The sequence below is a fragment of the Mobula hypostoma genome, chromosome 1 (genome assembly GCF_963921235.1).
Source record: "Mobula hypostoma chromosome 1, sMobHyp1.1, whole genome shotgun sequence".
Taxonomy (NCBI): domain Eukaryota; kingdom Metazoa; phylum Chordata; class Chondrichthyes; order Myliobatiformes; family Myliobatidae; genus Mobula; species Mobula hypostoma.
Window position 1 is genome coordinate 188,464,942 of NC_086097.1, and position 120,168 is coordinate 188,585,109.

The 120,168-nt window shown below is 40.2% G+C and overlaps 2 protein-coding genes across 9 annotated transcripts; both read right to left on the reverse strand.

The window, feature by feature from the left end:
• Positions 1-2,636: 2,636 nt before the first annotated feature.
• On the reverse strand, positions 2,637-66,772 carry LOC134353586 (copine-3-like). Of its 2 annotated transcripts, none has more exons than XM_063061677.1 (16): positions 50,250-50,354; positions 49,240-49,383; positions 48,422-48,601; positions 44,468-44,542; positions 39,261-39,332; positions 38,951-39,034; positions 34,591-34,680; positions 33,585-33,683; positions 30,108-30,194; positions 28,627-28,686; positions 21,685-21,818; positions 13,618-13,672; positions 13,476-13,527; positions 12,113-12,246; positions 5,277-5,513; positions 2,637-3,865 (listed from the first exon to the last, which is right to left on the reverse strand). In XM_063061677.1, exons 1-16 carry the CDS (start codon positions 50,265-50,267, stop codon positions 3,758-3,760), a joined length of 1,629 nt encoding a protein of 542 aa, XP_062917747.1. In that variant the 5' UTR covers positions 50,268-50,354; the 3' UTR covers positions 2,637-3,757. The 2 variants fall into 2 exon arrangements, with proteins under 2 accessions (XP_062917747.1, XP_062917756.1); XM_063061686.1 differs by lacking the exon at positions 50,250-50,354 and adding an exon at positions 66,693-66,772 and having other exon boundaries at positions 2,638-3,865.
• A 3,101-nt stretch (positions 66,773-69,873) lies between these two features.
• On the reverse strand, positions 69,874-114,410 carry LOC134353602 (copine-3-like). Of its 7 annotated transcripts, none has more exons than XM_063061739.1 (17): positions 113,445-113,812; positions 108,546-108,706; positions 105,655-105,791; positions 103,092-103,271; positions 102,340-102,414; positions 96,726-96,797; positions 96,119-96,202; positions 92,379-92,468; positions 86,991-87,086; positions 85,811-85,897; positions 83,564-83,623; positions 80,677-80,810; positions 77,081-77,135; positions 76,943-76,994; positions 72,972-73,105; positions 72,025-72,261; positions 69,874-71,362 (listed from the first exon to the last, which is right to left on the reverse strand). In XM_063061739.1, the coding sequence occupies exons 3-17, from the start codon at positions 105,781-105,783 to the stop codon at positions 71,111-71,113; spliced, it is 1,737 nt and encodes a 578-aa protein (XP_062917809.1). In that variant the 5' UTR covers positions 105,784-105,791; positions 108,546-108,706; positions 113,445-113,812; the 3' UTR covers positions 69,874-71,110. The 7 variants fall into 7 exon arrangements, with proteins under 7 accessions (XP_062917809.1, XP_062917798.1, XP_062917819.1 ...); XM_063061728.1 differs by having other exon boundaries at positions 105,655-105,794; XM_063061749.1 differs by lacking the exons at positions 108,546-108,706; positions 113,445-113,812 and adding an exon at positions 114,309-114,410 and having other exon boundaries at positions 105,655-105,794.
• Between the last annotated feature and the right edge of the window lie 5,758 nt (positions 114,411-120,168).

Consider the following 120,168-nt stretch of genomic DNA (forward strand, 5'->3'; position numbering starts at 1 on the left):
CCTCGGTGATGTTTATGCCGAGGAATTTAAAGCTGTTAACCCTCTCAACCCCAGATTTATTGATGACAATAGGGGTGAACCTGTCTCCATTCCTCCCGCAAGTCCACAACCAGCCCCTTTGTTTTTTGCGACATTGAGGGAGAGGTTGTTTTCTTGACACCTCTGTGTCAGGGATCTCAGATGTCACATTTATTCCAAATTGTAGATTTGTAAAAAGAAGAAGACATTCAGAGCAAAAGTGGGACTTTCACAAATATGTGTGAGAATTTATTATTAGGAATAAAGAGAATATCATAGAAATTAAGGCAGCACAACATTTGCTAAGAACATTATTTAAGCAACAGTCTAGCAATAATGAAGGAGATTGTTTGGATTTTAAGAAATGCAGACGTGGTTGGTGGAACTTAAAAAGCTGATAAATCCCAAACACCCAATGATCTACATCCCAAAATTTTGAAATAGGTAGCTATAAGGTTGATGGTTATCATCTTTCAACAATGGACTCTGGTATGATTCCTGCAGTTTAGGTAGTGGTTCCACTATTTAAGAATTGAGGGAAAGAGAAAACTAGGAACAAGCAACTCCTTGACTATCTCAAGAAGAAAAACATTAGAACCCCAGCTTGGATACCCTAAGCTATCTATTTCTGTGCCCAGGAATTTTGCACAGTACTGTAGTACTTTTATGTATTACACTGTATTGCTACCACAAAAACAAATCATAACATCTGTGAATGATGAGAACCCGATGCTGATTTGGGTCTCTGTTGCGGACTGAGAGTGGGAAGGGGGCAGGGAGAGAGTGGGAAGCACCAGGCAGACATTCTATAAAGATCAATAAACCAATAGTTTGGAATAAAATGTCCTTGCCTGGTGCCTCAGAGCTGGGTGCGTCTACACCCATGCCAGCCCCCCCTGCCCCCAACAACCCTTCTCTGCCACCTGTTCCACACCCCACCCACAGCACTCCACTCTTGCCATTCTCAATATCCTTTGCTACTCCCCCCCCAACCCCCCAGATTTATAAACTTGCTCTCTGCTCCACGATGACTAATCTAGTCCTGTGTAGGAGTCTTAGGCACATATGTATAGCTAGAGTGCCAAAGACTTTTGCACAGCACTGTATAATGATGTAAAAAGAACAGAATACTTTGAGAAGAGTATTAGGATCGAGCAGAGCCTTCACAGGAAAGAAAACTCACATTTGAATAAATTACTATAATTCTTTGATGGCCTGCCAAATAGGGATAAACTACTGGAGGATGTGGTATACTGTAGTTAGATTTTCAGGAAGCTTTTGTTTAGGCCTCACACAGATTTGCCAATGGGCTATGAGCAGTTGAGCAGAGATAAAGAACTGGTTAACAGAAGAAAGAAAGGCTGGGATTAAACAGTCCCTTTCCTTCTGAGGTTTGCGGGCTGTGACTTGTGTGGACGAGATGTGTAGAACATAGAAGACTACAGCACAGGAATGTGTATGCTGACCATGATGCCAAATTAAACCAATCCCATCTGCCTGCATATGATCCATACCCCTCCATTATCTGCTTGGTCATGTTCTTGTCTAAATGTCTTAAACTTCACCATTATATCTGTTTCTATCACCACCACTGTCCTGTTCCCCACAGCACATACCAGGCATCTAACACTCTGTCTAAACAACCTCTTTTCCACTTTTACCTTTAAGCTATGTCCCATAGTTCTGGCATTGCAACCCTGGGAAAAAGACTATTATATCTATGCCTCTCATATTTTTATACACTTAGATCAAGTCTCCACTTTGCCTCTGGCACTCGAGAGAAAACAATACTAAGTTTTGCAGCCTCTCCTTGTATCTAATACTCCATAATCCAAGTAATGTTGTAGTGTCTCCTTCTGTATCTTCTTCAAAACCACATTCTTCCTGTAATAGAGCAGCCAGAACTGCACACAATACACCAAGTGTGCCTTCACTAAAATTTTTTGTAGAACTGCAACCTGACTACATGACTTTTGTTGTCAATGCCCTTACCAATGAAGGTAGGGGCATGCTGTATGCTTTCTTTCTCACCCTATTGACTTGCATTGCCACTTTGAGAGCTACAGAAATCTGAATCATGCTAGAAGCCATTGCAGAACAGGCAGCATTCAAAAGGTTAATTCTGTTTTCATAGATGCTGCTTGATTGGCTAAGTGATTTCATCATTTCTGTATCTGTTTTAAAGACCTTCTGAAATGTATCGGTTGTTAACTTTACCTCATTAACATTTTCTAGTCATAATGTTGTAAAAATCAAAATGTGTTGTTTATTTGAACAAGGATGTTACTTCTGACTATTAAGTTTTGATGAAATAGTCACATAATTTTAGGCAATCACCAATTCCTTCAATATTACAGCTTAATATGGAAAAAAAAAGACATTTCAGAACGAATAAGCAGTACCAAGGGAAATAGAGTTAATTTTACCTTAATTGTTTTAACAGTCTGCAACTCAACATTGTCAAATAAAATGCTGGAAGCACTCAGCAGGCCAGGCAGCATCTATGGAACTGAGTAAACAGTTGACGTTTTGGGCCGAGATCCTTCACAAGTCCTGATAAAGGCTCACGGCCCAAAATGTCGACTGTACTCTTTTCCATAGATGCTGCCTGGCCTGCTGAGTTCCTCCAGCATTTTGTGTGTGTTGTTTGGATTTCTAGTATCTGCAGATTTGCTCATCTGTCAGACAAATGGTTCTTTCAAATACGACCTTAAAAGGTATAGTGATAAATTATTGAATGACATAAATGTGTTAATGTAAAACTAACAGTGGTCCAATGAACCAATGCAAAGACAAAAATAACCATTTAAAATTCAGTAGTATGCTCTGTAGACAGCTTTATCATGCCCAGAATTGTCAGTAACTGTTTACATTCTTATTTTTCCCAATTCCATTTCTGCATTTACAAACTCATTGGATGACTAGTTGGAGTTTTTGGCACTTTTATTCAATATAAAGTTACAATATACTTTCGATACAATTATCTCAAATGACATGTGTACTGTATATTTGTAGATATAGCAGAATTGCCACACAGCTGCTGGGCAGCTGGCATCTTTTAAGGTCATAAAATACTTTTACTCCATGCTTATCTGATTTCAGGAATATATATTTAAACTTTAATATATTTAGAAATTTTAGTAAGCAAGAATGGAAAGAAGTAGAGAGATTAAATTAAAGTTAATTGCAGACATTTGGTAATTGTGTAAAGGACCATCTACCAAGGTCCAAATGACTGATATGCTATACTCTCCAAACCATAGGAAGAATGTTACGGTGTCTGACAGCTTACATGTTATTCAGCTTTAAGGTTATCTTTAAAGAAATGGAATATATTCAACAATTATTTAAAAATATCAATACACTTAGGGCTCTATTTCAAAAGCATGTATTTCATATTTAGTTATTTGACTCCAATCTAAAAGTGCAAAATCTGTACATTACAAATAAAAATAAAACTTGTAAAATATGTAACAAATTTTAAAAGGGAGGATGAGATGAGATACAGTCCTGAATGATCATTTTACTGAATTTTCAAGGCACTGCAAAAATATTGCACAAATCATTTAATTTGGTCAATTTTGTTATTTTTTAAGTTACTCAAAACATTAGTCAAAATGGACCTCTTAATACATGTAAAACATTTCTATCATGCATTTTAAACACTGTAATGCTGGCAGAACCAAAAGATTCCTGTACTTTGGGGAATTTTCCATATGCCATACTGCATTTCCAAAACTTAAGAAGGTGGTTCATTGGGAGGTTGGAGCTTGCGGGTGTTGAAGTAACACACCACTTGCTGAGGTAATTCAGCGAGGACACTCTGTGCAAGAACTTCTTTAGGTGCCTGTTAAATGAGAGAAAAATACAAATACTTTTAAAAAGAGCAACCATGAACAAAAAAATACTAAAGACAGATAACACAACACATTTTCGGTCATTACGGAATGAGTCCCATCTCTATCTGATATGGGCCATTACCCTCATATCAGGCCTTAAGAAAAGACTATCCAACTAGTTGTGTTCCACATATCACTGCATTTTCCCCCCTCTGCTCAAATACGCTTTAAATTCACTTTTAGGTGGCGAATGCAAGATAAATAGAATTTCATCCATTAAAGCAAAATCTTCAGTCATTTGAAAAAAAATCACAAGGAAGACTATATACTGGAAAATTAAAAGAAAAAACTGAAAATGCTGGAAGTACTGGTTAGGTCATGTCTGTGGGAATAGAAATAGAGTTAATGCTTCAGTTTGAAGATCCTTCATCAAAACTGAAAAAGAAACAAGCTGCATGGAGAGTTGGCGGGGGTGGGGGGGGAAGAGGTGTCACGAGTCTCTGGTACATTGAAACCAGGGTGACCCTGAAAATAATCTTTAAGCAGTCATTGAGAGAATGAAGCAGTTGGAGAGCAAAAACATACGACAACAGTACTTGGGTGTTGCAAAACTCCAACAGATACAGCTCAACTTCCTGACTATTTCAAGCAATTTTATTTCAGAATTCTTTCAGTCATTTTGTCAACGGCCTTGCATCTATGAGCTGCCTTTACCAACCCTGCTGCTTGTGGAAGCAGCAGCTTCTTATTTAATTTTAGTACTGCTGCATACATCCTCCCCACCCCACTTTTTAAATTAAATTTTATTTGTGAAAATGGAGGAAAAGCCAATCACTTTTGCCAGTCTATGACTTTCTATTTGTTTCAGCTTCTCCCATTTTCCTCCACGGGTGTTACCAATCTTGACGAATTCCTCCAGCGTTTTGTGTGTTACTACAGGTTACAAAATACCCGACATATGTACAATCCATACATTCAAAACTTTGGCATTTGGCAGACCGGCGTAATATATTTTCCAGATGTTTGCAGCTTCAAGCACGTTCTGAATATGATAACTCAGTTTGTGGCCACATTTTCAACTTATGAACTGTTCAGGTTATGAACAGCTCCAAATTCCAGCACCCAGAGTTTGTTGTCGCCCCAAAACCAAATCATGTTCTTCACTTAAAGTATTCAACTCATGACCCAGTCTTCACTATGCAGCTATATCATAATAGGTACATTCCATGGCAGATTTTCTTTTATTTAAAAACATCAAAACCATCAAAATACTTACTCATTGTATAAATGTGTGTGGAAATACATGATAATTTTTCAGCTACATTCAACAATTTCTGATTATACAATATTTTAATGTTTTTGTTACACAGAAACTGTGAAGCAGACTTAAATTATTATTGGTTTATATAACGTACTTACATTTTGAAATTTCCTAAATGGTACAAATTGGACAATATCTCTGATAGCTGGTTCTCCAGTGGGTGATCTCAGAACTCCATCATCACCATCCAGAAACTCCATGGCACTAAAATCTGCCCCACCAACACCAATAATGATGATAGACATTGGCAATTTTGCAGCATTAACGATGGCCCGTCGTGTATCCTCTAAGTCAGTTATCACTCCATCTGTGATGATCAGCAGGATGTAATATTGCTGCCAAAAGATAGATCTTAGCATATATAATTCACCAAAATTATACAAAGGGATTAATTTGACAAGATCAAACAGAATCTAGGTTCTTAGTGTACAATTTATTTACAAAAAATCATTGAAACACTTGAATAATATATTTTCCTACAATTATGATAGATTGAAATTGATTTTTACTATATGCTTGCAATATTTAATTTAACCTGCTTTTATATGCAGATCTCTCAAGTAGAAGTGATAACAAAGTTTCCCAAAACAAAAGTAATAACAATTTGCTGCATTAAAGAAAAAAAATTTCCTCTTTTCCTCCGGCCATTTTGCCAATTACCTTAAACTTATGTTATTTTAACTGAATTTTAAGAGGGTTCAGTATCTCAACAAAAAAAAATGCTGAACTGTCATTTTTAACACTATTACAAAGGAGACAGTATTTGTTCAGTGATTCTTCAGGAAGAAAGAACTTCTGGGATGTAACATGGATCAAGAAGTACCAACTTCATTCATGGACTGCAGTGAGCTAAACAAAAAAATTTGGGAACCCCCGATTTAGGATCAGCTTCTTCTCCTCTGCTAACAGATCTCTGAATGTTCCATGGACAATAAAATTCTTTCCTTCACTGCACTATTTTGTAATTTAGTAATTTTAGTGTCTTTGTACTGTACTGCTACTGGAAAACAAAGTTTCACATTACAGTCGGCACTCCTTATCCGCGAGGGATTGGTTCCGGGACCCCTCGCAGATACCAAAAAACGCAGATGCTCAAGTCCCTTATTCAACCTGTCTCAATGCAGTGGACCTGAGGACCCAGCAGAACCCTGGACCTTATTTAACCTGTCTCAGTGCGGTGGGCATTAGGACCCGGTGGCGGAGCTCTAAATCCGCAGTGTTACTGTTCACAAAAATAATCACGATTGCGATTGAAAATAAGTGGAAATAATAAAGCGATCAGAAAGAGGTCATTGGAAAACCATTAGGCTACAGTAGGTCAACGATCGGAACAATTTTAAAGGATAAAATGAGAAAGGCCCTGCCCGATTAAAGCTACAATTATTACTAAGCAACACAGTGGTTTAATTATTGGGTTTTGGGTTTTTGATCCTCCACATCAACCCGGCACAGATGGACAGCGCACTCGGGAGCGATCTGTCACTGGATCGAACTCGGGAATTTCCGTTCCTGGCGCTGAAACATACGTTTCTTAAGTATTTTATATGCATAGAAAAGTAAAATATATACTATATACTAAGACAAACGTTTGCTAACTGACGCTAAATAATACCAGATGTACCTGTTCCGACTTACTTAGTTAGAGAACTTCCGTTTTTTTCGATCCCGATCCACGATAACCTACGCACATCCTCCCGTATACTTTAAATCATCTCTAGATTACTTATAATACCTAATACAATGTAAATGCTATGTAAAATAGTTGTTATACTGCATTGTTTAGGGAATAATGACAAGAAAAGAAAGTCTGTACGTGTTCGAAAAACAAGAGCTGGAAGAGCACTTCCGGGTTTTCTCGATTCACAGTTGGTTGAATTCGCGCGTGCGGAACTCGCGGATGAGGGCCAACTGTATTTAAGTTAAATCTGACTCATCTTCATTCTTCCGAATCAGATTTGTTGTTACACACATTCCGCTACGAGTTATCCAAGTAGCTCCTGACAATGGCCTGAATATGCCCAGGAAATGTCAGAATTTGCCCACATAAATGCCCACACACCCCACATAACATGACAACAGTAATTTATATCCAAACAGTTACAGTCAGTGTTCTGACAAGTTTAAGTGCTGAATTTCTCATGGATTTCACCAAATTTCCAGTTACCCTCATTTTATACTGGTTAGAGTGAAGGAATCCTACCACACAGTGCAGGAAATTTTTGTATCAGATTGGACCATATACAGGGACTGACTTTATCATGAAAATATAGTTGTGAGAGACTTAAAATTAATACTTCAGGTTTTTTTTTAATTGTTTGGGTGCCTTTAAATATCCTAGAATTTTATTTTTTCAGATGTCTGAGTGTACCTGAACTTCATAACCATTAAATGTTTGATATCTTTAACATTCAGCTAAGCCTGCTGTCGTCTTCTGTCCATATCAAGCAATTGCATGAACTCACAGCGATCAACTCAGCTCTGAACAAAGTTCACAGTTGGAGTACACATGATCACAAATTGGCATTGCGATTTTTGCCAGCAATATTTGATATCTTAGCCTACCATATGCTTTCTATGTTTAAGTTTTAAGGAATTCAGTCCATCACATCTAAGCTGACTCTCACTGCAAACTAATTCTCCAAATAATTTTCCCAGTAACCTTTTCAATCCAAATTCACTACTCTCTTCCCATCCTACTAGGAGCAGTTTTCAGAGGCTAATCAACCACATCAGCTATTATCTTTTTGAAACATGGAAGGCAACCAGAGAATCTGGCCAAAAACTCACTTGATTACAAGGAGAACAGGCCAATAACAATTCTGAAGAGATTCAAGGTCATTCCAAGCACAACCAAGATAATGCAAGGAGATAAATATCAGACAATGAATTTCCACGCTAAGCATGCATTGATAAAACCTCCCTTTTGAAACAACAGCTATATTTCTGAAATGTTCTTCTATTTGGGAGCACAAAACATACATTACTGCACTGAACGTTCTGTTTAAACGTTCACAGGTGATGCCAGTATTTAAAATAGTTAATCGCCACTGCCTCCTCATTTTAGGGGCAGATAAGAATCATCCACGTTAGTGTATCTAGTCAGATACAGATCAAATCAGGAAAGATTACTTTCTTAAATAGTGAGAACTTTTTTTTTAATCTTGATCATTGTTGCCTTTAGCATTAATTCCAGGTGTAATTACTTGTACAGTATTTATATTTTCCCAGGGATTTAAAGTTATGTCTCTGGACCTCTGGATGCAGGAGCATAACTTAGCCACTACCCTGCTATACCCCATAAAGCTTAACCATATATCGCAAAGATTAAATTTCTGCTCTTATTCCCATTCTGACATGTCAGTCCATGGACTCCTCTATTGCTGCGATGAGGCCACACTCAAGACTGGAAGTGCAACCCCTTGTATTCTGTCTGGGTAGCCTTGAAACTGATGGCATGAACATTGATTTCTCGAAATTCCGGTAATGCTTCCCCACCCCCCCCCACCACACCCCTCACCATTCCCATTTTCCTCTCTCCCCTCACCCCTTGCCTGTCCATCACCTCCCTCTGATGCTCCTCCCACTTCCCTTTCTTCCATGGCCTGTCCTCTCCTATCAGATTCCCCCTTCTCCAGCCCTTTAATTCTTTCACCAATCAACTTCCCAGATCTTTACTTCACCGCTCCCCACCCCCTTCTGGCTTTACCTATCACCTACTACCTTGTATTTCTTCCTCCCCTCCCCCACTTTCTTACTCTGACTTCTCATCTTTTTTCTCCAGTTCTGATGAAGGGTCTGGGCCCGAAATGTCGACTGTTTACTCTTTTCCATAGATGCTGCCTGGCCTGCTGAGTTCTGCCATCATTTTGTGTGGATTTCCAGCATCTGCATCTGCAGATGTCTGCACTTATTTCTCCATTAAAGGGGAACAATACTTTTATGCAACACACAAAGTTGTTGGTGAAGGCAGCAGGCCAGGCAGCATACAGTCGACGTATCGGGCCGAGAACCTTCGTCAGGACTAACTGAAAGAAGAGCTAGTAAGAGATTTGAAAGTGGGAGGGGGAGGGGGAGATCCAAAATGACAGGAGAAGACAGGAGGGGGAGGGATGGAGCCAAGAGCTGGACAGGTGATTGGCAAAAGGGATATGAGAGGATAATGGGACAGGAGGCCTAGGGAGAAAGAAAAGGGGGAGGGGGGAAAACCCAGAGGATGGGCAAGGGGTAGTGAGAAGGACAGAGGGAGAAAAACGAGAGAGAGAAAAAGAATGTGTGTATATAAATAAATAATGGATGGGGTACCAGTGGGAGGTGGGGCATTAGCGGAAGTTTGAGAAGTCAATATTCATGCCATCAGGTTGGAGGCTACCCAGACGGAATATAAGGCGTTGTTCCTCCAACCTGAGTGTGGCTTCATCTTGACAGTAGAGGAGGCCATGGATAGACATATCAAAATGGGAATAGGACATGGAATTAAAATGTGTGGCCACTGGGTGATCCTGCTTTCTCTGGCGGACACAGCGTAGGTGTTCAGCAAAGTGGTCTCCCAGTCTGCGTCGGGTCTCGCCAATATACAGAAGGCCCCATCGGTTGCACTGGACGCAGTATATCACCCCAGCCAACTCACAGGTGAAATGTCGCCTCACCTGGAAGGACTGTCTGGGGCCCTGAAGGTGAGGGAGGATGTGTAAGGACATGTGTAGCACTTGTTCTGCTTACAAGGATAAGTGTCAGGATAGAGATCGGTGGGGAGGGATGGGGGGGGACAAATGGACAAGAAGTCACGTAGGGAGCGATCCCTGCGGAAAGCAGATGGGGGGGGAAGAAAGATGTGTTTAGTGGTGGGATCCCGTTGGAGGTGGCGGAAGTTACGGAGAATAATATGTTGGACCCGGAGGCTGGTGGGGTGGTAGGTGAGGACCAGGGGAACCCTATTCCTAGTGGGGTGGTGGGAGGATGGAGTGAGAGCAGATGTGCGTGAAATGGGGGAGATGTGTTTGAGAGCAGAGTTGATGGTGGAGGAAGGGAAGCCCCTTTCTTTACAAAATGAGGACATCTCCCTCGTCCTGGAATGAAAAGCCTCATCCTGAGAGCAGATGCGGCGGAGACAGAGGAATTGCGAGAAGGGGATGGCATTTTTGCAAGACACAGGGTGAGAAGAGGAATAGTCCAGATAGCTGTGAGAGTCAGTAGGCTTATAGTAGACATCAGTGGATAAGCTGTCTCCAGAGATAGAGACAGAAAGATCTAGGAAGGGGAGGGAGGTGTCAGAAATGGACCAGGTAAACTTGAGGGCAGGGTGAAAGTTGGAGGCAAAGTTAATGAAGTCAATGAGCTTAGCATGCGTGCAGGAAGCAGCGCCAATGCAGTCGTCGATGTAGCGAAGGAAAAGTGGGGGACAGATACCAGAATAGGTTTGGAACACAGACTGTTCCACAAAGCCAACGAAAAGGCAGGCATAGCTGGGACCCATACAGGTGCCCATAGCTACACCTTTAGTTTGGAGGAAGTGGAAGGAGCCAAAGGAGAAATTATTAAGAGTAAGGACCAATTCCACTAGACGGAGCAGAGTGGTGGTAGAAGGGAACTGGTTAGGTCTGGAATCCAAAAAGAAGCGGAGAGCTTTGAGACCTTCCTGATGGGGGATGGAAGTATATAGGGACTGGACTTCCATGGTGAAAATAAAGCGGTGGGGGCCAGGGAACTTAAAATCATCGAAAAGTTTAAGAGCGTGAGAAGTGCCACGAACATAGGTGGGAAGGGATTGAACAAAGGGGGATAAAACCATGTTGAGGTACGCAGAAACGAGTTCAGTGGGGCAGGAGCAAGCTGAGACAATAGGTCGACCAGGACAGGCAGGTTTGTGGATCTTGGGTAGGCGGTAGAAACGGGAAGTGCGAGGTTTGGGAACTATAAGGTTGGTAGCAGTGGATGGGAGATCCCCTGAGCGGATAAAGTCGGTGATGGTGTGGGAGACAATGGCCTGGTGCTCCTTAGTGGGGTCACGATCGAGGGGTAAATAAGAGGAGGTATCTGCGAGTTGTCGCTGTGCCTCAGCAAGGTAGAGGTCAGTACGCCAGACTACAACAGCACCCTCCTTATTGGCGGGTTTAATAGTAAGGTTAGGATTAATGCGGAGGGAGTGGAGAGCAGAGTGTTCGGAAGGAGTGAGGTTGGAATGGGGACAAGGTGCGGTGAAGTCGAGACGGTTGATGTCCCGTCGGCAGTTAACATTGACTTCTCAAGCTTCCGCTAATGCACCACCCCACTGTACCCCATCCGTTATTTATTTATATACACACATTCTTTTTCTCTCTCTCCTTTTTCTCCCTCTGTCCCTCTCACTATACCCCTTGCCCATCCTCTGGGTTTTCCCCCCTCTCCCTTTTCTTTCTCCCTAGGCCTCCTGTCCCATTATCCTCTCACGTCCCCTTTGCCAATCAACTGTCCAGCTCTTGGCTCCATCCTTCCCCCTCCTGTCTTCTCCTATCATTTTGGATCTCCCCCTCCCCCTCCCCCTCTCAAATCTCTTACTAGCTCTTCCTTCAGTTAGTCCTGATGAAGGGTCTCGGCCTGAAACGTCGACTGTACCTCTTCCTAGAGATGCTGCCTGGCCTGCTGTGTTCACCAGCAACTTTGATGTGTGTTGCTTCAATTTCCAGCATCTGCAGATTTCCTTGTGTTAACAACACTCTTATGACATTTTTCTCTTCAAATATTAATGCTGAAAATGCCATTGTTCTAATCATTTAACTCGTAATTGATAATGACCTTTGAGATTTAAAATATCACAAAGAGTTGGTATTTCCTTCCCATTCTGATTTGCTGCTTACATTTTCTCATTAAGTTAGAGTGGCAGTAGAACCATTCCCAACATGTCTTAAAGCTATTCCCAGATGTAGGCTAGTCGGCGTGCAAGGGAAGGAATACTTACTGAAGCTTTTGGCTGCTGCGATGCTGCAGCTGCAAAGTTTGCCATGTGGTTTATAATGGGAGAGAAGTTTGTTGGACCATAAAGCCTAACTTGAGGAAGGCAGTTGCAGTAGGCAGCAATTATCCCTGGAACCCCTAAAGTACAAAATAAATTGTTAGCAAAAGGAATTCACCACATTTGGTCATGGCTGCTACTAAACCCAAGTTAGTGCTTCTTTCCCATTATGAGGTAACCGTTTATAAATCGTGGTTACTTAATTACGAAGTAGACTGAGTATATCATGTGCTAAAAATATTCTATTTTCAAATTTATGTATAATTAAATCAGTTGTCCATTAGAACGTAAAGAGAAACCACTCATCTCATGAACATTGACCTTGTTTTGCTCAAATTAGTTATAATACTTACTGGCATAACAGTATAATTATTGTGTATACAGTGCATTCATATGTTAAGAAATTTCAGAAAGGTCAAGAACAACAAAGCAATTCTTCTCAAATGGTTTCAGTGTCAATAGCTCCAAGTGAGAGAATAGCATGAGATCATACCATTACTTAATCATATGAAAGTTGAATCTGAAGTTCAGTGCAGTTACTTGCTACAGTTCTATTTCAGATCAAAGAAGTTTCACATATATTAAATCTTTCATGACCAGACAATGAAATGTAGTCACTTTAAACAATCACTTTAAATATAATGATTTAAATCTACAACAAGAGAAACATTAATTGATGGGTTAGCATCAAATCAGACTGCAATACCTTTAGTTCTTTGTCATTTAAGGAATTAAGCTGATTGATCTGTTAAGAAATCTTGCATAACAAAATCAAAAGTCAAAGTTAAAGTCTGTCCCGAGCCTTTGTGGCCCATCAGGCCAGTGCTTATGCTGGTTTCTGTGGCGTGAAGCGACTGAGAATATGAGACTCCCCCACAGACAGGACACCAATTTCTCGCGAGGTTAACCCCCAGCATTTGTCGGTACCCATTTTCAGCTGGGTGGACTGGAGCTGTGTGTGGTTAAGTGCCTTGCTCAAAGACACAACATGCTGCCTTGGCCGAGACTCAAACCCACAACCTTCAGCTCGTGAGCCCAACACCCTAACCACTTGGCCACGCACCACACACATATCAAAATAACTCTAAAAATCTCTTTTCAAAATTTAAAACAAATTTCATGAATAGATTAGTCCGAAGCACAGAGACGCTTCAAACTCATTTCAAAAATGATTGAAATCTTTAACTTCAAGGAAATTGCTCACCATATTGCTTGATCTACAGTAACAGCACAGATCTAAATGAACTCCCATTACACCTACCCCCTTCTCTTCATTTACACAACCACTACAGAATAAAGTGTCCCATACCTTCACAAAATGGATTTTGAAAATTGAAGTTTAGTGGAAATTCATGGGATACCTGCAGAACAAAGAACAATGTATAGCATAAATCACATAATTAATATTTTATTTGAATACATTTATACAAAAGATCTACTTTAACATTTACCTGCCAAGTAGGAGGTATTTTTGCACCAAACCCAAATGCCGGGAATAATTTGTCTCTGTAAACGCAAATCATAATTAATTGTCTGCCTCCACGTCACAGTACAGTAAGTTATAACATGAAAATAAGTTACTTGAACATTAACAAGCAGAAGTACCTGCAATTATTAAAGCAGGTACCCAAATTATTCTGTATAATAATCTCAAATCATGGATGGCCATAACATTATTTTTGTAAGACTTATTTTATTTTAGGGTGTTAAGGAGGAAGCTTATTTACCCAACAAACAGGTTTTGAAGTTTGTTGATTAAATACCAAAGGGATGATGGCGTTGAACACTGAGCAGTGAAAAAATAAATGGCAGTCTGTCTGTTGTCTAGGTAGCCCAAGGCTGAGTGGAGAGCCAGTGATACTGTATCCACCATAGACCTTTAGTGGTAGTAAGTAGGCAAACTGCAGAGGGTCCAGGTCCTTGCATAAGCATGAGCGAGCTCTGGCCATGCCTAACCACTTAAAACATATCATAGTAGATGTTGAGTGCTACTACTAAATACAGAATATATACGTTATACTATACTGCCTACAGCAAGATGGTATGTGACTTGGAGGTGAATCTTCAGATTTTCCACATGACTACTGCCCTTATCCTTTACAAGTCCTGGATTTGGAGGTACTGCTAGATTTTAATGATGAGGCATACTGATGTGACTTCCCACTAATTAAGAGGAAATTATAGTGTTTAGGTGATGAACTTTTTGGCATTGGAGTTACACTCATCAAGATAATTTGACAATATTAAAACACGACTTGCAAATTCATAAAATTCTAAATATAAAAATTACAATTCCCGTGCCCCACCAAATTTCCACCTCAAACACCCAAGAAAAATGTAGGCACATTCTGTACTTAAACCTCCAAATGCAATCACAAAACACACTGATTTCAAAGCAGCAGGAGTGTAAATAATGACAACTAAACAGCCTAAGAGACTAAAAAAATGGCCGTTTGACTGTACGATTTTGTGGGATGACGAGCAAAGGCATGCTTAGTGGGACAGGTACCAAACGGGTACAGGACAGCGCAGAGAGTTTAAAAAGGAAGGTTGCTACCAATGGCTGTCTTTTGGATCGGGACTAAGAGCGTCATGGGAGCTGAATTCTGAAGGAAGGCAGTTTGTTTAAAAAACTTCTTCAAGTGCAAGAAGGACGAAACTGCGTAAGCGCGTGACGTCAACAAGACAGCGCGGAGAGTTTAAAAAGGAGACCACTTTATATAGCGGGCAGCCGTCGGAGTGAGTGGGAGCAGAGTGTAGGGCTTTGGCTTCAACGGTAAACGGGAAGAGGCGAGAGCGAAGCGCCAACTCTTTTTTTCTCCCCCCGCCCCTTTCACAACTCGGCCCGGACAGACAGGAACAGCAGGGTTCTCACAGCTAACGGTACGAGCTAATGGTTTAAAAAGTTCATCTGTTTGGCGAGGTAAGTGGGTGAGTAGACTTATTTTTCCTGTTTAATTCCTGTAGAATTAGATAGCATGCCTGCAGGGTTAGTGCTTTGTTCAAGGTGTCAGATGTGGGAATCCTGGGAGACCTCCAGCCTCCCTGATGGCCACATCTGCGCCAGGTGCACTGAGATGCAGCTCCTCAGAGACCGTGTTAGGGATTTGGAGCTGCAGCTTGATGACCTACTGCTTATCAGGGAAAGTGAAGAGGTGATAGATAGGAGCTACAGGGACGTAGTCATCCCTAGACTACAGGGGTCAGAAAACTGGGTCACTGTCAAGAGAGGGAAGGGAAATGCCCGGATAGTGGAGAGCACACCTGTGGCTGTCCCCCTCAGCAACAAATATCTTGTTCTGGATGCTGTTGAGGGGGATGACATGACAGGGGATGTCCACGGTGACCGGGTCTCTGGCACTGAGCCTGGGGCTGTTGTGCAGGAGAGGAGGAAGAAGAGGAATGCAGTAGTCATAGGGGATTCCATCGTCAGGGGAACGGACAGGAGATTCTGTGAGTCTGATAGAGATACCTGCATGGTGTGTTGCCTCCCAGGTGCCAGGGTACGGGATGTCTCGGATCGGGTCCTGAATATTCTGAAGGGGGAGGGTGAGCAGCCAGTTGTCTCGGTACATGTTGGTACCAATGACATATATAGGACAAAGGAGGAGGTCCTGAAGACGGATTTCCAGGAGTTAGGAAGGAAGCTGAGAAGCAGGACCTCCAGGGTAGTAATCTCGGGATTGCTACCTGTGCCACGTGCTAGCAAGGGTAAGAATAGTAGGATCAGGCAGATGAATGCGTGGCTGAGAGACTGGTGCAGGGGGCAGGGCTTCAGATTCTTGGATAATTGGGATCTCTTCTGGGGGAAGTATGACCTGTTCAAAAAGGACAGGTTACACCTGAACCCGAAGGGGACCAATATCCTGGCGGGAAAGTTTAATAGAGCTGTTAGGGAGGGTTTAAACTAATTTGGCAGGGGGATGGGAACCAGAATGACAGAGCGGAGGAAGGGGAAAACAGAAATAAATCTAAGATAGTGAGCAGTAAAGATGTCAGGAAAGATAGGCAGGTGATGGGGCAAATTTGTAGCCATTGGAATGAGTTGCAGTGCAATAAAGTTGCAATGAAATCAAAGCGAAAAGTACCAAATACTGGTCTTAAGGTGTTGTACTTAAATGCACGCAACATAAGGAATCAGGTGGATGATCTTGTTGTACAGCTACAGATTGGCAGGTACGATATTGTGGCCATCACTGAGACGTGGCTAAAGGATGCATGTCTCTGGGAGCTGAACGTCCAAGGATACACGGTGTATCGGAAGGATAGGCAAGTAGGCAGAGGGGGAGGCATGGCTTTATTGGTAAGAAATGATATTAAATCATTAGAAAGAGGTGAAATAGGATCGGAAGGTGCAGAATCTTTATGGGTTGAGCTGAGAAATAGCAGGGGTAAAAGGACCCTGATGGCAGTTATTTATAGGCCTCCAAACAGCTGCAGTGATGTGGACTACAAATTACAACTGGAAATAGAAAAGGCTTGTCCGAAGGGCAGTGTTATGATAATTATGGGGGATTTTAACATGTGAGTGGATTGGGAAAATCAGGTCGGCACTGGATCTCAAGAGAGAGGATTTGTAGAATGTCTGCGAGATGGCTTTTTAGAACAGCTTGTTGTTGAGCCCACTAGGGGATCGGCTGTACTGGATTGGGTATTGTGTAATGAACCAGAGGTGATTAGAGAGATTGAGGTGAAGGAACCCTTAGGAGGCAGTGATCATAACATGATTTGAGTTCACTATGAAATTTGAAAAAGAGAAGCCAAAATCTGATGTGTCGGTAATTCAGTGGAGTAAAGGAAATTACAGTGGCATGAGAGGGGAACAGGCCAAAGTTGACTGGAAAGGGACACTGGCGGGAAAGACGGCAGAGCAGCAGTGGCTGGAGTTTATGCGAGAAGTGAGGAAGGTGCAAGACAGGTATATTCCAAAAAATAAGAAAGTTTCGAATGGAAAAAGGATGCAATCGTGGTTGACAAGAGAAGTCAAAGCCAAAGTTAAAGCAAAGGAGAGGGCATACAAGGAAGCAAAAATTAGTGGGAAGACAGAGGATTGGGAAGTTTTTAAAAGCTTACAAAAGGAAACTAAGAAGGTCACTAAGAGGGAAAAGATTAACTATGAAAGGAAGCTAGCAAATAATATCAAAGAGGATACTAAAAGCTTTTTCAAGTATATAAAGAGTAAAAGACAGGTGAGAGTAGATATAGGACTGATAGAAAATGATGCTGGAGAAATTGCAATGGGAGATAAAGAGATGGCAGAGGAACTGAACGAGTATTTTGCATCAGTCTTCACTGAGGAAGTCATCAGCAGTATACTGGACACTCAAGGATGGCAGGGAAGAGAAATGTGCGCAGTCACAATTACAACAGAGAAAGTACTCAGGAAGCTGAATAGTCTAAAGGTAGATAAATCTCCCGGACAAGATGGAATGCACCCGTGTGTTCTGAAGGAAGTAGCTGTGGAGATTGCGGAGGCATTAGCGATGATCTTCAAAAGTTGATAGATTCTGGCATGGTTCCAGAGGACTGGAAGATTGCAAATGTCACTCCGCTATTTAAGAAGGGGGCAAGGAAGCAAAAAGGAAATTATAGACCTGTTAGCTTGACATCGGTGGTTGGGAAGTTGTTGGAGTCAATTGTCAAGGATGAGGTTACAGAGTACCTGGAGGCATATGACAAGATAGGAAGAACTCAACATGGATTCCTTAAAGGAAAATCCTGCCTGACAAACCTATTACAATTTTTTGAGGAAATGACCAGTAGGCTAGACAAGGGAGATGCAGTGGATGTTGTATATTTGGATTTTCAGAAGGCCTTTGACAAGGTGCCACTCATGAGGCTACTTAACAAGATAAGAGCCCATGGAATTACAGGAAAGTTACATACGTGGATAGAGTGTTGTCTGATTGGCAGGAAACAGAGAGTGGGAATAAAGGGATCCTATTCTGGTTGGCTGCCGGTTACCAGTGGTGTTCCTCAGGGGTCCGTTATGGGGTCGCTTCTTTTTACATTGTACATCAACGATTTGGATTATGGAATAGATGGCTTTGTGGCTAAGTTTGCTGACAATACGAAGATAGGTGGAGGGGCCGGTAGCGTTGAGGAAATGAAGAGTCTGCAGAGGGATAGATTAGAAGAATGGGCAAAGAAGTGGCAAATGAAATACAATGTTGGAAAGTATATGGTTATGCACTTTGGCAGAAGAAATAAACGGGCAGACTATTATTTAAATGGGGAAAGAATTCAAATTTCTAAGATGCAACGGGACTTGGGAGTCCTCGTACAGGATACCCTTAAGGTTAACCTCCAGGTTGAGTCGGTAGTGAAAAAGGCGAATGCAATGTTGGCATTCATTTCTAGAGGAATAGAGTATAGGAGTAGGGATGTGATGTTGAGGCTCTATAAGGCACTGGTGACAACTTACTTGGGAGTACTGTGGGTAGTTTTGGTCTCCTTATTTAAGAAAGGATGTGCTGACATTGGAGAGGGTACAGAGAACATTCACTAGAATGATTCCGGGAATGAGAGGGTTAACATATGAGGAACATTTGTCCGCTCTTGGACTGTATTCCTTGGAGTTTAGAAGAATGAGGGGAGACCTCATGGAAACATTTCGAATATTGAAAGCCATGGACAGAGTGGATGTGGCAAAGTTGTTTCCCATGATGGGGGTCTAGTAGAGAGGGCATGACTTAAGGATTGAAGGGCACCCATTCAGAACAGAAATGCGAAGAAATTTTTTTAGTCAGAGGGTGGTGAATCTATGGAATTTGTTGCCACGGGCAGCAGTGGAGGCCAAGTCATTGGGGGTATTTAAGGCAAAGATTGATAGGTATCTGAGTAGCCAGGGCATCAAAGGTTATGGTGAGAAGGTGGGGGAGTGGGACTAAATGGGAGAATGGATCAGCTCATGATAAAATGGTGGAGCAGACTCGATGGGCCGAATGGCTGACTTCTGCTCCTTTGTCTGATGGTCTTATGGTCAAATTATAAATTGTTGGCACAGTGAAATACAACAGTGCCAAATTACAAACCACGACAGCAGAAAACTGTCAAGTTGGTTTGTGGTCAATTTCAGCTGTGATGGTACTGGGTTTGCTGACTACAAGTTCAAAACCCAGATGAAGACCTTAAGCCCTATCTGATATAAGTAGCCACGAGTACTCTCACTAAAGATACTGGAACTACCCAATCTTTAAAAATGAGCTCACTTTCCTGTTGATCCTTCACAGCGGGTTCAGCTCCCAATACCCACTATTCAAGTGGTGGGTCCCCTCATCCTACCAAGAAGGTACTTCCAGCTAACAAAGTAGTTTAAAACACAGTTCATTCATTTTCAATGGCACACATTTAAATCCAAACAACATACTTGAAACATATTTAAAATGCAGGATTTCTATGTTAAACATTTTCAAACTGCAAACCATTTCTAAAGCACAAAAGATTTCCAAAACACAGGTACAATTCCTGTAAGCTAAAAAGACATACTACCAATGAAATGAGCAATCATCCAATGCAGAAATTGAAGCCAAAGGAATGGATTCTAGTTCACCCCACATTTCTTTCATGTTTCTTGATGTTCCTTTACCCATTCCTAATAAACCTGAACTTCTCTCTACATTTACACTGTTTCTTTCCACTTGGGAGACTTCACATGTATACCTTTTTACACAAACTGCCCCTTGGAAATAGTTCCCAGCTCCCCACAATTAATGTTATAAAGCTAACTTCTCCAAGTATACAAGCCTTCCAACTATAAGTGCATCAGTTATTTGTTATGCTATTTATTATCCATCCATTCTGCATGTATTTTTGAACTATACAACTTAAATCAGTGTAGTCTATTTTGAAACAAGCCAATTTAAACAACCCATTCCTTCTACTGCAGCAATAAACAAGGTGCAGTGACAAACATCCTACTTTCTGCAGGAAGAGCATCTGCCATGCACACAAACACAAAATAATCTGCAGATGCTGGGGTCAAAGCAACACTCACAACATGCTGGAGGAACTCAGCAGGTCGGGCAACATCCGTGGAAACGATCAGTCAACGTTTCGAGCCGGAACCCTTCGTCAGGACTGGAGAGGGAAGGGGCAGAGGCCCTATAAAGAAGGTGGGGGAGGGTTAGAAGGAGAAGGCTGGTAGGTTCCAAGTGAAAAACCAGTAAGGGGAAAGATAAAGGGGGGGGGGTGGTTTCACCTGGAACCTACCAGCCTTCTCCTTCCCACCCTCCCCCACCTTCTTTATAGGGCCTCTGCCCCTTCCCCCTACAGTCCTGACGAAGGGTTCCTGCCTGAAACATTGACTGATCGTGTCCATGGATGCTGCCCGACCTGCTGAGTTCCTCCAGCGTGTTGTGAGTGTTGCTATGTACACAGCTTGTTTGCAAAGCTATGATTTCAAACTTCAAACTAATTATTGTGTACCATTTACATTTTCAAAATGGAAGACTGACTCCTTTTTATGACCAGAAACTAAACAAAGCATATTGTTGGAAGTTTAACTTACATGGTTTGATCTTACAAGTGGCAGCTGCTGTTTAGTAGTAGTAATAATAATAATAATAATAATAATAATAATAATGAGTACTTCCTTGATCCAGAGTGGGAAATTCTTTTGTTACAGCAGCAACATTTAAAACAGTGTGCAGACTTAATAAAGTACAGAATAATAGTATACACAATAATGTACCAATGTGTAATAAAGTCCAATAATAATGTATAAAATTGTAAAGCAGAGACTATTGTACTATGATGTGTGTTCTCCTGTCACACAGAGATGAACTGTTGTGTATGCTTATTGCATTTGGTCAAAAAAATTTCTGTAACGATCCTTGTGTCAGCATAGCTGAATGAGCCTATTCGAAAGGGTGCTCCGCTGCTTATTCAGTAGGTCATGGAGAGGATGTGCCTGACTGTCCATAATGAGTAACAGTTTGTTTAGTGACCTCCTCTCCACCACTACTCAAAAGAGGCCGCACTGTAGGCAAGGATAGATTCAGCCTTTCTGATGAATTTATTTAGTCTTTTTACATCACCTGCACTGATGCTGCTCTCCCAACACAAAGCCACAAAAAACTGGTAAAACATCTCCAACATGCATACTTTGAAGGATCTCAGATTCCTTAGAAAATGGAGTCTGCTCATCCCCTTCTTGTAAACAGCCTCGGTGTTGGTTTTCCTGTCAAGTCTGTTGTTGAGGTGAACACTCCAGTATTTGTACCCCTCCACCACCACAACTTCTTCCAGAATGTATACAGGACTGAGCTTGGCAAAAACATGAGGCCCCTGTCCCAGGAAGCAAGAATTCATCACACAGGCAAAACTTAAAATATTACATCTCTTTCTGCTAGTGCTGAGTTTCCCATGTCTATTTATAAAATAATTTTCACTGGCACTTGTAATGGAACCAAACATCATGCTTGCAGGTAAAATTGCATACAGTGCAGCTATTGCCTCAAAATGAATATTCAGTAGTGTTTCAAAGAAACTTAACATAATAGAACTGAATACATTACGTGTCATAGTCTTGAATGATCACTCCAATAGACCAGATTGCCATTTGATATTCATTATACCCACTTGGATTTAAATAATGCAGAGAATTTGGTGTTCGTGGATCCCCATTAGAGCCCGTGAAGTCAATTCCAACCTACATACAAAAAGCAAAAAAGCATTTACTGTGAGGTAGTTGTATTCTGGAGAGCCTTTGGTTAGCATGCATCTTGGTAAACAAACAAAGAAATTTACCTCTTGTAGTTTTCCCAGTGTTCATAGTGATAGAGACCTCCCTAAAGCTATTTCTAAAACCTTTAAACCAGGGGTAGGCAACCTTTTTACCTCTGTGGGCCAGATCGTGTATTAATGAGCGGATAAATGTCATAAAAAACTTGAAATATGGGAATTATCCATTTAAGTACATCTAGTTATGTTTTGCCTCAAATTAATGAATAATGCATGCTAGAAAATCATTTGTGCTTAACCAAGGATGCCAATTAGTAATCTAAGAACTCAGTTTAGTTGCAATTTATTTCAATCAAGGCATCTTTTGAATCTATTAAAAGGACACAAAGAATCTTTAAACATAAAACATATGAACATGATGCACTGAATAGTGGTAATTTCAGTATGATAAAAAAGAAAATTTTAATGCAAACAGTTGATAAATCAATGTGAAACTTGATGCTGTTTGTTGTTTGAAAGCTTCTCAATACTGGGTGTCAGACTTGTTGATGCAAGAGCAAGACATTATCCAGATGGGCATCAGTCAATCTTGTTCTCAAATGGTTCTTGGTGTGCTTCATTTTTGAAAATAATTGCTCACATAGGTAAGTGCTGCCAAACAATGATGCCATCACATGTAAATATCTGGATATTTAGCGTGGATTTCTTGTTGAAACAGTGACACTGTTTCTGTTTACAAATTTGAACGATCCCATCTAGTCTTGAGGGGGAGCAATATCCTTGCAGTAGGTTTGCTAGCATGGTTCGGGAGGGTTTAAACTAATTTGCAAGGGGGATGGGACCCAGACCGATAGAGTAGTGAAAGAAGTGCATGGAGTAAAGCCAGATCTAACATATAGAGAAGCTTTGAGGAAAGAGAAGCAGAATAAACGGTGTAAAGACAGTAAGGTAGAAGGGCTGAAATGTGTGTACCTCAATGCAAGAAGCATCAGGAACAAAGGTGATGAACTGAGAGCTTGGATACATACATGGAATTATGATGTAGTGGCCATTACAGAGACTTGGCTGGCACCAGGGCAGGAATGGATTCTCAATATTCCTGGATTTCAGTGCTTTAAAAGGGATAGAGAGGGCTGAAAAGGGGGAGGAGGGGTGGCATTACTGGTCAGAGATACTATTACAGCTACAGAAAGGGTGGGTAATGTAGCAGGATCCTCTTTCGAGTCAGTATGGGTGGAAGTCAGGAACAGGAAGGAAGCAGTTACTCTACTGGGGGTATTCTATAGGCACCCTGGTAGCAGCAGAGATACAGAGGAGCAGATTGAGAGGCAGATTTTGGAAAAGTGCAAAAATAACAGGGTTGTTATCATGGGTGACTTTAACTTCCCTAATAGTAATTGGCACCTGATTAGTTCCAAGGGTTTAGATGGGGCAGAGTTTGCTAAGTATGTCCAGGACAGATTCCTGTCACAGTATGTGGACATGCCGACTAGGGGGAATGCCATACTAGATCTAGTACTTGGTAATGAACCGGGTCAGGTCACAGATCTCTCAGTGGGTGAGCATCTGGGGGACAGTGACCACTGCTCCCTGGCCTTTAGCATTATCATGGAAAAGGAGAGAATCAAAGAGGACAGGAAAATTTTTAATTGGGAAGGGCAAATTATGAGGCTATAAGGCTAGAACTTGCAGGTGTGAATTGGGATGATGTTTTTGCAGGGAAATATACTATGGACATGTGGTCGATGTTCAGAGATCTCTTGCAGGATGTTAGGAATAAATTTGTCCCGGTGAGGAAGATAAAGAATGGTAGGATGAAGGAACCATGGGTGACAAGTGAGGTGGAAAATCTAGTCAGGTGGAAGAAGGCAGCATACATGAGGTTTAGGAAGCAAGGATCAGATGGGTCTATTGCAGAATATAGGGAAGCAAGAAAGGAGCTTAAGAAGGGGCTGAGAAGAGCAAGAAGAGGGCATGAGAAGGCCTTGGTGAGTAGGGTGAAGGAAAACCCCAAGGCATTCTTCAATTATGTGAAGAAAAAAAAGACGACAGGAGTAAAGGTAGGACCGATTAGAGATAAAGGTGGGAAGATGTGCCTGGAGGCTGTGGAAGTGAGCGAGGTCCTCAATGAATACTTCTCTTCGGTATTCACCAATGAGAGGGAACTTGATGATGGTGAGGACAATATGAGTGAGGTTGATGTTCTGGAGCATGTTGATATTAAGGGAGAGGAGGTGTTGGAGTTGTTAAAATACATTAGGACGGGTAAGTCCACTGGGCCTGATGGAATATTCCCCAGGCTGCTCCACGAGGTGAGAGAAGAGATTGCTGAGCCTCTGGCTAGGATCTTTTTGTCCTCATTGTCCACGGGAATGGTACCGGAGGATTGGAGGGAGGCGAATGTTGTCCCCTTGATCAAAAAAGGTAGTAGGGATAGTCCGGGTAATTATAGACCAATGAGCCTTACGTCTGTGGTGGGAAAGCTGTTGGAAAAGATTCTTAGAGATAGGATCTCTGGGCACTTAGAGAATCATGGTCTGATCAGGGATAGTCAGCATGGCTTTGTGAAGGGCAGATCCTGTCTAACAAGCCTGATAAAGTTCTTTGAGGAGGTCACCAGGCATATAGGTGAGGGTAGTGCACTGGATGTGATCTATATGGATTTTAGTAAGGCATCTGACAAGGGTCCACACGGTAGGCTTATTCAGAAAGTCAGAAAGCATGGGATCCAGGGAAGTTAGGCCAGGTGAATTCAGAATTGGCTTGCCTGCAGAAGGCAGAGGGTCGTGGTGGAGGGAGTACATTCAGATTGGAGGATTGTGACTAGTGGTGTCCCACAAGGATCTGTTCTGGGACCTCTACTTTTCGTGATTTTTATTAAAGAACTGGATGTGGGGGTAGAAGGGTGGGTTGGCAAGTTTGCAGACAACAAAAAGGTTGGTGGTGTTGTAGATAGTGTAGAGGATTGTCAAAGATTGCAGAGACATATTGATAGGATGCTGCAGTGGGCTGAGAAGTGGCAGATGGAGTTCAACCCAGAGAAGGGTGAGGTGGTACAATTTGAAAGGACAAACTCCAAGGCAGAGTACAAAGTAAATGGCAGGATACTTGGTAGTGTGGAGGAGCAGAGGGATCTTGGGGTACATGTCCACAGATCCTTGAAAGTTGCCTCACAGCTGGATAGGGTAGTTAAGAAAGCTTATGGGATGTTAGCTTTCATAAGTCGAGGGACAGAGTTTAAGAGTCACGATGTAATGATGCAGCTCTATAAAACTCTGGTTAGGCCACACTTGGAGTACTGTGTCCAGTTCTGGTCGCCTCACTATAGGAAGGATGTGGAAGCATTGGAAAGGGTACAGAAGAGCTGCCTGGTTTGGAAAGCATGCATTATGATCAGAGATTAAGGGAGCTAGGGCTTTACTCTTTGGAGAGCAGGAGGATGAGAGGAGACATGATAGAGGTGTCAAGATAATAAGAAGAATAGAAAAAGTGGATAGCCAGCACCTCTTCCCCAGGGCACCACTGCTCAATACAAGAGGACGTGGCTTTAAGGTAAGGGGTGGGAAGTTCAAGGGGGATATTAGAGTAAGGTTTTTTACTCAGAGAGTAGTTGGTGCGTGGAATGCACTGCCTGAGTCAGTGGTGGAGGCAGATACACTCGTGAAGTTTAAGAGACTACTAGACAGGTATATGGAGGAATTTAAAGTGGGGGCTTATATGGGAGGCAGGGTTTGAGGGTCGGCACAACATTGTGGGCCGAAGGGCCTGTACTGCACTGTACTATTCTATATTCTAAAACCTGTACGTGCCCGGTAAGTATCCAATACATATTAATAAGGTAGTCTGCCTTCCCGTCATTCGTATATACCAGTGTTTGATTTGGAACAAAATGGAACCTGGGGCCAGTTTAACAAGTTGCCATGCATGTTCATCAGTGTGGTCATGTGAAACACTCAGAATAAGGGAAAATCGCTCACGGGCCGGATAAGCTTAGTATCCCAATATCTGCTTGTGAACCGGTCAAAATACCTTTGTGGGCTGGATCTGGCCCACAGGCCATAGGTTGCCTACCCCTGCTTTAAACCATGCCAGTGATACTGATAGATACTGGTGTGCAAAGCCACTCCAATCCAGAGAACAGCAAGCTTCAGGAATCAAATTCCCACATTAGTAGCAACTTGTATCACTATTCTAACTTCAGGCAGTATTCCTTAAGTTACCTCACAATTATGCCAGCACTCTTTCCACTGCCAGGAAATATATACAGATAATGAGCATGTGTTATAATGATGGGAGAACTGAGGGATATAGACCATATGCAGTTCAAATTGGCATCACAGTCAGCAGAGACAGAATTTCTTCTAGTCATTTTATTTTGAAGAGTAACCTGCCGAAACAATTTTGGACTTTGGTGACTGGAATTTAGATCAGTCTACATAGTCTGACAAAATGTTGTGTAGCATTCTGAACAAGACTGTAGAAAAGATGAGCCAACATCATTAATAATGCTCAGTTCCAGTCTTGTTAGTAAAAGCTGTTACGAACAGAATAGCACCAATAGCGATTCAGGCCAAAACTATTGTAAATCTCACCAGAAATGAAATGAATTTTGGGTATTACAGTAATTCCACTATTTATTAAAGGGATGTGTTCCTGGAGCATGTCTCTTTTTATTTATTGAGATACAGCAGAGAAAGCTCTTTCGGCTCTTCGAGCCACGCTGCCCAGCAACCGCCCAATTACGGAACAATTTACAATGACCAAATAAGCTACCAGCCGGTATGTCTTTGAACTCTGGGAGGAAACTGAAGCACCCAAAGGAAACTCACACGGAGAGAACATACAAACTCCTTACAGGCAGCGGTAGGAATTGTACCCATCCGGGTTGCCTGTATTGTAAAGTGTATACCACTAGGCTACTGTGCCATCTTTTTACGTTTGTATAATTATACATTGAAAAGACTAGGTGAAATGCATTGCAGTACCCAGTTTTTTAGAAAAAGGGAGGGGAGGGAACGTCGACTCAGACCATGAGAGGCCTGCGTCGGGCATTTTCATGCCTTACAAGGCACAGATTGGAAGTCTGTGTGGGACGCCACTCCTTGCACAGACACTAGAGCAATGTGTGGTTAAGTGCCTTGCTCAAGGACACAAACACACTGCCACAGCTGAGGCTCGAACTAACAACCTTCAGATCACTAGACGAATGCCTTAACCACTTGGCCACGTGCCCACATTTTAGAAAAAGATGCTTTATAATTTGTAAGCATTTACTCCAGAGTCAATAGCATTATGCCAAAAAAAAACTGTTCAGAAAAACAAATAAAACTGCAAATGCTGCAATTGGAAACACAAGGTTGAAAGAACCCAAACAATCAAGCAGCATCTGTGGAAAGAGAAAACAGTCAATGCTTCAGGGACTCTTCCCCAGAACTGGTGTGTTTGGAGGGTGCAATGGAAGGTTTGCTTTTTCAAAGCAGAGCTGGAGCAGGGGTGAAGAGTGAGGTAGAGAGCTATGTGGAGATAGGTTAAAGACAGTTAAAATGATAAAGAGAAAAAATAATGACCCTAAGGGAGACATTTTGTAGAAATTGCGTGAGAAAGAGACACCACCATGAGACAGAGACAGCAATAGACCTAAAGTTGGAAAATTCAATGTTCACTTGAGAGAGTTGCAAAGTGCTCAGATGTAAGATACCAAGTTGTTCAAGTTTACTCTGAGCTTTACTGTAGTGGTGGTGGAGGATTAACAGGTTGAAATGAAAGTGGAATTGAGAATTAAAACAATCCCCTGCAGACTAGGCAAAGATGTTCTGCAAAATGACCCCAGTATGATTTCTCCAACGTAGAAGAGACTACATGGTGAACAGCAAATACAATATGCTAAACATGGTCCAAGTGACGATTCGAAGGACTGCTTTATCTGGATTGATTCTTTGCACCCCTGTATGGTGGGAAAGGAAGAGGTGCTGCATCTCATTAGTTTGCATGGGAAGGTACCATGGGTCCAGGAATGTTGGGGGTTAGGGTGATAGATCAACAGACCAGAGAGTCTTGAGGTGAGTGGTCCACTTTATTAAGCTCAATTTCCTGTTCATTCTCATTTAGGTGCATAAATCACAAATTCCAATCTGGTTGTAACTCGTCAGAAACGTGTCCAAAATTCATGCGTGTCACACAGTCTTTCGTTTCGCGCCTTGTAAGGCATAAAATTCAATGCCATAGTAATATGATTCTTTTGGCTGTGCAAATGAATTACTAACTCATTAAAGTTAAATTTGGGTTTTGGAATTTATAATTAATGAATTACAAAGAACTATGCAACTTTACATTTGTTGATGTTAGAATTTTTCCAATCAACATTAACAAAACATTAACAGCAAAAGGGCTATCCATTTGTTAATTATCTTATAAGGATACTTGGCTAACATTCTTGCTAAACAAGTACATTTAACTCTGTATTTATACAGGCATTTGACTCATTCAATTTTTTTTTAAATGTCTAACTTTACTTCTGGATGAATTTTCCTAACCGCGAAACACAGAGTCAAAAATGATGCTCATAAATAGAAAACCAAACTACAAGAATTATGTAAAAAAGACTTTCATAAACAAGCTATTAATCCTGTTTGAAAACTAATTCTATACTTTTTTCAAATATTTGATGTGGGTGCGAGTCTGCAGGTATCTGTACTTCACACTGATCTCCTTTGAGAATTAATTAACACCAGGCAGTGACAAAATTTCATTTTCACCAATAGGAATGTTTTACTCACAGTAAAATTCAGTTGACAGCCTCCCATAACGTAATCCAAGAAAGTGTACTCCTTCACAACCTGTAGATTAAGCACAAGAGAACTAAAACAATGTTGTTTATTTTTGAGTAAGTGTCAGCCATAAGTGTTTCTGCAAACCATTTGTGTGATTTAGGAGGATTTAATGCTTCATTCTCATTTGATAAATGCAAATGCATTTGGAATTTGCAAATAAAAATACATTTTGTGATTCTTAACAGGAACAAGCCACAAAATAATTTATTGATTGCTTGCAGAGATCAAGCAGAAAACCTACGAATGAATTACTAGATCCACAGCAAAATATTTCTTAGCTAAATTTCTACTAAAGGAAAAATGTTCTGAACCCTGAAGCAATTGAAAAATATTGGATGGGTTAAAGATAATAAAATAGCTACTAATAATGATTTTAGCATCTTTGAAAGTGGATAAATTGCCAAATCCAAATGAAATATATCCTAGGCTTTCCAAGGAATTAAGGAAGATCATTTTCTAATCTGTCCTGGTTGAAAGGATGGTGTCAGAGTACAACATTGTACCACAGTTTAAGAACAATGTAATGAATAAACAAGTAATTAAGGGCCAGTTAATTCCAATGGCGGATAATGTATTGGCATCAATTCTAAGCCAAGTACTGACTGGCCTTCTGATCATAATTAGCAGGAATCAGGGTTTTAGAGAATTGATGCAACAATATGGAAAAGGCGACATATCACAATGTGTTCCTCTAATTATTTCACTTTTTATATCAACCTATCTTTATTTGAATATCTACTACTTCGACGATTACCTCTGATGTCATAGGAATACATGGAAATAGGTCCTTCAGTCCCACTCCGTCCATGCCAACTGAGTTGCCTCACTGAGATAATGCAATCTGGCTGCATTTATCCTGTATCTTTCTTACCTACATACCTGTCCAAATCTCTTAAATGCTGTAAATTTACTCGACTCTACGCGTTGCACATACTCACCACCCTCTATATCATGAGCACGTGCCTCAAATCCTTTTAAATCTTTCTCTGTAACTTTAAACCTATGTCCTCTTGTTGTTGGCTCCATAACCCTGGGGTAAAGACCTTGCCTAATAACCTTATCCATGTGCCTCATAATTTGAGTGCAGCATTTCTTTGTAAGAAGCTATCCTGCAGATATAGTGCTTTGCTTTCAACATTACTAGCATTTTGTGTCCAGCCCTTATCCACATTACAGTGTGGAATTCCCAACTGTCTTCTAGATCATAGCATCAAACTTTTAGTCTGCACGTATCTGCAGTCAACTAATTTAGAATCATTACTTTATAAATGCTGTTCCAGTTTAACCCTGGCATGAAAAACAGTCACAAAACAAAAGGTATTGATGGAGGAGAGGTGTGGGGTAGAAAGGACAGGGGTAGAGGTTGACAAACAAATTTTGCTATTTATAAGGCTAACCTCCTTCCTCAAAGATCTAATGCTTCTTACCTGGCATAATTTAAAAGTGACAATTCCTGAGTTTTTGTAGCTTTTCTTTTTTTGTTTCTTCTTTGGATGAATGCACTCAAACTCCATCTGCAGGGAAGCAGGAGGAATTAGTTAATTGAAAGACCAATTGCAATGACAATTCTCAAATACAGAAGTTTAAAATTACCACTGCAATTATACACCAAAACTCAATAGTACAGATATCTAATGTAACTGTATTAGCATGATTGGTATGCAAAAGCATTGTTGGGTGTAAGTAGCAAATACTAGATGCATGCAAGGAACACTGTAATACCTAGAATTTTTTTGTCAAACTCTATTAGAGTGGAGACTCCATAGATACTTCAGTAGAAAGTAAACAAGATATAGCATTGAGTCAAAGTCATTAAAAAAGGAAAGAAATATGAGACTTAAAAAGTGGAAGGAATAAAGTGTGTTTAGTAAACTGAACAATGAGATGTTAGGATAGGTGATCAGAAGTCTGGTCTTACAGACAAGCTAGTTATAAACTGTCTAAATAGAAGTAACCATTTCACAATTATTTTACTTAGTAAATTACAGTACAGGCTAAGCTATAAAAGATATCAGAAGTTAAAGTTGGTACAAGCGTTCTTAACATTTTATAAAATCGCTAAATTTCAGATATTATTAAAATATAGTTAGGAGGTGCAACATACAGTACTGCATGAGTTTTAGATACATAACTAAAACTTTTGCACAGTACTCCATTTGTCATTGTGGAACAGAGAGCAAATTTGTAAATCTGTCAGAAGCAGAGGATATTGGGAGTAGTGAGGGTGGAGTGCTGCGGGAGGGTGTGGGTGGGACAGGTGACAGAGAAAGAGTGCTAGTGGCACGAGTGCAGATGTGCCCAGCCCTGAGTCACCAGGTAAGGTCTTTGGTTCCAAACAATTGATGCACTGATCACTACAGGATGTCTCTCTGGTGATTCCAGCTCCCTCACCTCTCCCTTCCTCTTCCCGCCCCCCCAAATCTTATTCCCCTCTCCCTGCCCCTTCCCAATTCAAGGTGCTATAGAAGTAACTACAGAAAGTGTACTTCAGATTTCAAATGAATATCAAATGCAAGCAAACTATCAAAACTATCAAGTAGTTTCTAATAAAGGAAAATATCCACACTCAGGAGAGTGGAGAATATTGTCATTGTAGAAGGCTGAGCAGCATTCTAAATATATTAATTTTTAACATAATGAGTAGTTAACACAAAATAAATGCAAGACCAAGACAAATGGAAGAATCCAACACACTAATTCATAAATGCAGAAATGTGAGTAACAAATCAAATAGCAACAAAGGAAGGAATAACACAAAGTATTTAGAATGTACAGTAAAATATCTGAGGCAAAAATCAAAACTTGTGATAAGTGATGATAGAAATACTGAAAGACTCAGACGAGCGTAAGACATAATAAGAGGAATAGATAGAGTGGATAGCCAGCGCCTCTTCCCCAGGGCACCACTGCTCAATACAAGAGGACATGGCTTTAAGGTAAGGGGTGGGAAGTTCAAGGGGGATATTAGAGGAAGGTTTTTTACTCAGAGAGTTGTTGGTGCGTGGAATGCACTGCCTGAGTCAGTGGTGGAGGCAGATACACTAGTGAAGTTTAAGAGACTACTAGACAGGTATATGGAGGAATTTAAGGTGGGGGGGGGTCATATGGGAGGCAGGGTTTAAGGGTCAGCACAACATTGTGGGCCGAAGGGCCTGTAATGTGCTGTACTATTCTATGTTTTATATTCAGCCCATCGAGTCTACTCTGCCATTCTATCATGGCTGACCATGGGTCCCTCTCAACCCCATACACCTGCCTTCTCGGCATAGCCTCTGATGTTCTGACCGATCAGGAAACGATTAATTTGTGCTTTAAATATACGCATGGTCTTGGTCTCCACAGCTGTCTGTGGCACAGCAGTCCACAGGTTCACTACTCTCTAGCTAAAAAAAAATTCTTCCTTAAACCTCTTTTCTAAAGGGTTGTCTCTCAATTTTGAGGCTGTGCCCTCTAGTTCTGGATATTCCACCATAGGAAACATCCTCTCCACATCCACCTCATCTAGTCCTTTCAACATTCAGTAGGTTTCAATGAGATCCTCCCCCAATTCTTCCAAATTCCAGTGAGTACAGGCCCAAAGCTGCCGAATGCTCATATGTTAACCCCATCATTCCCGGAATCATCTTCATGAACCTCCTCTGGACACTCTCTAATGACAACACATCCATTCTGAGCTATGGGGCCCAAGACTGTTGATAATACCCTAAGTGCAGTCTTTGTAATAGCAATGGCACTCACTCCTGCTCCATGACATTCACTGACCTCTGGCACACTGCTCGTGCCTCCAACAGTGAAGACAGATGCAAAGTATCCATTAAATTCATCTGCCTTTTTTGTCCCTCTTTACTACCTCACCGGCATCATTTTCCAGTGGTCCAATATCAACTCTCATCTCCCTTTTCCTCTTTATATAACTGGAAAAAACTTTTGGTATTCTGCTTTATATTATAGACTAGTCTGCCCTCATATTTCATCTTTTCCCTTTTTACAGCTTTTTTAGTTACTTTTGTTGGATTTTAACAGTTTCCCAATCATCCAACTTCCCACACAATTTTGCTACCTTACATCCCCTTTCCTTGGCTTTTATAGAAACATAGAAAGTAGGTGCAGGAGTAGGCCTTTCGGCCCTTCGAGCCTGCACCGCCATTCAGTATGATCATGGCTGATCATCCAACTCAGAACCCTGTACCTGCCTTCTCTCCATTAAGTTTATGCAGTCCTTAACTTTCCTTGTCAGCCATGGTTGCCTTCCCCTACCATTTGAGAACAACTTCTTGGGAGACATACCTATCCTGCGCCTTGTGAACTATTCCCAGAAACGTCAGCCATCTCTGCTCTGCCGTCATCCCCACCATTATCCTCCTCCAATCCACCTGGGCAAGCTCCTCTCTCATGCCTTTGTAATTCCCTTTATTCCAATGTGATGCTGATACATGTGAATTCTGCTTCTCACTCTCAAATTTCGGTATGAATTCAATTATATTATGATCACTGCCTCCCAAAGGTTCCTTTACATTAAACCCTTACAAGATCTGGGTTATTACACAAAACCCAATGTAAGGTGGGTTTTCCCTGAGTAGGCTCAATCTCAAGCTACTCTAAAAAGCCATTCCATAGGCATCCACCAAATTCTCTCCCTTGCAATGCGACATCAACCTGACTTTCCCAATATCCTTGCATATTGAAGTCCCCATTACAAATGTTACATTACCCTTATTACAGGCCCTTTCCAACTCCTTTTGTAATCTCAAACCCACATCTTGGCTAAGATATGGCAGTCTATATGACTCCCATAATTTTTTTTTACCCTTAAGCATAAAGAGAGCAGACTCAAACACGTCACAAACATTACTAGACCCAAATCAAATACAGATTCTGTGATGCACGTTCAATGTAAGGCCTACCGGTGAGCTATAGGATGCTCCTTGTAGTTTTGACATGCTTGTCTCAAATATACCGATTAGGTCATGTGATCCATCATTATCATAATCATAGCACTCCACCTGCAAAAAAACTACATTTAGTTTTGTTGCAATCTGCATAAACTGGCACATCAGATGTTTGTACCCTGCTGTTCTAATCTGCAGTTAAGAGTGTCCATTATTGTTGAAGGATTTCATATCCCTTAGCATTTTACCATTCTTTGTTGACTGGAGGATCTTGGATCATAAATAATTCATTCAGAAAATGTATACTATAAGCATGATTATCAATGAAAAAATAGCAGAAACCAGCAGACAGTTAGCTTTTTTGACGTAGACAAAAATGTGAAGACTGGAAAAGGAACAACAAAATGCTGTCAATAAGCTTATTCCCAGCCATTGGCACCAAACGTGTTGTGCGGTAGTGTCAACCAGCTGAACTTTCCATCTGAAAAGTACTCCATGTAGCACATCGAGCACCAGTAAGCAAGGAGTTGAATTTCTGGCAAATTACTTTCAGCTAATTGGACATTGAGTGTTTTCAAGACTTGGAGCCTGAATAAATTAACATATTTAAATCCATTATCATCCTTTAAACAAGATAAACAATTAGATGATAAATGCACAGCAGAAATGTGCATTAACTCATACCCAAGCAGATCTTGCTTAAACGTTACTAGTATAAATAGGAAAGGCAAATATATGACAAATTGGCTCAAATCAACTTCACTTAATGTTGTAAATTGTTAGCCCTGCACCATAGGCTTCTGGTTTTTGCTGTTTGTGCAACAAAAATGAATAAGCACCATACATTTACTGCCTAGCTTTATTTGTTCACTGTAAACAATGTATTTGCACTTTTTAGTCAATATTTTCAATACTGATGGCATTAATGGTTACAAGTTGCTTCCATTTTACAAAAAGAACCATGGTGAAAAGACTGAGAAAATTGTCATTTCTGAATCTATGTCAGTAAACTGAAATTTACCTTGATACTCCTCTGAAAATCACCATTACCCAGGGATCGCAAAGGGATTTTGAAAGGTTTCCAACTAGGATTTAGGTTATTCTTTATTACCTAAATATTTAAAAAATTTACATTAGTAACATAGCATACTGCTTACATTTTTACATCTTAAAACACCATTACATTATAAAAAACATTTACAGAAAACACGCAATTTTTGGGATGTTAATGGAACTGGAACAGCGTGATGTGGTGCAGGGGGGAGATCCATAGCACAAGGTAAGTACAGATCTTAAAGGGGACCTACCTGTAGACAACCTGAAGTGCCTGATACCACATACTAGGATCTGATCTGCCAGGTTACCTTTTAAACTGAACCAAAACAGGCCTTGATCATTGTGAATATCTGCTTCTGAGGAGGGAACGTCGACTCAGACCATGAGAGGCCTGCATCGGGCATTTTCATGCTTTACAAGGCGCATATTGGAAGTCTATGTGGGCGCCACTCCTCGCACGGACTACAGCAATGTGTGATTAAGTGCCTTGCTCAAGGGCACACACACTCTGCCACAGCTGAGGCTCAAACTAGCAACCTTGAGGTAACTAGACGAACGCCTTAACCAGTTGGCCACGTGCCCAACACTAAGTCATCTGCAATGTCTGTGAACAACAGGAATTCTGCAGATGCTGGAAATTCAAGCAACACACATCATCTTCGTCTGTCGTCTGTCCCGACGAAGGGTCTCGGCCTGAAACGTCGACTGTATCTCTTCCTAGAGATGCTGCCTGGCCTGCTGCATTCACCAGCAACTTTGATGTGTGTTGCAATGTCTGTGGGAGCTTTACGTACAACTCAATTTTTCAAGTGGTATTCAAAAGTGGATGAGGCTTTTCATTCCAGGACGAAGGAGATGTCTTCCTTTTTTAAAGTAAGGGGCTTCCCTTCCTCCACCATCAACTCTGCTCTCAAACGCATCTCTCCCACTTTACGCACATCTGCTCTCACCCCATCCGCCCGCCATCCCACTAGGGATAGGATTCACCTTGTCCTCACCTACCACCCCACCAGCCTCCGGGTCCAACATATAATTCTCCGTAACTTCCGCCACCTCCAACAAGATCCCACCACTAAGCACATCTTTCCCTCCCCCTCCCCCTTTCTGCTTTCCGCAGGGATTGCTCCCTACCCGACTCCCTTGTCCATTCGTTCCCCCCCCCCATCCCTTCCCACTGATCTCCCTCCAGGCACTTATCCATGTAAGCAGAACAAGTGCTACACCTGCCCTTGCACTTCCTCCCTCACTACCATTCAGGGCCCCAGACAGTCCTTCCAGGTGTGGCATCACTTCACCTGTGAGTCGGCTGGTGTGATATACTGTGTCTGGTGCTCCTGATGTGGCCTTCTATATATTGGTGAGACCCCACGCAGACTGGGAGACCGTTTCGCTGAACACCTACGCTCTGTCCGTCAGAGAAGGCAGGATCTCCCAGTGGCCACACACTTCAATTCCACGTCCCATTCCCATTCTGATATATCCATCCATGGCCTCCTCTACTGTCAAGATGAAGCCACACTCAGGTTGGAGGAACAACACCTTATATTCCGTATGGGTAGCCTCCAACCTGATAGCATGAACATTGACTTCTCTAACTTCCGTTAATGCGCCTCCTTCTTTCCTTACCCCATCCCTTATTTATTTTTATTCCCCCCCTTCTTTTTTTTCCTTCTCTCTCTGTCCCACTCACAATCACTCCTTGCCTGCTCTCCATCTTCCTCTTGGGTCCCTTTCCCTTTCTTTCTCCCTAAGCCTCCTGTCCCATGACCCTCCCCCTTCTCCAACTCTGTATCCCTTTTGCCAATTAACTTTCCAGCTCTTAGCTTCTTCCCTCTCCCTCCTGTCTTCTCCTATCATTTTGGATCTCCCCCACCCCCTCCCATTTTCAAACCTCTTACTAGCTCTTCTTTCAGTTAGTCCTGATGAAGGGTCTCGGCCCGAAACGTCGACTGTACTTCTTCCCATAGATGCTGCCTGGCCTGCTGCGTTCACCAGCATTTTGTGTGTGTTTGCGAAAGTGTGCACTAGATGCATTTGGATATCAATGCACACATGCTGGTACCTCTGAATGCAAGTGCATTATGTGCATGCAGAACACAGAATCAGGTTACTCATTTTTCTAATAAACAGTTAAGAAAATGATCAATTTCAGCAGTCATACAATAAAATTCTGAAGAACATTATACCTGGCAATGGAAAACAGAACGTAGAGAGCCTGACTGACTTCCAGATGAAAATATTTCTTCAATCCTTTCTATGGAAGTTTGATTTTTTTTAAACTACCGCAACCCTAATTTTCCTATGTAATAGAGGACCATTTTTATCTTATTCTTCACACCAGTAATCACTTTTTAAGTCTACTTCCCATTCCAACATGTCAGTCCATGGCCTATACTGCAGCGGTGAGGCCACACTCAGGTTGGAGGAGCAACACCTTATATTCCATTTGCGCAGCCTCCAACCTGATGGCATGAACATAGATTTCTCTAACTTCTGGTAATTGCCCCCTCTTCACCTTCACCATTCCCCATTCTCATTTCCCTCCCCATCACCTTCCCCTCTGGTGCTCCTTCCTCTTCCATTTTTTCCATGACCTTCAGTTCTCTCCTATCAGATTCCCCTACCTCCAGCCCTTCATCTCTTTCACCAATCCCAGCTCTTTACTTCACATCTCCCAGATTCACCCATCACCTACTATCTTGTATTTCTTCCTCTTCTTCCCTCACCTTCTTACTCTGACTTCTTATCTCTTTTTTCCCGTCCTGAGGAAGGGTCTCGGCCCAAAACGTGGACTGTTTACTCTTTTCCATAGATGCTGCCTGGCCTGCTGAGTTCCTCCAGCATTTTGTGTGTATTACTTTGACTTCTAGCATTTGCAGATTTTCTCTTGCCAGTAATCCCTTATTTAGGTTATCTGTTTAGTAAATCTATACACCTCTACATTAAATAGGGTGCATGGTATAGCCTGCAAAGATCCACCTGTGGTATAATAGGAATGAATGTTAAACTTCTGTCATTTATCCCAGTTATCCAATTTACTCTTTTCTGAATTATAACACAGTTGCCACACCAAGTCATTATGAATCCAGACCAAATGCTTTCTAAGGTGCATTGATAAAAATTGGGAAAATTTGATGGGGGCGTACCTTATTTCTTTAGCCTCCTGAGGTAGCAGAGGCCTTGGATAGCTTCCTTGGCTGTGACATCAATATGATTGGTCCAGGACAGACTACCAGTGATGTTGACACCCAAGGACTTAATGCTCTCAAGCTCAACACTGCTGGTGTAGACAGGAACAAGTGCCCAACTTCAGTGCATGTGTACACTGACTACGTTTTTCTGCTATTATAACTATATATGCTGTCTGTGGCTGTTAGTAGCTTGCCCACAGGAAAACTGATTTGTTTGGCTGAATTCAGGTGTATGGTTGAATGAAAATTAATCTTGAAGGGCTCCCCCTTTCTAAAGTCAATGATCAGCCCTTTTGACATTGAGGGAAAGATTGTTGTCATGACACCATGTCACTAAACTCAGCAACCATTATTTTACATCTCTAATCCAACCAGTCAAATTTCCCCCTCTGTTCCAAAGCAGCTTTAATTTATATACTTTATACTTTATTGTCGCCAAACAATTGGTACTAGAACGTACAATCATCACAGCGATATTTGATTCACACATTTTAGTATTGAAGCATATTCATAGTGTCCACTACGTGTCCCCCAAGTTCAAATTCATATCTTGTTGAACATGGAAAAGCTTCTCCTGCACGCTCTTTACATGAATATATTAATTATAATCAGCACAGGGGCTGAAGTACTTTAGGCAGGAAGTCATGTGCTGAAAAGTACAATAAACAACTTTGATATCATGTCACTATTTCTCTGTCTCCTCATTATGACGATGTAGGTGAAAGACAGCTCCTCAGTCGACATGTATTTGAAGAGAACAACTTAGCAGACAGTTTGAACGTTATGCTTATTAGACACAGTTAAGGTGTCATCTGGGCACCACGACGGTGCAGCAGTTAGCGCGATGCTACTACAGCACAGGGCGTTCCGGAGTTCGGAGTTCAATTCCAGCGCTGTTCTGTAAGGAGTCTGTACGCCCTCACAGTGGAATGCATGAGTTTTCCCCAGGGGCCCTGTTTCCTCCCACAGTCCAAAGACAAAGCAGGTAAGTTAACTGGTCTTTGTAAGTTGTCCCGTGATTAGGTTAGAGTTAATCGGGGGCTGCTGGGGTGGCGTGACTCAAAGGGCCGGGAGGTTCTAGTCCATGCTGCTTCAGTAAATCAATCAATCTGCTCCTCAGATTCTGACTCTTACCTCTGTTCTATGAACCATTTGCCATTTTCCATCTTCAGTCTGTTTGTGAAACTCCAGGTAGGGATCTGACTTCCCAAAGAAATCCTGATCAGAAAAGACATTATTTCCAGACAGAAAATGTGAGCCATAATTGTACAAATACTACTTCAAAATTATACACAAACTAGAAACATAATAAAAAAAACAATGTGAAAGAGAAAATGACAAATAAATACTGTTCACTAGCCAGAGCTATTGAGGATCTCAGATACTGCCTCTTCCTTTTAAGTGATAAAGCCGACATATTTTCAGCTTACTACAAAACACCTACCTTATTATCCAGGTTCCGTGCTTGAGCCTCAAAATTTACCACTCTGTTGTCTTTCACTTCCTCAGCATAGATCTTAAAAACAAATAAAATAGAAATCAATTTACAATATTTTTGAAATAGAAATGAAGAGGCAATACCTCATAATGTCAGGCCAACCCATATTTGAGGTGAGAACCAGACAAATACCCTGTGCCAAAATAATCAGCTCCAAAATGCAGCAATTTCAAACAGAAATTTATGTCAGTGCAGTACTGTTCAGACCATGAGACATACGAGCAGAATTTGGCCATTCAGCCCATTGAGTCTACTCCGCCATTCCATCATGGCTGATCCCAGATATCACTCAAACCCATACACCAGCCTTCTCAACATATTCTTTGATGCTCTGACCACTCAGAAAGCTATCAACTTCTATATTAAATATACCCACGGACTTGGCCTCCACTGCAGTCGGCGCAGAACATTCCATAGATTCGTTACACTCTAGCTAAAAAAATTCCTCCTTATTTCTATTCTGAAAGGTCACCGCTCAATTTTGAGGTTATGCCCTGTAATTCTGGATAACCACACTATAGGAAACATCCTCTCCGTATCCACCCTATCTAGTCCTTTCAACATTCGGTAGGTTTCAATGAGCTCCCCGTGCATTCTTCTAATTTCCAGCGAGTATAGGCCCAAAGCCGCCAAACGCTCCTCATACGTTAATCCCTTTCACTCCCGAAATCTCTTTTTTCCCCCCCTTTCAAGGTTCTTTTGGAGACCCTGATCTGGAGTTACATGCTGACTTCAATTCTTTGCAGAAACGGGACCTGCTCTCAGGGCCTGATGACCAGCCACTTTTCGTTATGCCAAGGATGCGGCCTGGAAGACTAGTGCACCTTCAGGGTGGTGGATTTTCATGGCTCTGGAGGCGGGCGGATTCAAGTCTGGAGCCGCCGCCTGATGCATCATGGGAGATGGAAGATCATAAGCAGCGAGCTGGCTGCGTGCCCAGAGACCCAAGTTCTTTGGGCACAGAGCTCAGAAAAAGCTACGCAACAGACTTTTAACACCATAAATCAGCAAGTTGCTTTCTTATTTCTCCCCTCTCGCTGTGAAATGGGGACACCTCTTTTTTCCCTCATTAGGGAGAGACAGAGCCTGTCGTATGTCGGATCACCAGGTGAACAAGCAGTCTTTGGGGTACTGCAGGTCTGTGTCTTTATTGTTGCTTTGCTGCATGCTTGAGTGCTCAGTGGGGGGTGCCGATGCTTTTTTCTGCTGGTAGGATGGGGGGGGGGGTTTGTCACTTTGCTGCTGCTTATGTGTGGGAGGGGGAGCAGTGGCTTTGGGGTTCTAACATTTAACTGTCATTTATTCTTTGGGGCAATCCTCTGTTGTTTTCATGGATGTTTGCGAAGAAAAAGTATTTCAAGATGTATATTGTATACATTTCTCTGACGATAAATGTACCTATTGAACCTATTGAATCTCCTCTGGACTCTCTCCAATGATAACACATCCTTTCTGAGATATGGGGCCCAAAACAACTGACAAGACTCCTTGCAGCCTGACTACTGTCTTATAAAGGCTCAGCATTATCACCTTACTTTTAGATTCTATTCCCCTTGAAATGAATGCCAACATTGCATTTGGCTCTACCACAGACTTAACCCGTAAATTAACCTTCTGGGTGTCTTGCACCAGGACTCCCAAGTCCCTCTGCAACTCTGATACTTGAACCTTCTCCCTGTTTAGATAATAGTCCCCAGTATCATTCCTTTGACAAAAATGCATTATCATACATTTCCCAACACTGTATTCAAGCTGCCACTTTTTTGGCATTCTTCCAATTTGTCCAAGTCCTGCTGCAATCGCATTGCTTTCTCAGCAATACCTACCCCTCCACCTATCTTTGTATCATCTGTAAACTTTGCCACAAGCCCACCAATTCTATTATCCGAGTCACTGACAAACAATGTGAAAAGTAGTGGTGGTCCAAGGAACACCACTAGTCACCGGCAGCCAAACAGAAAAGGCCCCCTTTATTCCCACTTGCTGCCTCCTGCCTGTCAGTCATTCCTCTATCCATGCCAGCATCTTTCCTGTAACGCCAGCGTAACGCCAATCTTGTTAAGCAGCCTCACATGTGGCACCTCATCAAATGTCTTCTGAAAATACAAGGACATCCACTGCCTCTCTTTTGTCCACCCTACTTGACACCTCCTTGAAGAACTCTAACAGATCTGTCGGGCAAGATTTTCCTTTACAGAAACCACCCTAATTTTGACTTAGATCATTAGTCTCCAAGTAGCCGAAACCTCAGCACTGATAATAGACTCAAGCACTGAGGTTAGGCTAACTGGCCTATAATTTCCTTTCTTTTGCCTTCCTCCCTTCTTCAAGAGTGGAGTGATATTTGCAATCTTCCAGTCCCCTGGGACCATGCCAGAATCAAGTGATTCTTGAAAGATCATGACTAATGCATCTGTTATCTCTTCAGCAACTTCTCTCAGGACTCTGGGATGTAGTCCAGGTGACTTATCCACCTTAAGACCTTTGAGATGTCTAGCACTTTTTCCCTTTATAATAGCAATGGCACTCACTCCTGCTCCCTGACTCTCACAGACCTCTGGCACACTGCTAGAGTCCTCCACAGAGAAGACAGATGCAAAGTACCCCTTAAGCTCATCTGCCATTTCTTTGTCCCCCATTACTGCCTCACCAGTGGCCCAATATCAACATACACTTCCCTGCTTTATATTATTGGCTAGTTTGCCCTCATGTTTCATCTTCTCCCTTTTTACAGCTTTTTTGGTCGTCTTTTGTTGGATTTCAAATGCTTCCCAATTATCCCACTCACTTTTGCTACCTTATATGTCCTTTCCTTGGCTTTTATGCAGTCCTTAACTTCCTTCGCCAGCCACGGTTGCCTATCACTGCCATATGAGAACTTCTTCCTCTGTGGGACATACCTATCCCACGCCTGGTGAACTTTTCCCAGAAACATCAGCATCTCTGCTCTGCCATCATCCCAGCCAGTATCCTCCTCCAATTCACCTGGGCAAGCTCCTCTCTCATGCCTTTGTAATTCCCTTTCTTCCATTGTGATACTGATACATGTGACTTCTGCTTCTTCCTCTCCAACTGCAGTATGAATTCAATCATACTATGATCACTGCCTCCTAAGGGCTCCTTTACGTAAGCCCACTAATAAGATCTGGGATGTTACACAATACCCAATCTAAAATAGCCTTTCATTGAGAAGACTCAAGTACAAGCTGCTCTAAAAAGCCATCTCGTAGGCATGTAACAAATTCCCTCTCCTGCGATCCACCACCAACCTGATTTTCCAAACCCCTTGCATATTGAAGTCCCCAATTACAATTGTGTCATTACCCTTACTAAATGCCTTTTCCAGCTCCCTTTGCAATCCCTACCCAACATCTTGGCTACTATTTGGAGGCCTATGTGATTCCCACAATGTTATTTTTTAACCCCCACAATTTCTTAACTCCACCCACAAAGATTCAACATTCTCTGACCCTATGTCACCCCTTTGTAAAGATATAATTCCATCTCTTACCAATAAAGTCACACCACCGCCCATGCCTTCCTGCGTGTCCTTTCGATACAAAGCATGTCTTTTGATGTTAAGCTCCCAACTATGGCCTTCTTTCTGCCACGACTCAGTGATGCCCACAATGTCATACTGACCAATCTCTAAGTGCGCCACAAGTCAGTCCACCTTATTCAGAATGCTACACGCATTTAAATACAGCGCCTTCAGTCCTGCATTCTTCGCCCTTTTGAATTTTGCCTCTTTGGTACAATATAACTCTTTACTCTGTCTGCATTTGCACCCAGTCATTGGCTTGTCCTTCCTTACATTCATGTTACACCCATCATCTACTTGTAAACCTGTTGGCTCATCCTCAGCTCTATCATACTGGTTCTCATCCCCCTGCTATATTAGTTTAAACCACTTCCAACAGCTCTAGTGGACCTGCCCACAACAATATCGGTCCCCCTTGGATTCAGGTGCAACCCGTCCCTTTTGTACAGTCCCAGCTGCCCCAGAAGAGGTCCCAATTATCAGAAAATGTGAATCCTTGCCCCCTACTCCAATTCTTTATCCACACATTTGTCTGCCACCTCATTTTATTCCTATCCTCACTGTCATGTGGCACAGGTAGTAATCCTGAGATTACTACCCTTGAGGTCCTGCTTCTCAGCTTTCTCAACTTCCTGTATTATTTTTTCAGGACCTCCTCCCTTTTTCTACCTACGTCGTTGGTACCAACTTGTACCATGACTTCTGGCTGTTCTCCCTCCCTTTCCAAGATATTGAGGACACGTCCAGAAAAATCCGGACCCTGGCACCTGGGAGGCAAACTACCATCTATATTTCCTTTTCACATCCACAATCTCACCTATCTGTCCCCCTGACCATAGACTCACCTATTACTACTGCCATTCTCTTCAGTTCCCTACCCTTCTGAGCCACAGGGCCAGCCTCAGTTCTACAGGCATGGCTGCTGTTGCTTCCCCCAGGTAGATCGTCCCCCCAACAGTACTCAAAATGGAGTACTTATTGTTGAGGAGTCGGCCACAGGGGTCCTCTCCACTATCTGGCATCCTCCCTTCCCTCTCCTGACAGTCATCCATTTCTTGGACACCTGTAGCCTTGGGGTGACCAACTCCCTGTAGCTCCTGTCTATCACTGCTTTACTTTCCTGAATGAGCCAAAGGTCACTGAGCTGCAGCTCCAGTTCCCTAACATAGCCGCTAAGAAGCTGCATCTCGATGCACCTGGTGCAGATGTGGCCATTGGGGAGGCTGGAAGTCTCCCGGAAATCCCACATCTGACACCCTGAGCAGAACACTGGCTCTGTGGATATACCCACTATTCTCTCAAGAGAGATTCCTTTGACAAAGTCCAAATACAAAGAAAACCCTTATATTAAAACACTGGTTAGTGACAGCATGGTAAAGTATCTGAAACCAGATAATTAACTGATTATCTGAAATGCTTGAGTAGGACATCAGAAGACTTCAGAATAGGATCGCCTTCCTGCTGGGAAAGGAGAATTACACAGAGAACAAAAAAACATGCAGATCAATATTTACATGATCTAATTAAACGCCTATCAAATTTCAACTGATCCAATTTTTTTTGTTGCTTTTACCAATGTACATATACTTCTAAAGATGAAACAAGACTATACCGTGATTGTTCCTCTTCCTGCAGGGCATTTATTTTTCAGCAAGAGAGGTCTGGTCAGTTTTCTGCTGGAGACAATCTGTCAAAAACAGATCAATTGCATGTACTCAGTTTCCAAAGGAACAGGAAGCCTCAACAAAGATATACACTGAATTGTTGGAAGAGAATGAAAAATAAAAGCAAATAGCAGCAACATGCAGCAAACAAAATTACATACAAGTGACAAGTTAACAAGTTTTTGATGAAAGTTAAAAAGTACAAGAACATTCGCCAAACAGTAAATTTTACTTCCAATTTAGAAATTGCAGTTGGCATTCAGTATTGATGCAGTCAAATTTTGCAAAATTCCATATTCAAATTTTGCAAACAAATAGGAAAGTGGCTTGCTTATCTGTATTAAAAACTTTCACCCATATACAAATTCTGGATCCACAAAGCAAGGTCTCCTTGGATCCCATGCCTCATTACTTTCTGAATGAGCCTTCCATGGAGAACCTGATCAAATATCTTACTGAAATCTATTACACTACATCCACTGCTCTATCTTCAACGTGTTTTGTTACATCCTCAAAGAGCTCAATCAGGCTTGTAGGACACAATCTGCCCTTGAGAAAGCCATGTTGACTATCCCTAATCAGATTATGTCTCCCCAAATGCACATAAATCCTGCCTCTCAGGATCTCCAACAACTTGCCCACCACTGATGTCAGACTCACTGGTATACAATTTACTGGGTTATCCATACTCCCTTTCTTGAACAAAGGGACAGCATTTGCAACTATCCAATCCTCAAGCACTTCTCCCATCCCTATTGATGATGCAAAGATCATTGGCAGACGCTCAACAATCTCCTCCCTCGCTTCCCACAGTAGCCTGGGTTACTTCTCGTCCAGTCCTGGCAACCTATCTAACAATGCTTTTCAAAAGCTCCAGTACATCCTCTTTCTTAATGTCTATATGCTCAAGTGTCAGTTCACTGTAAGTCATCCCCATAATTGGCAAGGTCCTTTTTCCTGGTGAATACTGAAGCAAAGTATTTAAGTACCTCTGACTCCAAACATGCGTTTCCACTATTCCACATGGTTTGTCCTACTCTCACACTGCTCATCACTTGCTCTTCATAACCTTAGTGTTTTTCTTAATCCTGCTCTCCATGGCCTTCTCATGGCCCCTTTTAGCTCTCCTAATTTCGTTCTTAAGCTCCTTCCTGGCAACCTTGTAATTTTCTAGAACTCTATCAGTACCTAGTTTCTTGAACCCTTTGTAAGCTTTTCTTAACTAGATTTTCCACATCCTTTGTACACCATGGTTCTTTTACCCGACCATCCTTTCCTTGCCTCAATGGAACATACCTATGCAGAACTCCATGCAAATGTTCCCTGAATATTTGCAAGGCAGAAATTTAGTATTTCCCTGAGAACATTTGCTCCTAAGTTCCTGACTAATAGCGTCATATTTCCCCCTACCCCGATTAAATGTTTTCCCAAATTGTCTGCCACTACCCCTCTCCAGTGCTATGGTGAAGGAGACAGAGTTGTGGTCACTATCTCCAAAACGCTCTCCCACTAAGAGATCTGACACCTGACCAGGTTCATTTCCCAATACAGTACCAATATAATACAGCCTCTCTTCTAGTTAGTGTATCTACATATTGCATCAGGAAACCTTCTTGAATACATCTAACAAACTCCACCCCATCTAAACCCCTTGCACTAAGGAGATGCCAGTCAACATTAGGAAAGTTAAACTCTCCCATCACAACAACCCTATTATTATTGCACCATTCCAGATTCTGCCTCCCTACCTGCTCTTCAATATCCTGTTCCTATTGGGGGGGGGGGTCTATAAAAAACACCCAGTAGAGTTATTGCCCCTTTCCTGTTTCTGACTTTTACACAACTGACTCAGTAGACCATCCCTCCATGACTTCCCTCCTTTTCTACAGCCATGACACTATCCCTAATAGCAATGCCATGCCCCGACCTCTTACGTCTTCCTCTCTGTTCTTTTTGAAACATCTGAAGCCTGGCACACTCAGCAGCCATTCCTGCTCCTGAGACATCCAAGTCTCTGTAATGGCCACAATGTCATAGTTCCACGTACTGATCCACACTCTAAGCTCATCCGCCTTGTTTATGATACTCGTTGCATTAAAACAGACATATCTCAAACCATCAGGGTGAGTGCATCTTTGCTCTAACATCTGCCTATTCTTCCTCACAAACTCCCCCTACTTGTACTCTAACCTTCCCATCCTCTGCCTCTTCCCTTCCCACCCCCCCCCGGCAAATCTAGTTTAAACCCTCCCCAATTGCATTAGCAAGCCTCCTCGCCAGGATATTGGCCACCTCGGATTCAAGTTTTCATTGCAATCTTTACTTTAATAACAAGTTGCCTTTTTAATTTGTTAATAAATTTGTTAATTTAATTTTTGTTGTAATTATATGGTTTCCCCCATATCTCCTCCTCACTGATTACCAACAAAAGGTGCATCTCAAGGCCACGTACTTAGTGCCCCACTCAATTTTCTTTACACCCACAATTGTGCGGATAAGGCCAGCTCCAATACCATCCGTAGATTTACCAACGACACCACTGTTGGCTGAATCATGGATGATGGAGAATCAGCATGCAGGAATGAGTTAGAGCATTTGATTCAGAGGTGCTGCAATAAGAGGACAGTGGTCACAGCCCACGCCACCACTGACGGGAAGGCTGCCTCAAGGCAGCAGCATCTAACAGCAAGGATCCCCACAATCTAGGTCATGTCCGCATCTCACTGCTACAGTCAGGCAAGAGGTGTATATACCTCAAGTCCCACTGCACCAGGTTCAGTAACAGCTGAACCATCAGAATCTTGAAACAACCTGCAGCACCATAATCCTAACCTTACTTCAGGAAAGTAAACTGAGGGACCACCATCTGCATCACCATGGACAACTCAGATTTGCACAGCCTCCTTCACTGTCCTGTATGACTTATATTGTGTTGTCTCAACCCAAGAGCTTGTGACGCTGCTGCAGGAAAATGTTCGTTGTACCTATACCTCACTCTACTTGCGATGCTGCTGCAGGAAAATGTTCGTTGTACCTATACCTCACTCTACTTGTGATGCTGCTGCAGGAAAATGTTCGTTGTACCTATACCTCACTCTACTTGTGATGCTGCTGCAGGAAAATGTTCGTTGTACCTATACCTCACTCTACTTGTGATGCTGCTGCAGGAAAATGTTCGTTGTACCTATACCTCACTCTACTTGTGATGCTGCTGCAGGAAAATGTTTGTTGTACCTATACCTCACTCTACTTGTGATGCTGCTGCAGGAAAATGTTCGTTGTACCTATACCTCACTCTACTTGTGATGCTGCTGCAGGAAAATGTTCGTTGTACCTATACCTCACTCTACTTGTGCACTTGACAATAAACTCGCATTGTCATAGAGGCACTTCTGGGTCACAAGTGGAAAACTAATTCCAGTATGAAAAACTTAAAACAGCAATATCCTTTACAAGTCTGGACATCAGAATTTTAAGTTATGAACCCCACAAAGCTGGAACTGAAGTAGCTCTATGTCAATGTGAGTTTATTGTCAACTGCCTGACAATTGATCCAACAGTCCAATTGCAGTACTTAGCCCAACTATTCAAAAATTTCACTTGATTTAATTTCAGTGTGTGATGCATCAGCATCTCGACTGGTCAAAATTCAATAGATTGCATTTCGATAGATATAAAAGAGTAACTTTTGCAATACACGTAATACAAAAAGCTTTCATAGTTGGAACTGTAATAATATGCATACTGCTAAAACAAACATAATTCTCTTCATGTGACTAGATCTGGTTAAAAGGAGCAAGATAATGTTGCTTTCAAATGGTTTTCTTAATGCAGCATTCCATAATACCACAGGGATATTTCTAGTGATCAAGATAAATAATGAAAGCATTATTGATATTTACCTGTCCTAGAGTGCATTCCAGTTCCCCCAAGAAATCATCATCACTCAAATCTATGGTTTTGTTGTCAATATCATAAATTCCAAATTTCAGTTTCTGAACTTGCTCGAAGTAGTAATCAATCAGGAACTTCTTAGCAAACTTGGGAGTGAGACAGTTTTTAACTCTTTCCGTGCGATCAATCTAGAGAAAAACAAAATGTTATTATTAAAACCATTAGAGAACAAATACAAGGCATGCTAACCGCATATTCCAGAGTAAATGTGCACTGCCCAGTAGCAGCTGGACGTACAATACAAAGCACCTCATGCTTTCACTCAAGTACTATTACAGATGTGACTGTATATAAAAAGTATCTATCTTCTCCAAAAGCTGAACAGCAATAGTAATACTGACTCCAATTTCAAGCCAAAAAAATACAGAGGACCACATTTTGTGAGTTCAAACCATTAAGAAAATAACTTATGCATTAAACAATATAGTAACACATAGTATGCAGACCGTCAGGACCACAGACATATCATTAATTTCTAGTAGAGTTCCATGTTATATTCAAACTCAGTTGAAAGACACATGATCAAAAGAGAACTAAAGAGTATTGTTGATGTTAATTATGTAAACAGTGTTAATGGAAAGTAATTGCCTGATATACAATGTTTAAAAATAAATTATATTCCACCAGGATGAGGACATAAAGATAGAAAAGGTAAATCAATGAGCAAGTTAGCAAAGGTTCTTCAAATAAAGAATAAAAGATGCCATTGTTCGAACTTATTCTTGCATGTGTAACATGTGCAAACAACCAAAGAAAAATTACTTACTTCAGCCCACTGATTTCCACTCGTGTTAATGAGCAGTGTACATAATGGATCCGATTTGGAAGTAACATCTTTATCCAACAAGTTGTCACAGCTGATGGTTAGTTCAACTTTAGTCACACAATCTGCCATCTGCTGTCCTGCAAACTAAACAGCACAGATTGCATTGAGTGAGGACTGAAAATGTACAAATAGGTACAACTGGAAGTCATAACACGAAGAAAATTCGTTTAAAAAAATCCAGACCATATTTTGGGTAAAAAAAAAGCATTTTATCTTATTGTATTTAGGTTTAGTCAAAAGAAAATTAAAGCTGTGCTACCGGCAATTAAATAATCACATAACAATTTTGTGTTTTGTTGATCTCAAAATTCAGTTGCTGGATTTTAGAAGTGTTGAAAGTAATTATGTGTATATAAGCAACTGTCAATAACTTGGCCAGACCACTGTGCTTAATCAGACCTTGTGACAAACAAAGTGCACCTTGTCCAGTTTGGCTATCAACTTACTCAGACTCTCAATGTGAGGAAACAAATGTCCCCTGATCATTAATTTCATGCAATTGTTAAAGTAGATCAGAAAGAGCAAGTATATTCACTAACCACTAATTTACTGTGCTCAAATTCCTATAATCCTCTGTAATCAATCAACTTCTCTTGTCCGCATTAATAGCTAACCCCCTTCACGCCTGGCCCAGTATTTCCATGGAAACAGAAGCAACAATGGAACATAGTGTGCTGAACAGCTTTCTTCACAGCATGATCTAGCATGCCAGCCGGTCATTTGCCATTGCTAATCAGCAAAATAATTAAGGAATCTTATGGTGGAAGGAGATATATTCTCCATCATATTAACAGTTATGTCCCAGAATCAATTGGCTGCATTACAGACAAGTGTTAAAACATCTTAAAATATTGTTAGCTTATAGCACAGTATGCATTTTAAACTTTTGTTCAACCTCTGATAAAAATTACCATACTACTAATAAAAACATGTCTAGCTTAGTAACCTACCTTGTTATGCACGAACATGCATGTGTCATCAGACTTCACACAGTGGTAAATGTATCTGAAATTAGCCTAACAGTGGCACCAGATTGTGCAATATAATAAACCAGAAAGTAAAGCAAGACACCAGAATACCCTTCAAGAGGGTGAACCCTCGCAAGGAGTCATGCTCCAATGGCATAGCTGGCAAGGTACTGAAAACCCATGCCAACCAACTGGCTGGAGCTTTCCAGGATATCAATCTGTCACTGCTGCAGTCAGAGGTTCTCACCTACTTCAGTTATATCACAGTACTCAGGAAAAGCAGGGTGAGCTGCCTCTATGAATATTGCCCGATGGTATTCACATCTATTGTAATGAAGTTCTTTGAGAGGTTGGTCATAGCTAAAATTAACTCCTGCTTGGGCAAGGACCAGGACACTGCAATTTGCCTACCGCCACAACAGGTCTGGAGCAGACACAATCTCACAGGTTTTGGAAGCAGCTAAGCAATGGCAAAACAGATGTCAGGCTTCTGTTTATCAATTACACCATCATCACCTCATTGCTAATTAATAAGCTTCAAAACCTGGGCCTCTGTCTACTGGGCCTACTGGATCCCTGACCTCCTCATTGGGGGATGACAGTTAGCGTGGATCCATCTCAAAACTGCATACATAGTCCACTGTTCCACTCTCTCTATGTCCATGGCTAGACATGGTGCAAACACCATCATCTATAAGTTGCCAATAACTCCACTATTGCTGGCAACAAGAAGCCTTATATGAGTGAGATTGATCAGGTGGTTGAGTGATGTCACAGGAACCTCACAGCAAGACCAACAAATTTATTGCGGACTTTAGGGAAGTAAAGTCTGGAAAGCATAAATCAGTCCTCACGGAGGGGTCAACAGTTGAAAGGATGATCAGCTTTAAGATCTGAGACATCAGCATCTCAGGATCTATCCTGGGCCTTACTCATTGATGCAATCACACAGGAGGCACACCAGTGACTCTACTTCATTAGGAGTTTGCTGAGATTTGGTGCGTCACCAAAGTCTGTTGCAAATTTCTACACATGTATGCTGGAGAGTTTCTTGACTGGTTACATCACATCATGACATGGAGGCTTCAATACACAGGATCAAAAGAGGCTGCTTTGAGTTGGAGACTCTGCTAGCTCATAACTGCAACAGACTGAAACCTTTGATCTCGACTCAAGGAAGCATCAAGTCAATTAGCAAAGGGGGGAGCCCAGGAACAGCTCCTTAGGGGACAAGTGTAAAAGTAAACTTCAAAAGCATTGGTGTGCAGGCAAGAGTATATATATTGTTGCTGATGTTAGTGTTTTTTCCATGGAACCAATGAGATCCGGCTCCACCACTGAGGACAGCTTCAGGAGGCAGTGCTCCATGAAGACAGCATCCGTCATTCCCTATCAGGGACATACCTTCTTTGTGTTAGTGCCATAGTGGAAGAGGTAGACCCACACGAGAAAAGTTTTAAGAACAATTTCTTCCCATCAGATTTCTGAACAGTCCATGAACATGATTCGTCTTTTACACTGTTTATTTCTACAATAGTAATTTTTTATGACTTGTTTGCTCTGTATTGCTGCTGCAAAACAACAAGTTTCAGAACATAGGTCAGTGATAATAAAGCTGGTTCTCAATCTGTGCTGGTGCTAGAAATTAGAAAATATCAAAGGTGTTACATTAGTGTCACATGTGACATAGGAGGCAATAATTTGTAACATCAAACTTTTAGGATGAGCTTGAAAGGCGAGTTTAACAAAGTATTGCAATAGTTCAGATAACTTAAATGTAATTTTAAATGCACTATAAAACTGCACAAAATGATAGAATTTCAAAATCATCATTAAAATCAATGCCACAAATCTCATACTAACATCACTTCCCTTCTGAGCCACCTCTACCAAATGCAAGCATTTCATGGCTTATTCTAGTATCACTGTGGGATCACTGAAATAAAACCATTCAGCTGCCTTCTCTCACCAGGCTAAAACTTCCCAAATCTTACATCCACCAAATACTAGCCTTGCAGTGTAATGCCCACTTCCTGTAAATCATCTTAGCTACGCTCAACTCCTCAACATGACCTGTCTAAATTTTAGTACAAATCAATATCAGATTCCTTTTTTGATCCATACGTTATTGGGCAATGATGAAGATGTCAATATTCCCTCAATTTCAAATTAATCTATGTTTAAGTAAATTGCTTCCTCCTTTCCAATGTAGTCCCAAAATTAGATGTTGTTTCACGTATATATTCTCATCCTCACTCCATTATCGTGGATGAGTTCAGGAATCTAGTTTCTACCATTCCCCATACTACCAAATTAGCACTAATCTAAATTAGGATCATCTGTTTTTTCGATTGTGACCATGGTATAAAATTCATTCTCAATTTCTGTGGCCAATCACATTTTTCTTCATCACCTAATGGGGCTTGATCTTACTGGCTTCCTGTCAGACCGCTGACAGGTGGCAAGAGTGGGCTCCCTCTCCTCCACCCATCTGACCCTCAACATAGGAGCCCCTCAGGGCTGTGTACCAAATCCCCTCCTTTACTCCTTGTATACTTATGACAATGTCACCACCCACAACTCTAATCTGCAAACTAAATTTGCCGACGACACTACACGGATTGACCTAATCTCAAACAATAACAAGGTGGCCTACAGGGAAGAAGTCATCTCTCTGACACAGTGGTGTCAAGAAAACAACCTCTCCCTCAATGTCTCAAAAACAAACTTGCTGGTTGTGAACTACAGGAGGAATGGTAATGGGCTAACCCCTATTGACATCAATGGATCTGGGGTCAAGAGGGTAAACAGCTTTAAGTTCCTTGGCATCCACATCACTGAGGTCCTCACATGGTCTGTACACACCAGCTGTGGGGTGAAAAAGTCACAACAGCACCTCTTTCACCACAGACGGTTGAGGGAGTTTGGTATGGGCCCCTAAATCCTAAGAACTTTCTACAGGGGCACAATTGAGAGCATCCTGACTGGCTGCATCACTACCTGGTATGGGAACTGTACCTCCCTTAATCACAGGATTCTACAGAGAGTGGTGAAGACAGCCCAGCGCATCTGTAGTTGTGAACTTCCCATGATTCAGGACATTTACAAGGACAGGTGTGAAAAAGGGTGCGAAGGATCATTGGGAACCTGAGTCATCCCAACCACAATCTATTCCAGTTGCTAGCATCTGGGAAACAGTACCGCAGCATAAAACCCAGGACCAAAGGCTCTGGGACAGCTTCTTCCACCAGGCCGTCAGGCTGACTAACTCATGCTGATTTGAGTGTATCTCTATGTTACATTGGCTGTTTATTATAAATTATTATGATTGCACATTGCATATTTAGATGGAGACATAACATAAAGATATTTACTCCTCATGTATGTGAAGGATGAAATAACGTCAATTCAATTCACTGAACAAAACTAAAAATCAGGAATAATATCTGCTCCTGCCTACACACCAATACTTTTGAGTCTGCTCTCCCACCAGACAGCCTCCGAAGAATCTGTTTTCTGTCCTTTTGCTCATTAACTTGATACCTCCTTGTGTCAGAGCTAAGGCTTCAGTTTCCAACCTCACTATAATTTATTTTCTTTACAACCCACCACATTTCCTCAGCTATTTCAAACCATGCCTCCTGCAAATGGAAAAGGTAACTTCCTTTGGCTTTTCAAAGTTTAAACTAAAACTCTTGTCGTCACCCTTCTTTGGAAAATGCTTCAAGCTGTTTACAACCACAGCATTTCATTGCCCATTGGAATACCACTTCCCTTCCAATACAAAAACTGCAAATTTTCCAACCACTGATCAGACCTCCATCCTCTATAACATTTAGCTCTTCTATTATTATTTCATTATGAGCTTGAGGAGATGTGGTTTGTCACCTAAAACCACTTGAAAACTTCTACAGATGCACCATGGAGAGCATTCTGACAGGCTGCATCACTCTCTAGCACTGTGGGGGGGGGGGGGGTGCTACTACACAGGACCGGAAGAAGCTACAGAAAGTTGTAAAATTAGTCAGCTCCATCATGGGTACTAGCCTCCATAAAATTCCAAGACATCTTCAAGGAGAAGGAGCGGTGCCTCAGAAAGGCACTGTCCATTATTATGGAACCCCATCACTCAGGACCTGTTCTTTTCTCACTGTTACCATCAGGTAGGAGGTACAGAAGCCTGAAGGTACACACTCAGTACTTCAGGAACAGCTTCTTCCCCTCTGCCATCCAATTTCTAAACGGACACTGAATCCATGAACACCCTACCTCACTTAATTTTAAAATCATTTCTGTTTTTGCACTATTTTAATTTAACTATTTAATATACATTTTTACGGTACAGGTATCCCCCGCTTTTCGAACGTTCGCTTTACGAAACCTCACTGTTACGAAAGACCTACATTAATAACCAGTTTTCACTTTCGGAAGGTGTTTTCACTGTTACGAAGAAAGGCAGCGTGCATCCCGAGCAGCCGCTCTGCCCCGGATTCAGAACGGCATTGCTTAAACACGTTGCATTGAGCAGCCGTTAGCAAGATGAATTCTAAGGTGTCGGAAAAGCCTGAAAGAGTTCGTAAGGGTGTTACACTCAGCGTAAAACTAGACATAATTAAGCGTTTCGATCGTGGTGAACGAAGCAAGGACAAAGTGAGTTTGGCTTGTGTAAGCTGACGAAGATGATGTTGAAGAGGTTTTGGCGTCCCATGACCAAGAACTGATAGATAAAGAGCTGATACAATTGGAAGAGGAAAGGATAACAATCGAAACCGAATGCAGTAGGGAAAGTGAAGTCGTCCAGTAACTGAACGTAAAGCAACTGCGTGAGATTTTCGCTGCAATGATAAAGTATGACTTTAATTTTGAAAGGGTACGTAGGTTTAGGGAATATTTGCAAGATAATTTGAGTCCTTACAAAGAACTGTCTGATAGAAAAATGCTCGAGGCTCAGCAGTCAAGCATACTGTAGTTTTTCAAGCCTTCCACATCAGCCACAGCAGACGACGAACCTCGACCTTCGACATTGAGGCAGGCAGTCATAGCAGAAGATGAGCTGCCTGCCCTGATCGACGATGAGATGACACCCCCGTGTTCCACCACCCCAACACCCGGGCCCCGGACAGATACTGTACCGAATCGCGCAGAATGCAACGGTAGCCGGGAGGCACAAACCACATCTTTAAGAAAAAAGCCGAAATAAACATGCTAATTAATTAGGTGCCGCCTAGCATGTAATTGTCAGCCCAGATCAGTGCCGATGCAATCGGCAATCGCCTCTGATCTGCGCCGACATTTACGTGCCAGGCAGCACCTAATTAATTAGCATAATTATTTCAGCTTTTTTCTTAAAGATGTGCTGTGTGCTTCCCGGCTACCCCTGCGTGCTTCGCGGCAATGTATCAGTCGGCGGCCTGGAGGGTGGGGGCCACTGCACCACCCAGCCTGTGACGACTCAGTCTAACACACCACCATCAGTGTGCTCATTGTCTTCCCAATTCCCGTAAGTGATACTACACTGTACATACATTATTTCTACTTTATATAGGCTGTGTATTTTTACATGTTATTTGGTAGATTTGGCAGCTTCATAGTTTAAAGGTTACTGGAGAGCGTGTTTATGCCAACAGCGCTTGGGTGAGATTTTCTGCCAAGAGCGCTTGAGTGAGGTTTTTGCTACGGAGATCTGTGCAGGCAATCGTTGTAGAGAAGTACTTCTACTCTATATAGGCTGTGTATTTATCATATCATTCCTGCTTTTACTATATGTTACTGTTAGTTTAGGTTTTATGTGTTATTTGGCATGATTTTGTAGGTTATTTTTGAGTCGGCGAACACTCACAAAATTTTCCCATATAAATAAATGGTAATTGCCTCTTCGCTTTACGACATTTCGGCTTACGAACCGTTTCATAGGAACGCTCTACCTTCAGATGGCGGGGGAAACCTGTAATTCATTTTCTCTATATTTATCATGTATTAAATTGTACTGCAGCTAAGTTAACAAATATCACGACATATGCAGGTGATATAAAACCCAATTCTGATTTTTCCAAACCTTATATTCTGTAGTACAACCAAATCCTGTTTGGTCCACCCTCACTTAAATGATTCTCCTGTTCAACAGCTTATATTTTGGAGTTGCAACTACTTTTATATCATTTCCATCTCTAATCTTCTTGGTCTTACAATCACTTTCTACTCAACTTCCTTACAAGAACCAACAGAATACACCATTTGATCCCTTGAATATGCTCCGCCATTCAATTAAATTAATGTTTCTTTCCCACTTTCTGACTGCACTGCTCTGCTTCCTAGTCAATTAAATGCGAGTCTCTGTCTTGAATGTACAAGTGGCATGCAAAAGTTTGGGCACCCCTGGTCAAAATTTCTGTTACCGTGAATAGCTAAGCAAGAAAAAGATGACCTGATTTCCAAAAGGCATAAAGTCAAAAATAACACATTTCTTTAATATTTTAAGCAAGATTACTTTTTTATTTCCATCTTTTACAGTTTCAAAATAACAAAAAAGGAAAAGGGCCCGAAGCAAAAGTTTGGGCATCCTGCATGGTCAGTATTTAGTAGGGTTGCCAACTTTCTCACTCCCAAATAAGGGACAAAAGTAGCAGTCAAATATGGGACACGTGTGTTTACCCCGAGAAAGACTACTATGAAGCCTTGCGCGGGCATGCGTGACATGCACATACATGACGTGCACATGCATGTACGTGCCTATGTCTTTTTCTACAAATCGGTTTTGGTGATTCTGTTCAGTGAAACTACACTGTACATACATTATTTCTACTTCATATAGACTGTGTATTTATCATATCATTCCTGCTTTTACTATATGTTCGTGTTACTTTAGGTTTTATGTGTTATTTGGTATGATTTGGTAGGTTATTTTTTGGGTCTGGGAATGCTCAAAAATTTTTCCCATATAAATTAATGGTAATTGCTCCTTCGCTTTACGCCATTTCGGCACCAAAAGTTTCATAGGAACGCTCTATCTTAGCGGGAGAAAATACGGGACAAGAGCGGTCCCATATGGGACAAACCAATTTAGCCCAATATACGGGTTGTCCCGGCTAATACGGGACAGTTGGCAACCCTAGTACTTGGTAAAACCCCCTTTGGCAAGTATCACAGCTTGTAAATGCTTTTTGTAGCCAGCTACAAAATTCCTGTTTGGAGGATTTTCTCCCATTCTTCCTTGCAAAAGGCTTCTAGTTCTGTGAGATTCTTGGGCCGTCTTGCATGCACTGCTCTTTTGAGGTCTACCCACAGATTTTAGATGATGTTTAGGTCAGGGGACTGTGAGGGCCATGGCAAAACTTTCAGCTTGCGCCTCTTGAGGTAGTCCATTGTGGATTTTGAGGTGTGTTTAGGATCATTATCCTGTTGTAGAAGCTATCAGTTTGGAGAGGGGTTCTTTTCATGAAATTCTGCACCCTTTTTTCCTCCAAACATACCTTTGCTCATTGCGGACAAAAAGCTCTATTTTAACTTCATCAGTCCACAGGACTTGTTTCCAAAATGCATCAGGCCTGTTTAGATGTTCCTTTGAACCTTTTGAATAGAACTTTTTGGCCACAATGCGCAAAGGTATGTTTGGAGAAAAAAGGGTGCAGAATTTCATGAAAAGAACCCCTCTCCAACTGTTAAGCACGGGTGGATCGATTATGCTTTGGGCTTGTGTTGCAGCCAGTGGCACGGGGAACATTTACTGGTAGAGGGAAGAATGAATTCAATTAAATACCAGCAAATTCTGGAAGCAAACATCACATCGTCTGTAAAAAAGCTGAAGATAAAAAGAGAATGGTTTCAACAACAGGATAATGATCCTAAAAACACCTCAAAATCCACAATGGACTACCTCAAGAGGCGCAAGCATCATCAAGAATCTGTGGATAGACCTCAAAAGAGCAGTGCATGCAAGATGGCCCAAGAATCTCTCAGAACTAGAAGCCTTTTGCAAGGAAGAATGGGCAAAAATCCCCCAAACAAGAATTGAAAGACTCTTAGCTGGCTACAAAAAGCATTTACAAGCTGTGATACTTGCCAAAGGGGATGTTACTAAGTACTGCCATGCAGGGTACCTAAATTTTTGCTTCAGGCCCTTTTCCTTTTTTGTTATTTTCAAACTGTAAAAGATGGAAATAAAAAAGTTTTCTTGCTTAAAATATTAAAGATATGTGTCATCTTTAACTTTATGCCTTTTGGAAATAAGTTCATCTTTTACTTGCTTAGCTATTGACAGTAACAGAAATTTTGACCGGGGTGCCCAAACTTTTGCATGCCACTGTATTCAATGATTCCATCTTCACAGTTCTCTGTGGTGGAGAATTCATGACCCCTGACCCCCCCAACCATCACCAAAAGCAGAAATTCTTTCTCATCTTTGCCTGAAATCGGAGACTCCTTATCCTGAAATTTTGTTCCCCATTTCTTTTTCACTCCTTCTTTATAGAAAATATGTTTACAGCCTTCAGTTTGCCAGTCCCCCTCAGGATCTTACACATTCCAATAAAAATCACATCTTGTTTTTTTATTTACTCCAATGGGCACAAGCCTAGCATACATCAACCACTTCATTGCAGAAATCAACTCAGTGACCCTTCTCAGCACTATGCAAGCATATCCTTTCCTAAACATGACCAAAGTTGTACACAGTGCTCTTGGTCATAGTTTTATAGTCCAGAAAAAAGCCTTTGGGATTCACAGGTTCACTCACATTTAACCTCGTTTTATTTGCCCGTGCTTCGCCCACATTCCTCTAAACCTAGAAAAGCAGCATCCATCAAAGATTCTCACCACCCAGGGCATTCTTTTTCCTTGCTGCTGCCATCAGGTAGAAGGTAGAGGTGCCTCAACACTCACACAACCAGGTTCAAGAACAGTTACTACCCCTCAGCCATCAGGCTCTTGAACAATAAGAGGTTAACTACACTCATCCTACTTCTGGTGTTCCCATAACCATTGGTCTTACTTTAAAAATGCTTTATTTTCTTATTTCATGCTCATTATTTATTGCTATTTATTTATATTTGCATTTGCACATTTTGTTATTTATTGATCCTGTTTACTGTTACTGTTCTATAGATTTGCTAAGTATGCCTGCAGAAAAAGAATCTCAGGGTTGTAGATGCTGGCACGTATGTACTCCAACAATAGACTGAACTTTGACCCTTTCCAATCCATGTCCCTTTTACGGTAGCTCATACCTCTGGATGAAAAAAGTTAGACCCTCAAGATCCTATTAAATTTCACCCCCCCCCCACTTCACCTAAACCTCTGGCCTCTGTTCTTGGTGCTTCAATTCTAGGAAAAGCCTGCAGGTTCATTTACTTCATTCACTCCTTTGATTGAGAAAAGTCCCAATCTGTTCAACCTCTCTCCATCACTCAGTCCCTCAAGCCCCAGCTCATCCTCACAAATCTCCTCTGCACAGTGCATACCTTTTGAACATCTTCTCATCCCCTTTTTCCTCTTCTTGATCATTGAAGATGACTTGCTCCTATTTCCCAGCTATTTACTTCATCCCTCCCCCTCCTGGTTTCAACCATCACCTTGTGTTTCTCTCTCCGTCCCCCCACCTTTCAAATCTACTCATCTTTTTTTTTCTCCAGTCCTGCCGAAGGGTCTCGGCCTGAAACATCAGCTGTACTCTTTTTCCATAGATGCTGCCTGGCCTGCTGAGATCCTCCAGCATTGTGTGTGTGTTGCTCCAATTCCAGTTTTATTGGCTCCAATCTGACCAGTGAGGTAATTCTGGGAAAGCACAATCTTTCAGAGGGGCAAGGAAAACCTGACTGAGTGTTTATCTGGGTAACTGGTGGTCCGCTCTTCTGCTGTTTAGCAGGGCTAATGCACACTCTCAGTGCATGGATGAAGCATTAAATACCACCGAAATGCTCCTTCTCCACTTCAGCAGTGAAGGCCCCACTCGATTCTACTCTATCAAAAACCCTTTTTTATTTAAAGATACAACACAGTACAGACTCTTCCAATCCGATGAACCCTCTCCACTCAAATATACCCAAATGACTAATTAACTGCTAACCCGTATGTCTTCAGGATGTGGAAGAAAATCCAAGCATCTGGAGGAAACCCATGTGGTCACCGGAGAAGGTACAAACTCCCAACACACAGCAGCAGGAACTAAACCAGGTTACCAGCGCTATAAAGCCTTATGCTACCTTGCCGACCCCCAAGACCTTATCAACCTTTCCAATTTTATTTTCTATATTGAAAGGCATGGCTAAATACAGCACATTGCTGAATTCAATTTGTGTATTAAATGAAAATTAAATTTAACAGAACATTCTTCCTTTGTGTAATTTAATTTAAATTTGAATTAGGAGTTCCAAGTGGAACTCTACAGTAACTGGGTTGGACACAAACCTGGAGTGGGATTGGAAGGGAGAGATCCAATTCTCATGGTACATGTAGACACCAACAGCACTGTTAAGACTAGGAAGGAAATTTTGCCAAGCAATTAGCAAGCCAAAATTGAAAAGCAAGGGTTCAGATTCTTTCCACATCCTTGCTTTTCAACTTTGGCAAATTGGTCAAGGATAAAGGCACTGCTCAAAGAGAGATGTGGTAGAAATGGGCTCTAATTCTTGGGAAACTGGCAAAAGTACTGGGAAAGGAGAGAATTGTTCTGATGAGCTGGACTTCACCCGAATTGTGCTGAAACCAGTGTCCTGGTGAACAGCATACACAGTGTTGAGGGCAGGGGTTAAAGTACATAAGAGGATGAAGGGCTCCAAGAAAAAAAAGTCCAATAAATCAAGGTGAAATGACTGATTTTCTCCATTCAAAGGCACAGCATGGCGAGGGGAAAATTGAGGAGAAAGTGCATCAGTGGAGCAGAAAATGTACACAAATGTCAAACTGAGCAAATAAAGAGTCTTCAATAACCTCATCTTCATGTAGGTAGCATTTACAAATGTACAGCTTCTGATAAGTCAATTTTATAATGATCTGGATGATAACATGGTTAACTGTATCAGCATGCTTGCAGATGACACCAAGATTGAGGCTGCAGTGGACAGTGAGGAAGGTCATCATGGCTCACAGGTGAATCTGCATCAGCTGGAAAAGTGGGCTGAAAAATGGCAGATGGAATTTAAATTCATACACCCTGTACAGATTACAGAGGAGGCGGTGTCTGCAAGTCAGGGTGGATAAATTCCCAGGACCTGGCAAGGTGTTCCCTCAGACCCTTCAGGAGGCAAGTGCAGAAACTGCTGGGGCCCTAGCAGATAGATAAATCATCCTTAGCAACAAGGGAGGCACCAGAAGATTGGAGGAGAGTCTGTGTTGTTCCACTGTTTAAAAACCACTCTAAACATAAACAAGGAAATTACAGGTCAGTGAGTCTGCCATCAGTTGTTGGAAAGTTATTGTAAGGTATTCTAAGGGACTGGATACAGAAGTATTTCGATAGTCATGGGCAGATTAAGGATAGTCAGCATGGCTTTGTGCATGGTAGATCATGTCTAACCAATCTTACAGAGTTTTGAGGAAGTTACTAGAGAAGTCCACATGGGAGGCTGTTCAAGAAGGTTCAGTTGTTCAGCATTCAGGATGAGGTAGCAAATTGGATTAGACCTTGGCTTGAAGCCAGAGAGTGCTCATAGAGTGAGATCACTGACTGGGGGCCTGTGACAAGTGGAGTGCCACAGGGATCAGTGCTGGGTCCTTTGTTGTCTGTCACCTCTATCAATGATCTGGATGATAATGTGGTTAACTGGATCAGTAAATTTGCAGATGACACCAAGACGGGGGTGGCGGGGGGGTGGGGGTGCAGTGGACAGGGAGGAAGGCTATTATGGCTTGCAGAGGGATCTGCATCAGCTGGAAAAATAGCAGATGGAATTTAATGCAAGCAAGTGCAAGGTTTTGCACTTTGAAGGACCCACCAGGGTATATCTTACACAGTGAACAGTAAGGCACTGAGGAGTGTAGTGGAATAAAGGATATCAGGGAATACAGGTCCATGATTCATTGAAAGTGGCATCACAGGTACATAGGATCATAAACAAAGCTTCTGGCATGTTGGCCTTCATAAATCAATGTATTGAGTACAGGAGACAAGGTGTTAAGTTGCAGTTGTACAAGATGTTGGTGTGCAGTTTTGATCATCTGTCTACAGGAAAGATGTAAGCAAGCTTGAAAGAGCACCGAGAAAATTTACAAGGATGTTGCAGGCTCTGGAAGACCTGAGTTATAATGAAAGATCAAATAGGTTAGGACTGTATTTCTCAGAATGTAGAAGATTGACAGGAGATTTGATGGAGACATACAAAACTATGAGGGGTATCGATAGGGTTAATACAAGCAGGGTTTTTCCACCGAGGTTGTGTGGGACTACAACCAGAGATCGTGAGTTAATGGTGAAAAGTTTATGGGGAACATGAGAGGAAGCTTCTTCACTCTGGGCCATGAGCATGTGGAAGGAGCAGCCAGCCCAAATGGTCCATGAGAGCTCCATTTCAACATTTAGAAGTTTGGATAGGCACATGGATAGCAGGGGTGTGGAGGGCTATGGTCCAGGTGCAGTTCGATGGTAGTTGGCAGTTTAAGTGGTTTCAGTATGGACTAGATGGGCCGATGGGCCTATTTCTGCACTGTACTTCTCTAGGAGTCTATTGTCATAAGCATGCTCACAAAGGGTTCTAGTACCATGAAAATTAACTTTTCCCAACTGCAGCACATGAGAGTGATCTCAATATCATTCTGGAGATGTATTTGCAGGATTACAAGAATGGGTGTTCAGTATCAGGTTATACTATGTTCCAAAACAACAGGCCAAAGGAAAAAAAAGAGTTGGGATAATATTGTTAATCAAGGAAGGTATTAGAGTGTTAAGATATAGAGGCAGCAGATGGTAGAATGGTTTGGATTGAAATCATGAATAGCAGAGGATAGATAGCTCAGATGGGAGCAGTCCATAGGCCCCAAAATGTAACCCCTTGGGAGAAAACCTAACCAGAGAAATATCCAAGACATATTTGAATGGAACTGCAATTGTCATGAGCAATTTTAATCCAAGTATTGATCGGACAAACCAAACTGACAAGGAAATTGTAGAAACATCTGTGTAGTGCATTCAGGAATAGCTTCTCAGAGCAATATGCCACGGAACCCACCCAGGAACAGGCCATTTTAGATTCGGTCATGACTACTGGGGAAGGATTATTGGGAGATCTTGTGGTTAAAGATCTGTTATGAAATAATAGCCATACTATGATAGAATTTCAAATGTAATTGTAGGAAGAATACTGCAGGACCAAAACCAGTCTACAATTTAAATAAGGCAATTATTTTGGTAGGAAGCTGAAGACTTCCAAGGTGAACTGGGAACATAAGCCTCAAGACAGTCAGTATATGAACAGTGGCAGACTGGCTAACAGCTGATCAATGCATTCAGCGGAATGCCATTTCATTTAGAAAGACGCACAATCTGTGGTTAATGAAGAGGGCCAAAGATCATTTTTAATTGAAAGGTAGTAGTCCAGAAGACTTGGAATTTTTTAGGATTCAGCAGCTAAAGACTAAGTACAAGTTGATTTTGAGGGAAATCTTGCATGTAACAGCAAAACAAAAGCCAAGAGTTACCATGGATATATAAATAGGCAGAAGGCAGCTAAGTTGGATGTGAACATCTAGAGAACAAGGCTGGTGAATTAATAACAAGAAACAAAGAATAAGCTAAATGAATTCTTTGCACCTGTATACACCATGGAGAACACTGCAAATACCCCTCAGTATTGGGCAAATTTCAAGTAAAAAGGCGGAGGGGGACTTACAAAAACCTTAACTACAAGGGATAAAGTATTAGAAAACCTCACGAGAACCCAAAGGCTTGCATCCAAGGATTTTAAAGAAAGTGGCTATAAGGATAGTGGACACATAGGTTGAAAATTTTCAAAGCTTTCTAAACTTCAGGAGAGTACCAGAAGGCTGAAAGACAGAAAATGTGGCGACTTCATGCAAAATGGAGCACAGAAGCTGAAAACTAAACACTGTAAGATTAACATCCATTGTTTGCAAGATGCTAGAGGAAATAATTATTCGTTTAGGAAAGCTAAATATAATCAAATCTAGTCACCAGAGTTTTATCAAAGGTAATTCATGCTTGACAAAGTAGTATGATATTTTAAGGACATGACAGGGAGAGTTGAGAAAAAAAACCTGTAGATACAATGTACAGTATTTAGATTTCCAAAAAGCATTTGACAAAGTACCACATAAGAAGCTAACGCACATATTTACAGCCAGCAGGAAGTATGCTTGCATGGATTGAAAACTGGCTTTTACATAGGAAACCAAGAATTAGAAATTTACAGGCTCGTGGGTGCAATTTCTGGAGTATCACACTTAGTTGTTTACTATTTTCACTATCACACAGACAGTGAGAATGAAGTACAAGACTTCAAAGTTTGTCAATGATATGAAGATAGTCAGAAGACAGGTCAAAATGATGACACTTTAATTCCTCAACAGTAGAGACTGAGTGACCGTGTGATAACTGAGCAAACGGAGCTTAATATTGGGAACTTCAAGGTCAGGCACTGCAGCAAGAGATTAGTACCCAGGTGGAGTGAGACAGCAAATCTAGGTGTTCTACTGCATGAATCACAAAAAGTTAACATTTAATATTTAAGAATGGCAACTGCATGTTGGCGTTTATTATGAAGAGAAATTGAGTTTAACAGCAGAGGCTGTGGGTAAGACCATACTTGGAATACTGTCTACAGTTTTGTCCAATTACATGAAGATGTATAGTAACATTGAAAGCAGTCCAAATTCGATTCACTAGTCAATTCCTCAGGTGAGAGGTTGTCCCATCAAGAGAGGCATAGTGTTCTTGAAGTTCACAAGAATGGGGGTGGGGGGTAACCTTATTAACCATACAAGATTCTAAATGGGACTTGATACCCCAGACATTGAGATGTTTTCATTAAAAGTCACAAATAAGGGAGCGTAGCTATAAAATAAGGAGCCAGTTTTTTAAAAAGGTGCATAAAAATTTGTTCTTGTGAAGAGTTGTGAACCGCAGGCATTGCCTGCCTATAAGAATAGCAGAGGCCGGATCATTAGATACATATTTAGTATTTATGTTTCTCTACTTTAATTGTAAGTGGTAGGAAACTGTAACCAAGGAGGAGTTGAAACCAGCATACATCAGCCTTAAGCTCCAGCTTTTTCTGCGCTCTGAGTCCCCATGCACAAAGCAGTACATTATGAAAGGTTAACTCCTCCACACTGTTAAAAGGGTTGTTGTAATGGGTCAAGGAGAAACCGTTTGTTGATACAGCTGAAAAGTAATGGTGAATTAAAGGAAAAAGTATAACAAAAACTAAAATCAAAAGTAGATGATACACTACACCCACAAGACCACCAACACACAAAATAGTATTAATCTGTCTTATATTAATGAATTTCAAATAGGCCTTTAAGAATATTGTTCAATAGGTAGAAATAAGACCATGCGCTGGCCAGTCGGCCCTTAAAGCTTACTTTACTCATCAATATGACCATGTCTGCCCATGTGTCAGCCACATTCCTGCTCTCTCCCCATACTACAGGAATTTACTGTTTGATGCCTTTTGCACTTGAAGTTTATTTACCTTTTTTTTAAAAGATTCAGCAACGAGGCTTCTACAGCCTTCCATGGTAACAAATTCCTGGTTAACCAGTCTCTGAATGAAAAAAAAATTCTCATCTTAATCCTAATAATCGTTTGCCCAATAACCCAAGATTGTGATTCCTCAACCTATACACCCCATTCAGAAAGTAAAATATGTTTTGTGTATCTTGTTTGGCTAGCCCTGCCCAAGATGTTTACGTTTCACTTGAGCCCCTCTCGTTTTTTCCAAGTTGTAGCGAGCACAAATTAATCCTTGTCATCCCAGGAATCAGTCTGGTGAACCTTCAACTTCACTTCCACCACGTTTCTTCCTGGGGCACTAAAACTGTATGTCATACTCGAAATGTGTTGCCACCTGGGACTTACATAACTATAACAAGGATGAGCTATTCAAAACATAAAAGTTTACTGGAAAACACGCCCAGTTTAAATCTGAAAGGGTTAAAATTACTGTGTGCAGCAGAGATCCAATAAAATCAAAGATCCTCGAAGACACAGATTTGAAAGTACCCTGGCAACACACACAAATGAACGCGCCTAAAAGTCTGGGTCTTGTTCCGTCGACGTCGTAGAAAATAACCCACATCATATGGAGACACTCGGAACGCATTTGAAACATGGATGTAAAACGTTCAAGATTGAACCACGCCCCTTTTTACTGACTTTGCCACCTTCCTTCTAAACGAAAGTGAAACAAGACTGGCAAAAATAAACTTATTAAATACAATTCCATACTAAAATGAAGTAAATGCAAAATATACAACCTCCGCGATCTGCAAATACACGATAGATCCAACAACTCGCGAACAGACCGCTCCACGGCTGACAGCACATTCAATGTGACGGCGCATGCGAATTCAATTGGAGAAATTGACGAGCAGCCCACACACTGGGCGGGGTCAATTTCTCCATGAGGTTCATTCGTGTATGGGGACTTCTAACTAGAACAATAACACGCTTTATTAAAGCAAAAACAATGAGTGCCGAATATGAAAGTTAAAAAATGCCAATAGAAATACGCAACAGCGGGAATTATCAAATGTTAACAATCTTACGGAAGAGCGCGATCCAAAGGCAATTTAGAGGCCGAATGCTGCATTCTCATAATACTCCTAAACCACTGGTGGATGCGCACATTAAGATAGTAACCAGTCTCCACTGCACAACAGTACCATGACTGCCAAGCTATCTACACACCCACCGCATTAAACACCTCATCCTTTACTAGCGGCAGCGTCCCGAATAAATCTTATCAACTATCTTGTCGCAGGTTTAGAGTGGAAGCAAGTCATCTTCAATGAAGAGGCATTGCAGAGGCAAGGACGGCGGATTTCTTTCCCTAATCCAGTGAAAGTGTTGGTTTTTAATACAATTATCTTTTGACATTACTGCAAGTAAAATTTTTCTGCTTAGGTTCATTACTAAATAATGAGGAATTTAAAATTGCAAGCTACATGGTGGGATTAAATTCGCGTCTTGGGTTTGTTAGTCAAGAATAGTAACTTAACCACTGCACCAGCACTATCACATCCAATTTTTGTGATATATATTTAAACTCGACCGCGTTTAGTTTTTTTTTAAATGCCTTGCACACTGTCAATTGACAGAACCATGATTTCCTTAACTCTTTGAATACCACAACGCCCAATTATCTCATATACAACTTAAGAATGTGTAAGTGAAAATAAATTATTTCTGTTACAAAAGGATTTTAATATATAAATTATACAAATTAATCAATTAGTAGGTTGCAAAGTATATATTTTTGAAACACTGGCTTTTCAACACTAAATGATTTTAATTATATCTGCTCAGAAACTGTACTCAGTTTGTCTTTATTCTGCTTTTTAATATGGAGAAATGTGCAGATGGAATTGGAAGAGAAATGCTGACTTCTCTGGAATCTCTGTTTACATTTTTTTCCCTACAAAATAATTTTCAGAATGCGGGCCTACTGACAAGGCCAACATTTATCGCTGCTCCTGGAACAATGCTGTTTACTAACCCATTTCATTTCAAACATAGACCAGTGCCTCACAGAAATGGACCTTTCAGCTTAAAATGTGCTGAAGTAATTAAACTAGTAACCAAATACACAACTAAACTAGTCTCTTCTGCCTACACAATATCTACATACTTCCTTTTCCGGCACAATTGTGGATTCATCTTCGAGCCTCTTGAATACCTCTATCAAATTTGCCTTTGCATCTTAGGCAGCACATTCCAATCTCCCACCAATCTCTATGTAAAATAACTTGCCACACACATCTTTAAAATTAACCCCCCTCATCTTAAATGCATACCACTTGTATTAGATATTCAACCCTGGGAAAATATTGGCCATCTTCTCTATATATGCCTCTCACAACCCTGTAAATCTCTATCATAGATCCCTTCAGCCTCCAGCACTCCAGAGAAAACAACTCAAGTTTGTCTTACCTCTCCTTATAGTTTGTTATTGTTAAGTCGAGTCTGACTCATGACCCCTGACCCCATGGACCACAGGGTCTATAAGTTTTTCATGGCAAGATACAGAAGTAGATTGCCAGGCCTTTCTTCCACGCAGATACTGCTGCTGCCCAGGTTGGGACCCGGCTGGGTTTGAACTCACGACCATCTGCCTTGAAGTCCAGTGCTGATCCATGCAGCGTCCTGGTATAAAACTCACCTGCACCTTCTCCAAAGCCTCAGCAACTTCCTCTAATAGGGCAAGCAGAACCGAACATAATACTCTAGGTGCAGCCTAAATAGAGTTTTCATTTGTATCTAAACAATAAATCGCAGTAGATTTGGAGTCATATCCAATCATACCTGGCAGGGACTAGAGATCTTAACATTGTTTTGTGATAGATTTTGCAATCATGCTTACTAAGCTAATTGATCTGATTCTTTCCACCAAATTCTAGGTTAGTGGCTAAATTTAAATTACACAGATGCCATTGCTGAATTTGAATTAAGACTCTGGGTTGTTTGTTCAAGCTTCTAATTACTATGACAGGACATTTTATAATTACATGTTTAGAAAAGTACACAATTAATCCTTTTACAAGGATGTTGCCTGGATTGGGGAGCGTGCCGTACTGGGCCTTTTCTCCTTGGAGCGACAGAGGATGAGAGGTGACCTGATAGAGGTGTACAAGATGAGAGGCATTGATCATGTGGATAGTCAGAGGATTTTTCCCCCAGGACTGAAATGGCTAGCACGAGAGGGTACAGTGTTAAGGTGCTTGGAAGTAGGTACAGAGGTGATGTCAGGGGTTGTTTTTTGTTAAAAAAAATACGCAGAGAGTGGTGAGTGCGTGGAATGGGCTGCTGGTGACTGTGGTGGATGCGATAGGGTCTTTTAAGAGGCACCTAGATAAGTACACGGAGCTTAGAAAAATAGAGGGCTATGCGTAACCCTAGGTAGTTTCTAAAGTAAGTACATGTTCGGCACAGCATTGTGGGCCAAAGGGCCTGTATTGTGCGGTAGGGTTTCTAATCACATACTGATCATTAGCAGAGTTTTTGAGTGGCCCATATTACTCAATGCCAATAGGTCAAAAATCAACTAACGTAGAGAAAGCAAAAACAGCTTTTCAAGTCACTCTACCTTTGACCTTTCACCATTCACTTTTGAAATAAAATACTGAGGAATGTTTGGTGTAATTGCAGCCTATTATTCATTTTTGTTTTCTGATTGCTGAAACAGCAATCCGCATCATTAAAATACCTTCATGAACAGCATTAAAGCTGCAATTTTGCCAAATTCTGTTGTTTTTTATTGAATTTAAGATTTGGCCAGAGACATCAATTACCATACTTGAAAACGGATATCACTAAAGCAAATCAGGTGCTTGAATTTATCTCCCCCTCCCCCAGCCAATATTAATTCTGTATGGTGAACAAAAATATATACACAAGATCACCTCTAAAATAAACATGACAATGTAAAAGGCAAGCCTTTTAAGCTTTTTTTTATTGCAGAGCGATAAGAACATGCATTGTTTACAGAGTCTCATGAACAATTTTCTTTTCCGGATATAATCCTAGGCAATTTTGGCCAAGTATTTGATGTCTTTTCATTCTATATATCACACATTTGCATTTCATTGTTACATACAGATATTTGTACTGAATGTTAGTGAAAAATTAAAACTGCAAGAGCACAATACAAAGCAAAAGTTCATCTACAAAGTTGAAGCAGCAAATTCTTGTTGCATAATTAAATCTGATTATTTGGTTCAAAGTATGATATAAAATGAAGAAACAGCTTTTTAAAGAAAAATACAAAATACTTAGTACTGAAGAATTATGCAGAGCATGCCCAGATGAGCAAATCAACAGAAATCCACCGTAATAGATAGTAATTTGACAGCAAGCTTTAAAGAGAAAAATGTTTCTTTCCTTCTCCTTCCGTTTTCTTTTTCATGATGAACTGCCTTTTTGTGGTTACACCTGCAGGAAGCTGTTCCAGTGACAAGTTGATTGCACCAGCAGGCCACTGGTGTAGTCAACTTGTGTAATTTATACTATAGATCGAATTGTTAGAGCAACCCAGAAATTATGTAAAATCAGCATGGCAAGTTGTTCTTAATTTCTCTCCAATGCCTTTCTTTTTAAATTATATCAATGCTGTCTACCATTATACCATTGTCAAAGCGACTCACTTCAGCCTACTAGAAATAAGGTGGCTGACATAATCAATACAGTTTAAATCAGGGATGTTACTCACGTAAATGAACCAGTAAGAACATTAACTTGATAATACAGCCGATCAAAACTAACAGCCCAAGTGTAATTGGCACTTTACAGTTATTACAGTTTTACCTATAATTGGCAACTTTACAGTTTTGAAAATATTCAAAGTATGAGTGCTTAAGATCCAATCAGCCAAAACTTCTAGCTTCATATAATATCCACTACTTCTTGTAGTCATCATAAGTAGAAGTACCAATCGAGTGTTACTTTAAATTAGGAATGCTCAGACTAACAGATGCCAAGTAATCTACAATTCTGTACAATGCATACAGCAACACCATTGCTTAATTTGGCCCCCTCTCTTGATCTTGTGCACAGAAAGACACACACCTATGACTTGTATTATCAGGCCAAATTAACAGAGCAACTTTGGGAAAAAGGAGGAAAATAATTCTTTGCTGTACAGAAGAACAGCTTGTTAAACTTTGACTTTCCCCATCAGCTAGAAATCCAGCAAGTCTTCAAGTTTCAGCTCACTTTCCGGCTTTGGTTCATTCACTGGCTTTGGTTCATTCACCGGCTTTGGTTCATTCACTGGCTTTGGTTCATTCACTGGCTTTGGTTCATTCACTGGCTTTGGTTCATTTACCAGCTTTCGATCATTTGGAGGAGGGATTTTGCGCATGTTAAAGTAACATGTCACTTGTCGAGGCACTTCAGCCAGTACACTTTGTGCAAGAGCTTCTTTAGCAGCCTGTGGAAGAGGTAAGGGACATTTGTAACGCTTTTTGAAAAAGTGCACAATGGTAAACAGATCTGACATTATCCTACAAACAAGTGATTAATTTTAAATCAATCCATTTTACTTCTGTATGGACACAAGTACTGGGTTTAACTTGTAATACAAGGTTTTTAATCTGAATGTTGCCTTTACACTGGGAAGAATTGGAAAATTGTCCACCTATTCAAGAAATAATTCAACAGCCTTTGTCTCGGTAGTATATTATCATGGAATATTTCTTGCACTTCACGGCATTGAAATCTTTGGTCTCAAACATACACAAGTCAAACAAAATTCAATCACTCTGCTTTTACTACAATAGTGCAAAATATTTTAAGAACCTTGTTTACTTGACATTTTTCTAGAGGTCATACATTTACCATATTACCCAAAAATCATGTGAGACTTGTTTCCAGGACATAAATGAAATGAGAGTTGTATTGTATGTTAAATGTCACTTTGACCAAGATGTGTGCAACTTGAAAGGATATTTTATCTGCATTAACAATTCTTAAAAAATACTTGCAATGTAGAGTAGGACTAATTATTTCTCTCCTACAAATCAATATGACTTTGACCACATTAGAATGAAATTGACCTCAAAAATTTACTATCGGCATTAACAAATTACTCACGTTCTGGAATTTCCTAAATGGTACAAATTGGACAATATCTCTGATAGCTGGTTCTCCAGTGGGTGATTTCAGAACTCCATCATCACCATCCAGAAACTCCATGGCACTAAAATCAGCCCCACCAACACCAATAATGATAATAGATATTGGCAGCTTAGAAGCATTTACAATGGCATGTCTTGTTTCATCTAAATCTGTTATAACTCCGTCTGTAATGATCAGCAAGATGTAATATTGCTGTTAAAAGAAAAAAAAAATCACAAGTTATGCAAAGGTAAATTGTGTTAGATAGGGTCACCTTACTGTTATCTTTAAACATTTATCATGTTGCACATGCTTTTGAAAATGAGGGAGGCTAAAAGGAGGCTTGGTGTTGGGACTGGCTCTTTTCATGTTGTATGTCAGCGATCTGGATGACAGAATTGATGGCTCTATGACCAAATTTGTGGATGATGCAAAGATAGGTAGAGGGGCAGGTAGTGTTGAGATATCAGGAAGCCTTGGGTTGTTTTCTCTGGAACAGCAGGGGGTGAGGGATAACTTAATTGAAATATACATTATTGGAGTCATAGATAATGATTCTGCGATCCATCCTCTTTCCAAGGTAGGAATATCAAATACCAGAGGTCATAGCTTTAAGGTGAGAAGGGCAGAGTTTAAAGAGATGTGCAGGGTAAGTTTATTTAAAACACAGACAGCAGTAGGAGCCAGGTGTGATAGTGGAAGAATTTACAATAGTTGTGTTCAAGACATCTTTAGATAGTCACAATGAATATGTAGGGAACAGAAGAATATGGATTATGTGCAGGCAGAAGGCATCTTGCTCAGCCAAAAGCCCTGTTCCTGTGCTATTCTTTTCTACAATATGTCCATCAAGGCTGATAAGAACAGTGATATCTTCCAGCTATCGTATTATTTTTGATATTTGTAATTTTTTCCTCACTCACCGACGCAGTTGGCTGGTGTGTTGCTGCAGCTGCAAATTTTGCTACATGCTTTATAATGGGGGAAAAGTTTGTTGGTCCATATAGTCTGACTTGAGGAAGGCAACTGCGGTAGGCATCCACAATTCCTTGTACTCCTAGCATATAAATTGAAGAAAGATAGTTGCAATGACAACCTTGCATAGTTACATTTTTAAATGTTAGATATTTTACTTGCATTCACTTTGCAAAAGTTTTTTCAATTACAAAGTCAGCTTTCTCTATAACCATTTCTTTTAATGATGTGCAAGGTAAGTTTTGAACAGGAACATCAATACCAAAGCAGATTATTTTGACACAAATATGCTGTGTTATACTTCCCTCTGACAAAAATTAGTTTGCGAAATGTCACATTTAGCTTGATTGAATTTTTTGAGGATATGATTAAACGCGTTGATGAAGGTAGAGCTGTAGATGTAGTGTAGCAAGGCATTTGGTAAGGTACCCCATGCAAGGCTTATTGAGAAAGTAAGGAGGCATAGGATCCATGGAGACCCTGCTTTGTGGATCCAAAACTGGCTTGCCCACAGAAGGCAAAGAGTGGTTGTAGACGGGTCATTTTCTGCATGGAGTTCGGTGACCAGTGGTGTGCCTCAGGGATCTGTCTAGGACCCCTTCTCTTCGTGATTTTTATAACTGACCTGGATGAGAAAGTGGAGGAATGGGTTAGTAAATTTGCTGCTAACACAAAGATTGGGGGTGTGTGAGGGCTGTCAGAGGTTATAATGGGACATTGATAGTATGCAAAACTGGGCTGACAAGTGGCAGATGGAGTTCAACCCAGATAAATGTGAGGTGGTTCATTTTGGTAGGTCAAATATGATGGCAGAATACAGTATTAATGGGACGACTCTTGGCAGTGTGGAGGATCAGAGGGATCTTAGGGTCCAAGTCCATAGGACACTAAAAGCTACTTCGCAGGTTGACTCTGTGGTTAAGGCGGCATACAGTGCAATGGCCTTCATCAACCATGGGATTGAGTTTAGGAGCCAAGAGGTGATGTTGCAGCTATAAGGGACCCTGGTCAGACCCCACTTGGAGTACTTTGCTCAGTTCTGGTCACCTCACTACAGGAAGGATGTGGAAACCATAGAAAAGGTGCAGAGGAGATTTACAAGGATGTTGCCTGGATTGGGGAGCATGCCTTACAAGAACTTGGCCTTTTCTTCTTGGAGTGATAGTGGATGAGAGGTGACCTGACAGAGGTATATAAGACGATGAGAGGCAGTGACTATGTGGATAGTCAGAGGCTTTATCCCAGGGCTGAAATGGCTGTCATGAGAAGGCACAGGTTTAAGGAGCTTGGAAGTAGGTACAGAGGAGATGTCAGGGTAAATTTATTTATTTAACGCAGAGAGTGGTGAGTGTGTGGAATGGGCTGCAGGCGATGGTGGTGGAGGCAGATATGATAGGGTCTTTTAAGAGACTCCTGGATAGATACATGGAGCTTAGTGAAATAGAGGGCTATGGGTAACCCTAGGTAATTTCTAAACTAAGTACTTGTTCGGCACAGCATTGTGGGCTGAAGGGCCTGTATTGTGCTGTCGTTTTTCTATGTTTCTATATTTAATAATATTATCCATATGCTTGCTTTAAAGCCTTCTTAAAATATAAAGTTCAATCCAAAAACAATGTGTTCTCATTGTACATTTTACTCCGGATAACAGAGGGCACCTAATAACCATAGTACCTGCAGTACACATGCAAAGCTAAAGAACTGCATTATGCATTTTGGTTTCTGAGAATCAGCATATATTGGATTTTTCATCTCAATTATTTCAGATTGGGCTTTGTTTGTCTTGCAAAAAGATTTGAAAGATATTGGAAATGAGGCAACAACCTGGACTCAAAACTAGGTGGTTATATATTCTTGCCCTCAGCCAAGAATCACAACCTTAAGAGATTTCAATTTAGTGCTGAAGGTGGCGCTGGACAGGTAGCACTTAAGTGCCTCATTTCAAAGACATGAAGCTGTGATATATACAGCCAAAACTGATGACTGAATCAGATTTTTTTAAATCAATACAAGATTTTGATGGTGAATACATCCCACCATAAATTGAACACAGTCTGTATGTGCTTTTTGTGCAAGGAATTCTAAGATACTCTTATAAAATAGAATGTATTGATGCAATATTATTCATGAGTGAGTTGAGATTAAAATTGCCATGTTTTCACACACAGATAACATTTCTTTGATTACAAAAATACAACTACAATGGGAATGTACACACGTTTGCAGAGCAGGTATAAATCTTAGACATTAATGCTATAATATTACCACATCTGCAACCATCATAAAAGCCAAGAAAAAATAACTTTGAAAACTGAAAAAGAAATTTTCTGAAAGTAATTTCTCTTCTCCAAAAGTGTTCTTCTTTGTCAATGAACACTCTCCCAAACTTCTGCTGATGTGCTGTTAAAAGTATCCCAACTAGTTGCATTATGGTCTGGCACGGCAATTCAAATATGCAAGAATGCAAGAAGCTGCTCAATACACGACAAGCACATCCCTCCCTACCATCAGAAGTACCTACAAGAAAGCAACGTCCAAAGATCCCCACCATCTTCTCACCACTCCATACCACTGAGCAGTTGGTGGAGAAGCCTGAAGTCCCCTAAAATAAGGTTCCTGTACGGCTGCTTCCCTTCAATTCAATTCTTGAACCAACTAACACAATCCTTATCTTTACAGTTAAGCACCATTATGACCAGTTTGATCACTTTACACTAAAAATAGACTGTTTTAATTGTGGTCTTCCATGTAAAAATATTTGTTTGTGCTTATATGTTATGAACTCAAGAGGCTACTGCAAGTAAGATTTTCATTGCATCTGTGCATACATGTACTTGTGCATATGACATTACACTTCACTTTGACTAATGCTCTATATTTCTAGATGGTAAACCAGAATGTAATCTTTGCAGATAAAATATAGAGACATCAGATTTACAAAACAATGCTCCTGTGCTCTAACAAAACAAGGCTTTGATTGTTATTTTTTCACATTTTTGAAGTTATTTTAACATACAAACATGAAATATCTGAATTTGCAGATTTCCTCATCTACTTAATGAAGAGGCTACATGCCACACATTCAGGCAATTTCTTCAACTCAACTCAAATTTGTATTAAAATGCACAGACACGTTCATCCCTCTCAAAAATACATGTACTCATATTGCTTATGGGATGTCAACTTTCTTCTGCAATATAGCACTTTAATTTTTAATTAATACAAGTGTAGACAATCAACTGAATATTTAATGTAACCCAATGATCTATTTTGCAGGCAAGGAAAAAAATACTAAAAAAAAATTCAAAGCAATATCAAACAAATTTGTTTGTCTAGTAATAATTTATTATTTTCAGTTTGGTGGCAGCAGGGAAAAGAATTAAATTTCCCAAGCAGTTCTGCATTCAATAATATTTTTGCAAGTCATTTTCTAATTTTAAAAACACCTTAGGTGTACAATTCTTCACTTCCAACCAATATAATGATTAAATCAATGATGCAGTGGCTGTGTTCCTAGAAAAATATTCAGATCATGACTGTGTAATGTATACTTTGCCCACTGCCCTCCAATGAATCTCATTATGTAGAGATGTGTTCCTACTTTATGACCTTCTGTCAACAGTATGCATGCCCGTCAGTGCATATCTATATGCAAGGGAATTCTGATTGTATTGTAAGCAGAAGGGAAAAGGCTGCTGCCTTAATTAACTAGAAGTGCATGTGACTTTGTTTGCACAAGTATTAGTACAGGTCCTGCTGAAGGGTCTCCACTTAAAAAGCCGACTGTACTCTTTTCCATAGATGCTGCCTGGCCTGCATTGTGTGTGTGTTGCCTCAAATGTCTATAATTATACTTTTCCACCATTGCTAAAAACTATTATTTTCAACTCAATATCATACATTTTATGGAATTACATACCTGCACAGTATGGGTTCTCAGGGTTGAAATTAACTGAAAATTCATGTGATACCTAAAGGGAAACAAAGATACATTATATGTTTTGAATTCCAATTCCAAATAAAAGCATTATTACACACAAAAAAAATCTACATTTACCTGCCAGTTAGGGGGTATCTGTGCACCAAATCCTAATACTGGGAACATCTTGTCACTGTAATGAAGTATTTAACATCATGTGAGTCAAACTGATACATTTTATTTGTCAAGATCCATAGAAAATCTCATCATATTCTAAAATCCAAAAGCTCAAACATCAGCATCTTCATCCTTTAATTACATCCTGTAAAGGCAGACACATTCTTTTTTCAAATAACCACTTAATGAAAATAATGATCTCAACACTGCTGCTAAGTGGAGAGATCTAAATTGAACTGTTGGTACTTACTGGTCCAGGTCTACTATTATGAGCATTTAACTTTAAGAATGTCCCACTGCCAAACTCTAAGAATTCCCATTGAACGGGATCTTACAAGAAGCCAAGGTTTTACGTTGGTTCCTAAGAGTAAACAAGATGTAGCCCATGTTCTGCAAGCCCTTTAATTTCAATTGTTTGGCTGCAGAAAAAGCAGCAAGACTGATCTGATTTATTTATTTAAATTTCTGATGCTACGATTCATGCTTTCAGCTAATTTAAATAGTCAGCTTAAAAAAGGAGATTTTGTCCCACTTACAGTACAATTTAAATGTCAGAAACATTTAAAAAATGAAATCCCCATCATTTAAAAATGAAAGATAAAGAATAGATAAAGATTGTGCTGGGCAGCCTACAACTGTCACCACACTTCCTGTGCCAACATAGCGTGCCCACAACTCACTAACCCTAAACATACATCTTGAGAATGTGGAAAGAAACCAGAGCATCCATGTGGTCACAGGGAGAATATATAAAATTGTGAATTTAACCCTGATCTTACAGCTGCTGCTGCAAAGCACTGCATTAACTGCCATGCTGAAGCTGAGGTGTAGGGAAGGGTGGGGATGCAATTGTTATCTGTTAAGGGGTTTTCTAATGCGTAGTAAGAGGTCAGGCCTCATACTGAACTCTGACACGTCTTAGGATAGATGGATTCATCTTCCTCATCTAGATTTGGCAAATTTGAGATTAGCAGCTATTGTTCACAGTGAACCTGGAATGGAAGATTCTAGAAATAATATTATTACAGTAAAAATATTGTTATCAAAATACTACACATTGCTCAAAAAGAATTATCTGTGATACAAGCCATCTGATCTTCCATACCAAATATCAATTACAAATGGGTGAGTTGGTGAGGAATGAGGGAGAAGGGCCAGAGATGGACTTTAGACAAAAATACTTAAATTATTAACTACAAATTGCAAACAGAGGCTAAATTATAACTTAACCTATTATTTATTCTTTCTTTTTAAATCTTTTTATTGAATAAGTATACAAAAAGGTAAGTCATATAAACATTAATACAATGTTAAAATATAATAAAATTACAGAAGGTATCAATACCAAAAAAAAACTACAAACAATGTAATTTAAACATAAGAAACCAAGGTAACATAATAGTATACTAAATTTTATATATATCAATAGAAAAAAAGAAAAAAAAACCCCCCCAAAAAAAAACCCACTGTGCAACTAACTAAAAGCAAAGCAAAGCAATGGGCTAACTTGAAACCAAACAGAGTTAAACTTAAAATCACGTCCTCAATCCCGACCTCCATTAAAAACAGTGAAAAAAAAAACAAGGGTATATATTACATTAAATGAAAATAGCGAATAAAAGATCCCCAAATCTGTTCAAATTTAAATGAAGAATCATAAAGGTTACTTCTAATTTTCTCCAGATTCAAACATAATATCGTCTGAGAGAACCAAAAAAAGGTAGTTGGAGCATTAAGCTCTTTCCAATGTTGTAAAATACATCTTTTCACTATTAAAGTAAGAAATGCAATCATTCTACGGGCTGGAGGGGAAAGATTACTAGAAATTTTAGGTAGTCCAAAGATAGCAGTAATAGGGTGAGGAGAGATATCTATATTTAATACCTTAGAAATAATATTAAAAATGTCTCTCCAAAAAGTTTCCAAAGTAGGGCAAGACCAAAACATATGAGTTAAAGAGGCTATCTGCCCCAAACATCTATCACAAAAAGGATTAATATGCAAGTAAAAATGCGCTAATTTATCTTTGGACATATGTGCTCTATGAACAACTTTAAATTGAATTAGGGAATGTTTAGCACAAATAGAGGAAGTATTAACTAATTGTAAAATCTGCCCCCAATCATCCACAGAAATGGTAAGCCCCAATTCCTGTTCCCAATCTACCCTAATCTTATCAAATGGAGCTTTCCTAAGTTTCATAATAATATTATAAATCATAGCCGATGCACCTTTCTGACATGGATTAAGGTTAATTATCGAATCTAAAATATATGTAGGAGGAAGCATTGGAAAGGAAGAAAGTATAGTACTTAGGAAATTTCTAACTTGTAAATATCTAAAAAATGTATTCTTGATAAGTTATATTTATTAGATAATTGTTCAAAAGACATAAGGGAACCATCTAAAAATAAATCCAAAAACCGTAAAATACCCTTAGTCTTCCAAGTTTGAAAAGCGCGATCCGTAAAAGAGGGAGGAAAAAATATGTTACCTAAAATAGGAATCGCTAACCTGAATTGATTAAGATCAAAAAATTTTCTGAATTGAAACCAAATACGCAAAGCATATTTAACTATCGGGTTAGACACCTGCTTAAGGCGTTTCGAATCAAAAGGAAGAGAGGAACCTAAAATAGAGCCAAGTGTATAGCCCTGAACAGATTGTAGTTCCAATGCTACCCATTTAGGAATAGATAGTATATCCTGGTCAAGTAACCAAAATTTCATATGTCGAATATTAATTGCCCAATAATAGAATCTAAAGTTAGGTAATGCTAAACCTCCATCTCTCTTAGCTTTCTGTAAATGTATTTTACCCAGTCTCGGATTTTTATTCTGCCAAATAAATGAAGAAATTTTAGAGTCAACTTTATCAAAGAAAGATTTTGAAACAAAAATTGGTAATGCCTGAAACACATATAAAAATTTTGGCAAAAAAAACATCTTAACTGCATTAATACGACCAATCAAAGTTAAATATAAAGGAAACCATTTAGATGAAAATTGAGTAATATGGTCTATTAATGGTAAAAAGTTAATCTTAAATAAATCTTTATATTTACAAGTAATTTTAATCCCAAGATAAGAAAAATAGTTATCAATCAATTTAAATGGAAATTTATAATATAAGGGAAGATGTTTATTAATCGGAAAGAGTTCACTCTTACTAAGATTTAATTTATAACCTGAAAAAAAACCAAATTGTGCTAATAACTCTAAAACAGCAGGAATGGATTTCTCAGGATTAGAAATATATAAAAGTAAATCATCAGCATAGAGTGATAATTTACGGGACTTTAATCCCCGAGTTATCCCAGTAATATTTGAAGATTCTCGAATGGCAATTGCAAGAGGTTCTAATGCAATATCAAATAATAGGGGACTAAGAGGACAGCCTTGTCGAGTACCTCGAAAAAGAGGAAAAAAAGGTGAGTTTAAAGAGTTAGTACGGACCGAGGCAATTATTTATTAATGATTAGATAAATTCCTTAGGTATTTGCAACATCCTTATTTTCTAACAGAAACACAACAGGCAAAACAAAAGGAATACTTTACGTGTCATAGTCTTGAACAACCATTCCAACAGACCAGATTGCCATCAGATATTCATTATACCCATTAGGACTTATATAATGTAGAGAATCAGGAGAACGAGGGTCACCATTGGAGCCAGTGAAATCAATGCCAACCTTAGAATGAAGTAATAAGAAAACATTGATATGGACATGATTTGTTTCATTTCCAGCATTTTCTGCTATTTGAGAATAACTGAGAAGGAAGAACACTGGACCTCCTCCTGGAGAATGAGGTAGAGCAAGTGGCAAAAGTATCTGTCAGCAAGCACTTTGGATCCAGTGACCTTGATTCTATTAGTTTTAAAATAGTTGCATAAAAGGATATGAGTAGTTCATTGCACAGGATCCTTAACTGTGGCTGAGCAAATTTTGTAACTCCACTGAAACTGATCATTTTACTTGTATTTTTTTCTACTACTAATATTTATCTTTTATTCATCAGATTCCCCCTTTTCAAATAACTTTTGAAATAGGCATAAAAGAAAGTATCCTGGAATATTTCATTCATAATCTTGATCATTTTGAACTATATCTTTGTAATGCCCAACACATTTACTTCTATTTGTCAGTAATTTATCTAACATTATGCGTGTTGATTTAGTTTTGATAAAGAAACTTCAATTCTATATCTTTATTAGTATTATCTCCTCTGACTCCAGATGGAGATAGACACATTTTTTCTGCTCCAACCCATCTTGGCAGATTCTTGGTCATCATTATTTATTCTCTTACTCCACATTTTTGCTTTGTCATTTCTCATTAACTTTATAAATTTCCCTTTGTCAATTACTCAGATTTGAGCTCCCTGTATAATCAAAATGGCTGCAGACCAATTCAACCAAAGCACATTTCAGTGGCATAGTTCCATTACTCCCCCGTTGCAATGGAAATCTGTTGAAAATATTAGTTGATGTACAATCATTAGGTAAGCAGAAGTTTTGAACACAAGGTTATAGTTGAATAAGGAGCCAAATTTTGTGTCAAAGACAGGGTGAAGAGGTCAACAGCCTGAGATACAGTCTCAGTAGCTCTCCACTTGGCCTTGGATCACCTGGACAATATCAATACATACGTCAAGCTGCTGTTTGTTGATCACACAATTTCAACACAATCATACCTTCAGTTCCAATCAACAATCTCCAAAACCTGGCCATCTGTACCTCCTTCTTCAACTGGATCCTTGACTTCCTCACCTGGAGACTAGTCAGTATGGATCAGGAAGAACATCTCCTCCTCACTGACAAACAACACTACCACACCTCAAGGATGAATGCTCAGCCCATTGCTTTACTCTCGCTACACTCACGACTGTGTGGCTTCACACAGCTCAAATGGTTTCTATAAATTTGCCAATGCCACAATTATTGCTGGTAGAATTTCAAATGCTGATAAGGTCATACTGATCATACTGAATGGCGGTGCAGGCTCGAAGGGCTGAATGGCCTACTCCCGCACCTATTTTCTATGTTTCTAAGATGGTGTACTGGAGCAAGGTAGATCAGCTGATTGAGTGGTGTCGCAGCGACAACCTTGCATTTAAACGTCATCAAGTCCAAGGAATTGATTGTGGACTTCAGGAAGGGTATTCGAAGGAACAGGGTCCAGTCCTCATCGGGGGATCAACAGTGGAAAGGGTGAGCAGTTTCAAGTTCCTGGGTGTCAACAACTCTGAAGATGTATCCTGAGCCAAACATATTGATGCAATTACAAAGAAGGCATGAAAGTGGCTATATTTCATGAAGACTTTGAGGAGAATTGGTATGTCACCAAAGAGACTTGCAAATATCCACATGTGTACCATAGAGAGCATTCTAACTGGATGCATCACCATCTGGTATGGAGGGGCCACTGCACAGGATCCTAAAAAGCTGCAGGAAGTTGTAAATTCAGCCAGCTCCATCCTGGGCACTAGCCTCCCCAATACAGAGAACTTCAAAAGGTGATGCCTCAAAAAGGCGGCAGCTGTCATTAAGGACTCCCATGACATGCCCTCTTCTTATTGCTATCATCAAGGTGGTGCTACAGGAGTCGCAGGACATACACTCAACATTTCAGGAACGGCTTCTTCCCCACTGTCATCAGATTCCCATGAACACTTCCTCAGTGTTTGCTTCCTTCTCTTTTAGAACTACTAATTCATTTTTATATATACTTCTTATTGTAATTTATAGATTTTTATCATGTAATGTTGCCACAAAACAACAAATTCCATGACATATGCCAGTGATATTAAACCCGATTCTGAACTACCATCCTGCCTACACTTGCTATATCTTTAACTTCACAAACTTAAAATTCTAGCCTATGCCAAAGCTTATTGAGTCAAAGGCCGACCGCTCCAAAACTGACCCCTGCCGAATGCATTAAGAGATTGTTTTGATTGCTGTCCACCAAAAAGTTCCAAAGGCCCCAGAGCTCCTTCAAAACCTCACTTTACCTCATCAGGTGACTGCTTGCAATGATGGCAGCCCACTGAAAAAAACAAGTGAGAAGGCACTTGGTTGAAACATACAAGATTCTAAGAATGGACGAGGACAGGGTGTTTACTCTTGTGGGTAAATCTGGAATATAGGATCATTGTTCAAAAAGAGATCACCATCTTATGACAGACAAGGTGATTCTTATTTTTCCTTTTTCAGATGGCTACAAGCAGTTGGACCTCTGTTCCTCAAAGTGTATTTAAATTCCAAAATTGTTATAAGGTAGAGCTAGATAAATATTTGAAAAGCAAAAGTAAAGGTTTCCTTGGGTAGATAGCAGAAGAGGTTACAATTGGATCAGCAATGATCTTAATGAACAGGCTCAAGGGGTTGAACTCCTCCTGCTCCCATGTTCATGTTTAAATTATAAATAAATTAGTTACTTACAGTAAAGTTCACCTGGCAGCCACCCATAACATAGTCCAGGAAAGAATATTCTTTCACAATCTGTTAATTGAAAATTTAATTGTATTAACTATATGATAATACATAATGAAAATCAGAAGTACATTTTCTTCAGTATTCAATCTCTTCACACAAGTCCTTCATCTCTGGGCTTACTCCAAGAAGCATCCTTGTACCATCAAGCCAACATGCACCCTCATCTCCTTTTACATTTCCACTCCACCTCAGTGCCATTTAAGAGTCTAGTATCTTATATTGTTTCAACTAAATCAGTTCACTTTTAATATGGATAATCACATCTGCCATGTATGCCCATTTCACTGATGTTCATGAATTCAAACACTATCTCACTCAATACTTATGACACAAAGTACCTCTGCCCACTTCAAAATAATATTCAAATCTGGGTGATTGATATATTAAGAAAAACAAAAGAGCTAACACATACATACAGGAACCCACCTGTGCACATTTTTGACTCAATCACACTATGCTTCTATCTTCCTGATAAGTCCGTTAGGTGGTTTTCAATAAAGTACCCAGAATGGCCCTTTTGAAAACCAGCCAGATAAAAAGAAACTGCACTGCAAAGGTGCATTCCTGCTTTCTCAACCCTTACGTAACATGCTTTTCTGTTGGTGCTGTTGACAACAAATCACATGATTATAACATTCGCCTCACACTAAGCTGAACCAAGCCTACGTGATCAGGGTCCAATCACTCAGATCACAGCCCTGGAATTTTCTAGATTACCATGTCAGCATTTAGTGTAAGAGCCTGCAATTTATCATGGAGGTGCACAGAAGAGAAACAGGCCCTTCAGCCCAATTCCCTCTATCCAAATACCTTTTAAACTTCATAATTGTATCTGCCTCTACCAGCTTCTTGGGCAGTTCATTCCAAATAACCACTACACTGGAAAACCTGCCTCTCAGATTGCTCTGTAAATCTCTCCCTTTAGATATCTAGTTTTAAGCCACCCCGCCTTTGGATGAAAACTGGCTCCTACCCCATCCATTTCCTCTGGGTTTAAGGAATTAGCAGTCATTGATTCAAAATTATAGCAAAAATACTGCATATAAACATGTAAAAATCCAGTAGCTAAAAGAAAAACATTCACCTCAGAGCAGTTAACTGAAAAGTTCTGATGATGTATCCCAATGAACAGTGGTAGACCACTATAGATGCTCAAATGCAAAACAAAACAACTTCACCCACCTCAACTCTGGACACTAAAATCAAGCCAAACTAAAAAGGGGGAGATGGGGAGTTGTAAAATTGAGACAAGTACATTTTAACTTTTAACTTTTATAATCAGTTCATGATCTCATGATTATATTGTGTACACACATTTTTAAAAAAAAGGCCCACTTGAGTTACAAAACATCAAGGTGACAGACTGTTCAATACATTTCAAGATGTTCTCTTCAATTTGTCGCTTCTTCTTCCTGCCCTAAATCAAGTGTTGCCCGCAACCCTCATTACTACATTACAAGGTAGGCTAGATTGTACTACAAAATGTGCAGAGCAAATTTATAAAGACCTTGCCAGGTTTGAAAAATTGAACACAGGCTGATGTTGTTTCCATTGCAACAAAGAAGATAAAATGAAGAGTTAATTGTCATATATAAAATTATGAAAAGCCTAGAGATTGATTTCACTTGGTACCATGATCCATTTGTTCGTTGAGTGTTCATGCTCAACACAAGAGCTAAATATTTGTGGGTTCTAGCCCCAATGTTGCATTAGCATTAGCCCTTTCTAGGCTTCTCAGTTTTTATTATTATCACCCCAATTAACACTCCCTTCCATCTTCTTTGTTTCAGTTATGCAGAACAGAGTGATACCTTAAAACAATGAAGCAGTTCATCATTCATGGGGATAATAAAATCAAACCATTTTTAAATTCAATATGAAGATAGTGTAATTTTCCTCACACCATGGGAATGAAGCATGGTTTAATTTGAGCCATCTCACTATTTGCTGTGAACAAAATGATTTTCAATGCCTAGAAAGTAGTGACTACATTTGATACACTGAACACGTTTCATGGTGTAAATAGAGCCTGAAAGCTTAAAAAGGTTATAAATATTGTACATTCACTTTTTTTCTTTTTCATTATTGAAATGAGGTAAAGAACAAATTATACGTTCACAAATTCAAACGTATTATGTTTAACTGACAATAGTATAGGCTGCTAATTGTAAAATGTAGTCCTTCATAACATACCTCACATGATTTAATAATCACAGTCCCCGAATTTTTATAATTTTTTTTCTTCTGTTTTTTCTTTGGATTTATGCATTCAAATGCAGCCTAAAATAGAAACACCACCATCAAATTCCATATAACTATATAATCCAGTGAGTTGATTAAACATCAAAATTGAAAAAAAAATCATGAATTGCTGTTAATTTCTAAATTACCCAGAGAAATTAAGTCTACCTTTGAATGTTTAGTTGAGAACTAATAGTATTTATCACCAGATTAATGTCATATCCTAAGGGAAAAGTTAGAATATAAAGACATCTTCTACCCAATGAATCCATACAGATTTAGCAATAGGATGACCAGTGCCCAATCACACTCACTACTATAATGTCTCCACATATCAAGAGGACCTAACAGCTGTTTAAGGGTCTCTGAGATTAAATAGCAATGGTTAGGGAGGCATGCAGCAGCCTAACTTGGATTCAACCTACAACTGCTGAAATAGTAAATAAGTTATTGGGGGGGGGGGGGGGAAGACACACTCCCTTCTCAAGGAGCCAAAAGAAACAGTAGTTTCTCTAAACCCATTGGTGTCACAGTAACCCCTCCTCGCTACAAGCTCTCCAAAATGTATTTGGAAAAGAGAAAGGGGAAAGATTAACTAAGGCTTACACTTGGGCTTGGTATTACAATAACTAGTCCACCAAGTAGAAAGGTTCATTTACACTAACAACAGATGAGAAGTTTTTACCATTCCCTAAAAGAAAGTTGTACCAGGATGAGGGCTCCAAGATTATGAGTTGGAGTGAACAGTGAATAAATTTGGGAGCAGTGGGTAAATTTGGCAACAGTGATGGAGTGTTTGGGAATGACACATTAGTGACTCGGTGACACTCTACACATATTGTAAATGAAAGCCATGACATGCTTGCTCTGAGGGATGAAGTCACTGAAATCTCCCATATTGCATAACTATGAATAAAGTGCATTTCTGCAAAGGGAGGAAGATTAATCCAGAACTAAAAGCAGGACACATTCTAATGATCCATTTCTCTGGTGCAAATTCTACAAAAACATGAGTGATCTGATAGCAAATACAAAGCATACCACATATCAAAGGCCAATTATTAAATTACAAACAAATATACTAACAGACAACAAATGCAAAAATTGGACCAAATTCAAGATAAAATCTTACTCCACTCCGTGCTGCTTCTTGGATTTTGGCAACAGTGGTTTCGAATGCTCCGATTAAATCATGGGATCCATCATTATCATAATCATAGCATTCCACCTGGTGAAGCAACACAGTGAGCTTATCAGCAAAAGAATCCAGTATCAAGCATTCTTCTTTCCACACCCTGAACAATCGCATCTCTTTGGTGCAGCTGACTTCTATACCTGAGAGACATTCAAATTGAGTAGTCCGGGGCGGCAAACCCGTGGTATTCACGTCCAAGATGGCACACGCAAAACTTTTGCTGACACATGGCATGCAGTGAAGCCTCTCAGTTCTGTAAACCCCACCTATACTAATAAGCTACGTAATGACCATCTTTACTGCCAAATAAAGCAGCAAATTATTATTATTTTTTAAAACAATCTGAGAGCAGTGAGATATTTTCACAGGAAAAGTCTCCTGCCAGCTTGGCAAGATAGTTGCAAGAACACTTGATCTTATATAAGTTTTAAATTCTTGCAGACCTGCTGTACACAACAGTATTTAGAAAACAAATGGTTACAATGACAGTACTATTAGGAAATTGTGTCATTTTTCATTTGTATTTTTAAACAATTAAGAGTAATAATTTTGAACAGGTTTTCTATAATGCTTCATTTATGACAATCTGTCTGTTACAATTTTATTAATAGACAATGAATACCAAGCAACAGGACAAACTTTTTCTTGAAAATATCCATTATTCCTGTTACTAATTCATAATCAATCATAATCTCTGATCAAAATTACAGTGACATGCAAGAGAATTTTTTTTAAAAGAAACTTATCAGCAATTTATATACCTACTCTCAAAAAGGTTCACACCACTGGGCTAAGCTATACAAGGTACAGTAAATTGTTGAAGGCAAATTCTCCTAGAACAATGCATCTACAGAAGCAATATTGGAAAAATAACTCCTTCAGAAAACTAAAATAAACACAAGATTAAATCAGGACAACCACTTATTTGGGATGAACCTTAAAGAAAATAAACTGATCCAAAAAATAGCAGGGATTCCCTTCGTTTATTTGGAACACTATGCAACTTAATTGGAACAGGAGACTTTTGCCAAACAGTTTCTAACTAGCGTCAGTCACGTGCACTTGTGGCTGTTAGATACCACACCATGCTAAGAGCAAACAGTTTTTAAATAGTGTTAGTTCCAAGTGTTTGTGTGCAAAAAGCAGTGATTTTTGTCACTAATAATTGGAAAGAAATAAACAATAAGGCAATTCAGAACTGTTTTGCTCACTGTGGTTTCAAGAACTCAAGCTTGGAGATACCAGAAAGGCCAAGTGTGAAAATGAAATGATTTCACTACTTTAAGAAGAACTAAGAAGAATTAAGCTACTGACAAGCATCTTAAATGTCACAGTGTAAAGATTTGGAAGATGCAATCATCAAAAGCATTGTGTCAAAGTAGTCTATTATCTGAACTAGCTGTTTGCGCTGATTTTGCTCATTACAGTTAACCAAAAGAACATGGCAGTGTACACTGGAGGATGAATTCCTCTGTCGATAACCATCAGGGACTAACACAGTTTAATAACACAGTACTGGTATTATAGTGTTCTAATTTGTTCTGTAGTGAATTGAATTGACATCCTTCACATACACGAGTAAAAATCTTTACATTACGTCTCCATCTAAATGTGCAATGTATAGTAATTTATAATAAATAGTATGTCATTTAAATACGTTATTTGTTACTCAGTTAAATGGTAGTCTGTATTTTATTTACAGACACACACACACACACCTTTAACCATTTCCATGCAAGTTCAGCTAATTGGGGCAGCAGCTTTAGTGGGTCAAAATGTACAGGTACATATGTATCTCAATAAACCAGAATCCACTGTATTAGCCTGTGTCCAAAAACAATTTTTGAAACTCGCTCAATTAAGGCAGCATCCATGGAAAGAAAAGGTTAATATTTCAGTTCTTCTCAGTTTTGATAAAGGGCCCCGAATCTCAAATGTTAACTTTGTTTCACTTCGCATAAATACAGTCACACTGTTTCCAGCATTTCTCTCTTCAAGATTTCTAGCATTATATTTATTGTTATAACAAAAGTGAGATTTCAATAGAAGCAGCATTCTAAATATTCTGAAAATTTAAGTAGATTATAAATGCCAATAAATTACATTTGTGGGAAATTAGCACAGCACACTTATAGTAGTGTGTGCAGTTAGAACTCCAAAGTAGTATCTATGATGCCCACATTTGTTGGGTGAATGATGCCAGTTGGTACAGTGCTAAGGAGGTTAGTGAGTATAAAATCAGAGTGTACACAAGCTATACAGATCAGCAGCTTGTGAAGTTAATCTACACACAACTCCAATTTGACCACAAAACTGTCATTTTGGAATTCACTGTGCCAGGAAATTTCCCCATTCTAAGACAGCAAGAAGGATTCATCATTAACTCTATTTTGATAAAACATTTTAGTTAGTTGCCAAATGATAGCTCCTGGTTAGCTCCCACAAAGAAAAACATAAGCACAGCTACTTATTCACCTGAATCTAAACTGAAGTTTGGAAAACTTTTCATCAACTTTAAAATGCATTTTAATTTATTTTTGTCAAGGGACAATTCAATTGCCTGCTATCAATATGTACAGAGTATTAATATGCACTAGCAAATCTGAGGGATTGGACATAACTTGTGCTGGAAAAATATGACCGATTATGCTTTAGTTTATTTTAGTAACCATCCTGTCATTTCCACTGTGCTTCAAAGTCAATGAATGACAATTTTGTTAGCTTAGCCTCTAAACTATCTTATAAAGGTTATGTATAACCCATATTCATTTGAGGGGGTTGAGATTTTAATGAAAAAGGTCAAAAGACATGCAAATAAGTTCCACCACATCTTTATATTTGGCTAATAACCAGTATCATGGAAAGTTACATGGAAAAATATAGAACATAGAACAGTACAGCACAACACAGGCCCTTCGGCCCACAATGTTGTGCTGACCCTCAAACCCTGCCTCCCATATAAGCCCCCACCTTAAATTCCTCCATATACCTGTCTAGTAGTCTCTTAAACTTCACTAGTGTATCTGTCTCCACCACTGACTCAGGTAGTGCATTCCACGCACCAACCACTCTCTGAGTAAAAAAACCTTCCTCTAATATCCCCCTTGAACTTCCCACCCCTTACCTTAAAGCCATGTCCTCTTGTATTGAGCAGTAGTGCCCTGGGGAAGAGGCGCTGGCTATCCACTCTATCTATTCTTCTTATTATCTTGTACACCTCTATCATGTCTCCTCTCATCCTCCTTCTCTCCAACGAGTAAAGCCCTAGCTCCCTTCATCTCTAATCATAATGCGCACACTCTAAACCAGGCAGCATCCTGGTAAATCTCCTCTGTACCCTTTCCAATGCTTCCACGTCCTTCCTATAGTGAGGCAACCAGAACTGGACACAGTACTCCAAGTGTGGCCTAACCAGAGTTTTATAGAGCTGCATCATTACATCGCGACTCTTAAACTCTATCCCTCGACTTATGAAAGCTAACATCCCATAAGCTTTCTTAACTACCCTATCCACCTGTGAGGCAACTGTACCCCCAGATCCCTCTGCTCCTCCACACTACTAAGTATCCTGCCATTTACTTTGTACTCTGCCTTGGAGTTTCTCCTTCCAAAGTGTACCACCTTACACTTCTCCGGGTTGAACTCCATCTGCCACTTCTCAGTCCACTTCGGCATCCTATCAATGTCTCTCTGCAATCTTTGACAATCCTCTACACTATCTATAACACCACCAACCTTTGTGTCGTCTGCAAACTTGCCAACCCACCCTTCTACCCCAACATCCAGGTCCTTAATAAAAATCACGAAAAGTAGAGGTCCCAGAAGAGATCCTTGTGGGACACCACTAATCACAATCCTCGAATCTGAATGTACTCCCTCTACCACGACCCTCTGCCTTCTGCAGGCAAGCCAATTCTGAATCCACCTGGCCAAACTTCCCTGGATCCCATGCCTTCTGACTTTCTGAATAAGCCTACCGTGTGGAACCTTGTCAAATGCCTTACTAAAATCCAAGTAGATCACATCCACTGCACTACCCTCATCTATATGCCTGGTCACCTCCTCAAAGAACTCTATCAGGCTTGTTAGACATGATCTGCCCTTCACAAAGCCATGCTGACTGTCCCTGATCAGACCATGACTCTCTAAATGCCTAGAGATCCTATCTCTAAGAATCTTTTCCAACAGCTTTCCCACCGCAGACATAAGGCTCACTGGTCTATAATTACCCGGACTATCCGTACTACCTTTTTTGAACAAGGGGACAACATTCACCTCCCTCCAATCCTCCGGTACCATCCCCGTGGACAACGAGGACATAAAGATCCTAGCCAGAGGCTCAGCAATCTCTTCCCTCGCCTCGTGGAGCAGCCTGGGGAATATTCCGTCAGGCCCCAGGGACTTATCCGTCCTAATGTATTTTAACAACTTCAACATCTCCTCTCGCTTAATATCAACATGCTCCAGAACATCAACCTCACTCATATTGTCCTCACTGTCATCAAGTTCCCTCTCAATGGTGAATATCAAAGAGAAGTATTCATTGACCTCGCTCACTTCCACAGCCTCCAGGCGCATCTTCCCTCCTTTATCTCTAATCGGTCCTACCTTCACTCCTGTTACCCTTTTTTTCTTCACATCATTGAAGAATGCCTTGGGGTTTTCCTTTACCCTACTCGCCAAGGCCTTCTCATGCCCCCTTCTTGCTCTTCTCAGCCCCTTCTTAAGCTCCTTTCTTGCTTCCCTATATTCCTCAATAGACCCATCCGATCCTTGCTTCCTAAAAATACATGTACATATGCAGCAACATAAAGAAAATAAAATGATAATGCTTCCACGTAAGTGATAAAAATGTACAAGTCAGCTATCACCATGGCAACTTATAATACATCTTACTTCAAGTGACTGGCCCATTCAAAGGTTAGTACAAAAGTGTTTCATTTAGATACTGTCAAATCCAGCAAAGTGTAGCACATTAGTAGGCATAGTCGGATGCATACTTTAATAAGGAAAAACCAGTTGAGAATGACAGATTCAAATAAAGACTGAAACCAGTATAAACTTTAACGCACAAAAATTTACTAGAATTTAACAGAGTTACAAAATACAGATGTAGATATAGTGCAGACTCAACACTATGCATTATCGCATGCAGCCAAAGTTAGAGAAACATATGCTGCCGTTTTTCGCCACAAAGATCAAATTTCCCCTCAAGTTGAAAGCAATAAAGATCTGTTCTGCAACTAAACAGTCACCATGTTCCATTCAAAAGTGTTCTCATCTTTATACAGAAGGGAGAACTATTCTTTAAGTGAAATTGAATACCTTGACTGGCTTCTGCAAATCACCGTAACAGAGGGAATGCAAAGCAATTCGGAATGCCTTCCAACTGGGATTCAGGTTGTTTTTAATTACCTGGAACAAAATAGAAGGAGGTGAAAGAACCAATTGGGAAACTTGGTGGTTGAGTGTGCAACCTATTCAGTCATTTTCCAGTAGAAAAATATCACAAAGAAGTTTATTTTTAATATTGATGGATTATGCCCTTTACAAAGGAATTACCTGCAATTCCAAGTACTTTCCTTTTGATGTTTTTCTAAGATACAATCTTCATATATTTAAACTTGTACTTTCAATTCTACAAACTTAGTGTGGTGGAACAGGATACCTAATATTGAAGTTGCTGTTTTATGAAGAATATTATGCATGTTTCTCAGTGCTCACTCCCTTTCTCTTCCACTAAATTTAAGAAAAAACACAGTAGCAGTAAAATCTGCTCTAAGATTTGGTTTGGATAGATAACATTAGGTTATTTTACCCTACTGTAGGTTGTTAAATTACCTCATTAAGTTATTCTACTTCTAATATCATGCAAAGTTCAATGGATTTCTTGGGTCATCAAAATATAGACCACTGGAATTTAATGGCCCCGCTTCCGAAAGTTTTTTCCAGTTTGTAAAACTGAATCTATGCACTTATTAGAAAATGAGAATCCCATCTCATCTCAACATTTTGCACGCTCCTTCCCACAAAGCCCGTCTCCAGACCCCTTGATCAGCCAATTTCCATTGCAGCCTACCTTTGTAACCAACTGTAACCCAAATGATTCCCTAACCCAGCGCTTACCTGTTCCCTTCTGTGTTTCAAAAGCAGAATCAGAATTATAATCAGTTTTATTACCATTGTTGTGAAATCGTGTGATAATCTGTAGCAGTTCAGTATAATACAAATTACATTAGTAAGAAATTTTTTAAAAATAGTGTAAAATGAGAGCAAGGTAGTGAAGATTTCCTTGACAGTGGGGAGGCTAGTGCCCATAATGGAGCTGGCTAAATCTACCACCCTCTGAAGAATCCTACAATCCTGTGCATTGGTACCTCCATACCACATGCAGTCATTGTGCTTTGCACTGCACATCTGCAGAAGACTAGCAGAGTTTTTGGTGACATAACTAATCTCAAACTCCTGACGAAGTATAGCCACTGGCATGCCTTCTTTCTGACTGCATCAATGTTGGGCTGAGGTAGATCCTCCGAGACGTTAATGCCCACGGGTTTGAAGCTGCTCACCCTTTCCACTGCTGACCCCTCAAAGAGATCAGATTTTCTCCTACTGCATCCCAAAGACACACGTGTTGGTAGATAAGTTGTTTATAGTAAAATATGGGGAAAGCTGATGGGCATGTTACAGGGATGAAATAGTTACAAGGGAAATCAGCAAGGGGGTTGATGAGAATGTTTCATAAACCAGCATAAACTCAATGAGCTAAATGGCTTTCTTCAACATCATAAGGAAACATGGAAACTAGTTTGCTATGTATTGTTGCTTTAGGAAAGGTCCTGAATATATTTAATTCTAAATAAGAATTAACATTAAAAAATTTCAACAGCAGAGCTGCCAGCAGACCAATGAGATAAATGACTATTTATTGCACTTGCAACATTTTGAGGCTGTTGCTTGGCAGCTCAAAAAAGGTGTGCCACAGCATTTCACTCCATTAACTCCTTTGAATGCTAACATAGAGCCGAATTTACAAGCTCCAGTCCAGCTGCAGTACATACTAATCTCAGTGTACTCCACGGAAAATCAATAGATGACTATAAAGCAACTTGGGCTTCCTCTTTCCTGACAGTGATAGACAATTAACTCAGACATGGGAAACTAAAGTGATACAATTGTGATCTAATTACTGTCAGATCCCACGTGCTCCTGCTATAGTCAGAGTGCTGGAATTTATTGTGCAATGCTGTAGTCTGATCCCAAGTTTGTACAGTATATAATGATGAAATCTAACACGGGACTTAGAATATGGTTACAAAAATACAGACTTTCCTGAAAGATTCCGATGACTGTACCCTGTAGCACTCACAAAGTAATTGGTCTTAGTTTTCAATGAGGCCTGCTACATGAGTACACCCTCTCATGAGGATGTACCATTTACCACTAAAGGAGAAGAGGAAGAGAAAGCAAAACATGAGACACCCCATTGACAGAACCCTTTGCGCACTGAGCATCAATTCTCAAATCATCACTGTGTTCCCATACAAATCTATATTTGGAAACTGGACAATTGCTATGGAATTTAAAAATGCAAACACAAGGAAATCTGCAGATGCTGGAATTTCAAGCAACACACATAAAAGTTGCTGGTGAACGCAGCAGGCCAGGCAGCATCTATTGGAAGAGGTACAGTCGACGTTTCGGGCCGAGACCCTTCGTCAGGACTAACTGAAAGAAGAGCTAGTAAGAGATCTGTACCTCTTCCAATAGATGCTGCCTGGCCTGCTGCATTCATCAGCAACTTGTGTGTGTCAATTGCTATTGTAATGCTTTTGACATGCACCAATGGTAAATGGACAACCTCCCAGCTTGCTACGCTCAAAATAGCTCTGATGCTAGATGACCTGGGATCAGACTTCACCACTGCATCTCAAGAAGCAACAGAATGACTGACATTGACAGAACAATAAGCAATACAGTGCAACACTGGTGAGATCACAGATAAAATCAGCTCAGAAATAGCTCGACTAACACTGCCTGGAGACTGTCAACTCCTGAGAAATGCCTCAGCAATGTAATCTGCTGATGGGCATATTGGGAGTCTGCTGCACACACTAACGTCCAGTGCCAGATTGGCAACAATCAGAGCTTTTCACTGCAGGACACATATGGACTAGTTTAGGTGTACCGTGATGAAATCAGACACATCTTGGAGTAGCATATCTCTGGCATATTAGACAGGATTCACCTAAAGCTCCACCCGAAGCCAGGCCAAGATTGACTCTGGCATTCATTAAGCATGCTCAGCCTTCATATTTATGCTCTCCCTCTCTATCTCTCTCTGTGGTTGAGTGACAGAGGAAGTAGTGCATTGAATAAGTGGGTTGGTTGGGGGTGTGTGCACAACCTCAGGAAAGTGTACTGCAAGTTATGCTACACTCAAGTTGTCCAATCATAATCATCACCTCATTCACTCCTCTCCTATGGATGAAACTAAAGATGCTGGCTGGTGCAAGCTACTCTGGAACATGGCACTCCCAACCCACTGATATGTTAAGAAACAACATGTAGCTGATCCTAGCTCCAATGCAATCCTGTTCATGAGTTGGCAGCACAACGATTTAATACCATTCATAGTGCAACAAACAGTTTCAGGTTAACTGTGCATCAGTATTCCAGCACCAGCCAAGTAATCCCAAATTGTTTCCTGGATTTTGGTCTTGTGTCACAGAACACCACCAATATTTCCCAATTATCAAAATGCATTTATCAGTGTAGATATCACATTCCAGAATTCCCTGCCCCAAACTATAGTGCTTCTTGAACTCACTTTTCATTATTTTGAGACCTTTCAAATGGCAGCACCTTATCAAATCTGATCAACTCTTAATTCCAATTTTCTGACCTGTTGATTAGATCTCTTTTTCATTGAAGCACCTTTATCCCTGTTAAATTAAAGAATCACTGCATCCGAAAACTTTTATTAGCAGGACTAAAGTAAAATGATTACCAGTAACTTTTGAGGAGAGTGAACTGCTTGTATTTATCTTTAGGATGCAACTTACCTCTGTTCTATGTGCTAGTTGCCACTTTCCATCTGGTGTCTGTTTGTAGATCTCCAAATAAGGGTCTGATTTCCCAAAGAGATCCTGACCACACAATGAGTAATAATTTTTAAAAACATTATCTATCTGGTTGAAATATGGCATCACAAAAGCAGCATAATAATTGACCCATTACGCCAAATAATAAAACTCCAAAATGTAAAGCACAGGAATAGTGGGAGACAATATGGTGTCACAAAGGTTAAAGACATGTATTAGTTATCTAGAAGTTAAGTTATCAAGGTTTTTTTTAATGTATCTGGAAATTATATATTAGCATCAGTAAAAGTGCCCTTGAAGCTGTTGATTTGTAGAAACCCAATGGATGTCACTGTATGACTAAACATGTAACCTTACTCAATCATGAGTAGGTGCAATTCTAATAGCACAGGTCAGAGAACAGGTCGATAGATCAACACCAAACTGCTTTCAGTTCAGAGTTAATAACCCTATCAGTTTGAACAACACACATTCACTGGTTGACTGCTCTCCCGCTTACAGGTGCAACGAGACCTGAGGAAGCACAATGAAATCATTTTGAAAACAAAAATGCATTGATCAACAATACCTTATTATCCAGATTCTGTGCGTGAACTTGTAAGTTTATAACGCTGTTGTCTTTGATTTCTTCTGCCAAAATCTAAGAATCAGGAGGAAATAAGATTTTTTTTAAAAAAAAGAAAACGTCCATAAAAAAACTAGCTTTGGAAACTTGACTTTAATGCTTGAAGATTTTATACTGTGCATACTTTAATGATAACCTCAACAGATTGCACTTACATAATTTAAATAAGATTTTCTTGGAAAAGGATCTAGTGCTTCTCCAGCATATCTGATGAGCAAACTCTTCTTGGGCTTCCAGCCGGGTACAGGTATTGAATTCAAACTGACATTTCAATGACATCTGCCATCTTCATCAAGGATGATGCCTGGGCATGAATAGTCTGGTGGTATTTATACCCCTGTAGTCTGTCCCTCCCTATTGGTTAGTCCTCATCCACTCAGGTTTCTGCTGTCCTACCTTGCTTACAATTGAATTCAAGTTCTTACTTACAGCAAGACCTTTTTTTATTAAAATTCTTTTCCTCTAGTTTTTATTTCAATGGGTCCTTCATCAGGTGGTCCCAAAACCCATTGGCACGACACAAAAGTAGTTTTACATTGAAGTCAATACTATGGCCATTGCGAATTTTACCAAAGACAAAGGTCTCACTCTAAGTAAGAACTGGAATTTGATTGTAAATAACATGAGACAGTGGAAACCTGATTGGATGAGAACTAGCCAATCAGGAGGGATGGACACCAGGGGTACAAATACCACCGGACCAGACATACCCAGGCATCAGCCCTGACGAAGTGGCAGAGTTTGTCAATGAAATATCAGTTAAAATCGATACCTGTACTCCCAGCTGGAAACCTGAGAAGAGTTTATTTGTCAAGATTTTCTTCCTTATTATTAGACATTATTGGATCAGTACAAACTCAATGTAATGTAGATAGATAGATAGATATACTTTATTAATCCTGAGGGAAATTTGGTTTCGTTACAGCCGCACCAAGAATAGAGCGTAAATATAGCAATAATGTACAGTTTTATATTTAGTAGGGTTATGGTCCTGGTGCAAATTGATAGGCGCAGATAGTTTAAATGGTTTTGGCATGGAATAGATGGGCCGATTGGCCTGTTTCTGTGCTTTACTTTTCTATGATCATTTACTATTTCATGTAAAAACAAGATGGTACTGCACCATTATTTCAACGATTTTTAAAGTATTCATTTCATAAACTACAAAAACTAACCTGCAATGTGACATATTGAAGGGGAATACTCTTACTCCTACTACTTAATGCTCAAATAAATTTAATAAAGCATAATTAATAGTGCATAAAATTAATAGTGTATTATGCACAAATCAGATTAATTTCAGGTAGCTTGCAAGGCTGAAGTGCTTCTGATATTCTACTGTAAGCAAGTTGCAAGATGATAAATTGGCAAATTGGTTCATTGTCATAAGTACCAATGTACAGTGAAAAACTTGTCTTGCGTACTATCCATACAGATCAACTTATTACAACATTGTATTGTAGCAGTACATGGTAAAACAATAACAGAAGGTAGAACTAAGTGTTAAAGTCCAAAGAACAAGGACAGAAACTGAAAGTTGGTGGGGGGGGGGGCGCAAATAATTGGGGAAAACATTCGCACCAAATCAGCAAAATGTGAAGTTAAAAGCACCTGACAAAAGAGTTCGGACACTGTGATAGTGACCAAGGTGAGATGGAGACATTTAACCAAGTACTGAAGAACTTGAAATCTGTCCCACTGCTCTCACCACACAAAGTCAAATGTTTATTATACTCTATTTGACACACTTCACAGGCCTACAGGTCTCCCTACACTTGTGAGGTACAATATTATGGTAAGGAAGATTTTTTTCCAGCTGTTGGGGTTCTTGATGTAATCTTGCTTGATGACAATTTGAGTCTGTTATGTACCCTTTGATTAAAGCCACGGCTTGCATGACATCATGAGAGATGGAGCCACATTTCTTTGGGTATTCAAAATTCACCTGGATACTCCCCTTTCCTCAATCGACAGCCCATTAACAAAAAAAAACATTTGAATAGCTGATGCCTGGGGAAGAACGGAACAACATTGGTGTACAAATCCAAGGATCAGTGGAATTGGGACCAGAGTCAGATGAAGTGGTTAGGGCAGCAAAGAGACTATACCTCACATCAGCCTGGGCAACCTACAACACAATGACATGAATATATTTCCCCATTTTAGGTAACCCTTTCCCAACTCTGATGACCTTTCTTCTGCCTCATCTCTCACTGCCCAGCCCCAATTCCAATCCTCCTCTGGTCCAACTTTCCTGTCATCTTACACCCCTCCTAAATCCACTAATCACCTCTGACTCCCCTTCTCGCTGCACTGGCCATCTCCCCTGCCCCCACCCCCACCCCCACCCCAGTGCCGATGCAAGGTTTAGACACAGATGCCGCTTGATCCACTGAGATCCTTCACAGCAAATGGTTTATTGGTTCAGGCGGATTACTCAGCCAAGGCAGAGAATATTAGAGCAGGGTGGTTATGGTACATTAGTTAGGACACTACTGAAATACTGTGCACAGTTCAGGTTGCAACACTGCAGGAAAGATGCAATCGCAATGGACTGGCTTTGTTTTTCTTGTAGCAGAGAAGGGCTCCTAATGGAAGTAAATAGACCAGATAGAAAGAAACTTTTTTCCCCTATAGCAGAGGTGGATCACACCAGAGGGCCAAGGTTTAAGGGACAAGAGGTTTAAAGGGGATGGAGGAAGATTTTTTTTCCCCAGACTACAGTTGGGATCTGGATCACTCTTTGAGGGGTTGATGAAAATAAACACATGATAATTAAACACATCATGGCACAGAAGGTCCGGAGCCAAGTACGGGAAAATTGGATTAATTTAGAAGGGTACAGCAATGTGTCAAATGACACACTTCCATGATAGATGTTTCAAAAAGACCTCAGAAAATGTAATCAACACCCCATCTTCAAAGATATTTCCCAACATTGATGATGACATTCACCATCATCTTCAGAGCAAGAGTAAAGTCTTCAATAGTCTGAAGAACAAAATCTCAAATCAGGCACATAGCTAAAGCATGCAACTCAAAACAGTATTGCAACAAAATCCCCCAAATTCACTGGCAGGATAAGTGAACTAACGTCAACATCACACTCAAGTTAAAGCCCAGGCATCAAAGCTCCACAGTAATTTTGATGGGCAGACCGTGCTGGCTGCATGACCAGAGACACCTTGCTGAACTTCATCTTTGCAAGAGATTGCCTGGCCATCAGAACAAATGACGGTAATGGTTGGTTCTCCACTTGCGAAGATCAGGAGGGAAACATAGAAACATAGAAAATAGGTGCAGGAGTAGGCCATTCGGCCCTTCGAGCCTGCACCGCCATTCAGTATGATCATGGCTGATCATCCAACTCAGAACCCCGCCCCAGCCTTCCCTCCATACCCCCTGACCCCCGTAGCCACAAGGGCCATATCTAACTCCCTCTTAAATATACCCAATGAACTGACCTCAACTGTTTCCTGTGACAGAGAATTCCACAGATTCACCACTCTCTGTGTGAAGAAGTTTTTCCTAATCTCGGTCCTAAAAGGCTTCCCCTCTATCCTCAAACTGTGACCTCTCGTTCTGGACTTCCCCAACATCGGGAACAATCTTCCTGCATCTAGCCTGTCCAATTCCTTTAGGATTTTATACGTTTCAATCAGATCCCCCCTCAATCTTCTAAATTCCAATGAGTATAAGCCTAGTCAATCCAGTCTTTCATCATATGAAAGTCCTGCCATCCCAGGAATCAATCTGGTGAACCTTCTTTGTACTCCCTCTATGGCAAGGATGTCTTTCCTCAGATTAGGCGACCAAAACTGCACACAATACTCCAGGTGTGGTCCCACCAAGGCCTTGTACAACTGCAGTAGTACCTCCCTACTCCTGTACTCGAATCCTTTTGCTATAAATGCCAGCATACCATTCGTGTTTTTCACCGCCTGCTGTACCTGCATGCCCACTTTCAATGACTGGTATATAATGACACCCAGGTCTCGTTGCACCTCCCCTTTTCCTAATCGGCCACCATTCAGATAATAATCTGTTTTCCTGTTTTTGCCACCAAAGTGGATAACCTCACATTTATCCACATTAAATTGCATCTGCCATGAATTTGCCCACTCACCTAACCTACCCAAGTCACCCTGCATCCTCCTCACAGCTAACACTGCCACCCAGCTTCGTGTCATCCGCAAACTTGGAGATGCTGCATTTAATTCCCTCATCCAAGTCATTAATATATATTGTAAACAACTGGGGTCCCAGCACTGAGCCTTGCGGTACCCCACTAGTCACTGCCTGCTATTCTGAAAAGGTCCCGTTTACCTCAGGAACAAATGACTCAAGTATATTCTCATGGCTTCAAAATGTGCAGCATGTCCATTGACTTATCAAACACACTCCCAAAATGTTGGGGAATTAAGAATAGCAATTCATTCAGAACACAAAACCTCAAAATTACATGGCAGAATCAGTGCAACGTCTTCCAAATTAGCCACCTTTGCTGTGTTAATCTCACTATCTACCTCACTGCACCTTGTGGTTTTCTTACACTTCACTTCACGTGCAGTTGTTACCCTTCACTCTGCATTTGTTATTGTTTTACCTTGTAGTATCTCAATGCACTGTATAATGAACACATCTGTATAAAGAGCATGCAAGACATGCTTTTCAGCATACAGCAGCTTGGTATACCAACCCAAACACCAGTGGAGGGGTCTGAGAGTCCCATGTTCCCCTATCAGTCACCTCAGACCCCATAAAAATGGATCAGAAGCAAATCATCCTCTATCAGGACAGTCTGCCTTAGCTGCTGTTGATGCTCAGTACATCAGTCCTATTGGTGTACTTGCAGCAGTTCCGGCATTTAGCCCTCTGCACCAACTTGGTGCTCCAGAAATGACAGATTCAGGCACCCCTACTTTAAGCAAAACTTTGGGCAAGGTGTAACACCGCTTAGCAAACACCCCACCCCCAATTAGGGTCAGGTGAAGCCATGGGACCAGGTGGTGGATGGTTGACTGAGCAGCTGGTGCATAAAAGACTATAAGATGTAAGAGCAATTTTAGGCTATTTGGCTCATCGTGTCTGCTCTGCTATTTCATTAGACCCAATCTCCTTCCTTCTCTCCACATCTTTTCAGGCCCTGACGAATCAAAAATCTATCAACTCCTGCATTAACTATACCCACAGCCTCCACAGCCAAGACCTGGTTATGTGACCACTGATGCCAGACAATTTTTGATGAGTATTGATAATGGCTGGGGTCACCTGTTTTGTAAAGACATTGACCTGAAGGAAGCAATGGTAAACCAACTTCTGTGGAAAAAAATTGCTAAGAACAATCACGGTCAAGGAAGGACCATGATCACCCACGCCATACAACACAGCACATAACACACAAACTTTAGGTAAGTATATATGCTGAGCATTTATTAGGAACACAAGTTATTTTTAAAAGCATCATTTCAAGTGTTATCTGAGACATGAAGGATCATAAATTTTCAACCAATCCACATTCCACCCAAATGAGAAATTTCAAAAAAAGTGTAGTTACCGAGATCATTCCTTTCCCTGCAAGCTTCCCATTTTTCAGCAGGAGTGGTCGCATCAGTCTCTTGCTGGAGACAATCTGTGTAAACAAAGCAGGGCCAATTTGAAAGTATGCTGCAATAGCACATTCTTCAATTGTTGATGCACTGCCCAAAAGATTTCACAATACAACCCAAAAGGTTAAAAATACATCAAACCAGCTAACCAAATGTACTGAAATTTAAAGATAAGCAGCATATCATTGTTCAGACTGAAAATAAGTAAAATTAGGAGAGGACACATAAGATAATGCAGATGCTGGAATCTTGTTTTCGCTTAAGATCTAGATTGGTCCTCAGGAAATGCTAAAGTCTCATGTGCAAAATCACAATGAAAACTTCTAACAAAGTACAAAATTGAACTTATGTAAACATGATGTAGAATCTGCATTCACCCCCGAACCCCACTCTTAGCATAAAGACTGCCAAGTATTGCAAAGTATTGTGACTACATCCAGTTAAATTACTGAAACTAATCCAAAATGTAGGAAAACTATATTCAATTTAAACATTTACTAAATATTTCGCTAAAACTCTTAAAATTATTTACCATACCACTTCTGCATTTGTGTATTTAAGAAAACAATTATATTTATTGACTAATATGTTAAATATTTACATTTTAATCAGGCTGTGCATTTTGTTTGTCCCAAGATAAAACAGCTTAAATAAAACAGTGTCTGGGAAACAAGAGAATTAGAAAGATTCTATTATTTACCTGTCCAAGAGTGCATTCAAAATATCCTAAGAAATCATCATCACTCAAGTCAACTGTTTTGTTATCAATATCATAAATTCCAAACTTCAATTTTTGAACTTGCTCAAAGTAATAATCAACCACAAACTTCTTAGAGAACTTTGGAGAAAGACAATTCTTAATTCGTTCTGTGCGATCAATCTACAAAATGAACATGGTTTTAGTTAGCAAAAGCAGCAAAAGATAAGGATAAGTGTCAGTTTAAAAACATATTTTTAATAAAGGAAAAATAACAGTAGGCATTGGAAAAACATTTAGTAATCCACAAATTCACCATTAGACAATTCCAGAGTATGCAAGCGTGTAGCTATATGTGAAAATCAAGTAGCTGTATTCTGAGTCTGTGACTCCTTCACAGGCTGCTGTTGCACCCACATGATTATGAAATCAATGCAAACCCAATTATCACAGCAGAGAACGTCAAAGCTGGTACAAAATAATTGTAAACATGGTCATAATTAATGACAAGCCTCTCTAGCCATGAAAATACTTTTTCAAACAAGAGAAAATCAGCAGATGCTGGAAATCCAACCATCACACACAAAATGCTGGAGGAACTCAGCAGGTCAAGCAGCATCGACAGAGAAGAGTAAACAGTCAAAATTTCGGGCTGAGACCCTTTGGCAGAACTGGAGGGAAAAAATGAGGAGTAGATATAAAAGGTGGGGAGGGGAGAGAGAAACAAGGTGATAAGTGAAACTGGGAGGGGGAGGGATGAAGTAAAGAGCTGGGAAGTTGATTAGTGAAAGAGATACAGGGCTGAGGATAGGGGTGAGTCCAATAGGAGAGGCCATGGAAGAAAGAAAAGGGGGAGTCGATGGGCAGGCAAGCAGATAAAGTGAGAGAGGGAAAAGGGGATGTGGAATGGTGAAGTGGGGGAAGGGGCCATTATTGGAAGTTCGAAAAATCGGTGTTCATGCCATCAGATTGCAGACTACCCAAAACGGAATGTAAGGTGTTGTTCCTCCAATCACAGTGTGGCCTTAGTGCGACAGTGGAGGAGGCCATGGATTGACGTATCAGAATGGGAATGGGAAGTGGAATTAAAATGGGTGGCCACTGGGGCATACCGCTTCTTCTGGCAGACAGAGCGTAGGTGCTCAACGAAACGGTCTCCCAATCTACGTCAGGTCTCACTGATATACAGGAGGCCACAGCAGGAGCACTGAACACAGTATATAACCCCAACAGACTCACAGGTGAAGTGTCACCCCACCTAGAAAGACTGCTTAGGGCCCTGAATGGCAATGAGTAAGGAGGTGTAGGGGCAGGTGAGGCACTTGTTCTGTTTGCAAGGATAAGTGCCAGGAGGGAGAGAGATCAGTAGGGAGGGACGAATGGACAAGGGAGTTGCGTAAGGTGCAATCCTTGTGGAAAGTAGAATGTGGGAGGGGCGGGGGGGAAGAGGAGGGAAAGATGTGCTTGGCAGTGGGATCCCATTGAAGATGGCAGAAGTTCTGGAAAATGATGTGCTGGCCATGGAGGCTGGTGGGGTGTTAGGACAAAAGGAATCCTATTCCTAGTAGGTCGGGATAAGTGCAGACATGCATAAAATGGAAGAGATGCAGTTGAGGGCAGCACTGATGGTGGAGAAAGGGAAGCCCCTTTCTTTGAAAAAGGAGGACATCTCTTTCGTTCTAGAATGAAGTCTCATCCTGAGAGCAGATGCGGCAGAGATGGAGGAATTGAGAGAAGGGGATGATGCGTTTTCAAGTAACAGGGTGGGAAGAGATATAGTCCAGATAGCTGTGAGACTCTGCGGGTTTATAACAGACACCGGTAGGTGAGCTGTCTCCAGAGATAGAGACAGAGAGATCGAGAAAGGGGAGGGAGGTGTCAGAAGTGGACCAGGTAAATTTGGAGGTGGAAGTTGGAGGCAAAGTTGATGAAGTGGACGAGCTTAGTATAGGTGCAGGAAGCAGCATCAATGCAGTCGTCGATGTAGCGTGGGGAAAGTGGAGGATGGACACCAGTGTAGGCTTGGAACGTAGACTGTTCCACGTCTTTTTACTCCATTCCTGCCAAAGGGTCTCAGCCCGAAACATCGACTGCACTTTTTTCCATAGATGCTGCCTGGCCTGCTGAGTTCCTCCAACATCTTGTGTGTGTTGCTTCCACTTTTTCTGTTTCCTTTAATAGGAGAGATCTCTATTCTTTATTTCATCATCTGCATCAATTTTGATTTATCCTGAGACACTTGGTGTTTCAGTGAGGAGCCTTCAATCTAATTGTTTGGAGAGTAATGTAATAGCATAATACATACACTGTACATCATTCAGACAGGATTTTACAATCAAGTTCTCAATTTCGTTGGAAAGTAAATAGATTCTCTTAACTTTTGCAAGAAAAGAAATACAAAATACCCATGCCAATACCAGGTTTATCATGTTGACCAAGACTGAAGGACACTTGTTAGATTCAATGAGTCTCACTCCTAGTTAATTAAATTTAGAAATAAGATTCATTTACTGTTTGAACCCTTAAATAAGATCACAACAAACAATGAGAAAAATTAACTGCTTACCTCAGCCCACTGATTTTCACCAGTACTTATGAAGAACACACACAATGGATCAGATTTGGAGCCAACATCTTCATTCAAGAGATTCTCACAAGAAATGCTTAATTCAACTTTAGTCACACACTGCGCCATCTGTTAGTCTGCTAAGTACAGAAGAAAAAACCTCAACTGTCAACAAATTAAATGCATGAAAATAAGTTTCAACCCATCTTTATAAATTTTGCCTTTTCAGTTGTCTGTCCCTTTTTCAATCTCACTCAAAGCTGCCACAAAGACTCACATTCAAGCAATTCATTCGCACTCAATGTTCCATACAAAATTAAAATCCTGTAGATGTTCTAACATAAGTATAAACAGCTGCTAGAAACATTCAGATCAGACAGAATTTGTGAACAGAATACATGTGTAATGTTTCTGATAATGATGCATCAGTGGGTGCATCAACATTTCATCTGAATAGGACCAGTTTAGCACTCTCCAGATAATGGTTCAGAAGCTAGAAAGTCAGTCATGTGGAGGAATGAAAAAGGAGATGAACATTGTTAATCCTGGAAGCCCATGGATTGGTCTTTGTTACTCCTCTTGTCCTACAAGGAAGAATAATATATAACTTTCAACTTACTTACAAGACCTGTATCTAGTCTCCAATTAATTATGTAGTCAAGACAAGGGGAACATGTGCTGCATCATCAATTATTTAGTTTGCCAGAAGTCCTCTGTACACAGTTCAGCAGGGAACAAAAGAATTAAGCATGTGAGAAAGTATTATTTACATAAATCAAAACCATGTTTGATTATTTCTTTTTCCATGAATCAGCTAGTTCCTCCAATGAAACTGCACTACAAAATGTAAAATCCAAAAAAAAAGTCAGGCAGCACCTGCAGGCAGAGAAAGAATTGTACTTGAGTTGTGCAGGTTTAATTCTGCAAAGAACTGCTGCTGACATGCTCCTTATATGATCTCATCTTGCATTGCCACACCTGCATTGTACAACATGGGAGATAGATCATGGCGTATTTACTTCAGCTAGGCTCAGCACCAAGTATTAACACACTGAGCTGAACAAAGCTATTTCTAAATTTATTAAGATTCAAGTGTACTTTATGGCTCTAACAAGATCAAGACATTGATGATTTTAATTTTGATCAAGCTGTTTATAGTTTGTAGTTTTAGCTTGTGGAATAGAAGCAAGCAATTGTTTAAAGCAATAAATGCAACTACAACCTCAATTTATGTCATTGATTGGACTTGTACTAGTCAAAGAAAATGGATATGGGAGTCATTAAAAAGTCACTTGCAAATTGCCTTAACATCAACGAGTCCTGGGATGCCATACAAAATTTGATCCGAGGAACTTCTGATAGATGCTCCAAACCAAAGTCAAAGAAATAGAATGAATATCATAAAAGGAGGAGGAGAGACATGAGTATAGAAGTTTACGGAGGAATTCCAGAAAACAGCCAGCCAAGCCACGAGTGAAAATGGAAATATATATAAAATCCCGAAGCAAAGACGGTCAAACTTTTGTATGCTTTAGTTTTTTAATTCAATAGCCCATTCCTCCAAAATAGATGGCTGTGTTTTAAAATGTACTGTCCTCCCACTATTTGAAGTTATTTGGTTTGTGTCTGAACAATTCAAGGAAGGTTTTTGGGAATTCAATGAGGGTTTCTGGGAACACACGTGACCCTCAAGAGAATGAAGTATTTTAAGATAGCTGTATTACAGAAAATTTACATCAGCATTTATGGATAAAGTTAGGAAAAGATGGGAACAAAACAATTGTTTTTAAATGTGGCAATACTGGTAGATGTTAACAAGCATCTACCATGACAAGAGAATAGGATGGTGTTAGTTAAAAATAGGCATCAGAATTTATGATAAACTCGGGGTTATGGTAGGAAGAAGTTGGGAGGCTTTCGTGAGACCACTGAAATAGTCACCTGGAGGTACAGTAACATAGAGTAGCATATGAGGCAACAACAAAACCAGGATTGTTATAAAGATATGACTAGGTGTTTTTACTGATGGAGAGGAGATGGTATTCTGGTATCAGAACCTTTTCTCCAGATCAAACAGGACACATGCTAAAAGCAACCTGATGGGCAAGAAGGAGAAAAAAAAATGAAGCGACAAACAAAGTTTGTGGTAGGATAGAAGTAAACAGCTACTATCCTCCCAGTATTTTCCAGAAGAAATCTGTTTATCCCATTATACCAAAGATGAAATAAAGCCTAGACCTAGAACCATCCACATGCACTTGGAAACAGACGTACACAGTTTAGATAACATCACCAAGAGAAGCAGAATAGCAGCATTCAAATACATTTAGAAGCAAAGTGTATGTGTAGTGTAAGTCAGAGGGAAAGTGTAGAAAGAGGATGTGTGGTCAAATGGCTTATGTACTGTAGAAAGACTAGGAATAGTATGGTGAGGGTAGCATAGTCATTCACGTGGGACTCTACCTGTTAGGTTAGTTTTTGTACTGTGACAAACACGGCAACGTTCAAACATGGGAGTTGTCAGATATCTAGACATCTTATTATCTTATTCTACAGCAAAGTATGTAATTGGAAATGTACCATAATTTGTAAGGACATGCATGAACAGAGTGGTTTCATTATCTGGTTAATATAACAAGAGTCAGAGTTTATGGGGCATACATTGTGGTATTAATACAGGACAGTGCATCTTTAGTACATAGCCTACTTGATAAAATTGTGTACAATAAAATTTTCATAACGTTATGATTTTCTATTCAAATAAGATAATCTAATCTTTTCCTTCTTCATTCCTGATAATTATAATCCAAACAAGTTTTGTAGATCTGCTTAGCTATTTAGTAATAATGCTTTTGAAAGAAATCCCAGTTGTATAACCAAAAAGCACTCACCTATGCAGGTAAAATGAAAATGAATGCACTTTGTCAGGTACAATCATGGTCCAGTGAAAAGTCTCAGCATGCTCAACCTTTCTTCATAATTTAGTCCCCAGAGTCCTGGCAACATCCTTATAAACCTTCCCTGCAATCTTACCAGCATAATGGCACCTTTCCTACAGCAGGATGATTACAATATTCCAACATCAGAAAAGTTAGCTATTATACTACAAATACCTTTCAAATTTACAAAGGATCAAAACATAATCTTAGAGACATATTCCACATACGTGTTCAATGTGGACATCGTGGGCTGAAGAGTCTATTTTTATGCTATCCTGTTTGTACATCAAGGCTAAAAAAACCTCTAAATCCATCAAGTAAAGGAAACACATTGTTGTCAAACAAATTAAAGGCAAAAAGTGGATTCATGACTTTACAGTATAACTAGTCAAAATATTAAATAAAAATAAAAGTTCAGATGGCAAAGTTATTTTTATTCCTGTTTTTCTCACTGTGCAACTTTCCCCAAACTCTGAAAACAGTCAATTCCAGAGCCTCAATGAACTCTCATCTCAAATATCACAGCAACACATATGCTTGGTGAAAATAATTACAAGGAGAGAAAATAAAGTGGACAGAGTACGATATTTTCAACTTTTGCAGTAAGTTGAGACTACTAACTAATTACGGCAATTCCAATGATTGCTTGTCCAATGGAGGGACTTAACTATACATATTTTACCAAGACCACATTAACCTTCCTGCGTCTATGTTCCAAAATGAACCAAATGTAATAGAAGTGTGGACACTTGTCTCAGAGAAAGCAAGAGAGATTGCTCTGTCGAAAAGTGCAGGTCAGGTTGCAGGATAAAATAAAAATCTGATCTTAGAATAGATAGAAAGTTGAATGCTCTTCAAAAGTACCATCACCTTTGACTTTCTATTGTATTTGAAAATTTGTACAAAACAAATTTACCATAAGACAGAGGAGCAGATGAGGCCAGTCAGCCCATTGAGTCTGCTCCACCATTGTATGATGGCTGACTGATTTTCCCTGTTAACCCATTCTCCTGCTTTCTCCATGTAACCTTTGATGCATGCCCTTACTAATCAAGAATCTATCAACTTCCACTTTATAAAACCATTCATTTTCATTCATTACTGCTTCACATACAAACTGAACAATCATCACTTAGCCATCAAGAACCATCATCCATCAGCTATGGCTAAACAAGTCAAAGAATGCAGTATTGAAAATACCGAGGTCGATAGAATCTAACTTTTGCTTGTAGGAGAAAAGACGACTTTGGGGAGAAGGAAGATGGTCTTAAATACAAGTAATTGTAGATGAAGCAGGTACAATTAGTTGGTCTAAAGCTACATGAATTGACAATCAGGGTTAGGGTTACGGTACTGTCCAGTTGAAGAGCCTGGTCTGAAACATCAACTGTTCTCTTTTCTATAGATGCTGCACGGTCTGCTAAGTTCCTCCATTATTTTATGTGGGTTGATTAGGAGCCCGAAGGCACACATTCAACCATTCAGGAATAGCTTCTTCCCCTTTGCCATTAGATTTCTGAATGAACATTGACCCCATGAACATAACCTCACTACTTTTTTTTGTTTTCGCAATACTTATTTAACTTTTTAAAATATATTATGAATTGTACTGCTGCTGCATAATAAACTTCTAGACGTATGCCAGTGATATTAAACCTGATTCTGACTTCCTATTGCTCTGGCTTTGCAGAATATATTGCCAGATCAGCAGAAACCCACATTGTTAAAAAAAATAAATAATTTTCTTTGAGCCAGCATTAAGAATTTCTGCAGAGTGCCTTTTATACACATATTCAGATCTCCTTCACTACTGATTGATTTGCAGACTGCAGCACAATGACATAACTTGGATCACTATTTCTGAAATGTAGTGCTGATGACCAACAGCACATCAGTATTACTTACCACTGCATTAGAATGACAGCACAAGTAAAGCTAGATAATGATTAGTGTACAATTTCCCAACAAGGGATGGAGAACTTTCAGTTGAATAAATATGGAATATATATATGTATGTTCTCTCCAAAATTGTTTTAATAAGTACTAAATGTCTATTTGGTTTTACTGACACAGCACTTACTCCAGACAGGTACTCAAAAATCAGATTTCAGAAGCAGAACCTTTGTTACATTATTGAAATTAATTGAGAATTTTACATTGACCTCAGTTGACAACCCAACAACTTTTCTTAATTACCAAGGATGCCCGCAAGGGCAAGCCACATTCAAAAAGATATGAAAAATGACTTAGTACAGGCCTCAGAAACACTTCACATAACCTGTTTTACAATTTAAATGGAGTACAGTGCCTGTTATTATGCAGCAAAAGCTACAAATTTAAAATCAACAATATACAGATATATGTTCATCTAATATCATGAAATAAAAAAGTACCAACAGCAAACTGTTACAGAACATATTGTAACAAACAGTTACAGGCTTGTAGTAGCTTTCCTTTGACTCTTCCAGAAATTTTATTTGATTCATGTCTACAATAGCTTCCAATCTCAAAGTACCTCCACCCATCACAATGTCTGCTTCTCCTTCCTAATGTCCTGGTAGATTAATTCCTTCCATCTGGTCTTAACCATGGAGTTTATGTTTTCTCACCTGAACTAATTTGTATTCCTTCATCCAGTCTCTTAACTAGATTTCCAATGCTTTCAGTTTCCTGGCTTTGCTAATTCTACTGCTGTAAAGAACTCATTTTCAAGGTTGTTTATATTTCAGGAAGGGCAAGATGAAGGAACACATACCAATCCTCAGGGGGATCAGAAGTAAAGCGAGTGAGCAGCTTCAAGTTCCTGGGCATCAAGATCTCTGAGGATCTAACCTGGTCCCAAAATATTGATGTAGTCATAAAGAAGGCAAGACAGCAGCTATACTTCATTAGGAGTCTGAAGAGATTTGGCATGTCAACAAACACACTCAAAAACTTCTATAGTTGTACCATGGAGAGCATTCAGACAGGCTGCATAACTGTCTGGTATGGAGGGGCTACTGCACAGGACTGAAAGAAGCTGCAGAAGGTTGTAAGGATAGAGTCAGCTCCATCTTGGGCACTAGCCTACAAAGTACCCAGGACATCTTTAGGAAGCAGTGTCTCAGGAAGGCAGCGTCCATTATTAAGGACCTCCAGCACACAGGCCATACCCTTTTCTCACTGTTACCATCAGGTAGGAGACACAGAAGCCTGAAGGCACACACTCAGCGATTCAGGAACAGCTTCTTCCCCTCTGCCATTCGATTCTTAAATGGACATTGAAGCTTTGGACACTCTCACTTTTTTTAATTGACAGAATTTCTGTTTTTTCACATTTTTAAAAAATCTATTCAATGTACACAATTGATTTATTGTTTTGTTTTATTTATTAATTTTTCTCTGTCTCTGCTGATTATGTATTGCATTGAACTGCTGCTACAAAGTTAACAAATTTCACATCACATGCCGGTGATAATAAACCCGATTCTGATTCCTAGGTATAAACTTAAACATACTACTCTCAATTTCAGCATGGCCATCCTATTCTTCTGAATTTCCATATCTCAACCTTCTCTGCTTCCTTGAATGAAAGCCCAGCGATTGCTCTGCTACCATTCCCTCCTCCTCCAGCTGTCTCAACTTGTTTTCATGTTGGCCTACTTCTGATTTCACTCACTTCTCCCAAATAAGTGGTTTAATAATGTTCAGATCATTGATAGCCCTATTTTTACATTTTCCCACCACTAATCATAAACTAGGAAATTCTATTAACTTTGCAGTTAATTTCTTCCTTTCTCTCCACTTCTGACATTTATTTTAGGGGCAGTAAACTAACTGACTTTCAATTAGCTTCATACAATGACTACGTTCTATTTTCCCAGTTTCTCCATCTCTTATTAAATCTCATCCCTCAATGCTACTGAGCAATCCCAAACCTAACCTATTGCCGACAGGCCTTCCACTGGATTCATCTGTTACACCTATCCCCTCATCTCCTCCATCCCTGAACTTTATTTGGGCCTTTACTTCCACCCAAACAGTTCCACAGACCATAGGTCAGCCAAAACCACTTCCAATATCTATAGCATGTAACCATCAAACATGACTGCCACACCCTTCCTTAGAACGCACATTCACTACATGTCACCTCATCATTTCCCTCAATAACCAGTAAGCTCAGAACATACCTACAGATACCTTTTCTTGTATCTCACTCCTCCCAGAAGCCCAACCCAGTCTCGGAGAAAACAGGTATTTTTCAATACTGTATACCATACTACATTTGCTGCTGTTCTTGTCTATATACTGTGGAGAAGATAGATTATATAGCGTCTCCTAAATACCAGACACTCTGCAGATGCTGGAAATTCCAAAGCAATACACACAACAAATGCTGGATGATATCGGCAGGTCAGGCAGCATCTATGGAAAGAATTAAAAAGCGTCTACATTCGGGCGGAGACCCTTTTGAGTACTGGAGAGGAAGAGGAAAGGCGCTAAAACAAAAAGTGGGGAGAGGAGGAGGAGGAGGATAGCTAAAAGGTGCTAGGACCAGCCAGGTAAGTGGGAAAGGTAAAGAGCTAGAGAGGAAGGCGTTTACATTCATACCCCACGGGCCTTTAAAAAATTTAATCACTGTTCCGTAGAACGTAGCCTAATCTGAGGCACTAATTATTTTTCTAACTTCCCCATATAATTAAACATTAATATGGTTAAGTTGTTTACCATACAACCGCATGCATTGGGGTTTAGGGTATTCTTTCAACATTGACTCCACTCTAGAAAACCATCACAACAAAAGTAGACTAACAACAAGCCATCACATTAAAAGCACGTTAGCAGCAGAGTAAAGTGAATGTCGTCCCAGACCTTACTAAGTTAGGAAGAGCGAGATGAAACCAAAGTTACATGCAGGGCCGACGGGTTTGCTGGAGACCTGCAGTGTGCCTGATCCAGTACTTCCTGCGGCGTAATACTGGGCGGTCAGCAGGGCGCACCCTCCACACCGTTCAGTTTTCAGTTCCCGGATTCGATTGCGATTAAAATGTTTCTGACCAAGACCTACAGTCTTTGCAGGCACCAGTGAGTTTTCAAGAGGAATTATTCAATCCGAGTTGTTGTGATCTTTTCACGTCTCCTTCTCGGGCAGCTGTCATGTTCAGGGGCGGTTCCTCTAAAGAAGCCATTCTACCCGCGTCAGCCCAGCCCAGCCCAGCCGCAGCTGAGCTAAAATCAACGTTTAGACTTGAAACTTAACAGCTATGTGTTTGTGGGCGGACAAAAATTGAGGGTTATCAAACTTGGGCTCAGAAAGGACACTGCGTAATAAGATATATTTTTTTAATTAAAGTGACCTCCACGACTTTATAAACTAATTACTTTATAAAATAGTAATGAGTGAAATTTCTGCAGAACCCCAACCGGGCTTTTGACGAAACGGAGACACCATCTGTATTTCGTGGGAAGAAATCAGTTTTTAGTAGTGCGTTGATTATACCGCGGAGTACTGTACCACATTTAATAGTTAAATTGAAAGAAAAAGAGCAAAACTAAGTGACGCGGCCGAGCACCGGAGTTTGGACTCAATTTGATTCTCCGACAAAATGGGTGAGGAGGCAGATTGCGCAGTTGTTCTTTCCGTTCCACATTGCACCATCAAGGAGCTAATATTGGGGATATTGGAAATGCTTATGACAGATAAAATAAAACAAAAAAAATACTAGAAACACTCACATTTTGGGCGGCTTCCCCTCCTCTTTCAGGATTTTTAGAAATTCTTTTCACGACTTCCTGGTCCACTCTGTACACTCCAGTCATTCATCCTCATGGCACTTTTCTCTGAAATACAGGAGGTACAACCTTTCACCACCCCGTCAAACAGGACTTAATCAGTCTTGACAGTTTAAACAGTAAAGAGTTTGCACTTTTCCCAATTTAATGTATGATGTTTGTATTTACAAACAATAGTTGCTACACTGGTGAAATCAAATGCAGAATGAGTTACTGGTGATTGCAGGAGTGACCCCGGCCCCCAAATTTCCTGTTGTCTGCTATTTTAATTCTCCTTCCCTTCATGCCATGATTTATCTGTCTGTAGACCCCTACACACTTATGATGGTACCCTGGGAAAGCTTGAAAAACTCCTTAACTACTGAATAGGTACTTAGATGCCTTCTGAATTCCCAATAGCAAATTCTGCAGTTGCAGGTAACATGCTCTCTCAATAGAACTAGCTGGTCCATCTGTGATACTGACTCGGTTTTTTTTCACCATTAGCATAGCTTGAAGCTATTAGGTATGTCCCACAGCTCTGCTTTTAACAAATTTTATTTTGCGACATGTTATCACTTACTAGCTTCCCACATTTCATTGGGTTTATAACCCTGAGCTCAGATTAGCTCTCTTAACTGCCCACATTAATCAATTAATCAGGTGACCTAGTTAACAGTTTATCCCCACAGCAACCATAGCCTCATCACAAATGTAGGTTTTATCCTATCCACCCCTCTGCTCACTTCTCCTAATTTGAAAATACTTTTTTCTCTCCAAGAAAATTATTGAGCTGCAAAGTTAAGTTAGTTTCTCTTACCACAAATGCTGCCTGACTTGCTGAGTGCTTCAAGCATTTTCTGTTTTAATTAATTTTTGTTCAACATCTTTAGTTTTATTTCGATCTTTTTAATTATCTGAGAATTTGATTTGTCAGGGTTATATGACTACATTCTGTAATAGGTTGCAATAGATGTATCTTAATCCTTAAGAAATAGGGAATATACAAGTCTCATGTTATATTTATCTGGCAAAGGACACCATTTTAAGTTTGATAGGCTGCTTAATTTGCTTGTTGCCGTAAGATAGAAGGGAAAGGACTTCATCATAACTCTTGCAATCAGTTGGCCACAATAACTAAACTTATAAGGATAACTTGCCCTTTTTTAATCAAAGAATGCTATTCAGTACTGTATAACATTTACTCTTCACCCTTGAATTAAATCCATAAAATAAAGATATACTATAGGTTGTTGCAATTTAATTGTACCTATTGTCGCATGAATGGAATGTGGGCTGCTCAGTAGCCTCAGAATTTCTAACAGGAATCTGTAACTGCACCCTCCTCTTCCAATTTACTAATGATGGTCACAGGCTCATGCTCCAGGAGTGAGATGCTTGAGTTTGCTGGAAAAGTAAAGGTAGAAGGCAGTAAGCTGCACCTTCTTATACCTTGCTTCATACCTTTTCATAGCAGGATGTATGTGAGGTGGCATGTTTGCTAATTCACTGATCTGCTGATTTTAATTTACTGATTTTACTCTCTAGATTTTGTTCTTTGAGTTTAAAGCTGTTCCCCATGGTGAACAGAAAAATATCCTGGATTGAGGATTGTGGTAACTTATTGTCCAGCGATGACGGCAGTAGATGGGGTTTAAATAAAAGAAGGAAGGAGGAGTTTAAGGCGTTGCTGAGTTTTGAATGTGGACTTGTTTCAGGTATCATTCCGATTAGATTAACTAAGGATTTGGAAAAAAAAATCATTAGGAAATATTGTGGGTGCAAGACCTTTAAGAAATCAGATTGGCAGGTATGATATTGTGGCCATCAGTGAGACGTGGCTAAAGGATGCATGTCTCTGGGAGCTGAACGTCCAAGGATACACGGTGTATTGGAAGGATAGGCAGGTAGGCAGAGGGGGAGGCGTGACCTTATTGGTAAGAAATGATAATAAATCATCAGGAAGAGGTGACATAGAATCGGAAGGTGCAGAATCTTTATGAGTTGAGCTAAGAAATTGCAGGGGTAAAAGGACCCTGATGGCAGTTATATACAGGCCTCCAAACAGCTGCAGTGATGTGGACTACAAATTACAACTGGAAATTGAAAAGGCTTGTCAGAAGGGCAGTGTTATGATAATTGTGGGAGATTTTAACATGCGAGTGGATTGGGAAAATCAGGTCGGCACTGGATCTCAAGAGAGAGAATTTGTAGAATGTCTGCGAGATGGCTTTTTAGAACAGCCTGTTGTTGAGCCCACTAGGGGATCGGCTGTACTGGATTGGGTATTGTGTAATGAACCAGAGGTGATTAGAGAGATTGAGGTGAAGGAACCCTTAGGAGGCAGTGATCATAACATGATTGAGTTCACTGTGAAGTCTGAGAAAGAGAAGCCAAAATCTGATGTGTCGGTATTTCAGTGGAGTAAAGGAAATTACAGTGGATTGAGAGAGGAAATGGCCAGAGTTGACTGGAAAGGGACACTGGAGGGAAGGATGACAGAGCAGCAGTGGCTGGAATTTATGCGAGAAGTAAGGTGCAAGACAGATATATTCCAAAAAAGAAGAAATTTTCAAATGGAAAAAGGATGCAACCATGGTTGACAAGAGAAGTCAAAGCCAAAGTTAAAGCAAAGGAGAGGACATACAAGGAAGCAAAAATTAGTGGGAAGACAGAGGATTGGGAAGTTTTTAAAAGCTTACAAAAGGAAACTAAGAAGGTCATTAAGAGGGAAAAGATGAACTATGAAAGGAAGCTAGCAAATAATATCAAAGAGGATACTAAAAGCTTTTTCAAATATATAAAGAGTAAAAGACAGGTGAGAGTAGATATAAGACAGATAGAAAATGATGCTGGAGAAATCGTAATGGGAGATAAGGAGATGGCGGAGGAACTGAACGAGTACTTTGCATCAGTCTTCAATGAGCAAGACATCAGCAGTATACCGAACACTCAAGGGTGTCAGGGAAGAGAAGTGTGCACAGTCACAATTACAAAAGAGAAAGTACTCAGGAAACTGAATAGTCTAAGGATAGATAAATCTCCTGGACCAGATGGAATGCACCCTCGTGTTCTGAAGGAAGTAGCTGTGGAGATTGCGGAGGCATGAGCAATGATCTTTCAAAAGTCAATAGATTCTGGCATGGTTCCGGAGGACTGGAAGATTGCAAATGTCACTCCACTATTTAAGAAGGGGGAAAAGAAGCAAAAAGGAAATTATAGACCTGTTAGCTTGACATCGGTGGTTGGGAAGTTGTTGGAGTCGATTGTCAAGGATGAGGTTGCAGAATACCTGGAGGCATATGACAAGATAGGCAGAACTCAGCATGGTTTCCTTAAGGGAAAATCCTGCCTGACAAACCTATTGCAATTTTTTGAGGAAATTACAAGTAGGCTAGACAAAGGAGATGCAGTGGATGTTGTATATTTGGATTTTCAGAAGGCCTTTGACAAGGTGCCACACATGAGGCTGCTTAACAAGATGGAATTACTTTTAAACATTCAGCATCCCATGGAATTACGGGAAAGTTACATACGTGGATAGAGCGTTGGCTGATTGGCAGGAAACAGAGAGTGGAAATAAATGGATCCTATTCTGGTTGGCTGCCGGTTACCAGTGGTGTTTCACAGGGGTCCATGTTGGGACCGCTTCTTTTTACATTGTACATAAACGATTTGGATTATGAAATAGATGGCTTTGTAGCTAAGTTTGCTGATGATACGAAGATAGGTGGAGGGGCCGGTAGTGCTGAGGAAACAGAGAGTCTGTAGAGAGACTTGGATAGATTGGGAGAATGGGCAAAGAAGTGGCAAATGAAATACAATGTTAGAAAGTATATGGTTATGCACTTTGTCAGAAGAAATAAACGGGCAGACTATTATTTAAATAGAGAGAGAGAATTCAAAGTTCTGAGATGCACGGGACATGGGAGTCCTCGTGCAGGATATCCTTAAGGTTGACTTCCAGGTTCAGTTGGAGGTGAAGAAGGCAAATGCAATGTTGGCATTCATTTCTAGAGGAATAAGAGTATAGGAGCAAGGATGTGATGTTCAGGCTCTATAAGGCACTGGTAAGACCTCACTTGGAGTACTGTGTGCAGTTTTGGGCTCCTTATTTAAGAAAGGATTTGCTGACGTTGGAGAGGGTTCAGAGAAGATTCACTAGAATGATTCCGTGAATGAGAGGGTTAACATATGAGGAATGTTTGACCGCTTTTGGACTGTATTCCTTGGAGTTTAGAAGAATGAGGGGGTACCTTATAGAAACATTTCGAATATTGAAAGGCATGGACAGAGTGGATGTGGCAAAACTGTTTCCCATGGTGGGGGAGTCTAGTATGAGAGGGCATGACTTAAGGATTGAAGGGTGCCCATTCAGAACAGAGATGCGAAGAAATTTTTTTGGCCGGGGGTGGTGGGTCTATGGAATTTGTTGTCACGGGCGGCAGTGGAGGCCAAGTCATTGGGTGTATTTAAGGCAGAGATTGATAGTTATCTGAGAAGCCAGGGAATCAAAAGTTATGATGAGAAGGCGGGGGAGTGGGACTAAATGGGAGAATGGATCAGCTCATGATAAAATGGCAGAGCAGACTCGATGGGCCAAATGGCCGACTTCTGCTCCTTTGTCTTACGGTCTTATGGTCTAAATGGGGCACTCTTAATGTTTTGTAAAGATAGTAAGCAACATGAGAGAGCTTTAGGGTTGAAAGCTGTAGGCAGAAGGAAGGAAACACAAAGGAATTATACTGAATGACAGTGGCTTTGGCAAATAATCACAGAAGTGCCTTTAGGTGTATTCATGGACCAAGTTAAAATAATTTAATTGGGGTAAAAGTTGTGGATGCTAAATGTTTAAAAGTGTTTTGTGGTGGAGTAAGAACAAATAACTTATTGGAGTTGATTAAATTTGATGGAAAAAAACATTGCCTGATAAGGTTAATTTAAGTTGTGAGTTTTATTGTTTGAATCCATGTGCTGCCCATTCTGAGATATTTTCTGTGCCAGAAGTTTGGTCATGTAGCAGCTGTGTGTAGGGATAAAAAGTGGTGTTGAAGATGTGCTGGAAAATATGATTATGGTAATTGTGGAGAAGGCATTAGGCCAAAATGTATCAATTGTGGAAGGGAATGTAGCTCTGCTTATGCAGGGTATCCTGTGTAGAAAAAGAATGTGGAAGTGCACCATGTTCAGATAGAAATCAGTATATCATATGCAGAGGCTCTTCAGAAACTACAGAAGACTGTATCAATTAACCTATAAATAGCCAGAATACAGATAGTATGTAAAGTGCATAATTTTATAACAGAGAATTTGTTACTTTCATGGCAGATGTGGTAAATTGTACAGCACAAATTAGAAGTAGGACAGAAATAAAATTAAATTATATTAAAAGCTGCAGAAAATCATCTAGAGATAGCAGTTAACTCTAGAAGTTATTAATGACGCTTTGCAGGAAGGGATAAATAATAATTCAGACTACAAATATTTCTTAATGTTTTTTCTTTGTGTCTTTTTTTTCTTATGCTTTTTCTTTCCTTTTTTCTTACAATGGAATGCTAGAAGTTTGTTAGCCAATGATCAGGGTATTTTGATGCTCAGTACTGTGTGGGTTGCAGAGATGGACATGTGAAAGGGTGTATTTGGTGTACTTGTATGATGCTCAGCAGGTGGCGGTATTTCTGAAAGAGGTGGCTGAAGAGATTATGGAAGGATTAGTAATGATCTTGCAAGAACCATTAGATTCTGACATGGTTCTGGAGGACTGGAAAATTGCAAATACCACTCCACTCTTCAAAAAGTGTGAAAGGTAGAAGAAAAGAAATTA

Excerpts from the sequence above, each read along its gene's own strand:
- LOC134353586 (XM_063061677.1), bottom strand. Across the intron at positions 33,684-34,590 it reads ATTTTCAGAGGAGTATCAAG|GTGGAGTGCTATGATTATGA; the intron begins GTAAATTTCAGT and ends GTTTTTTTGCAG. Across the intron at positions 21,819-28,626 it reads GCTGTCAACTGAATTTTACT|GTTGGAATTGACTTCACGGG; the intron begins GTGAGTAAAACA and ends TTTTGTATGTAG.
- LOC134353602 (XM_063061749.1), bottom strand. The coding sequence starts at position 105,783 with ATGGCGCAGTGTGTGACTAAAGTTGAATTAAGCATTTCTTGTGAGAAT. Across the intron at positions 77,136-80,676 it reads GTTGTTCAAGACTATGACAC|TGACAAGATGTTCCCAGTAT; the intron begins GTAAAGTATTCC and ends ACTTCATTACAG. Across the intron at positions 73,106-76,942 it reads TGAGAACCCATACTGTGCAG|GAGTACAAGGAATTGTGGAT; the intron begins GTATGTAATTCC and ends TTTATATGCTAG.